Source organism: Salmo salar, chromosome 21 (assembly GCF_965601325.2).
Source record: "Salmo salar chromosome 21, fSalSal1, whole genome shotgun sequence".
In the NCBI taxonomy this organism is placed as follows: Eukaryota; Metazoa; Chordata; class Actinopteri; order Salmoniformes; family Salmonidae; genus Salmo; species Salmo salar.
In genome coordinates, this window is record NC_138311.1 from 19,514,186 (window position 1) to 19,658,364 (window position 144,179).

Here is a 144,179-nt window from a genome sequence, read left to right on the forward strand (position 1 = left end):
CAGACCCAAGGACAGATTTCCTAATGTCCATTGCTCGTGTTTCTTGTCCCAAGCAAGTCTCTTCGTATTATTGGGGTCCTTTAGTAGTTCTTTCTTTGTAGCAATTCGACCATGAAGGCCTGATTCATGCAGTCTCCACCGAACAGTTGATGTTGAGATGTGTCTGTTACTTGAACTCTGTGAAGCATTTATTTGGGCTGCAATCTGAGGTGCAGTTAACTTTAATGAACTTATCCTCTGCAGCAGAGGTAACTCTGGGTCTTCTTTTTCTGTGGCGGTCCTCATGAGAGCCAATTTCATCACAGCGCTTGATGGTTTTTGCGACTGCACTTGAAGAAACTTTCAAAGTTCTTGAAATGTTCCGTGTTGACTGACCTTCATGTCTTAAAGTAATGATGGTCTGTCGTTTCTCTTTGCCATAATATGGACTTGGTCTTTTACCACATAGGGCCATCTTCGCTATACCACCCGTACCTTGTCACAACACAACTAATTGACTCAAACGCATTAAGAAGGAAAGGAATTCCACAAATTCACTTTTAACAAGACACACCTGTTAATTGAAATGCATTCCAGGTGACAACCTTATGAAGCTGGTTGAGAGAATGCCAAGAGTGTGCAAAGCAGTCATCAAGGCAAAGGGTTTGAAGGCAAACTTTGAAGAATCTAAAATATAAAATATATATTTTTCTGTTTCACACTTTTTTGGTTACTACATGATTCCATATGTGTTATTTCGTAGTTTTGATGTCTTCACTATTATTCTACAATGTAGAAAAGAGTAAAAATTAAGAAAAACCCTTGAATGATTAGGTGTGTCTAAACTTCTGACTGATGCTGTATATATGTGTATATACGCACGCACGCACACGCACGCACACACACACACACACACACACACACACACACACACACACACACACACACACACACACACACACACACACACACACACACACACACACACACACACACACACACACACACACACACACACACACACACACACACACACACACACACACACACAGCACTCAGTGAAGTAAAAATCTCATTATGTCCATGAACCTGAAGGTATGGGAGCATTCTCTCATCTCAACCCATGGCCCAAAATATTAAAAGCTCTGCCTGCTTCTTCCCCTCCCTCTCTCTACCTCTCCCTTTGCATACATATGACTGCATCTCTTTATTTCCACATTCACTCGCCTTTGGGATCAAAAGCCCCTGTTGTACCCCAGGGGCCCGGGCTGAAAATGTATTCCGATTACAGTCCGTTTTTCCCCGTCATCTTTTTTTAATTATTTAAATGGAGTCTTTTTTGTATCTCCGCCAGCCTGCTCTTGTTTGTATGTGTGTGTTGGTGTGTGTGTGACGACTACGTTAAACACACAGGAATGTGTCCTGTGTCCTCAGACATAAAGAGGAAGGTCAAACTCTGACCTGGTCAGCTTGTGTGTGTGTGTGTGTGTGTGTGTGTGTGTGTGTGTGTGTGTGTGTGTGTGTGTGTGTGTGTGTGTGTGTGTGTGTGTGTGTGTGTGTGTGTGTGTGTGTGTGTGAAGACTACATTAGACACACTGGAATGTGTCCTGTGTCCTCAGACATAAAGAGGAAGGTCAAACTCTGACCTGGTCAGCATGGGGCCTGTGTGTGTGGGTTTTTACATTCATGCATACGAGTCTGTGTGTGTTTCTCATTTCTGTCCGTGTGCGTGTGTTCCTTGTACCTCTGTGTATGGTGCATGAGTCTGTAGGTGGACATGCCTACGCACATGTCTGCATGGAGAGTGTGTGATCTTATAATTCTAACTTTTATAATGTGTGCTTGGCTGACAGCTTGTTGGGGGCTAGTCTTCATTTCTTCTTGGATGTGTCTATGTGCTGAAATTACAATATGGGGTGGGTCAAGGCTGGGGCTGGTGGAGGAATTGATGGAGGAATGGAGGTATAGACGGATGGGGTGAAGCGATGGAGGGATATTGATCTTAAATGAAGAGTGGCGGGTCCTCAGATCACAGTCGGCCCCCCGGACCCCCACGGTGTAATCTGCAGCCCTGGCCCGTCCCCATGGTAACAGGAGTGACGGGGGACGTGGGGAGAAGAGAGGAGACGTGCCCTCACTCTCCTCTGTGAAGTTATTGTACCTCCTCTCCTTTATTCCTTGTCCCTTTCTTTTCCTCTTCTCTGCTTTCTGCCCTCAGAAGACCTGCACTTCATCTGTCCTGTTTAGCCAGCAGGTCAGGGGTTAAGTAGGACATCTATTGTGTGTGTGTGTGTGTGTGTGTGTGTGTGTGTGTGTGTGTGTGTGTGTGTGTGTGTGTGTGTGTGTGTGTGTGTGTGTGTGTGTGTGTGTGTGTGTGCATATGATAGAAAGAGAAAGAGAGATAAAGAGAGAGAGAAAGAGAGAGAAAGAAAGAGAATACTGCAGGGTGGTCCAGAATTATTGACACCCTTGATAAAGATTAGCAATAATTACAGTAAAAAAATAATAAGTTAAATACTGAGCTACAATTGAATGCTAAGAACATGTGGAAATAAAATAATTTTATACTAGTACAATTGCTCTGAGAAAGAGATTGTGTTTAACAAGTAAAAAGCATGGGACTCCACAAACTGGCTGAATGCATTTGCAGTTTGTTTTGGTTGTGTTTTGTGAATTTATTTGTGAATAGTGATGAGTGATAAAGTTACAGAGGGTCAAAGATCCTACCCCCAAGACATACTAACCTCTCACCATTACCAATAACAGGAAGGTTAGCATGTCTTAGGGGTATGATATTTGGTCCTCTGTAACTTTCTCACTCATCATTATTCAGGATTCATTCAGCATTATCCGTAATCATGGTAACATCCACATTAATGTAGAAGTGCTTAACAACATATTCTATTCTTATTTACAATAAAGTGACTCCAAAATAACCCAATACATTTTTTACTATTCATTCTATTGGGCACAAAATAATCTGAAACACAACCAAAACAAACTGAAAATGCATCCAACAAGTTTGTAGAGTCACAAGCTCGATATAGTCATTTAGTGCTGGGAATATGGGACCAAATTTAGGGGTGTCAATAATTTTGACTCCTACCTTTTTGACAGAAAAAAAGATTACTTCATAAACTAAATGTCTTCCTCTGAGTGATTGTATTAGTATAAAATAATATAATTTCCCAATTTTTTTGTAGCATACAATAGATTAGTATTCTAATTGTTTATCTGATACAGTCATTATTGCTCATCTTTGTCAAAGGTGTCATTTCGGACCCCACTGTACTTCTTACCAAAAGATGTTAATGTCCATTTATCTGCTCCCCATTTTCCTTTGTACATAACCGGGATGTCAGGAAAGAGAGAGTCCTGTTGTGACACACAGACACTCACAGACAGTTACATCCTTTTGAAACTGCTCAGAGTACAGACGCCTCTGGCCTGTGTCTTTCTTCTGACTGGTCCTGCGATACACCTCTGTCGGCACTAGACCTTATACACATACAGTATATAAACTTCCTAGACACACGCAACAACATGCTCACCACAATACACACACACACGTAACACACATACACTACATGGCCAAAAGTATGTGGACACCTGCAAGTTGAACATCTCATTCCAAAATCATGGGCATTCAATTGGAGTTGGTCCCCCCTTTGCTGCTATAACAGCCTCCACTCTTCTGGGAAGGCTTTCCACTAGATGATGGACCATTGCTGCGGGGACATTCTTCCATTCAGCCACAAGAGCATTAGTGAGGTCGGGGTGTTCTGATGTTGGCCGATTAGGCCTGGCTCTCAGTCGGCGTTCCAATTCATCCCAAACGTGTTCGATGGGGTTGAGGTCAGGGCTCTGTGCAGTCCAGTCAAGTTCATCCACATCAATCTCGACAAACCATTTCTATATCGACCTCATTTTGTGCACAGGGGCATTGTCATGCTGAAACACGAAAGGGCCTTCCCCAAACTGTTGCCACAAAGTTGATAGCAGAGAATCATCTAGATTGTCATCGTATGCTGTAGCGTTAAGGTTTCCCTTCACTGGAACTAAGGGGCCTAGCCCAAACCATGAAAAACAGCCCCAGACCATTATTCCTCCTCCACCAAACTCCAGAGTTCAATGGTGGCGAGCTTTACACCACTCCAGACGATGCTTGGCATTGTGCATGGTGATCATAGGCTTGTGTGCGGTTGCTCAGCCATGGAAACCCATTTCATGAAGCTCCCGATGAACAGTTATTGTGCTGACATTGCTTCCAGAGGCAGTTTGGAACTCGGTATTAAGTGTTGCAACCGAGGACAGATGAATTTTACGCGCTACGTTCTTCAGCACTTGGCGGTCCCGTTCTGTGAGCTTGTGTGGCCTACCACATCACGGTTGAGCCGTTGTTGCTCCTAGACGTTTTACAATAACAGCACTTAGAGTTGGCCAGGGCAGCTCTAGCAGGGCAGAAATTTTACAAACTGACTTGTTGGAAAGGTGGCATTCTATGACTGTGCCACAATGAAAGTCACTGAGCTCATCAGTAAGGCCATTCTACTGACATTGTTTGTCTATGGAGATTGCATGGCTGTGTGCTCGATTTTATACACCTGTCAGCAACGGGTGTAGCTGAAATAGCCAAATCCACTAATTTGAAGGGGGTGTCACATATTCTTGTGGATATACATTCATAACAAACATACGTAAACACAATGTTTAAATTCTGTATTGTAGACAAACACTGAACATCTTTCTATTTTACTCTTTCTGTCGACCTTTTTTTGCTCAATTATTGCTGTTTTTTTCTGCAGACTCAAAAAAAAACACCTCGCCCTAAAAAAGCCAGTGAGGTGAAGCAAGAAAAGGGGTGGGGGAGGGGGGATCAGTTGGAAAACAGAAAGGAGGTTTCTTAATGATATCCCACACTGGTTACATGTGAGTGCTCTGGAGAGTTGCGGTTTTTCTTTTTTCTCTGTGGATGCTTGTCTTTCATCTTGAGAACCTGTCTCTCTACCCTCCACCCCTCCTCCTTTCCACTTATCCCCCCCACCCCACCCCTTGTGTCTGTTGACCCTCCTGACCCTGGGCTGGATGGTTTAATACTCAACTAGCAACATAATAATCTCTCTGTCTCTGTCTCTCTCTCTCTACGTCTGTCCCTCTGTCTCTCTATATAACTACGTCTGTCCCTGTCTCTCTGTCTCTCTATATCTCTCTCTCTCACACACACCCTGTTTGCTGTATTTTGCTGAGAGGGTGCTTGATGGCAGAGTTCAAAGGGAGAGCGTGGGGGGGGCACAGCACTCAGGCAGTACACAGCCATCACGCTCCATTTAGCACACACACACATTCACACCGAAGCCTTTGAAACTGGCCTATGCTACCCTCACCCCTCATATGCCGTGTGTGTATGGTATGTGTGTATAGGAGAGTGTGTGTTTATGTGACATTGAGTTACTGCCTTTGTGGTTGTAAATACAGGTCTAACGGTACGAGACAATGGTTAATTCCAGTGAAAACTAGTGTTTCTGCTTTCAGCCTACTCACCAAGTTACAGTAATGGGTTCTACAGTCAGTGTGACAAAACCATGAAACCTACAAAAAGAACAGCTTGAAATCCTGATTCCGTTCCAAACACTTTGATTGAATCCTGTCAAGGTTTAGATAAAGATGAATACCCTGTAAAGCTAGGGATGTGGAAACTCAAAGCATTGCACTTTCCTAGGTAAGGCCCCTATAGCCATTATGAACCTCTCTTTCTCCTCTCCTCCTCTCCTCTTCTTCCCTCCTCCCCTCTTATCTTCCTTCTCCTCCTCCACTTCCTCCCCTTCCTCTGTTCTCCTGTCCTCCTCCTCTCGCCTCCTACTCTGCCCCCATCCCTCTCTTGCCCAGCCCTTGTGCACGGAAGTGGTTCCTGGTTCTAGTTAAAGCGTCTGGTCCCACTTTGTTTTACTGGGCTTGTGACAGGGCAGACTTTCACAGGGCAGACTGCGGTGCCGTATCATCTTGCAGTGACTGAGAGGGACCATAGCCTCACAATGGGCCTCTTTGTCTAAAGAGCCCTTATCTTCTCAGCTCTAACTTACCCCTGCTCCACCCCACTTTACACGTCACCCACATACTGTAGACCAGTGGTTCCCAAACTTTTTATAGTCCCGTACCCCTTCAAACATTCAACCTCTAATGTTGTTTTTTGCCATCATTCTAAGCCTGCCACACACACACTATACAATACATTTATTAAACATAAGAATGAGTGTGAGTTTTTGTCACAACCCGGCTCGTGGGAAGTAACATAGAGCTCTTATAGGACCAGGGCACAAGTAATTATATAATAATAATCAATAATTTTGCTCTTTATTTAGCCATCTTACATGTAAAACTTTATTTGTTCATCGCAAATTGTGAAAAACTCACCACAGGTTAATGAGAAGGGTGTGCTTGAAAGGATGCACATTACTCTGCAATGTTGGGTTGTATTGGAGAGAGTCTCAGTCTTAAATCATTTTCCACACACAGTCTATGCCTGTATTTAGTTTTCATGCTAGTGAGGGCCGAGAATCCACTCTCACATAGGTATGTGGTTGCAAAGGTCATCAGTGTCTTAATAGCGTGATTTGCCAAGGTAGGACACTCTGAGCGCAGCCCAATCCAGAAATCTGGCAGTGGCTTCTGATTAAATTCAATTTTCACAGAACCGCTTGTTGCAATTTCAATGAGGCTCTCTTGTTCAGATATCGGTAAGTGGACTGGAGGCAGGGCATGAAAGGTATAACGAATCCAGTTGTTTGTGTCATCCGTTTTGGGAAAGTACCTGCGTAATTGCGCACCCAACTAACTCAGGTGCTTTGCTATATCACATTTGACATTGTCCGTAAGCTTGAGTTTATTTGCACACAAAAAAATCTAACAATGATGGAAAGACCTGTGTGTTGTCCTTGTTAATGCAGACAGAGAAGAGCTCCAACTTCTTAATCAAAGCCTCAATTTTGTCCCGCACATTGAATATAGTTGTGGAGAGTCCCTGTAATCCTAGAGTCAGATCATTCAGGTGAGAAAAAACATCACCCAGATATCAAATCAAATGTTATTTGTCACATACACATGGTTAGCAGATGTTAATGCAAGTGTAGTGAAATGCATGTGTTTCTAGTTCCGACAGTGCAGTAATATCTAACAAGTAATTTAACAATTCCCCAACAACTACATAATACACACAAATCTAAAGGGGTGACTGAGAATATGTACATATAAGCATATGGATGAGCGATGGCCAAGTGGCATAGGCAAGGTGCAATAGATGGTATAAAATACAGTATATACATGTGATATGAGTAATGTAAGATATTTAAACATTATTAAAGTGGAATTATTTAGAGTGGCATTGTATAAAATGACTGTTGATCCATTTATTAAAGTGGCGAGTGTTGGGTTTCAATGTAGGCAGCAGCCACTCTGAGTTAGTGACTGCTGTTTAGCAGTCTGATGGCCTTGAGATAGAAGATGTTTTTCAGTCTCTTGGTCCCAGCTTTGATGCACCTTCTGGATGGTAGAGGTGTGAACAGGCAGTGGCTCGAGTGGTTGATGTCCTTGATGATCTTTTTGGCCTTCCTGTGACATTGGGTGCTGTAGGTGTCCTGGAGGGCAGGTAGTTTGCCCCCGGTGATGCGTTGTGCAGACCGCACCACCCTCTGGAAAGCCTTGCGATTGAGGGCGGTGCAGTTGCCGTACCAGGCTGTGATACAGCCCAACAGGATGCTTTCGATTGTGCATCTGTAAAAGTTTGTCAGGGTTTTGGGTGACAAGCCACATTTCTTCAGCCTCCTGAGGTTGAAGAGGTGCTGTTGCGCCTTCTTCCCCACACTTTCTGTGTGGGTGGACCATTTCAGTTTGTCCGTGATGTGTACACTGAGGAACTTAAAACTTTCCACCTTCTCCACTGCTGTACCTTCGATGTGGATAGGGGGGTGCTCCCTCTGCTTTTTCCTGAAGTCCACGATCATCTCCTTTGTTTTATTAATGTTGAGTGAGAGGTTATTTTCCTGACACCACACTCCGAGAACCCTCACCTCCTCTCTGTAGGCTGTCTCGTCATTGTTGGTAATCAAGCCCACTACTGTTGTGTTGTCTGCAAACTTGATGATTGAGTTGGAGGCGTGCATGGCCACGCAGTCGTGGGTGAACAGGAGTACAGGAGGGGGCTGAGCACCCACCCTTGTGGGGCCCCAGTGTTGAGGGTCAGCGAAGTGGAGATGTTGTTTCCTACCTTTCCTACCAACACTACCACCAGAAAGTCCAGGACTCAGTTGCACAGGCGGAGTTGAGACCCAGGGCCTCCAGCTTGATGATGAGCTTGGAGGGGACTATGGTGTTGAATGCTGAGCTGGAGCCAATGAACAGCAATCTTACATAAGTATTCCTTTTGTCCAGATGGGATAGGGCAGTGTGCTGTGTGATGGCAATTGCATCGTCTGTGGACCTGTTGGGGCATGTATGCAAACTGAAGTGGGTCTAGGGTGGCCGGTAAGGTGGAGATGATATGATCCTTGACTAGTCTCTCAAAGCACTTCATGATGTCAGAAGTGAGTGCTACAGGACGGTAGTCATTTAGTTCAGTTATCTTTGCCTTCTTGGGTACAGGAACATTGGTAGCCATCTTGAATCATGTGGGGACAACGGACTGGGATAGGGATCGATTGAATATGTCCGTAAACACACCAGCCAGCTGGTCTGCGCATGCTCTGGGGACGCGGCTAGGGATTCCGTCTGGGCCAGCAGCCTTGCAAGCATTAACACGTTTAAATGTTTTACTCACGTAAGCCACGGAGAAGGAGAGGGGGAGTTGGGGGGTGCAGTCCTTGTTAGCGGGCTGCGACGGTGGCACTGTATTACCCTCAAAGCGGGCAAAGAAGGTGTTTAGTTTGTCTGGAAGCGTGATGTCGGTGTCCATGACGTGGCTGGTTTTCTTTTTGTAGACCATGATTTCCTGTAGACCCTGCCACATGCATCTCGTGTCAGAGAGGTTGAATTTTGACCTTGTCCCTGTACTGACATTTCGCTTGTTTTATTGCTTTGCAGAGGGAATAACTAAACTGTTTATATTTAGTCATATTCCCAGACCACTTTACGTGGTTAAATGCGGTGGATCGCGCTTTCAGTTTTGCACGAATGCTGCCATGCATCCACGGTTTCTGGTTATAAACGCACTCACCAAGTCAGCGTATAGGTCGATGTTGTTCTCTGAGGCTGACCGGAACATATTCCAGTTCACATGATAAAAACAATCTTGAAGCGTTGAATGGTTCTTTTCACTGGTACATCCTGTTTGAGTTTCTGCCTATAAGACGGTAGGAGCAAGATAGCGGCGTGGTCTGATTTTCCGAAGGGAGGGAGGGGGAGGGGGAGGGCTTTGTATGCATTGCGGAAGTTAGTGTCACCTCCTGACCCTAGTAAGATGTCATTTTCTATAGTAGAGTAGGTCAGGGCGTGACAGGGGGTGTTTTGGGTTGTTCTATGTTTTCTATTTCTATGTTTAAGTTCTAGTTTTTCTATTTCTATGTTGGGGTTGTTTGGATTGATCTCTAATTGGAGGCAGCTGATCCTCGTTGCCTCTGATTAGAGATCATATTTAAGCAGGGGTTTTTCTTCCTGGGTTTTGTGGGTAGTTGTTTTCTGTTTAGTGTATGTCACCTGATGGAACTGTTGTCGGTCGTTTTGTTGTTTTTGTTTAAGTATATTCATTAAAAGTAAATATGAGCACTCTACACGCTGCGCCTTGGTCCCCTTTATACGACCCGCATTACAGTTAGAGTCAAGGGTAGTGCAATCAATATGCTAGTAGAATTTAGGTAGCCTTGTTCTCAATTTGCTTTGTTAAAATCCCCAGCACAATAAATGCAGCCTCAGAATATATGGTTTCTAGTTTGCACATAGTCCAGTAAAGTTCCTTGATGGCCATCTTGGTGTCTGCTTGAGGGGGAATGTACACAGCTGTGACTAGACTATAACTGACGAGAATTCTCTTGGTAGGGAAAATGGCCAGCATAATTGTAAGGAATTCTAGGTCGGGTGAGCAGAAGGACTTGAGTTCCTGTATGTTGTTATGATTACACCATGAGTCGTTAATCATGAAGCATATACCCCCTCCCTTCCTCTTCCCAGAGAGGTGATTATCTCTGTCGGCGCGATGCATGGAGAAGCCCGGTGGCTGAACCGATTCCGACAACATATCCCGAGAGAGCCATGTTTCCGTGAAACAGAGAATGTTACAATCTCTGATGTCTCTCTGGAAGGCAACCCTTGCTCGATTTTTGTCTACCTTGTTGTCAAGAGACTGGACATTGGCTAGTAGTATACTCGGGAGCATTGGGTGATGTGCACGTCTATGGAGCCGGACCAGGTGGCTGCTTCGCTTGCCCCTTCTGCGGCGCCGTTGTTTTGGGTCAACTACTGGAATTAGATCCGTTGTCCAGGGTGGTGGTCCGAACAGAGGATCCGCTTTGGGAAAGTGGTATACCTGGTCATAATGTTGACGTTGCTCTTACATCCAATAGTTCTTCCCGGCTGAGTGTAAAAGATTTAAGTTGTCCTGGGGTAAAAATGTAATAAATAATAACTCGAAGCGAGGCGACCATCTCTGTCGGCGCCATCTTCTGCGTCTAGGCCAGTCGTGTGAGAAACTCGTCATCATGCTAGCGGTAAGACAAGTGAAAATTATGGTCAGTAAAGAACACTTTAAGGAAGAGTGATTTGAATACTGATGTTAACCTTTCTGGTTATAACCTTTTTCGGCAAGAAAGATCTTCCAAAGGTGGTGGAGTGGCAATCTTTACCAAGGATCACCTTCAGTGCTCGGTTGTCTCCACCAAGTCTCTCCCCAAACAATTTGATTTGCTGGTTTTAAGTATTAAACTTTCAAATAGCTCTTTGTTGACTGTTGCTGGGTGCTATCGTCCTCCATCAGCACCGGCCTGTACCCTAACTGCCCTAAGCTCTCTCCTGGCCCCTTACACTAAGTCTGAATTTGCCCTGCTAGATGACCTAAACTTGGACATGCTTAAACCACCTGACCAAGTCCTAAAGCAATGGGACTCCCTACATCTTTCTCAGATTATTACGAATCCCACAAGGTATGACTCCAAAACACCCAGAAAAGGCTACTCTTCTTGATGTTGTCCTCACAAATAATCCTGATAATCCTGTTTTCTGTAATGACCTTAGTGATCACTGTTTTACAGCCTGTGTTCGTAATGGCTGCTTAGTGAAGTGGCCTCTGTAAAATGGTATAGAATCAGCTTGATCCCCTCTGTCGAAGACGCTTGGGCCTGCTTTTTTAAATATTTTCAGTGGTATTGTTAACAAACATGCCCCCATAAAGAAAATGATAATTAAAAATAGGTTCAGCCCCTGGTTCTACCGTGATCTTGCAGAGTTAATCCACCTCAAGAATTACATTTGGTCGAAAGGCTCGGCACACGCATACTCAGGCTGACTGGCTCTCGTTCAGGCAAATAAGAAATAAGTGCACTCAGGCTTTCCGGAAGGCCAAAGTTAATTAGTTACTTTAAGGAGCAGTTCTCTCTCTGTGGGTCTAACCCCAAAAGGTTCTGGGAAACAGTTAAGCTCATCTCTCAATTTAAAAAAAAAGGTCAATACTTTGCCCCTTGATAACCAGTGCACTTCTGTATGTTGTAAAAGTGTTACATAGTCGCTGCCCATATCATTGCATAGTGCAGAAAATACACAAGAGTTCAGGGGCCTTGCTTTAACAAAGTTAACCATTTTCACTGTAGTGTCCAAAATGTCTTTCAAGCTGTCAGGCATTCCTTTGGCAGCAAGAGCCTATCAGTGGATGCTGCAGTGTACCCAAGTGGCGTCGGGAGCAACTGCTTGCACGCGCGTTACCACTCCACTATATCTCCCAGTCATGGCTTTTGCACGATCAGTACAGATACCAACACATCTTGACCATCAAATTCCATTTGATGTCACAAAGATGTCCAGTTTTTAAAAAATACTCTCTCCTGTTGTCCTGGTTTCCAGTGGTTTGCCGAAGAGGATGTCTTCCTTAATTGACCACCCAAAAACGTAACTGTGACACGGGTCGTAAAAGGGGACCGAGGCGCGGCGTGTAGAGTGCTCATATTTACTTTAATGAAGACACTAAACAGAAAACAACAAAAACGACAGCCAACAGTTCCGTCAGGTAATACTTACAAAACGGAAAACATAGCTCTCCTAGGTCAGAGCGTGACAGTAACGGACATATACCAGGAGCTGTGCCAGGCCCGTCTGTTGACTCTTCCAGCTATAACGCATAGAATTCACTGGCTGGTATGCGAAGCAGTAATTGTTTCAAAACATCTCCTGCCATATCACTGATGCGTCGTGAAACAGTGTTGTTTGATGAAGTCCTTGTCTGTATAGTTTTTTTGGCCTTTCCCCCCAGCATTGTCCCAGCCATATCCGCAGGAATAATTAAGTCCTCCACAATAGTATGGGGCTTGCCTTTCCTAGCCACTTGGTAGCTAACCATATTAGGCGCTTCTAGCCCCTTCTTATTAATGGTATCTGTTGCTTTTATACATGTCTTACTACTCAAAAGTCATCTTAATTCTCACTCAAAATACTCCCGTCGCTTATTTTTCAAATTGGCATGTTTTGTTTCGAAATGTCTGCGCAAGAGGTGAAGGTTCGATCGAGTTGTGAGATAGAACTTTTGCACGTATAACACACTGTGGCTGAGGAAAGGCACTACTCCCAATATAAGTGAACCCCAAATCAATGCTAACAACAAATGTACAATTACTGATGCTAGCATTGGATGTGCTCATGGAAGCAGAACAACTTGTGTCATCGACAGATGCAGGTGTAGTACTACTGGTAGAAGCAGTACTACCAGTAGAGCTGGTATGTTTCTATGGATGCGGGCCTTACTTTTTTTTACCATTTATCAATTTTTGAGCAAACGGAATGAGCAGCAGCTACGCTTGGCTACATACGGACCATTAGTGGAATTCCAGCGAGAGAGTAACGGTTAATGTGATTGGATGTTAATTATTTGACTAGGCTACCTGTATTTGACATTGTGTTGTTATTTCGCTGAACACTAGATGGTTATTTCGCTGAACACTAATTTTATTTTTGGCAGTGAAACGAGGCTACTCAGGCGGGAAAAAAACTCACCCAAATGTATAGCCCCGTTGGAAAATATAAATGGACCATTTTAAAATGTGAAGAATTGTTTTTTTCACAAAATACTTACATTTTTTAGATGTGAATCACATTTTTAATTGGCCTATCCCTGACGGCATTGCGTGTACCCCCGAATCATCTATAACTTCATGTCATGCTCTATAAAGGATTTATAAGTATGGCATAAATGTGTGGCATAACCACCAATGTAAAATATGACATAAGTCACTATGTCAAATATGGCATGACTCACTACGTCAAATATGACATAAACCAGTGCTTTATAAAGGGTGACATAAGCACCGCTCTCTCGTTCACATACACACACACACACGCACGCACGCACGCACACACTATAAGACAGCCTAAGACACCAGTCTAATTACCTCTCAGTGAGGCAGAGATCAGGGTGTGTGGTTTCTATTAGCAGGCATTAACCTGAAGAGTGTGGAAAGTCGCCCAGCCTAACCCAGGGTCTCTGTGTGTGTGTGTGTGTGTGTGTGTGTGTGTGTGTGTGTGTGTGTGTGTGTGTGTGTGTGTGTGTGTGTGTGTGTGTGTGTGTGTGCGTGCGTGCGTGCGTGCGTGTGCATGAGCATAACTGCATGTGTGCATGTTTGTGTGTGTGTGAGAGAGAGAGAGAGCGAGAGAGAGAGAGAGAGAGAGAGAGAGAGAGAGAGAGAGAGAGACAGACAGACAGACAGACAGACAGACAGACAGACAGACAGACAGACAGACAGACAGACAGACAGACAGACAGACAGACAGACAGACAGACAGACAGACAGACAGACAGACAGACAGACAGACAGACAGACAGGTTTTTTAAGGAGCTCTCTTCAGCTTAAATGTAATTGCAGGGCTTATTCCTTCTCCTATTGTTCCTCTATGTCACATGGTCACAAGGAGTGAGGTTACACATTGGTAGCACATCTGGGCAACATTGTGTCAAAAGAGTTAATAATACTGAAACGTGTCCTGGCTTGTAAGGGTTATTTTGAGCTCTGTGTCGGTCATATTAATGTTAGATAGCACAAAGCCTCTCGGAAAACCAGGCCCTAAATGGGAAGCCTGGTGATGTCCATGGCACACAATCAGCTAGAAAAGGGTGGGAACCCGGTGTAAATCAGTGACGCCTCGTAACAAGTCAAACCAATGAAATGCCTTGCTTGGGCGGAGATGATCACTAGATTAGTGTCATAGGTGCAACAGTGCGTAAGTATGGCCATGAAATCGCCAATTTTAACCCCATCAAAATATGTTGATGTATGCCATGTTTGTTGTGAACCGTACCACTGTAACAGGAACAAACATAACCTTTTACAAGATAAATCATATTTATTGTGACCGGACTACACACTGGCTTTAGAAGAGATAATGGGACCTGTCATGCTGACTGATGGGTTTTCAAAAGCAATATGTGGCTTCTGTCGCAATCTTCTTCTCAAATATAAAAGAAGTGCCAATGACGTGGAAAGAATCAGCTGTTTTGTGAGGGAAAGAGAAAATTCTAGAGTTAGAACAAAAAGGTGTCTGGCTCGATCCACAGAAGTACCAAAAGAGTGTTTGTTCAGGAAAGCACTGAGAGTCCAGCAAGACGAGACCTATTTCAGGGACCCAGCCCCAGCGGCAGATGACCAGCCGCCAGATATAGGAAATGAACAGCTACAAGCACCGTTTTTGGTGCATCATCGGCTGTAGGTGACAACAACGAAAGTGATCACTGCGTAGTTAAAGTGCTCTACCTTCGAAACAAAATAGCTATCTACAGCTAACTTTTGTCAATGCAATCGGCCATGCAGCTACAGGTGAACCTTTGTTTGATTGTTTGTTATTTCAGTATTAATCATTACACTCTTTATAGAGGTTGAAAACCGTGTATCACAAGTCCTACAGGCTGTATGCTATACATTTAATAATATATTCAGTTGATCATAGTGACAATTGTAGCCTAGATCATTTATATTGTTTTTTTCCCCCTTGACAATGAAGTAACTGATTAAGCCCATTTTACATGGCACATACACAACGTTTATCATTGCAAATCTGTCGCATAATATACTGCTCAAAAAATAAAGGGAACTCTTAAACAACACATCCTAGATCTGAATGAAAGAAATAATCTTATTAAATACTTTTTTCTTTACATAGTTGAATGCGCTGACAACAAAATCACACAAAAATAATCAATGGAAATCCAATTTATCAACCCATGGAGGTCTGGATTTGGAGTCACACTCAAAATTAAAGCGGAAAACCACACTACAGGCTGATCCAACTTTGATGTAATGTCCTTAAAACAAGTCAAAATGAGGCTCAGTAGTGTGTGTGGCCTCCACGTGCCTGTATGACCTCCCTACAACGCCTGGGCATGCTCCTGATGAGGTGGCGGATGGTCTCCTGAGGGATCTCCTCCCAGACCTGGACTAAAGCATCCGCCAACTCCTGGACAGTCTGGTGTGGATGGAGCGAGACATGATGTCCCAGATGTGCTCAATTGGATTCAGGTCTGGGGAACGGGCAGGCCAGTCCATAGCATCAATGCCTTCCACTTGCAGGAACTGCTGACACACTCCAGCCACATGAGGTCTAGCATTGTCTTGCATTAGGAGGAACCCAGGGCCAACCGCACCAGGATATGGTCTCACAAGGGGTCTGAAGTTCTCATCTTGGTACCTAATGGCAGTCAGGCTACCTCTGGCGAGCACATGGAGGGCTGTGCGACCCCCCAAAGAAATGCCACCCCACACCATGACTGACCCACCGCCAAACCGGTCATGCTGGAGGATGTTGCAGTCAGCAGAACGTTCTCCACGGCGTCTCCAGACTCTGTCACGTCTGTCACGTGCTCAGTGTGAACCTGCTTTCATCTGTGAAGAGCACAGGGCGCCGGTGGCGAATGTGCCAATCTTGGTGTTCTCTGGCAAATGCCAAACGTCCTGCACGGTGTTGGGCTGTAAGCACAACCCCCACCTGTGGACGTCGGGCCCTCATACCACCCTCATGGAGTCTGTTTCTGACCGTTTGAGCAGACACATGCACATTTGTGGCCTGCTGGAGGTCATTTTGCAGGGCTCTGGCAGTGCTCCTCCTGCTCCTCCTTGCACAAAGGCGGAGGTAGCGGTCCAGCTGCTGGGTTGTTGCCCTCCTATGGCCTCCTCCACGTCTCCTGATGTTCTGGCCTGTCTCCTGGGAGCGCCTCCATGCTCTGGACACTACACTGACAGACACAGCAAACCTTCTTGCCACAGCTGGCATTGATGTGCCATCCTGGATGAGCTGCACTACCTGAGCCACTTGTGTGGGTTGTAGACTCCGTCTCATGCTACCACTAGAGTGAAAGCACCGCCAGCATTCAAAAGTGACCAAAACATCAGCCAGGAAGCATAGGAACTGAGTAGTGGTCTGTGGTCCCCACCTGCAGAACCACTCCTTTATTGGGGGTGTCTTGCTAATTGCCTATAATTTCCACCTGTTGTCTATTCCATTTGCACAACAGCATGTGAAATTTATTGTCAATCAGTGTTGCTTCCTAAGTGGACAGTTTGATTTCACAGAAGTGTGATTGACTTGGAGTTACATTGTGTTGTTTAAGTGTTCCCTTTATGTTTTTGAGCAGTGTACATGACGACAGTCTCAGATATGAAAATCGTATTTTCCTTTTATTTAAGGTCACTGTTACAACTACTTCTAGTCAAGGATACTTAGTGGTACTTTGGAAAGAATTGGTGTATGTCTTCAAGATAATCGGTCCAGAGCAATGCCCAAGTATTTGATGCAAGAACTGCGAACACCGTGTGCACTTCACAAAACGCCTCATCTAACATCAAGGAGCCCATGTCCCATTTGACATTGCATAGTGTGTCAGCAGGACTATTGGAAAGCAGATAGACCACATGGAGCAATTTGATAAAGACTGTGAGCTGAAGCCAGAGTCCGGAAAGCACTCAATCTCAGGTATATCTGAGGACATCAAACATATAGTAAGTGTGCTTCTTTATCAGGTGTTTGCTTTGACACCTGGCAGGTTCTACCCAGGCTTCTAGAACTTACAAATAAACCTATTGCAAAAATTGGACTATGTAGAATTAGTGTTGACGATCAGCAACCACAAGCTGAACTTACACCGTGAGAAGAACAAACTCTCTGCTCGTTTCGCCTGCAGACAGAGGCACAAACATTGACAGTGGATTTCAGCTGTAGTGCTGAGACCCTAGAATGGAAATTGTTATCTTAAATGCCACAGTTAGAGAAGTAGTGTAAGAAAGAGGAAAGAAGATATAGTACTGAAACCAATGACAAAAAAACATGTGCATTTATTTTTATAACGTTTCATTCTTTGGTGCATTTATTTCTGTAATTATTCAATGTACTTAAAAAAAAGTGTAATTACTTTTACTTACAATGTTAAGTACTGTTAACATTCTTCCTGTTGTTGCTGTCTGAAACTTCATATAGGAATATGTTTTATGGGCTGTGATGTGTACACTGTACAAGAGCAGCAACACAACTGCTATAATTTAGCGTTTTCCCAATTCTCTGGGCCAACACTGTGAGGAAAACCCATACCTTTTCTACTTTAAAAGTTGTGTAAAGTTTATAGTAGTACACTTTGTTACTAATTTCACCCCCAAAAATGCAACTACAAGTTAATTTACAATAAATTCATACTATTCACTGAGCATTGATTTTTGCAAATCTGGATTATTTATTGAAGTCAAGTGAAAGGGAAAAGTGAAAGATTCAAAAATGCACTTTATGAACAAGTAACTATGGGTGACAGGTCACATCTTGGCCCGCTCTATACTTTAGATTAGGGCTGTAATGGTGACCTTATTACCATCACACCAGCGGTCATGAGTAATGTTTAGTCTTGGTACTTAGGCTTCTACAAGCGCTGATGCTGCTGATGGTCATTAGTAGCCTACCAACTTGCTAACTGCCTGGTACTCAGCACTATATTGTCCTTCTAACCACTCTGACATCAATGCAAATGTAATCGAAAATCTAATCAAACACTTCATTAGAGCCTGTGAGCTCATGTTGTGCAACATTTCTATAGGCTATGCAATTGCGTGAGAAAACAGAGTTTGGATGGCCTCTATTAAAAAGAGGAGGATCCCATCAGTTTTCAATAGGCTAGGCCTACTATATTTATTTCTCAACTTTCCTAATGTTAAGCACATTGCTTCTCTTTAAAACAGGAGTATAACCTACCTGGCTTGCATGAAAATGAACCACAGGGAAAGTGTCTTCTATTCACTATTTAAGTACATAGACGACGTGTATTTTTCCCATGCCCCTGTTTCAAGACAGGTGAATGATAACGGTCCCTTCTAAAAAAAAATACAAATTCTAATTCCCACATATGATTTAGTATATGTAAAGACAACATTAAAACAAAAATAGTCTGATGGGTGACAATATAAGCCTATCACCTGTGAACGATGCCCAAAATGTGCAGTAAGGCAAGAAAAAGTGCATGCCTTTTTTGCGACTTTTTCAAATCATTGTCACACACCTCATGTAGTCTAGCCCATAGGACTATCTGTTTTGATTTAACAACTAAAGTGGACAAATATCCTGTTAAAATTAAGCCTATTAATCTTCTTTATAACTGGTGCAGAGCCTAACTGGCAAGTTTGGGGAAGATCATTTTCACCATAATGCACCTTTATAATAAAGCATTACATGCATAATCGCATTTGCGGTCACTTTTGAGAAAGTGTTTTTCTGCAAATTGATTGCATTTTGGAACATTCACGCTTATAGCCTACTGCCATGTGCACATTGCTGCGTTTATAATGTGAAGAAATAACCTAATAGTTTATCAACATTTTAAGATAAACGTTCTGATCTGTTGCATCAGCCTCATTGCTTTTAAACGGGTTTTTTTGACGCGAGGGGTTGTATTAATTTGGGATCTATTGCATCCCACAACTGTCCCAGCATATGTTTGGAATATATATTTATTGCACAGAAAGACAATTCTGCCAAAGCAGCAGCTACTCTTCCTGGGGTCCAGCAAAATTAAGGCAGTTAGTAGATTGACATAGACTAGTGCTTTTGCTGTTTGTTAGGCCTATTCATCTTGTTGCCTGAAGAAAAGTATGCTAGATGTAGACAGTTCTTCTAATATCTTCAATATGCGCCTTGGAATTTCGATAAGAGGGGTGCGCGCAGTTGCGTCCCCAATGTGCCTCTCTTCATTTGTAGCCTACTTCTTAGCTGTGAGAAGGAACTGCTTACGTGACTGGCATTGGCTAATAAGAATTTAGATATCTGAGAGAGCATTGTGAGTGAGAGGTGCTTTGGAGCCTGGCAGCCGGGAGAAGGGAATTATAATTATTGTATTCAGCCCAAAGGCACAACGGCCACTTTGGCAGCAAAAGGCATGGATTTTTTAGGGGACATTAAGGCCACACAAGGGGGATGCCGCCTGGAAATTCAAGGCCTGGTGAGAATATTATCAAGTACTTGTCTAATTGTGAATGAGAGACTGATGAAGTGTGTGCAGGCTGCACAAGAAACAAATCAGAGCTCATGCCTTTCGTGTGACTTTGAAAAAAATCATCATTAGAGTCGCATCATGCAGCATTAGAATGTGATAAAAATCTAAACTTATAGCCCAATGTTTTTAGAACAACTAAAGTTACATTAATAGCTCTAAATTAAGCATTTTGGAATACCTATTTCTTTGTTAACCGCTCAACACAGAATAGCCACATGTGCGCACTTCCTTGGAAATCGTTTGGGGAAAATATCCTTTCCATTTGATTCAGCTATGTTTAATTGTATTCTTTATACTATAAAATAAAATAAAAAAAATGGCCACAGAATTCTAAGCAAATCTTGTCTGCTAAATGAACTAGTGTTGCCCATAGCCATATGGCATAGCCAGATCAGGGCCTAACATAAGGACAACTCAGACAATGCTATTCTGTTCTTCTGAAATAGACTACATTTTCTTCATATGATGTTTCTTTAGAGCTGTCTAAAATAAATAACGGATTTATTGTGATGGTGTCGGCTATATTACATGGATTAATTAGACTTTTTCAAATGTAGATGTTCCAAAGGTCTGCATCAGTGGCTTGTGGGTTATGCATGGAAAGCAGGCGATGTTAAAGATCTTTATGTTAATTAAAGGTGAATTACCATGAGACCGGCAGTTATTTGCTTGACAATCACCAACTGCCAAAATTTCATGACCGCCACAGCCCTAGACGCAACCCACTCATTCGTTCTTTATGTTCTGTTGCCATGCTCGCTGGCAACGTTCTTATCCCTTGCTTGCTACTGTATCTAGCCAGCTAGCTACAGCTAATACAGTCACGACCTCTGTAGCCAGAATAACATTAAAAAAGCTGTTTTCTATTGACATTCATTTGGATACATCCATAACAATAAGCTGATAATGCCCGATTTTGCCTGGCATAGCTAGAAAACTTTGCCTTCTCGTCAGGACACTCAACATTGTTCATTACGAGGAGATCGCATTGCATATCAAACCCTAGGCTTAAAGCTAGATAAATAGTTGGTTGCTAGCAAAACTTGCCAATATGACAAGCAAATAAAAAAATATCAGTTGCTAAAACCAGCTGCTCAAACTAGAAACGTGGGAGGATTTGACAGCATAGCGCCACTTGCAACAGTAGGACCAGAGAAATTCATCTTCATCACTCTTCATCACTCACCAAGTCAAATCTTCATCACTCACCGGGTCATAAAATATGTCTCTGCAAAAACAAATCAATGCTAGCTAGCTAAGTGTTTTCCACATTGGACCTGCATTTACAATGTATCCAATTTTGGTTTGATATACCATGGCTGTCAGCTAATCAGTTTTTTATAGAATTTATACCACAGCATTGTTGAATACTTGTTTCTGATTGGTTAGAAGAGCATTCTAAAATGGACATTAAAACCAGATAACGGGAAAGCTGGAAAAGATATCGGGACACCTTGCAATCATGATGCAATAAACCCCTACACATACAGACTGTTGGTTTAGCTCTCTGTAACTTTGTAGCAAGTACAGAGGGACCAACACTTTACATTTTGCGTACTTTTAGACTTTTACTTAAGATTTTTCTGTCATTTTCTATTAAGGTATCTTTACTTTTACTCAAGTATGACAATTTGTCACAGGTGTCATAGGGTTTAGAGCAAACCGCAGCGGGAAAATGTATACTCATCTTCTTTTATTAACGGACAAAGAAGGAAAACCAAAATAAACACGTATACCAAAAACACGGCGACAAAGAACAGGCCGGTAAGGCACAAAGCTACACACAGCAACAATCTCCCACAAAATCCCATGAAAAACAAACTCCTAATTATAGGACCTTCAATCAGAGGCAACGATAACCAGCTGCCTCCAATTGAAGGTCCAACCCCAATTAACCAAACATAGAACTACAATAGACTAGACAGAACATAGAAATACACTAACATAGAACATAGACTAACAAACCCCGGACCACATAAACCAAACACCCCTCTACCTAAATACATAGCCCAAACCACATAAAACAAACACCCCCTGCCACGTCCTGACCAAACTACAATAACAAATAACCCCTATTACTGGTCAGGACGTGACACAATTGGGTACTTTTTCCACCACTGGAAGTAGCCATTGCAACTCTGAGATTAGATGACTCATCTGTCAAGGCTGCGATGATGTGCAATTTTATGTGTTCGGTGTCTCTGAGTGGTACATGTCGAAAGCCTGTTTTCCAGTGTGTCGTCTGCCCTTGCTGGATCCACTGATTTCTACCCAACAAAATGCTGAAAAACCTTGTTGTACAGCATAGATCATTCTTCAATTCTCTTAAAATATATGACAGTCCTTGGTGTCTCAATACCCTTTGACTCCAACTCTGTGAGCAACTATGACATCGTCTCTTCAGGGTCAGACAACACCTTCTTCACTGCCAATCTGATGTTGTCCCTGTCAGGACTTTTCACCACCTCAACACATTGCTTCATTCCCAGGTGCATGTTAATTATGCTCTTCCTTGTAGCCTTGGAAGCTGTAGGTTTGACAGCCAATACAGGAACTGGAACTGGTAGGAGTGACGGCAGCTTGCCAACTATTCCACAACACTTCCGAGAGCAACCTCCTCCCCCTGTGCCTTCCTCTGTGACTTTATAGGAAATAGGATTAAAAAAAATTAAAATTAAATGCATTAGTTGTCATAATAAAGGACTAAATAAAACTGTTTCAATGACAACATTGTCATGTTGAAGGTAAGTGCTTTGTGTTAATTGAAAGGAGTGACATTTTAAGAGAAGGTCCAACATCATTTTTTCTTCTGTGATATATACTAAAGCGCACAGAAATCTGATCAAAGAATTAGCAGGTTTCACACATCAGACACTCATTTTACAGGTCAAATAATACCAGGGCATATCAAATCATGTGTGGGCAATTGACATGTACACACATACACAATTAATACATACACATACACAATTAACATGTACACAAAAACACATAGCATGCCGCCCATCCCACATATCGTAGCTGTAACCAGTCGACGCAAGACTAGATAGCACAAAACTCAACAACGATATCTTGATTTGTTGTCTATGAGGGGAAGAGATGACAGAGCAGAAAAAGCAAGATGGAGTCATAATTATGACGCTCGGATTGAAAGACATTGAGAGCAGACTACTGAAATTAAGTGGCAATGGAGTATCTTGTACAGTAGAGTGTCTTTGACTGTGAAGAGTTCAGAATGGAGTGTTCATTCATGATGGAATGCTGTGTTTTTATTGCCTCAGGTCACCCTGTTGTACTTCTGTCGCTGTCTATTGTCTCTTGCAAACTGTCACTCGGCTCTTCTCTCTCACCATTTAGGAGAAAATCTGTCCCGCTTCTTTCTCTCTCCATCTCTCTCTCTCTCTCTCTCCATCTCTCTCTCTCTCTTTCTCTCTCTCTCTCTCTCTCTCTCTCTCTCTCTCTCACTGTGTGTTGGCTGTGCTTCTGAGAGGAGCAGGAGACAGACTGGGTCTTTGACTTGGGCGGTGATGTTATCTCTGCTTTCAGCCCAGTCTCCCAGCACAGGCCACATATTCTTCTCCTCTCCACCGCCACTGCTCTCCTTTTTCGCTGCGCTCACTCACTCTACCTCCTACTGTTCCTCTCATCCCGCAGACTCCCTGCCTCAATAGACACACATATCAACACAGAAAAAAACAGAGGGTGAGAGAGGAAGCAGAGAGAGGTGTAGAGAGAGAGTGAGTGGAGGGGGGAGGATAGTTTGGTTGGATGGTTTGGTTTCTCTTTTCTCTTTCATCAATTAAAGGGGAACACATCATCAAGGGGACCCACCACCAGTGTTGGAGTCGTTACTGCAAAAAAGTTATATATTACATGTTATTCGTTACTTCTTTCAACAATAACACATTATTTTACTTATTACTCCCTGGAAAAAGTAATTCATTACATTACTTGTGATATTACTTTGCGTTACACCTCAAAACTTTGAGCGTCCTCAGTCAGTGTTAACACTGTCAATGTTACGTAACGTAGGCGTGTACATCAACACAGGTAGCCTAATAATGACAGGTTCTGCCATGGATAAGGGCAGCATTTCTTCTACTACATGCCCAGGTATAAGCTTGTTCTTCAGTTTCTGGGTTACAGCCTGTCCTCCTGAACGATTAAAATCAAGCCTTGGTTGTTTGGATGAGGTAGGCCTACAGTCATTTTCAGCAGCAGTGGTCAGGTCTTGGGGGTCTTTCGCAACGAGTTTTTTGTTTACGTGTTGCCTTTGCAGATGCTTCAAGAGATTGGAAGTTGTGTTTATAGCAGTGGAGAGTTGTTTCTTGCCTGGGCACAGTTTACATTTGACAGTTGTATTCTTTCCATTTTGAATTTGGTGAGAGGACGAAAACAATTTACAGTTTGGGTGGGAGAATTTTTTATATTAAACCAATAGAGAGGGAATAATAATCCCAAATATTTATTTGATCAATATATGTCATAGGAAAGGAATGATAATAAAAGTAATAACCTATTTATTTGATCAGTAACTGTAATATTATTATTCACATTGGGAAAGTAACTATTTTATACAACTCTTTATTGCAAAAAAGTAATATTATTACTGTAACATGTTACTTTGTAATGTGTTACCCCCAGCACTGCCCACCACCACTCTCTCTGTCTGCTGTGTTCACCACCATCACTCATTCATCTCTCCTCTCCTACTATACAAGCACACCGCACTGCCAGCTGCATACATTACCATAAGATATAATAGGCTTTAGTTCATTAGCTGCTGTGGTTGTGAGTTATGATCACGGTAATGTGTCTTTCTCTCTCTCTCTTCCTACTCTCTGATGCACATTTATGTAGCCTATATGAGCGTATACAAATGGATCATATTGTATATCCCTGGGAAGAGATTTAAATCCATATTCAGAGCCAGATATATTGGGTAAGTGTCTGTGAAAATGTCACTATGAAAGATTATGTTACTTATTAGACCACACTCACAGTCATGATGTGAAGAACTGCTGCTGAGTGGAGTAAATCTAGGTATGGTTAGAGACATCTAAACATCAGCTGAAACCTAAGCTAAATGGTAGCATTTTCCATCTTATTGATTATTCAGATAGAAATGTACTGTGTAGATTAGAACAAATAGGATTCCTTGACATGGAGAGCAATTGTGCCAGTTCTGTATTTCACATTTCTATCTGCAATGTTCTGAACATGTCAGCCTTCTGATCACACCCCAGATTTAAACACAACAATATTCTAGACCAGGGGTGTCAACTCATTCCATGGAGGGCCTAGTGTCTGTAGGTTTTTGGTTTTTCCTTTGAATTAAGACTTTGACAACCAGGTGAGGGGAGTTCCTTACTAATTAGTGACCTTATTAATACATCAATCAAGTCCAAGGTAGGAGCAAAATCCCGCAGACACTCTGCCCTTGGTGGAATGAATTTGACACGTGATCTAGACTTTGCAGCGCTTGCTCTTTTGGAAGGGTGTGGTAGCTTGGTGAGACGACAACAATAGAGCCAGGTGGGCGGGCCAAAAGGAGATCTCCTTGAGCTGATTGACAGGTGGGAACCTCTAATGAGTGGCTGGTATGTCATTAAACCTAATCAGTCAGTCAGTCTGTCTGCCTGTTTGTCTGCCATCTTGCACACATGACATACTCATCATCCGCCCACACACACAACACACGCACGCATGCACAAACAACCACATACACACACAAACACGAACACACCAATCACTTCACTACATTATGTGGGCTTCCCGGCATATCGCCGCAGCAGGAGTGTGTGTTTGTTAGGCATGATGATATGAGTGAGTGGCAGGTCTGCTCTGGTGGTGGGTGGAATGGAGAGAGAGACAGAGAGAGCACAGGATCAGCGCAGTAACTCAACCAGGCAAGCCCATATACTGACACTGTTAAACACAGGGCTCAGACACAAGCCTCACGGAACCATATCAATGGGTCCCAGTAGCACTGTGTACACACACTGATCTCACAGCCTCCCTTAACGTGTCCCCATAATGTTGTCTTATCATCCCGCCACAGTCAACGAGAAAGGTTGAAATTGACATGGACAGTGAGGCGACCTAACATTGGGTTGAACTGGAAACGGGTCCGATGATTTATGTAAAGCTATAAGAACAAGGATGGATTGTACGATACATATTCACCCCCAAAAAATCTTTGGATCTAGTTAATCAAATTTTGGAAAGTAGTTCCACATAATGGAAACAGATTATTTTTACATTAAATTATTAATACAGATTTATTTTATTTAACTGTGTTATTGAAACACTATTGAATTGAGAAATAATAATTACAAATTATTATGTCGGACTGAAAAAATTAATTCAGGTATTCATGTTTTAACTCACTTAGAAAAAGTACCTCCCAAATTAATCAAATGTGTCAGTTCTAGCTCTTTGAGTTGAATTCATCCTAACTACTAAATGAGAAAAGCACTTCTTTACATTCAAAAGTTTGATTTCCAATTAACAATGGTATAGTGACAATTTCAGTAGGGAGCTTTGTGCACCCATCTGCTTCTTGCTCAGCCATGCACATCTCTGTTAGTTCTTAAACCAGCAGTTGTTGAAGTCCTACTTAACACAGACCAGTTAAACTACAACAACATTCTCAGTATCAGTTACATAAACATTTTATTTTTTACATGTGGTTATTTATCTATCTTAGTTGAATGCACTGACTGAAGTTGCTCTCGATAAATGCGTCAACTAAATGACCAAATTTGAAATGTAAATGTACAAATCTACGGTTGCAAAACATGCTGGGTATTATTCTAATGAGCTCTGCCCCCCTCCTAAAAAAGACAAACTCTTTGACCAAACGAAATTCAGACAGTTCTTTTCTACATTAATTAATCTGGTGTACATTAGGGTTGAATTGTGGCAGTCCGGTTACCGAGATTTAATGCCCAAAACCACTCCCCTTTTCCGGGATAAATAACTGTGAGAAACCAGTCAATTATAATAAATGATTTATATGAACAGCATGGCGTGAATTGGAAATGTTAAATTATATGCAATGTCTAAATCTGGCTTCTCCACGGCCTTCTCTCTGCTCTTTGCATGACCAATCATCAACGCTCAGGGTGTGAACATACAGCCCATCTCATTATGGAGCACAGTTCACAATGCATGTAGACCTATCATCTCATCATGGTAACTTTTTTTCTTGTGACAGATAGACCTGCATTTGCTGCAGCATAGCCTATGCTACATAGCCTATGCATGTTTAATTTACTCATCTCCATCTGGCTTTTGCGGGTCACCTTATTTTTTTTATTGTAAATTGTCATGGAATATTCTAATCAAGTGAGAGAGACTTTATCATTTCTTCAAACAATTGTCTTTATTTAACATTGATTAATTATTGCAATAATGAAACTGTCGACCCCACACTCTTGAGTGTTGGACTGAGAGCTTCCCTGACAATGGAAAAACAGAGATCTTCTATAGGAGACCTAAAAATGCTTAGTCGTTGCTGGTTCCACCCCTCCCATGCAGATCGGGGGTCATTATAAGCCATCTTGGGTTCATCTTATGATTATCTGCACCTCGTGTCGTTTTAAACCCACCCTGGCTTAGTCTCCCAGATGCCAGGATGATGAGGAGAAATTAGGGTTTGTTTTATTCCACCAGGCTCTCTCTATCTTGGGTCACACACCCCACATCTTATCTATGGAATGCCAGCTGTAGGTTTTTATCACCAAGTCATAAATCACTTGTCAGCTCAAGCTATCTCTAGTAAAACCAATGTCCTTTGCCATACGCCCAGACTAACTGCAGGAGGCTAGAGTGGAAACTATAAAAACACAGCATTAGTAGAACAGAAATGTCTTACTATTGTTCAGTACAGTATATCATTGTTAAATATCAAACAAATCAAGTAAATATGTACTTTTTCTCTCACAAAATACATATATATATATATATATACGTATATACAGTGCATTTGGAAAGTATTAAGACCCTTTGACTTTTTCCACATTTTGTTACATTACAGCATTATTCTAAAATTGATTACATTCCTATGTTTTTCTCATCAATCTACACACAATACCCCACAATGACGAAGCTAAAACAGGTTTTTAGACATTTTTGCTAAAGTATTAAAAATTTAAAATCTGAAAAGATAGACTAGAATAGCTTGCTGGAGGAACTGATGAGATGGCGCCGGAGGAGATGGCTGCCGTTTTACAGGCTCATAATCAATTGCGCTATTGGGTGTGTTTTTGTGTATTATTTGTAACTTATTTTGTACATAATGTTTCTGCCACCGTCTGGTATGACTGAAAAGAACATCTGTATATCAGGACAGCGATTACTCACCTCGTACTGGACGAAGATTTTTTCTTTAATGAGTTGGACGCAGAGGGTTTACTTCAGACATCTGACAAGGCCCAAATCCCTGTCATTCGCATGAAGAATAGACAGAGATATCGGGGACGTAGGCAGGGATCCGACGGAGAGTGAGTTATCCGCAATTACCATTAGTCCTATTAGCCAACGTGCAATCATTGGATATCAAAATGGATGAGTGCCGATCAAGACTATCCTACCAACGGGACATTAAAAACTGTAATATCTTATGTTTCACCAAGTCGTGGCTGAACGACGACATGAATAACATACAGTTGGATGGGTTTTCGGTCCATCGGCAAGATAGAACAGCTGTCTCCAGTAAGACAAGGGGTGGAGGTCTTTGTCCATTTGTAAACAACAGCTGGTACACAAAATCTAATATTAAGAAAGTCTCAAGGTTTTGCTCGCCTGAGGTAGAGTATCTCATGATAAGCTGTAGACCACACTATTTACCAAGAGAGTTTTCATCCATATTTCTCGTAGCTGTCTATTTACCACCACAAACCGATGCTGGCACGAAGACGGCACTCAACAAGCTGTATAAGGCAATAAGCAAGCAAGAAAATATTCATCCAGAGTTGGCGCTCCTAGTGGCTGGGGACTTTAATGCAGGGAAACTTACATCCGTTTTATCTATTTCAACCAGCATGTTACATGTGCAAAAAGAGGATAAAAACTCTAGACCACCTTTACTCCACAAACAGAGATGCGTACAAAGGGTTGTCAGCGAAATGGGACATATCTGGGCTCAGGTGTGTCTCACGGATAAATACACCTTTCCCCCATTCATTGAGGAGACACTCTCCACGTAGACACACTGTATTTTTGGTTGTGGCATTTTGTGGCTTGTTTGTTTTGGCACCTCTCAACAATCCTCATTATCACCATCTATGCACGCAACCATTCACTTACACAACTGATTACTGACAATGCACACCATTGTTAATTGTCTATAGTTTACTTTAGTTAATAAATATATTTTTGTTATTCCGATATCTCCACAATGTCTCCCTCTTTGTTATGGGCTATGAGCCATTTCGTGACACAAGCAAAAACTAAAGCAGGATGTACCAGTGGTCAGAATGTTTTGCTAGCACTGACTGGAATATGTTCTGGGATTCTTCCATTGGCATTGAGGAGTACACCACATCAGTCACTGGCTTCATCAATAAGTGCATCGATGATGTCATCCCCACAGTGACCGTATGTACATACCCCAACCAGAAGCCATGGATTACAGGCAACATCCTCACTGAGCTAAAGGGTAGAGCTGCCACTTTCAAGAAGCGGGACTCTAACCTGGACACTTATAAGAAATCCCACTATGCCCTCCGATGAACCATCAAAAAAGCAAAGGGTCAATACAGGACTAAGATGTAATCATACTACACGGCTCTGACGCTCGTCGGATGTGCCAGGGCTTGCAAACTATTATAGAATACAAAGGGAAGCACAGCCACGAGCTGCCCAGTGACACGAGCCTACCAGAAGAGCTAAATAACTTCTATGCTCGCTTCGAGGCAAGCAACACTGAAGCACGCATGAGAGCATCAGCTGTTCCGGGCGACTATGTGATCATACTCTACGTAGCCGATGTGAGTAAGACCATTAAACAGGTGAACATTCACAAGGCCGCGGGGCCAGACGGATTACCAGGGTGTATACTCCGAGCATGCGCTGACCAACTGGCAAGTGTCTTCACTGACATTTTCAACCTGTCCCTGACCGAGTCTGTAATACCAACATGTTTCAAGCAGACCACCATAGTCCCTGTGCCCAAGAACACCAAGGTAACCTGCCTAAAGGACTACCGACCCGTAGCACTCACATCTGTAGCCATGAAGTGCTTTGAAAGGCTGGTCATGGCTCACATCAACACCATCATCCCAGAAACCCTAGACCCACTCCAATTTGCATACCGCCCCAACAGATCCACAGATGATGCAATCTCTATTGCACTCAACACAGCCCTTTCTCATCTGGACAAAAGGAACAGCTACGTGAGAATGCTATTCATTGACTACAGCTCAGCGTTCAACACCATAGTGCCTTCAAAGCTCATCACTAAGCTAAGGACCCTGGGACTAAACACCTCCCTCTGCAACTGGATCCTGGAATTCCTGACGGGCAGCCCCTAGGTGGTAAGGGTAGGTAACAACACATCTGCCACGCTGATCCTCAACACGGGGGCCCCTCAGGGGAGCGTGCTCTGTCCCAGCCTGAACTCCCTGTTCAACCATGACCGCATGGCCAAGCACGACTCCAACACCATCATTAAGTTTGCCGACAACACAACAGTGGTATCACTGATCACCAACAATGATGAGACAGCCTATAGGGAGTAGGCCTTCGACTGCCAGGATTATAAACTCTCCCTCAACATGATCAAGACAAAGTAGATGATTGTGGACAACAGGAAAAGGAAGACCGAGCACGCCACCATTCTCATCGACGGGGCTGTAGTGGAGCAAGTTGAGAGCTTCAAGTTCCTTGGTGTCCACATCGCCAACAAACTATCCTGGTACAAACACACCAAGACAGTCGTGGAGATGGCACACCAACACCTATTCCCCCTCAGGAGACTGAAAAAATGTGTTATGTGTCCTCAGATCCTCAAAAAGTTATACAGCTGCACCATCAAGAGCATCTTGCCTGGTATGGCAACTGCTCGGCCTGCGATCGCAAGGCACTACAGAGAGTAATGCGTACAGCCCAGTACATCACTGCGGCCAAGCTTCCTGCCATCCAGGACCTCTATACCAGACGGTGTCAGAGGAAGGCCCTAAAAATTGCCAGAATCTAGCCACCCTAGTCATAGACTGTTCTCTCTGCTACAACACGGCAAGCGGTACCGGAGCACCAAGTCTAGGTCCAAAAAGCTTCTTAAGGGCTTGTAAGTAAGCATTTCACTGTAAGGTCTACTCCTGTTGTATTCGGCACATGTGACAAATACAATTTGATTTGATTTGATTTAGACTTTTTTTTAATACCAATAGACTTTTCAAAGAGGGATGCAAGCTCTTGTTTGCTGAATGTTAAATACAGCAGCCAATAGAATTCACAGGTAGTTTGAAAAAAGAGTGAACGCATGGCGCTAGACTATAGCAGTTATTTCTTCAGACCCATAACCATTCAATCTTTGTGAAGAGTAGTGAAAGTTGTCTGCATCTAATTATAGTCCTATATAAAGCAAGCATATCACTAGAATGATGAAGATAAGGACAACAAAACATATTTCATTTAACTGTTGAAAGAGAGGAAGGAATGAAGCAACAGTAGAGAGAGAAAAAGGAGGTAGGCTGTAACATTATGGGAAATATTTTTAAAAGTACTGTATATATGAGTCAGTCTACTAATTATAGAAATAGGCCTATTATATATCAATATTAAAATCAAATTCGCTAGCTTATACTTGTAACTTTGTAGGCCGCATGTGCTGCACCATAATTAGTCACACCCTGATCTGTTTCACCTGTCCTTGTGCTTGTCGCCACCCCCTCCAGGTGTCGCCAATCTTCCCCATTATCCCCTGGGGATTTATACCTGTGTTTTCTGTCTGTCTGTGCGAGTTAGTTTTGTTCGTTCAAACCTACCAGCGGTTTCCCTTGCTCCTGTCTTTGCTATTGTCCCTGTTTTCTAGTTTCCTGGTTTTGACCTTTCCTGCCTGCCCTGAGCCTGCCCGCCTGTCGTTCTGTACCTTTGCCTTTACTCTAGATTACCAACCTCAGCCTGACCTGACCCTGAGCCCGCCTGCTGTTCCGGTGCCTTACACCCTCTCTGGATTATTGATCCCTGCCTGCCTTGACCTGTCGTTTCCCTGCCCCTGTTCAAAGAATAAACATTTGTTTCTTCAACACTGTCCGCACCTATGTCATACCTTAAAACGTGATAGAATTGCATGTTCTCTTCCAACTATATCATGGTTTGAACAAGGTGCGTAATTCCAGTCCACATAATACAGTATAATACAATACAGCACAGTCCACACTCAAAAATATTAGCCTACTGGAGCTTGTTTAATTTATTTACCCAAGAGAGCATATAGCTGGCTACATCTATGTGCTTTTATGTTTTTATGACGTGTGTAATGTGCAGTAGCATATACTGTATATTGGATAATGGCACAATCGTTTGGGCTTGCTAGGGCTCATGAAATGTCTTTAATGTAAGGCTCACTAAACATATTTAATGTATGGCTCATCAGCCTCAGGTAGCATCAGGCTTGAATTTTTTATCAAAGCTCTAATCAAATCCAGACAGGCCTATTTATATGCTTTTGAATTACACTTCCGATTTTGGCGCGAAATACTGGGTTACACATGAGAAAAGTGTTTTTTCTCAGAGTGGAACATTTGTAAAATACCTGTAAAATATTCAAACCTAGTGTACATCAAGTTCCACGGAGTTAAGTAAATTCTACAAGAAACAATTACATTCCGCCATAAAACATGAATTGATTGTGTAATTTTAACAAACCACTGCATGTTCGAACAAAACCAATTTTTATTCTTTGTACAGTATTGGCCATCTAATATCATGGCTGTGCGTTTTCCAACACAAATCAGAGAAGATTTAGCCTGCGCCATCGCAGGACAAATATAATGTTATTCATGCACTACGAAAGAAAACGAGAATTTGACTGTACTAACCATCCCCCATCCCTCTTTGTCACCTCGCACTTGTCCTCTCTTCTCTCTCTCTCGTGCTCCATCATTCCAACATCTTAATTTCTTTCCCACACCCCTTTCTCTGTCATCATCTCCATCCTCATTATTCCCTCTCTCTCTTTTCTTAGCCTCTTTGCTTCATTTTTGCCCGGCCCCACTAGCCTCTTCTTCCTCAAACACATCGCTCTTCCTCCCGCTCTTTCTGTTTCTCTCTCTCTCACACACACAGGACGCGCATATACATTCCTCTCACACATCTCTCTCTCATTTACTCTCTCTCTCACTCACACACACTTATCATCATCACCAGCCCTTCACTCTGATCAACACAGAACACCAATCTGGAGGATTGTGGGTAAAAAGGCTAACTAAACTATTTTAGCAACCAGGAAATGGCAGAGCAATTTCTGCATATTGCACCTTTAACCAAAGGTCTAGAGGTGTAAAAGCACCTGCTTTAGTTTACTTCCCTCTCAAGCACTGAGAGGGTATGATATACACACACACACACACACACAAATACACATGCATAAAGGGGAAGCAGAGGTGTCATATATGTCTAATGAAAGGGGAATCTGTTCCGTAACTCTCTCCTCACTCAGAAGAGATGAGAACTCTGTTAGTGGTTAGTATTAGCAGCTAATGTTAGCGTTAGCGACACAGAGAGACTTCCACTGATTAAAGCCACCGTGTCGCTAGCAGAAGGCTTTGCCGCTCGCTAATGGGAGCCAGAACAGGGGACACTTCACGTTGACTGTACAATAATGTTAGTATCAGAAGGATATTCACTTGATCCTAGCCAATTACTGGAGACTCTCGGTGTGCAAGCCTGAAAAGGAATTCCATGATGTCAAACAGTTGTGAGACTGACTGAAGTCATATGATTAACAGCTGAGAGATACGAGAGGAGAAAATGTGACTTTAACATGAAACATGTTTCCATATAACAGAGAAAAGAGGAAGCAAAATAACCAAGTTTAAAAGTGACAGAAAGGAAAAAGAAAGAAGGGCAAATGAGAGAAAGAAATGAGTGGGAGGAATGTGGGATGAGAGTAGTGAGGAACAAGAACATCAGAAAAGTATTTTCTCCTATTCCTCCTTTCTGTAACATCCACTAAACACATCTACTAAACACATCCACTAAAAACTGATCCATCAGTACTTTGACACAATGAAGGGCTGGGCCGTACATGTGTACAATCAGCAGACAAACTGGCTGAGGCACATTTAGGTGAAAAGGAGGGAATGGCCAGCGGTGTTTGTAAACAAAGACACAGGGTTAGTTTCAGGGCTGCGAAGGTGTTGTCTACAGCAAAACAACTAGCTCATTGTCATGGTAACAGCACAGGTCACCACCACCCAGGGCTTAGCGAAAAAGTCCCCACAGTGAATCATACAGAGAACTGTACTCTGCAAAAAAACTGAAACGTGTGTGTACAGATCTGGGTATCGGTAGAAATATGACACACCATTTACACCAATCCAATTCAAGGAGAAGTTAAGGAGAGCACACTTCAGGGAGAGAATCAGAATTGGGCCGCATTGTTTCTATGTTTGTCCTGTGCTACAGTACAGAAGTAATGAACACTGACGCGTGAAGTGTCTGAGGTTTCTCCTGGGCTAGGAATACTGTATTAGGAAATGGATGCTACGCTACAGGACTGTTTTGCTAGCACAGCTGGAATATGTTCCGGGATTCATCCAACGGCATTGATATTTTCAAGCAGAGTCTGTAATACCTACATGTTTCAAGCAGACCACCATAGTCCCTGTGCCCAAGGAAGCAAAGGTAACCTGCCTAAATGACTGCCGACCCGTAGCACTCATGTCGGTAGCCATGAAGTGCTTTGAAAGGCTGGTCATGGCTCACATCAACACCATCGTCCCGGAACTCTTGACCCACTCCAATTCGCATACCGCCCCAACAGATCCACAGATGATGCAATCTCAATCACACTCCACACTCTATGCAGTCATTTCACCCCTACCTACATGTACAAATTACCTCGACTAACCTGTACCCCCACACATTGACTCGGTACCAGTACCCCTGTATCTATCCTCATTATTGTTATTTTATTGTGAAATTTTAGTTAATTAAAAAAATATATATATTTAGTAAATATTTTCTTAACTCTTTCTTGAACTGCATTGTTGGTTAAGGGTTTGGAAGTAAGCATTTCACGGTATGGTCTACACCTGTATTCGGCGTATGTGACAAATAAAATTAGATTTGATCTTCACATGGTAATAGGGTTAAATTACAGACACACACAGAGCTTCAGCCTCTTCCTCTATGATGAACCAGAAATCTTCCTTGAGTTAAAACCATATTGAAGCATCGCAATGCCTCGTCGCCCCTCCACAGCCCTCTGTGGTCCCCGGCTTGAAAGAGAAGAGATGTAAAGGAAACTTTAAATGAAAAACATATTAAAGTTTGGCAATCAGAGCGTGCCGCGCAGAGAAGATGATGACGGACCACCGTGACAGAGGGACGAGAGACGATTGGAGGCTTGATTTGTTTTCTCGCTTTGTTCGTTTTTTTCCCCCAAGTCATCCTCCTCTGATACAGTTTTTGGATCAACATTTAAGGGAAACCCCACACAAGCATACGAACATTTGAATGATATACTGTAAAGTAAGAGTTTGCCAGAGTGCATGGCTATTGCACAGTTATATAGACCTAGACTAGTGAATGGATTGTGATATGTTGCACACAGCACAGTAATCCAGGATGTGATGTTATTAACCTCGACCAGTTGCTGATTTATGGCGATTTTGACCTCGACACAGGAATCTATTTGGTGTTCGTGTCCTAGGCAGTAGCAATGGTGACATATGTAGCTAGATGGAGGACAGCGGCTGGGTTTAGAATAGTCCAGCCCCTAGTTTAGACTTGGCCCAGGCAGGGCAGTGGCTGGTCTGGTCTGCACTAGGCTGTTGAGCTGTTGGGCCTATTCCAGAGAGCCAGTGTCCCCCGCTGGGAGCCGAGAGGCCCCCTTAATCACAGCCCCGCTATGACATCATCACCCCTAGCTAACACACAATGGACCACCCTGCACAGGGAGCAGAGCAGAGGACCACACCTATACAACTGTGTGTGTGTGTGTGTGTGTGTGTGTGTGTGTGTGTGTGTGTGTGTGTGTGTGTGTGTGTGTGTGTGTGTGTGTGTGTGTGTGTGTGTGTGTGTGTGTGTGTGTGTGTGTGCACATGCGTGCGTGCGCGCCCATATGTCTACTGACATGTACAGGGATACTACTGCATTCTAACATTACAGAATATAGAAATATTGGCCTGGACATAAACATACTCAGACAATGAAAATACATTTGCACACACAGACACACAACATAGAGAAACACATTACTTTTTTCCTAGCAACTACACACAAATATGTAATTGTCTCAATGCTTATATTAGCTTTGACAGACCATATTGTAACCACAAGTCTTGCATAGTGTGATGTCCTGTAGAGATCCACATGTTCGTAAACTCCATCTATTTCAGACATAAATACAGACAGACGGCATGTCCATAGGAAAAACATTTTATTGAAAAACATTTTCAGTTCGTAACAGACTGGTGGAATGTGTGTCATTTTTCCTCACTTTCATTTCTTGAATGTTTAATCATTTCAACGGTCTGGCCATCTCAAACTGCAAGGGGAGTGGCTACGGATACTGCCACCTGGAAACCTATCAAAACAGACTAAAGAAACCAGGGAGACAAATGAACAACGCAATCATAATACTGTGTTACTTAAAAACTGGACAGAAATCAAATCAAAAACAGAAGAAAAAAAACGAATTCAATAAATATTTATGGTACACACTTATGGCACGAATATGCAGCAGTCGGTTTGGCAACTTTTTCTCATTTTTTTTTTAAAACCAAATTTCCATGGAAACAGTGCAAAAGGGGAGGGAGTGGGAGGACACGGGGCTTTCCAACGAGCACTAGCTAAAATACATAGCAAAAAATTGAAATTTTATACAAAACATCTTACTTTAAGAGTTTATAAAAAAAAAAAAAAATGTTTTATTGGGTTCTTGTCAATATTTACACAAGCTATTTACCAAAAAAAGTAGTATGCTCTGTTTAACTGTAGTGTATTCTGTTTTTTCATTTTTTTTTTCATTTACTTTCCTAAAAAGGTGAATAAGGCTATCGTAACAACCCAGGATCCATATACAATACAAACATTAATGTATTTACAGTTTCTTACCTACAGAAGAACGGTGCAAAATTACTGAGTCAGGTGACCAAGGGCTGACCAATACGAGCAAGGCATTTTACAGTAGCCTGAAGTACTTTTCCTAGCCAGGTTACTAACATTCTCTCAACATTGCCGCGATATTTCATCCATATAACAAGACAGAAAATCTACCCTAGTAATGTTAGGAGGATATCAGTTGTACGTTAGCTAGGATAAGGACATCAGATTCAAAGAAACTAATAAGATTGTCATATTCTGCCGCAGTCAGACAGCAACTAAACAGCAATTTGTATGTGATTCCTAGTGTTTTTCGCTATTTCTTAAATAACTGTCCAGGTGCATTTCATTTTGAAAATGTATCTTTTTTCACAGTTTACCTTGGAACTACGGCACACAGTAAAAAAAACAACAAAAAAAAACATTTAAAATAATACTACAAATGAAAACCTAACAGCAGGCTCGTGTGACGTACTTTGCTAATTTTGTTTTTGTTTCGTTTGTTGTTACATCTCTCAGTGGTTTAAGAACACTTTCCATAGGTGTAGGTTTCTCTCGATTCTTAAAAAAATAAAGAAAAATTGCATATTGCAGATTTTGTAGCCTCTTAGAGGCACAAACCTTGTATCATACAAGGCTTGGCTTTTTCGGTGAAATTTGATGTTCTTAATGAACTAATGAGAATGTTGGTAGTGAGCAGATACATGTTTGGGGCGTGGTCTAAGTCACAATCTAGTTCTCGTTTTCTTTTGTGAATAAACAGGAAAATAGCTGTCTCACTGGACTTGCTCAAGAGGAGGTACACACACACACTCACTCTCACACACAGAGAAAACACTACCACGTGGTAGTGAGGGGGAAGGGGGCACAGGGTAATCGTGGGAATCTTCCCATGGTCCTTTGGGAGATGCTACAGTGGAGTGTGGGATATACTGCTGGTCTGCCTCGTGCACCCGGTTATGCTATTTTGGGTCCAACAACCTCCTCTCCCCTTCGGGACATGCGTCCAGGCTGCCCTCCCTGTCCCCTTCCCAGGCCCTAGCCCTGTATATCTGGAAAAAAAGGCAGCCATTTGGGTGGGAGTTGATGAAAAGGTGGGACATTATGGGTGAAATAGATATCAAATCATGAAAACCCTAGCTTGCATAATGTGCACTTTTATACCATAATATATTAACGTTAACTTCTCATTACCGCCTTTCTGACAACACCTGTGCTCTGTGTCTATCATAAATATATTCTGCATTTTTCAGATGGTTTTTTGCCTTCCTTTTTTGTTTTCAAATGTCCTCCTTTAAAATGTACACCTATTTTGTTACAAAAAATTATAATAATCAAAAACTCACAATAAGGAAATGCTAAAGATGATGCTTGAAAAACAGTGACAATGCGCTTTGATGTCCCTGTGCTTTTTAAAAGTTGAGTATGAGAGCACCAGTCCACCTGTTCGGGCCATTTTGGGGCCTCCGGGGCCCTTGCTGCCCCTGGGAGCAGACAATACAGTACCTAGAGCTGTTTTAGCCAGCGGCTGGGTTAAACTCAACTAGACCTGGGACTCTCTTATCTTTACCTTTCTTCAATGTCTCGGAAACTGCAGCAGTAAGGCAGGTTGGGATATCTGATTGCCTGTACTTCCAGTTTAATTAACACCTCTTCATGTTGTAAAGTCCTATCTGTGGAAAATTCAAGCCAGCCCTCGCTACTGTTATCCATTACTGAAGGGATACAGTCTCTCTCTCTCACTCTCTCTCACACTACCACTGCCACTCTCTCCCTCTCTGTGACTGACTGCCTGGGTGGAGGGATATCAGGGGGGTTAAAAGTGCTGCTCTATTGTTCGCTTAGCTCCCACACCCTTCTCAGAAGCCACCTGGCTAGCCCTGACCCCACAGAGGGGGTATAATGAGCACCCTATACCCTGACGGGGTGGAGCCCACATAAAACCCCTCATCTTCTTCTCCCTCTTTAAGTCCTGCTCTCTGCTCTCCCAGTCCTGGGTTGCAGGGTGTGTGTGTGTGTGTGTGTGTGTGTGTGTGTGTGTGTGTGTGTGTGTGTGTGTGTGTGTGTGTGTGTGTGTGTGTGTGTGTGTGTGTGTGTGTGTGTGTGTTTATCACATACACCATCACGACATGAGCTGCGACAATACCACATCACAAAAAAAATATATATCTGCAAGTTCAACAATACCAGCAATGAAAACCAGAAATGAACCAACAATATGACACTACGAAAAGGAATCATGTTCTTTTACAAACCTTTTTTTCAAGTAACAACTTTAATGAATCATGATGCTAGAAAGTAAAAGGTGTCGTCGGACAATGAGGGAAAAGTGGGCTGTAACTAGTACGAGGACCTGAACAGTTCACAATGAGTGAGAGTGGGTGATGTGTGGGTGGGTGGTAGGGTGAGTGGTGTCCATGTGTCAGTCAGGAAAGTCCCAGAGTGGATATTTCCAAATCCCTCTTGTTTTTTCCCCTCGTCCATCATTTAATCCACAAAGTGTCTCTGGCCAATGAGGAGAGGGACTGACTGACATTACTAACATGAGTTCATGGTCGGGCCCTTCCTTTTCCTCTTCTAATCTCTCTGCCATCCCTCTCTTCCTCCCTCCTTTGTCTCTTCCCCAGCAATAGTCTCTCTCAGGGAGAATACCAGGGTAGGATATCGACCTTCTCCTCATCTGTCCATCCTATTTCAAAACAAACGCGTGGGTGCGTCTTTCTGTCTCTCCGTCCGTCTGTCCGTCAACACACAAACACATGCGCTCGGATCCCCCAGCGTCAGTCGTAGTGCGCAAAGAAACAGAGAGCTACTGTTAGAGGAGAGGAGCGGAGAGGAACGGAGAGGAGGGATCCCCAAAAAGCCCCAGAGAGCAGCAGCAGCTTTACTCTGTGAGATCTCCAACGAATCCCAACAATGAAGAATAATAACAGGAATAGTAAAGTTCAACAAGAAAAACAACAGAGATGTGGGGGAGGAAGGAGAGCTAGAGCGTTCTGGGGGGCGTTCACGGAGGAGCGGTGCCTGGGGGGAGGGGGGGTGGGTGGAGCTGAGCTCAGACCTTGTAGTAGATGTTGGCGGGGCTCTGGGGGGGCATCTCCTGAACAATGTACACCGGGTGACCGTAGTCCCCGCTGACTTTCTCGTAGTGTGGGCAGAAGACGCTGTCTGCAGTCCTGAGCGGGATGATGATGTCACTGGGCTCCGAGCCGTTGTTGTTGCCGCTGCCGCCCCGTTTGGGCGTGGCCAGTGTGCTGAGGGACAGCGTGGTGGCGTGCTGTGGCGAGTGCTTGCGGTGCCGCCGCCGGTACTTGAGCAGCAGCACGACCAGCATGATGATGATGATGATGAAGATAACGCTGCCCGAGGCGATGCCGGCAAACAGGGCCACTTCAGAGCCGATGACACTGGAGGATTTCCCGCCCGTCCCTTGGTCGCCCTCACCCTCCCTGTACGACGGACCTGACAGGAGAAGAAGGAGAAAAAAGAAACAGTGAGCGAAAATCTTTCTAAAACAGAGTGTCAGGTCATACAGATTGAGAGTGGCATGGAGGGAGGGAGAATGGAGAAAGAGAGGGTGGGGTCGTAGAAGGATTAGGGGTCTCCTTCCAGTTTTATCCTTCCATTCTCTCTCTCTCTCTCTCTCTCTCTCTCTCCATCTTCATTATGTCAGAGTGAAGGTGAAAGGCAGGCGGATGGAGCACAATGACCAGAGAGTAAAGGCTCCTTTCACACGGCTCTCCCCTTAAGGTCACATTCGATCTCTGGTCTATTCAAATACAGCTGGTGGTCACTACAGCCTTGGAGCTACGGCACAGCACAGTCCCACATAGCACAAAATGGCTGAAGTGGGTTTTCAATGCAGTAGCATGTCAATGAAAAACATGTCAAACTGAATGTAGAGACATTCCTTTTCTACTTACGACTAAGTCCACAAGGAAGTTGATAGTATTATACGATGAAGCAACATTCACTGTAAAACCCAAGCAAGCTGTGTCATCTCCATTAATAACAACGACTATTGTATACATCCAGGACTCAAGGGCAGGTCGATTCCCTTCTCCCCCTAGGATAGGGGCCTGGGAAGCAGGATTACTGTGTCTCCCTGTCTGGCTCCACTCCCCTGAGGGCTAGTGCTGGAGCTATGGTGGATGGCAGTGGGCCCAACGCAGGTACCCTTCCGTTGTTTTACAAGGGGATTATGCTGCCTCAGACACTTTGCTCGAACCACTGACGCCCATGTGCTCCTGCTCCGAGCCCAGGAGGAGGGATGAGGAGGGGAGAAGATGCTGAGGTCTGCAGATTGGGGTGCCAACGCGGATTTAGTGGCGCGCTGGCAGATTTGTGCGCCGGGTTGTCAGAGGGATTTGAGTGCGAACACAGAAAGGTGGGGCTAAAGGAGCCGCGCCCTCGGTAACAGGGCAGCGAGTGTCTCTACGCCTCCACCGCAGCAGCGTTTATATAGGTCAGCTTGTTTTCACTCCTCGACTGATTTTTTTCCCCCCTCAAAATTCTTTGGAGATTTTAACTGCTATTTAATAAGAGAGATAAGAGCGGTCAGTGTGTGTGTGTGTGTGTGTGTGTGTGTGTATGTGTGTGTGTGTGTGTGTGTGTGTGTGTGGTGTGTGTGTGTGTGTGTGTGTGTGTGTGTGTGTGTGTGTGTGTGTGTGTGTGTGTGTGTGTGTGTGTGTGTGTGTGTGTGTGTGTGTGTGTGTGTGTGTGTGTGTGTGAGGAGAACAAGTGCGAGTCTGTGCTCCGAAGCCGGTAATATGTTGGATGGCGATTGGATCATTTTCCTGAAAATGTCACTTTGCGGACAGGAAGTGGGGCGGGGATGGAGATACTGTAAGTTTGGGAGCCCAGCAGAGATGCCTATCAGTTTTATGGGCAACTTTCAATTACCAGGAGAAGAAATGCTGACCTTTATTTCCTAAGCTTACCCACACTCACACACACACACTCTCACACACACACTCTCACACACATGCTCACAGACACTCTCAACCTGCTTTTACCTAAACTGTCTTAGAAAGGTAGACCTGAATGCCTGATGATTTCGTAAGTCTCTCTTAGTACGCTTACCTTTCTTCTCCAGCACTTCGTTTGGTTTGTATGACTCCTTGTCGGGGTGCTTGGGAGGGTATCTAGTGGGGTAGTCTTTGGGTGAGATAGGGTCAGAGGGATCTGGAAGACATAGATAAGGAACACAACTATCAGACACAATGACATGGATGATTCACTTAAGGTTAGGGAAAATAGGATGTGTGTGTGTGTGTGGGGGTTAAGGTTAGGGAAAATAGGATGTGTGTGTGTGTGTGTGTGTGTGTGTGTGTGTGTGTGTGTGTGTGTGTGTGTGTGTGTGTGTGTGTGTGTGTGTGTGCTGTGCATATGTCTCGTGCAGTGTGTGTGTGTGTGTAGCATGCTTGCACGTGTGTGTGTGTGTGTGTTTGTGTGTGTGTGTGTGTTTGTGTTGTGTGTTGTGTGTTGTGTGTGTGTGTGTGTGTGTGTGTGTGTGTGTGTGTGTGTGTGTGTGTGTGTGTGTGTGTGTGTGTGTGGCGCTGCTCTTAATGAAACGCAGCACTCCTGATTAATTCCCTGACCTTCAGCAGTTTTCAGTGAGCTGCTGCTGTTGTGGATGGCAACCTCAGGAAATTACCCCATTGGGTGGCGAGGCAACTGATTTATGAATAATCATGGTCATTAATTACCGGCAGGTGCCGGGCGGCGGGTGTCACCACAGAGGACAGATGTGGTGTGTGTGTGTGTGTGTGTGTGTGTGTGTGTGTGTGTGTGTGTGTGTGTGTGTGTGTGTGTGTGTGTGTGTGTGTGTGTGTGTGTGTGTGTGTGTGTGTGTGTGTGTGTGTGTGTGTGTGTGTGTGTCAACTGGGGACATTTGGTCAACTGGGGACATTTTGCTCGTCCCCAAAAGGTCAAATGCTATTTCTAGGGTTAAGGCTAGGTTTTGGGGGTAAGGATAGGGTTAAGGTTAGGGAAAATAGGATGTGTGTGTGTGTGTGTGTGTGTGTGTGTGTGTGTGTGTGTGTGTGTGTGTGTGTGTGTGTGTGTGTGTGTGTGTGTGTGTGTGTGTGTGTGTGTGTGTGTGTATCCATCTCCTGATCCATCACAATTCAGCTCCATTAAATCTGGAGACCCACCACCACTCCCTCTCTCTCTCTTTCTCTTTGTCTGTCGTAAGTGTCATGGAGGCTATTGGGCTGAATAATGAAATACCTCACAATGCCTCAGATAACCTTACTGTGTGTTATGTAAATACAGTCTCATACAATTACGCTGTCCCTCAGTCTCATACTCATTTCAATTTTCTATCAGGTTATCTGTTTATAACTATACGCCGCCAGCACTCACATACACTTACAAATGCCATTTGAATGAAGGAGTAACACTCACTTTGTCCCACTTTCATGATTATCTTCATGGACTTCATCTTGCACACCCCTCCTTCCTGGTTCTCCAGGCCCTCCATTGTGCCATTTGATGTTGCTGAGAGAGAGAGGGGGGGGGGGTTAGCATTAGCCACTGTGCTAACATCATCGCAAACAGCAAAATAACAGTACAGTGATATGTACATTAAGTCTGCCTTGGGCTGAACAGCCACATTTGAAAGACGTCAGGGAAACGTTGAAAGCCCCTAACAAGCGAGTGATTTATTTTTAATAAAGTCACAATCCATCCCCTCGCCACCCCAGTCACTCCAAACTGCTGCCAGAATATTCCACGTAGCCCACGCCTCCAAAGTCAATTAGCTTGAGTAATTGTGTTTGTAATATCTCTAACTGAGCTGACTGGCCCAGTGGAACAGCCAGTTACGGAGACAGAGAGATTCGGAGACAATAGAACAGGAACAATAGGTGCTGAGACACAGGAAACTCTTCAGTGGCTTATAGGACATTAACATGTACGACACTCTGGAGAATGCTACAGTGGTATTAGAAGAACCAACTAGCGCAAATACAACTCTCAAACACTCTAACCTAAACCTGCTGAAGGGTATAGAAAAGGGGAAAAAAAACAAGAGGAAATAAATGATTAATAAAAGAGAGGGAAATAAACAATCGCAGGAAAGGTCAAATCTTGTTTTGGGTTTTTTTCCGTTGAAGGCGAGATGAAAAGGCAGTGAAAACAACTGAGGGAATGGATAGAGGTGCTAAATATTTCAGTAACCCTTAAATATAAAAGAGCTTAAAGGGTTTGAGAAGCTGTTTAAACAGCGGCAAGAGCAGCAGAAGTGGTGCACTAAACACTGTGTTTTGGGGAGCGCTGAGCAGCGGTGAGCAGATGTCGGAGAGCGGATATGAGGGAGGCGAAAGACGTCCCACATGTGATAGAGGAACAAAATGGGCCCCTAAACAGATGCTGGGAGGACTTTTAAAGACAGAAAAGCAGATTAGAAAATAACATTAAAATGCTGTATACAGATGTAGCCTGCACGCCCATGGCAGAATCAGTAGAGTGTGACTAGCTACATTATAAGCAGTGAGTGCTGCTCTGTGGATATAGCCATGGCATGGACCTCCATACTGATTTCACACTGGACCTCCCTGCCTGGGCCTATTCTCTCCCAAACCCTCCCTGCTTCAGCCTATTCTCTCCCAGTCCCTCACTTCCTGGGCCTTTTCTCTCCCAGTCCCTCTGCTGCCCCTAGAGGCAGCTGGTAGCACTGCATCTGGTATGGGGGGTTGGGAGAGGGGGCTTGTGGTCTATCAGGTCAGTAACACAGAGGCTAACGAGCAGCCAGGGCTTAGCGGGTTGGCCTCCCGCCAGCGTGCAGTGGCCCGCATTCAATGTTCCCCCCTCCTGCTCCTCTCTCTTTAAACTCCCTCCCTCTGTCCAATGCCCCCTCTCTCTCTCTCTCTCTCTACACCCCTCCCCTCCACAAGAAGACAGGCGCCTCACAGCCTGCTCCCTCCCTCCTACCACCCTCACTCACCACCCCCCCCTCGCCCGCCTTGCCCCTCACCCCCTGTCCCCATCTCTCCCACCCACACCTCCTCGCGCCAAATCCTTTTCATCAACCGGAAGGGAATTTAAAAGCAGGTGCTTCTGTGCTATCCCTGCGAAACCAGCGTTGAAAAAAAATGTGGCTCTGTACTGCCCACCGCTTTCTCTAGCTCTGTTTTTTTTTTTTTTTTTTTACATTCCTCAACTTCAATCACTTTTATACGAACATTTTGGACTGGGATGGAAATGGACCGACACAAAGAGCATGGTTACAAGGACTGTGTTTTTCCTTTCTACCTCTCCCTCGCTCTTTCTCCCTCTCTCCCTCTCCCAAGCCAACCTATGGATTTTTGTGGTGGGACGACAAGCACATTATGTGCAAAGCTTCTTAAAACCTTGTGCGTTCTTGTGTGTGTGTGTGTGTGTGTGTGTGTGTGTGTGTGTGTGTGTGTGTGTGTGTGTGTGTGTGTGTGTGTGTGTGTGTGTGTGTGTGTGTGTGTGTGTGTGTGTGTGTGTGTGTGTGTGTGGTGTAATATGCGTTATATAGCTCTGTTTGTGTTATCCTGTCTTTTCCTCATTATGAGATGATTATAATATCGCTGATAATGACAATGTGTGTGTTTGCGCGTATGTGTGTGTGGGGGTGAGTGAGTGTGCGTGCGTGCGTGCGTGCATGGGTGTGTGCATGTGCTTGTTTGTGGATAGCAGGACAGGGTGCAGGCTTGAGGTCTCAGGATGAACTGCAACAGCAGGCATATATCTGGGTCTTCTGTCCCTCCAATACCTCCAAGGTGCCCTCTCTCTCTCTCTCTCTCTCCTCAGCCACTCCTACAAAACCCCTTTGCACCACAAACACACACCCAAACAGTCAACCCCCTATAAAAACGTGACAACACAGGCTGCTAAAAGTAGTGGCCCATCGGCACAGCTCTAGGATCAGCTCATCCTCCCCAACTCCTTACCTTAACCATTAAAACAAACACACAAAACTGATCAGTCTCTGGGCGAATATTCATTCCTACTGAGCTAAAAGCACACAACCTACCCCCTAGCTGGCTTCCTCGGCAGTACGGCAGGGGCTGGAGGCTAGCAGCAATGAACTGGTTGAGAACAGAATGGGATTTTTGACTGGCCTGCCTGGCTACCTGACTGCCTCGTTACTCTGCACTGGGCTGTTTGGCAGGAAAAGCTAGCTGCTAGCTGTAATCCCTGTGCTAAAGGAACGTCAGGGAGGATAGACTTCACTCATACATGCCCCTCACAAATGGATTTTCTTCCACCACCAGCGCCTTACAGAGCGCAGATAAGACTTAGCTAGGCAGAGAGAGAGAGAGAGAGAGAGAGAGAGAGAGAGAGAGAGAGAGAGAGAGAGAGAGAGCGCGAGAGAGCAAGAGAGAGAAAGAGAGAGAGGAAAAGAAAGATTATTCCATCATGCCCAAAGATGAGAGAGTGGTTCGGCTGCTGCTCGACCTAGCCCAGAGGAAGAAAAAAGAGTGAGAGATGGAGAGGACGAGAGAGGGAGGGAGAGAGATGTGACGTGTCACTTTTCCTTCAGGCCACATTCACTCAAATGTCCTTGCGGATTTAAGAGTCCATTTTGTCATGCTAACTCTTTTAGCTCTCACTCAGGTTGCATGTTTGCTGGGGCTAGTTCCTTTCAGAGCACTTCCAAAGCATTCTGTGTTAAACCACAAATTCACCGCGTGCACACACACACACACACACAAACAAACCACCGAGGGAGATGGCTGATCAAGAGAAATCCCACACTGGAAATGGCAAATCACCTCAGCGGATAGAAGTGACAGCTCTCACACACCCACGACCAATTTAGACGACACACAAACACATACTCTCAAACAACAAAACACACACCAACACAAACTCACAACATACAGCAGTAAGTGTGGCCAAACGTTCATTGCTTTGAAGGCTTTTTTAGCGTGTGCGAAACAGCAAGCAACAGAAATAGCACTGCCATATAAATATCCCAAACTCTCCTAATTCTCATCTCTCAACCACTACAGCTAACTCCCTTTGTCTCAATAGCACCGATACTTCAAAGGCTATCGTTAATCATTCAGCCCCTTAACTCCATTTATTTGTTTTGATCAAATCAGGAGACTGAAAATAAGAATCTGCCTCTTTAATGAGCGCTATTCAATTGTGTGTTTCAATCAAGACCGAGGATGCAGACTTTCAGCACTTAACTCAATTTCCCCGCCCGGCTAATACAGCTCCTAGTAACAAACCCCCTCTGTGCGTGTGAGTGAGCATAATTAACACACCACTCTGAGCCAATGAGGAGCCATCAAAACACAGGAATAGAGCGCGAGAGAGAGATAGAGCGGTAAAGACAGAGAGGTAGAGTGAGAGAGAGAGAGATTCAGCTATGGTATAAATGACGCCCTCTCTACTTGCTGTGGGGCGTGAAGCCACGACCCCAGCGCCATCGTCATGGCGCTGGGGTCGTGGGCTAGTTAGCGCTAGTCAGTGTCGTGTACCTTAATCTCCTGCGACAGAGGGGGAAACCTCTCATTCAGGCCCACCGTGAACCCCCAGAACAGGCCGGGGAAAGGCAGGGTCAACCCAAATATATACCAACCCCCCTCCCTAACCCCCCCCCCCCCAATCACATCTCAGCCCTCCCTCGCTCCTCTGATGTCTTAATATGGTCATGTAATAATATAGTCATTAATCAGACATTCATCCAGAGAGACTTCAATAATATTCCCATTTCATCAATACGTGTGGCCCATGTGGCAACCAATCCCCACCCCAACCATCATCTGTCTGTGTACACACACTGTCCTACGGTTGAGAGGTTGGAGCGAAGTTGCGACAGTAGGAAATCCCCTCAGTGCATGAGTATAATAGAGACTGAGAATAGTTGTTTTTAAAAAAATCTATTTTCTATTTTGACTGACAAATAGGTGATTAAAATCTTAATGGAATTCCCCCATGCAGCTCCATAAATTCAGTCAAATATTCTGTCTCTCCCTTGCTCTCTGTCTCAACCCCCCCCCCCCACCCCTCCCTCCCTCCACCCCTCCCTATTTAGCTCATGTAATCATCTTGCTCACTAAGTTCCCGGCTGCAGGCAATGCTGCCTACCACAATCACATCAAACTCATCTGCCTCCAACTGGAGCAGCATTGTAGCCCAGCTCTTAGAGTATGCTGCTCTAAAAGGCACACACACACACACACACACACACACACACACACACACACACACACAGAGTAAAGCAAATACACACATAGTGTAACAATGTAGCTTTCAAAATACAGAAATCTGGCCCGTATGATGCATTTTGAAAACTTGATTGCTGACTTGAGTCCCAAAATGCAAAAACATTTTGGGACTATATCAACAATGGACTAATGAAACAAATACCCAAATATATTTTTGGGGAGGAGTTTTCCTTTAAGGTTTATGATAGGGTTAAAAAAAAATCTCCCAGTGGACGGTATTGAAATTGTATGCATGCAAAAGGCATCTCTGGGGACCTGGACAAACATGTAATACTGCAGTGGATCTGGTGTGACCAGGCTGAGAATGCACAACTACACTGACAACCAACTACGTGCACACTAATAATTCCCTATTAAACTGATTATGGCAATAGGCCGTGAATGACATTAGTCATGTAAACACCTTATTCTGCTTATCATAATCGAAGTAAAGTAAGCATACGTTGATTAAAACATCTGGTTTTCTGAGCAATCCTTTGAATTACTAGGACACGTAAACAGCTTAATTGCCGTTCAAGCGGTGTATTTGATTTTATCTGCGCGTGTGTCAGCACCGGTAGCCTCCCTCTTATGCGCGAGTGAAGGGAGTTTTGGAAAAACTGAAAATATGCATCTTAGAAAAGTGTTTTCACGTACAAACACACAAATGTCCGAACTCAGAATCAAATAGGCTTCACAAAAATACCACGGCCGCTCTGGTAGAACGTTTATTTCTGATTGGCCATTTTCTGTGTCTATTTAAGTGTAATCAGGCGGCCTGATTTCAGTTGTGTCCATGCAAACAGGACTATTAGGGACGTCGTTCCTCTTGCAAAGCATGTAAACGTTTTAAACAAACGATTATATAAATCTGACTATCCACAATAATCGTATTATGGTCCGCATGGATCCGTACTCAATAAGAGTGGGTCACGTTTAGTTTATGAGAGGCGGGTTGCGATGTGTTTAAATCCAAAACATTATTTGAGACACAAATTGAAGAGCTAATGTCACAGTTGTTTGAATAGAGCCTGAAGGGACGTTCCCCTTGAGTCTGTGTCTGAGCTAAACACAGCTAGGCAGAGCTAATCCATTCGGTTGATTCAGAGATTCCATTGATGTGGGCCAAACTGATTAAAAGCCGAAATCAGGATTAAACACTCTTTAATTAATTACTTATTGAGTGCCGCTCACCACCAAAAACCCAATGAAAATCCCAAGTGAACTTTTCCAAGGCGGAATTGGTCACAGTTCGATGCGTTTTTTACTGCACAACTATCTGCACGACACACACACAAAATACACAAACACACAGTCTCACAGACACCGTCAGATTTTTTTCCGAGGCGGAATTGGTCACAGCTCGATGCATTTTTACTGAAGAACATATGCACATACACGCACACACACACAAAATACAAACACACAGTCACACATAGTTATAAAAAAATGTTTTGTCTAAAATAGCCTTTGTCTATTTAAGATCTCACACCAAATAGACAAAGGCAAAATTCACAGCAGAAGTCACTCACATAACCACATTTAGCAAACACAAACCTACTCTCCTTCTTCCCTCCTACACACACTCACATTCATCCCTCCATTCCTCCTTGTTCTTCTCTGGCCCCGGTGCTAGGGCTTGTGAAGAGGAGGCTGTGTTATCTACCTAGTGTATGTATATACATGCTGCAGTGCAGCTCTGCCTTGCCTTCTTGCTTTTCCAGCTGCAAGCCTCTAGCTAGCTACCATGCTACTGAACAAGAGGCAATTAACAGCTATGTGAACCCATGCTCGGCTGGAGAAATGGCCCCTTTCTCTCTCCCGGCTATACATTACCATCTAGGTAAAAAAAAAAGAATAGGAGAGGTGGGAGGGATGGGGCATGGGGGGGGGGCACCATGAATCTGCAAGTGCAGCAAAATTGGATTTTCTTCCTTTTCTTAAAAGAAAGTTTGAATAGAACTTCTCTCTCATCTCTCTCTCTCTCACACACACACACACACACACACACACACACACACACACACACACACAAACACTATCTCTTTCCCTCCCTCTAATCTAATCAGCTTGCAAGCCTGATTGAGTGTGCTGGTGTTTGAGAGGAGAAATGGTGTGAGTGTGTCAATTTGAACTCTGAACTGAGAGAATTTCTGTGCGATAGAGAGGGATAGACTGACAGAGAAATGGATAGATAGAGAGGGCTTTGTTGACATAGCCGGGTACTGTGTGTGTGTGTGTGTGTGTGTGTGTGTGTGTGTGTGTGTGTGTGTGTGTGTGTGTGCGTGCGTGCGTGCGCGCTCTATGTAACCAAGTATCTGTTGGTGTTTACCTTTTTTCTACACAGCCCTAGCTGTGGAAGCCAAATAGAGAGATGTGCTGGGCTCATCCCAGAGTGTGATCATAAGCAGCATTGGAGACGCAGAATGAATAAACAGCAGCACAGCCTCATTAATAATGAACGTTGTGTTGAGGCAGGCGGCTCTACTGTACTGTGTAGTGGCTGCTGTAGAGGTGGGGGGGGGGTGTGGTCTCTCTCTGCATCACCCTCTCTCTGCCTTGCAGGTAGCTACTGAGGGAGTTTGATCAACCCTTTGTAGTCGCCCCATCAACCCTACCACCACACACAGACCTGTTTATACAGCTGTGTGTGTGTGTGTGTGTGTGTGTGTGTGTGTGTGTGTGTGTGTGTGTGTGTGTGTGTGTGTGTGTGTGTGTGTGTGTGTGTGTGTGTGTGTGTGTGTGTGTGTGTGTGTGTGTGTGTGTGTGCGTGTGTCAGCTCATCGGGTCCTTTTACAGTTCATCTTAACGTAACAGAGTGTCAAGAGGCAAGACGTTCAAAGCCTAGCCTGCTGTTAGAGAACACAACCCATGTGTCTGTGACCCTGGCATAACATATTGAACTGTGACTGTTTACCTAACACTTTGCACGTGCAGGTGTCTGAAGGGTAGTTCAACACAAACTGTATCTACTAGTCTCCACTACAGGCTACTGACATGGCTAGCTCGCATAAAAACGTGGTCCATCTGCAAACGTAGAGGACTCTATTTACTAAGCTGACTGGGAAACAGTTTCTATTCGTTCAACGTATAAATGCTAGCCCTCCTTTCCTTCTCTTCCATCCTCTCCTCCTCTCCAGTCAGTCAGAAAGAGGGCCCTCCCCTGGTTTGACAGCTCACAGATGGCAGTGGCAGAACCACCCAGATGGTGCTGTTCTCTCCACCCCCCCCCCCGTCAGCACACCACAGATGGTTCAGTCCAACACCCATCTTTTAAAACCAGGGGGTTGTCACAGCATCACAAAGTATGAAGACACCCTAGTAGTAAGGCACCCTTGCCATGATCACACAAGAACTGGAAACCAAAAATCAGTCATCTTTGCCTAGCGACAGCAATACCTAACTGTGATTGGCTATCAAACAGCAGTGAGTGCTCATGATAAAAACAGAAAAGGAAATGCACTTATATATGTGTTACTATGAGGCACTTACAGATGATGTAGTAGTCTTTCCCTCTGAAGAACTCCAGGCCCCACAGGTTGGGGCTGAACTCCTGAAACTTGAGTGTGAACTTGACATCCTGGTCAGGCTTGTCACAGTTGAGCAGCGGCGTGTCAGCCTTGGTGATGGTGCAGCTCTCCAGCTGCTCCCTGGGAACCATGTGGATCTTGTAATACTCCACCCCATCACGCACCCCTCCGTCCACCCGTGGGCACACTATGTCCAATTTATCTCCGATCTGAGGATATAACACCAGGCCCTGCCCTGGCACGAATCTGGAGAGAAAGAGATGGGAGAGGGACGGAAGACAGGGAGAGATGGGGGGGAAGAGAGGGAGAGATGGGGGGGAAGAGAGGGAGAGATGGGGGGAAGAGAGGGAGAGATGGGGGGAAGAGAGGGAGAGATGGGGGGAAGAGAGGGAGAGATGGGGGGAAGAGAGGGAGAGATGGGGAAAGAGAGGGAGAGATGGGGGAAGAGAGGGAGAGATGGGGAAAGAGAGGGAGAGATGGGGGAAGAGAGGGAGAGATGGGGAACGAGAGGGAGAGATGGGGGAAGAGAGTGAGAGATGGGGAAAGAGAGGGAGAGATGGGGAAAGAGAGGGAGAGATGGGGGGAAGAGAGGGAGAGATGGGGGGAAGAGAGGGGGAGGTGGGGGGAAGAGAGGGAGAGATGGGGGAAGAGAGGGAGAGATGGGGGAAGAGAGGGAGAGATGGGGGAAGAGAGGGAGAGATGGGGGAAGAGAGGGAGAGATGGGGGGAAGAGAGGGAGAGATGGGGGGAAGAGAGGGAGAGATGGGGGAAGAGAGGGAGAGATGGGGGAAGAGAGGGAGAGATGGGGAAAGAGAGGGAGAGATGTAAAAACCAGTTTGATACGGTCAACAATTGACCTCTCGTTCTAATTCATTAGGTATTCAGTATTTGTGCACATTAATGAATGTTCCTTTCCCAAAAGAAGGCAAAGTCAGTTGAATTATTGATGAGTTAATTACTAATTAGCTTCATCAATCCAAGCGACGATGAAAGATAATGACAGTGTATAGCAGTTGTTTCGGCAGAAGTGACCCCAATATTTCAGGACAAAGTCAAAGAAGTGTTTAACACTAATCTGGCCGCGATGGAGGGAACGAGTAATTACACAGATAAAGGACGAGAAGACAAAAAGATAAAGCTCCTACACACTATCAGGGAGATGTTGGCGATACTGAACGTCCCCGTGTACAAATTAGGAAGATCTTGCTTATAATAAAATAAGACAACTTTTCACACAGACATTCACACCACACACACTATGCCTAGAGGCCAGGCCTATTTTTACTGGTGGAGTTTCATCCCCCTACCCTCTGAGGTATATTCCCCCTAAATGCAAAACATGAAAGTTTAGGAGCTTAGTGGAGAGCCCCCTCCAGCATTCCCTGTCTGGCTTTCCTCTTCTCTCCTCTCCGTATACAGTCGGAGGCACTACCTCATATTCATGGTGTTAACTAATCTGCCCCGTGCTTGAATGAGAAAGGAAATGTTTTCCAATGTTATCCTTGAAGCACAACAGGTTCTATCCAAAATACTAGGGGGGGCATGAGAGTGGCAGAGCAAAGATAAAATACAGTTAAATACAGTTGAATTTTAATAGCTATAAGGACATGTACAGAATAGGCTTAAATGCTGACCCCCCCTTGATTTTTTTATCGGAGTACTACTGTATTTGAAATCTTATCCATTGGCTTGGGTCTATCTGACACAGTGTTGTGTTAACCTCTGGAGGGGGGTCACAATACTTTGACCCTACTGTTGGGTTTATATGGGGTCTATATGGGGAGCTAGAGGGACACACACACAGTCCTCGGGGGTCGCTTTTGCTTTCATTTCTCTCTCCCGCCCTCCCCATCTCTCTCCCTCCCTTTTCAGCTCCTTGGGTTGTGTGTTGGATAGTGCTGGCAGAGGGCTCATTATCTTCAGTCACCTCTGACCCCTCAGAGAGCGCATGAGGAGTTGAGACTAGGCCATCAAGGGTGATTATCAAGCCTAAAATACAGCACTTTTCTCCTAATGGAGGGAAACACACACATACACACACACACATTTTCCCTGACTACAAAAGCATGAGCAAACTTGAGGAACTTGAACGCAGGGGAATGGTGGCAGCCATTGTACTCTGACTATATTCCAATTAACAGACAGTTCTAAGTAATACTAACAGTGAAAACTGCAGAGCAATGCTACAGACAATCACTATTTACAGGCTACCTATACCCACTCTTTCTGAAACAAACACATGCAATCACATACTGATCTAGGATCTTAATTTGAGCCAGTTTGATACAGCAGGAAAATAATCCTGCAGCAACACGAAATGTTAATTATTATGTGGATTATAATTAATGAACATTTCTGTAGGAAAATCAAGTGAAAGTGGACATTTCAAACTATAGAATACTTTTTGAACCTCAAATACACAACAAGTTGTACATTTCCTGCATTGCAGGAAGTTCTCCTGCAACATGGTGATCAAATTAAGATCCTACATCTGTAATATCTATTTCTCTCTGTCTCTGTCTCTCACACACACAAACACCCCATGTGCACAGTTGCATGCACACACGGCCAGTGTGCTTATCTAGGGCGAGAGAGTGTTGTGTCCCCCCTGGGGCGCTACTCAGCAGCGGTACAGTACAGCATGTCCACTGAGAGCCCAGAGAGAGACAGAGCCGATGGGAGACTAAATGTATGGATGTAGTATCATCATACTACTTCAGAGGAGGGGAGGGGTCGAGACAGAGAGAAAGAGATAGGGAGAGAGCGAAGGAGAAAGGCCTACAGTGGCTTCAGCGATGAGGAATGGAAAATGGAGATATGATTGTAGAGCTAAGAGATATATAGAACAATTATTGCATGTGTGTGTGTGTGTGTGAGAGAGACAGAGAGAGACAGAGAGAGAGAGAGAGAGAGAGAGAGAGAGAGAGAGAGAGAGAGAGAGAGAGAGAGAGTTGACGGGCCAGGTAAGTAAGTGTTGAGGCGTTTATCTCCATGGCTGATCTAGCATTGCTAAAGCCTGTGGCTGGTGCGGAGGGCGTCATGAGCGTAATGAAAACACTACTGCACAAAGAGCTAGACATCAGATTACTATCTCTCTCTCTACTTCCTTATCTATCTCCTTGCTCAGTTTGTCCCTTGTTTGGATAGTCAGGATTGAGGAAACAGTCACTGCCCACCACTGCTTTTGTGCTTTTGTGCGTATGACTGTATGTTTGCGTACGAAGGTGAGACTTCTCCTCCCGCCCTCTGTCCACTCCCTCCACACACAAGGAAACTTGCACGCTGACACACATTCAATCACACACACACACACACACACAAACGCACACACAATGACGTAGTCTGTTTAAAGATTTCATTAGAACCTCGACTGACAATCCTATCGGAGTCAGCATCATGCAGCATTCTCATGGAACCACTTAACTTCCCTTTAATACTAGTGGTTTTGACTGCATGAAAGCTATCTCACAGGGAGTTGTACCTTCAGGAGATTAATATAAACACCTCCACACTCACTCACACAGAGAAAGACAAACACACACTCATCACAAATGTCTTCTGTCAAACACCTGACCAAACACACACGCACACACACACACACACACAGTAGGCTACTCGACCTCATCCTTTTCCTTCTCAGAATTTTCATTCAAAATGGAGATCTGCCTTCGCCAGGTGCAGAAAGACACAGAGAGAAAGAACTGTCTTACTCTGAGACAGTTACATTTCAAAACGGGGGGGGGGGGGGGGGGGGTGCGATATAGAGAAAATTAGAAAAGAAAAACAGAGAAATTGTCCGCTTATACACGCGTTCTTTTGTATCCCTCCATCACTCTCTCCCTGGGTTGTCCTGTGCGGAGATATCTGTTTGTAACACACACCCGTCCCCCTGTCCCTCCCACTGGCAGCCATTAGAACAAAACACCAGGTAGGCAAGGTCACCTAGACGGGTGAGGAGACAGAACCAGACATTACAGCTCCGCCTGCCCTGCACCTCAATACAGTCATGACAGCTACCGCTCAACAGCTGCATCTCTCACACCCCGGGTACAGACCAACGGGAGAGAGAGCGAGTGGACGGAGGGCGAATAGTGTGATGGAGAGAAGGGGGGAAAAAACGGAGGGAGGGGGTAAACAAGTAAAAGCCTGTCCTAGCTTCTCGTGTTAGTAAATGGCTTTAACCCTCGCTTTAAGGCACACTTGCCCCTTCACCCCTCCTCCTCTCCCTCCCCTCCTCCCTCCTCCCCTTCCCCCGTTTGTCCCTGTGAGTGACTGAGGTTCTGTGGGTCATAAATATATCCAGGGCTGTGCTTCATGGCTGTGCTTCAGGGCTGTTCTTCGTACAGCACTCAAGCAGAGTGCTGTACGAGGACCACTATACGGTGTTTATCACTTGGCTGTACTGCTGTTAACAAGCCCACCATGGGCCTCCACACATACATTATGACCTGCTATAATCACAGAGGCTGGGCCATGGAGAAAGGTATGGGGATGGAGAGGTGAGGGGGACAGGAGAGTGTGTGAGTGTGCATACGTGACGGTTTGTGCGCATGGAGATAAAGAACAAACTGAAGTCCAACCCTGTGGGCATGGAGTATGTGTTTGTGCATGCATACGTGTCAGTGTGCAGACGTGCATATGTGCGTGTACGTCTGCGGGCCTACCCGTGACATACAGGGTCCGGAGAATAGGCACAACAGCGCCCACCTCAGGAAAAACAGAAGAAAAGTGATCACAACCCCTCCTATACCCCTCTAATCTATTACGTTTCTTCTTGAATTACATACGACCCTGTCTAAATCCACTGGTGCTGCGCTCGCCGCAGCCCGGAGAAAAGTCACAATGTGGGTAAAAGCAAAAGTGTTGCCTCAGTTCGAGCAGGCGGCTCTCCTATAAACCTACTGTCACTCCATTTGGTGCCGAGGTGAGAATAGCCACAGGTGCCTGCTCTTACTACAGCTCGCTCTCTCTCTCTCTCTGTCTCTCTCTCTCTCTCTCTCTCTCTCTCACTCTCTCACACTCTCACACTCTCTCTCTCTCTCTCTCTCTCACTCACTCACTCCAAGGATACGTGACAAAAAAGAAACGAGCCGGAGCACAGGTGGGTGAGACACGAAAAGGGGCTTGACAGTAAATCAACGAGCTGACATCTGTTTTCCTCATACATCTTATCCCCCTTTCTCTCTCTTTCAACTTTGGTGTCTTTTTTAGGGGGTGCCGTGGGAGGATGGGGGTGAGGTTTCGGGCCGGGGAGGGGAGGGTGGTGTTTCTGCTTCCTGGGGTTATGACCGTCCCATCTGCTGCCAGTAAAAACCTGTAAGATCTATCCTTCATTTCTGTCTTTCTCACCCCTTCTATCTCGCTTTCTCGCTCTCTAAATCCTACATTTCTTCTCTCTCTCTCTCGATCTATCTTTCTAGGTATCTTTCTTAAATCCCGGACGAGCTATTTGTGTGGCCTGCCAAGAAAAAAAAAATACCGATATAATGAGAGCCAAGACATAATCCTGTCCCAATAGCCTCTGCTCCTCAATCCCAGAGTTGTAAGAAAGCCCTGAAAAGAGGGAGGATAACAAAGGAGAGGAATATAGAACGATGGAAGACAACACAGTGGGAAGGAGGAAGGGATACAGCAGTGTCTGACTTTTAATCATCGGCCCACTATGGATATGAATTAGTCTAGGGGGACAATGAGACAAGACAAGGGATAGCAGGAGTTAATCCACCCACGCTGTAACCTCTTCGCCCTTTGTCGGCCAAGGGGACAGGGGTCTTTATCCCTCCTCAGTAGACTGCCACCCTATCCCCCCCCTCTCCCTCTATGTCTCTCTGCCTTCGGCCCTAACTTTCATCCACTAATCCAGGCCTATGGGGCCCTCCTCAGCCCACCAATAATTACCCCACGGCCCCTACAATTGTATATGAAAACATACAACTATAAGGCAACCAGCTGCAATAGGACCTTGAGTTTGCTCAATCCAATTTTCACATAAACCTTTTGTTAAGCACCCTCCAATCCTATCGCAGCTGGGTGCCTTACGATTGTACGGTGAACCATGTCTTCTTTTTTTTTGACAGTGTAGGGGCCCACGCTTCTCTCCTTCTCGCTTTACCTCTCTTTCTCTCAATCTCTTTCCCTTTCCCTCCCTCCGACTTTCATGAATGCGACCTTAATCATCAACTTTTCTTCTGGGCGTTGTCATGGGAGACCTGTCTATTGAACCCTACCTCTCAGTACACTGTGTTAACACAGGATGATTTCACTCTTTCCCCCCACAATCCCTCTCTTTCTCGACTCCCCGTTTCCTTCTCGTTCCATTTTCTCTCTGCAATCCCAGCACGAACCCGACCCACCCTTCCCCGATAGACAGAGAGCTAAATTAAAACAAGGGGATTTTTTGGGGGTATTTTCTTTCCTTTGAGAGAGATAGAGGGGGGGATAGACAAAATCAGTGGGGACTCCCTGGGTAGATCGTGATGGGGTAAAATGGTAGAGGGCGAGATGGGGTGGGGAAGGAGGAGGACAACGTTCAGCCTGCCCTCGTCACTCATTCATGATGGATCTACATCTCTATGCCCCCTTCCCCTCCCTCCCCCATCCCCCCCCATTCACAAAAGGACTGTGCCTGCCTGCCTGCTACAAAGGCCCGGGGTTCTATGTAATCTCTTAATGAACTGCACTGGAGAAGAGGGACCGTTCCCTCACATAAACCGTGTAAAGCAGGCCTCCCTTTTGTTTCTCGCACCCAACTACAAAATGGATTACTAGAGGAAGGAGGCAGGGGGGTGGCCGTGGCATGGGGGAGTTGGGGCGCTAGTCTTTCTGGGGAGGCTCAGGCATCAGTGGTAAAGTAGTAAAGCATAAACGACAATGAGGTTTAAATCGACACACTGAGGGCCCTATGGTGTGAGGAGAGTGAGAGAGAGAGAGAGATTGTCAGAGAGAGAGAGAGAGATTGTCAGAGAGAGAGAGAGAAGGGGAGAGAGAGAGAGAGAGAGAGAGAGAGAGAGAGAGAGAGAGAGAGAGAGAGAGAGAGAGAGAGAGAGAGAATAGCATAGCTCCGGCCTTCTCCACTCGCTCAGCCTACACACAAAGCCATTGGACTGGCCTAAAGGCAAGGCAAAGCAAAGCATTTTAACATCCCCCCTCCCTGAATACTAAAAGAAGAAAACGACTCAAACTACTAGGGAGAGAAGCTCTGTTCAATTTATTGGACTTGAAAATCAAACATTCTTATGCTTTATTGAGAAATGCATATCATTGAATAAAATTAAATATAAATAAATATTTTAATGACAATAAAGTAAAATGTTTTACGGAACCGCTATCTTTCATGACAATCTTATAGCACATTTAAAAACTTCAATAGAGAGATAATGAGATTAGGGATTCAAAATACATTTAGAGGCTGTATTTCAAGGCCCACTCAACAGTTTGATCCCATATGACTAGGTAGGCCTATTCCAATGATGTAAAATGTAATTAACTTTGTAATTCTGCCAGCAGAATATAGCAAAGTTGAATTAGGCTACTCAGGGTCAAAGGGTTAGTATATGGCCAGAGAATAACGTCCCCTGACCTGATCATTAGCTTTGAACTCGTCACCCAGACAGAACGTAAAGAATGTGCAAACACGCTCATTCCAACGCTAGAACACACGCTAATTCAGTGGAATGCCCGCTGTCTTTGTGGGCCTAGTAAAGGCCTAAACTTGCTTTGAGGGTAGACACTTTTTCGGGCTATTTTCAAAAAGAAGAGTGACATGCCACATTAAATGACACATAGCAATTTGAAAGGCATGCTTTCGCTGCTATAAATGTGGCATGTGTTCCATTTAGAACGTTCCCTTTACAGAAAAGAAAAGATGGGCTATTTCTACAAGCACATAGGCCTATATATGCATGTATTGTGGAGGTCTAGGCCTGCTAAAAACATAAAATAGATTAGAATAGGCTTTGACATACGTATAGGCTAGGCATATGCCAACCAGGCTATTGTATTATGATTAATTGATGATTTTAACAATTAATGATGTATTTTATTGATGCTGTTTTTACCCTCAATAGACAACAATGTGCCACGGCGGAAGGTTAAAAGTCGGCCTAAATAAATTCACATTAGGCCTCGAGTGGTGTGTGACCAATTTTGACTTTGCGGCTGGCCTATCTAGCAAAAACCGCTTTTAGCTCTGCCTCCAGGACAAGATTCATCCCAATAAAAATGCACCTGCAAACGCTTAACGCAAAGCAGGTGTCATTGCGACTTGGTGTAGCCTATTCGCATCAATCGTCTCGCATCCGCGCTACAGACCCACTCAACTCCAAACGGTGATCTAAGAGCATAACCACTGCGAGTGCGTCTCATACCTCTGTGCAACCTTGCATCTCACACACTCGAGGCTGCTGGTGTAATGATTTCAAAACATGTACAGTAAATATTGTATAGCATCGAGAGAGAGAGAGAGAGAGAGAGAGAAAATATATATATATACGTATTTGGTAGTGATTTATAGGCGATTCAATGATAACGACTTCTGCCAATCCTTCTTCATGATCATCATCATTCCTGCCGAGTGCAAACGGTTGTTGCCGCCATCATTCCACGGCCAGAAAAGCCTACAGGCTAAAGCGACACCAATCTATGCATGCGGAGCAACTCTTCATTAGGATCCATGCTCAAGGTAAAAGCCGAAATCCTCTAATAAATTCCGACGATAAATAGTACAGCAATAAGGCCAACAACGCCATCAGAACTCACCGAGGTGAATCCACAAACTGATAAAGGATAGAGCGCGCATTCATAAAAAGGTGATTATCAATCATTAAGAAATAGTAACAATGGACACCTGTTAGACTTTCTATCGTAACGTTCCCGATACCACTTGTTTCATATTTACTTATCTATGCCTGTTTAGGAGGGATAGTTAGGCTATATTTGCAAGATCCTTGTTGAATTGAAGCCAAAAGTTAAATTATTAAGCGAGTTCGAGTTTCGCCGTGACGAAATGGGCACAAAGAGGAGAGCCCACCCATTGGGGGTTTGACCCCCTGAAATTTCTCGTCTGAGGTTGCAATGTTTAATGCATAATTCAACTCTGGGGGCTATTTTCTGTCCGGTGAAATTCCATTTTCATGGGGCTGACTAGAGTTAGTGATGGTTGCAAATGAGACCACAAGTTAAAAGGGGATATAGGCCTTCTGCCCTTAACGTATTCAGTTCAATAGTAGTGACTACACTATCATATTTCATCCCATATTATGCAATTTTTACTGTAAGTAGATACTTAAACCAAGTATTAATTTGGACTGGGCCCCTACTGTAAATTCTGAAGTTGGTTAGGCCTACCAAACAAAAAAATGTGGCCCATAGAACAGCTACATCGACTAAAACTAATGTCAACAAATACGATCCAACTTTCTGTGAATAATATACAATTACAAATAGGCCTTATGTGAACATTTATTTTGATATAGGCTAATAACATTCGGTTAAAAAGCCACGGATGTATTTAATAGGCTATCCAAAGTGAATGTATAATGTAATGTATTCCATTTAGTGCGGAAAATGAAAGCAATGAAGATAAAAAATGAAAAGGCTTTATCATATGCCTCCATTTGAATTCAAATTATTTAAATTGTACGATTTTCCATATTTTGGTGAAGTAGGCCTGACTATTATTGACCAAGAAGAAGTGGGGCGTAATATTAATTCCAAAGTCAGTTTGGCTCAACATGCTATTAGCACATCTTGTCGAAAAGCATCCGTTATCCCTGGTGTGCACAATTTACCACTATGCCGTCTACAGAAGACACACGACAACTAAGAATCTTCTAAATACCTAGCATTCATCATCTCACAATCAACATCGCCTATACGTGTACATTACCACCATCACCCCGTGCGCGGCCGTCAGCGCAAACCGGCATCTCAACGCAAAATCACCCCATTAAAATGGATATCAATGAGCTGTTCTATCACTTTATACGTTAAGAGTATTACACCTATCATGTCAGGTAGCCTATTTCTATAGAAACCTCTGTAATAAAATAACGTCACAAGTCTTATTTACAAAAGTCACGGACAGCGCTAAATAGTGTATTTTTTGACATATTTTCCCGTGTTCAATGAGTGTGGACGACGCGTGCTTCACTTACTTGGTATTTGTTGTGTTCCAATATATGGACTCCAGAATTATCGCCCGGGACAAGTTCACCTTGCACGCAATAAACAAAACTCCAAAATAATATCTCCACATCGAGTCCCCCATTATTGCTGTCTTCGGGGAGGGTCACAATCCGTTCCGAAATGATATGTCCAAAAAAAAGAGACGTGAAACGCACAAGAGAATGACCGAGGCAATTAGACTCTATATCCCGATCAAATAAGCTAAAAAGGGACGAAGAAGCAAATGCGTACGGCGATCAAATATAGAGCATTTCCAAGAAAGGACCTGGTGCCGAGTTAGTCCCTTTATAAGAGCTCCTCGGGAATACAAAACCAGAGGCGCACGGCAGTCTTTCATACAGAGGGAGTCGAGAAGAGAGCGCGTTGATATTCTCCCTCAGTGAGCAGACCTTAGCACCGGGTACATTCCTTACAACAGAAAGGCGACCCGTGTCGCCGCCGATGTCCACTTCCACAAGCGCAGACGCAAATAGCCTATTAAATCCCCAGTTTGTCGGGTTCTAGGTAAACCAGCCAAGGTACCAATCCAAAGTGCGCGAGCTTCTCTCGAATAGCAGCAGACAAGAGAGAGAACGGCTCGAGGTATAGTATTCCCCTTTGAGCTGGTGATGTGCAAACTGGCTGCAAATGAACTGTGGATGAGAGTAGAAAAATTAAGAAAAAACGATGATATCGAATGAACAAAAATAAAAATGAAAGAAACCAAATCAACTCAAATTAAAGTTATCATACTATGGGTCCCTTTCGGTTGCAAAATAATTGCTGTGGGTTGAATCCTGCAGATCCGAATGAAATGCTTGGCGAAAACGTAGGGATGCTTGAATGCAGCGCCGAGCCTGGATTGCAAGTAACTGCAAGTGATCGCGACTCGGAATATTTGGCAGAGCTTGTTTTACCGAGACTCCGCCCACGTTTATGTTCATTGGGCAGCTCTCCGAAAGTCAATAGGAATACTCCTGTCAATCAAACGAAGCAGCTCGGCAACTGGTTCAACTGCAAAACAGCAGTATTAGCTAATGGAATAGAATTGGAGAAAGCAGTCGAATCACGTTATATTGTATCAATAGGCCTAGCGCATTGACCAAGACGGATATTTTATCTAAAAAACGGTCTAAAATAAAGTGCAATAGGCTATGCATGACACTTAGTGCGCTGAAAACATCACTTTAGGCAACATGATGTATAGGCCTAGCCTTTATCATACTATAGGTCAAGTAGTATAATAACCAGGGGATATGAGCATTTGATCATTAACTGTAAAAGCCAACCTCTCACATTGGAACACTTATTGAAATTCCTACATTATTGTTAAAAAAAAGCCCCCCCCCCAAAAAAAAAAATAAAAAAATAAAGTCGCCACAGCATGCACGACTATTTTCTACATGTGGTTTTGTTAAATCAATATAGGTAAATATAAATATTCCACATTTGAAAATGTATCATAGTGTACATCAGATTGTATCTAAAATGTCCCATATTAGGATCCACATTGAGCGCCTCACACGACATGGCACTGAAGCCAAGTTTTTCCAAAAGGCAACAGCGCACACTAGCGGATGCGCGATTGAAGAAGGGTGAGTCTAAGTTTTGAACCATCGAATATTTATTTTATTATGTTTTTATGCAAATGTATGATTAACATTTACCAATAAGTTATTTGAAGAGTGATTCTAAATCTTTATTATCGATAATTATTTAATTTATCATCAACAAATCTGGCTATTATAAAACACAAATCTTTGTCTTATGTGTTTGATTTATTTCCGAATACAATTCTTTATTTTATTATAATTATTTTTATTCGTCTATTATAATAATTATTATTATTATGTTATTACAAGCTTATCACCACCAGTCTACAACAATGTGATTTCTAGATAATAGGCCTATAGAACATTTTTTTTTTTTTACGAGATTCACCAAATGTAACCTAAAATTAACTTTTGTAGACTAACCCGGTAAATTGAGACAGCTCAAGGTAGCCTGCAATTTAGTTTAATGGACGCTGATTTGATGAGTCATTGCAACCCACACACCTTTCCAAACTAAATTAGGCCTACGTGTATCAGTCCAAACGTGTGAAGTTGACACTTTTGAACAGCTTAATTTAATCAGTGGTGTATTTAAGGCAACAATTGCTTATTGCACTGTTTGTTTAGCTGATAATCAACGGGGTAAAGTCGCAGGAGATAGATAATTGGGGGGTCAGAGTGGAATGCGGCGGCCGGGATCCGATTCTCTTGACTGGAATCAACACACCGCGGACTGTGACTGTGACAACCTTACCAGTCAGGCTACACCGCTAGAACACCCGCCGTCGAGTTGATGTTTATTGGCGAAGATTAAGAGCATTAGACAGGCTACATTCAAATGAAAGATGAATGAACGGTTAAGGAGGAATAACAAAAGATCGAGATACACATGTTAATGTTATGAAGAAACGGATGCCTGCATAAAGTGCTAACGTGACACTAAAATAAGTCCCTTGTTTCTTCATTTTATGGGCCTAACGTTACTTGTAAAGTGATCAAATAAAAGGTGCAGCCTATATAGACGCTTAGCCATTTTACCTTCCCTGAATACACCGTAGGAAGAGTGTCCTGAAATAGTGTCATGAGTCCAGATAATATCCTGCCTTCGGGAGAAGAGAGGAAGCGGTGAGTTCCTCTGTCTTAAAAATACCCCCTTACCTTGCTAAAATAAGCCGTGAACGATCGGTAATGACTGCTCTGCTCTTTTCAGTCAGCAAGTCTAGAAAGGGATCGGGAAATACACACAACCTCTCTTCAACACATTGGCTAAGCCTCTGAATACTGCCTTACACTTTTATAGCACATTCAGCTTCAAGGAAAAACTAATCATTTGTAAGAGGAATTTGAGAGTTTTGTGAAGCATATAATCATTGAATATGTCCATTGTGAAATAGGCCTCAGGTGAAAGGCCTTAATATATAGGCCTAATAATAATTATACATTTATGCCTCCTTACAATATCAAAACGTTTTAAATTAAACACCAGACAGCCCAATAAAGTATTTCAATAATTATATTATGATTATTATCATGTACAGTTTAGCTAGAATAAGTCTCTAATCAGGAACGTATAGGCCTTTGAAAAAGTTCAAACTTTCCATCTGTAATTAGTCTTGAATTGCAGTACTAGGCTACGAAAAGTCTGTAAAAACAATAGGCCTAAAGCATTGCGTTGTTAAAAGAGCACTAAACATTAATAGAAATTAGTGTGTGAAATTGTAAACTCTCTTTCTCTTATATAAAAACTATATATAGTGGATTAAATTGAATTTCAGATGAGGCTATCACTGAGAGTGTCTAAATTGCTGGAAAACGTTTTGGGCAAAAATAGTTGGGCAGAAAATAGACAAGCAATTAAAAAGTGTTTGTGTTGCTTTTATCTTTACATAGCCTACGTATTAAACAAATGAAACAAACAAAAAACAAATAGACTTGATGTGGCTATACTTTCCATATTTTCTCATTTGAAAGGCCCTCTAACCACAGGGGCGGTTCTGGAGGGGGGCCAGGGGGGGCCAGTGCCCCTGTGACAACAATTTTGGACCCCTTTGTTGCCCCCTAAATGTGGAGTATGAAATCATTTTTACAATCGTTCTTTTTTTACATCCGTTATTAGACAGTGGCAACGCGGAACACTAATTATTATGAACATGGTCTTTTGCCTGCTAATGCCTGCAATGCAGTGAAGAAAACAATATGACAACAATAACGTCTAATGTAACTGGCCCCTCTAACAGTACACCTGGCCCCAGCTTGCCCCCCCCCCCCCCCCAGTTGAAATGGTCTAGAACCGCCACTGTCTAACCAGCGGGACTGAGTTCCCATGGGCCGTACCTTTGTTTATTCAGTTGCTCCTTAGTGTTACCAACTTAAAACTGAGAACATATCAGGTCCATGGGGGTCCTGAGCCTTTATCGTGATCAAACGGAGTCCTGCTGAACTCCCTATGCACCATGTCGCTGAAAGTACACTTGCCAGTGAAAAGTGACCTATAGCCTTACTCGATTTTCCACAGTTTTCCCGGACCTAATGCTTCGTTTCAGAGCTGATGGGCTCTTTCAATTGGGTTACAACGGTGTCATATTGGTCTTGGCACTTAGTTTCTGTGTGCGTGTGCGAGAGAGAACATCACTGTCACTTTTTACCATGGATGGCTATATAGTCGAGGTTCGAGTGAGGGTATAAAGGTGGTTACTCACGCATGGACGGTCGCTCTCACGTCCAAGGTTTGTCATGTCAAATATGTCAGTTGAATCTTGGGGCACGAGGTCCTATGATGCACCTGGAAGTTCAGTGACTCGGAGACTCGCGTCAGGTCCCGTCTTCCAAAGTCGCTGAGTAATTACAAGCACATTGTTGATTTGACATTGATAAATAGGGCCCACAGAGAACGTAGAGGTCCCTGACAGATAATTTATTTTGCTATTATATTGTGTAATAACTTGCTGACATCTTCAAGATGTTGCCAATCCTTTCATTACTCTATGCATTTTGACAGGACAGCCTTGCCATTAAAAGGGACTAGATAAAATTATCCAAGCCATGCGCAAATTACGCATGCATTCAAATGTGTGAGGAACAATTCTTACCTTGGGACCGCAGAAGAATTGAGACGTCGCTGAGACATTCAATTAAATCAGCCAATCATGAACCTCAATTTACATCACTACAGAGACCAACTAATTGTCCAAATACAAATGTATTAAAAAAACAGTACAAATTGCAAATCTCCTCCAAAATATCTAAGCCATTCATTCTAATTAACAATATGTTACTATTTGACAAGTAAATTTAACTCTAGAAGGGGTTACAAACTGTAATCCAGCTCAAAGGTAAACTCCCCTGGAATGTGCGTGGAGAGATCCAGTAAGGAAATCCTAATCCATGAGCAAAAAGTGATACTGTATCTTCTGCACCTACATCTTTTGACCAATCAGATATTTTGCCAATAATTGGGGATGCCTATGTAAATGCAGCAAAAACCACAATCTGAGACAGTTGTACGCATTCAATGGTTTTATTGGTGTATTGTTCAGTTCCCATTAACACATCAGGAAATTACCACAAGACAAGTTTCACTTACTCAAGAAGCCCCTTAAACCTACCAGAGATCAGCCAGTCAGACATACTGACACACACACACACACACACACACGCACACACACACGTCCAAACATGCATACACCTGGTCAGATCTCAACATGTAGCTAGTCAATCTTACCTGGACTTGGACATCCTTTACGAACCAATAGTTATTTTAAGGGGACCCTTTAAGGGCGAGGTTAATATACTACACCAAAACTAAGGAACAGAGGTGCACTGCTTCCACCGTCTACTTGACTTGAGAGCACAATTCACTCGGCGATTGAACAGTAAGAGTTCAGTAAAATGATGCAAGATTATAAATCCCTGTCGCTTTTGTCTTTCGTTGTTGTGTGGATTCATTTATATCTTACAGGACACCAAATCACAGCGATTCTAATATTACATAATTCAGAAAATGTCTGCCCCCCCCTCCACTCCCCTTCCACCTCCTGACCATGGATGAGACGCATCGTTTCCTGTTCCAATCCTGCAACGCGCCCCGGAGCCGCTCTATGGGCAGTTTGGGAATTGGCTTGGGTTCACCTGTGCAGCAGAGCGTCTTTGTTCACATGCTTGGTTTTTCTATTTGCCGCTAAACTATCGAGGAGCAAAACATTGTAGAAACTTGGTAAAAATGTGAGGATCAATCATCAGAGCAGATGTGAGGTGTAGGGAGGTGGAAGACAATCCTGTCAGCTAAAGTGGAGGTGACTGTGTGCTTTACTGCATATGTTACCCCTGCCTTGTCAGCTTTCTACGTTAGACACACACGGCACAGGAAAACCCAGGCCAACTTCCAAACCACCCACAAAGTTTTAATGAGCCTTAACTGGACACACACAAGTTATGAGTTTCTGTCCTAGCTTGCTTACTGTTCAAAGTAAGACCTAAGTAAGGGCAGAACCAAGTAGTGACAGCTTTCTACACGACAGTTCAGATCCTTAAAATTGGAAATAAACCCCCCCCAAAAGAACAATAGTCACTGGGGGGGTGGGGGGTGAGAGGCCGAGGAGAGGGAGGGGGGGTCAGACAGGTGTTTGACGGTGTGCGGGCATCCCTCCCTCCAAGGCTTGGTTGGGAAAGGTCTGTAAAGCAGGTAGGTGCGTGACAGGAGAGGAGCCATGCCTCTTCCAGCGCTGTGGGCTGCCCTTCGTTCAGCTTTCCACACTTAAAAACACACAGCGAGCGTTCCAGAGAGGAGGAGAAGGAGAGCACTGGGGGGGGTGGTGATGGAGGAGTGCAAGAGAGGAGGGATGAGAGGCTCATTCGGTGGCCTTGAGGGAGAAGGAGAGCTTGGGCCGGGACTTTCCCTTGCCCAGGATCATTTTCTGCTCCTCCTTCTGCTGCCGCTGGCGATCCTGATCCAGCTTCATCCTCTCCTCATGAATCTTTCTCTGCTCCTCTACGATACGCAACTGCTCCTCAGCCTGGTGGGGGGAGACACACACAGAACGGGTCAGTTCAGGATAGAGAGATCCTGCAGTGCCAAAATGCCACAAACTGTTTGCTGTTACTTTTGATAAACTGTTTGATATTAGCTTTGAGATATTAATATAATGTTTGTTTTGCTTTCTGTCTTGTTTACTACAATCTTGGCGTGTCCATGTCGTGTCCAAATCAAATAAATAAATCTTACAAACGAGTTAAGTGCCAGACAGAATATAAACAGGCAAGGGAAAAACAATTATTGTTAACGGCTACTGATAACCATCAATATAAAACCTATGCCAGCATGCAATACTATGTTGTACTTGAGTTGTGTTTCTCATAGTTTCCCTGGAAATCTGTCAATAACCACAATTTCATAACAAAAATGCCAATACCACTTTCGCATGAAATCTACGATGACCACGTATTTCAATATCAACACGACCACATTTCATTATGGAATTGCCCCGTTTGCATTTTGGGGTTTGGGAAAGTAGCTAAATATCTTTTTCTCTTTGTACAGAACAGAGAGGAGAAGCGAGTAGAAGAGGGCGTACCAGCTTGGCCTGAGCGTCGGCAATCTTGCGGTTATTCTCCTCCAAGATTTTCTCCAGTTCCTCCCGTTTGGATGTTTCTTCCTCCTAAAGGGGTGACACGATGCCATGTTAGCGCGCACACAGGCTACAGCCGCACAACATCCCTGCACAGACACACACTCCCACATCATTGACCGCTCAACATACACACACATTGGCACACTCACTTGTCTTCATCCTACCACAAAAGGAGTCTGCTCAGGCTCTCCCTCGCACATCATAACCACTCTTTCCCATTCTTTCTCGCAATCAACCGGAATGCTTTTAGAACACAGGAGAACAAAATTTGTCAAAAGGGAAAAATAACCCCCCTTTTTTCTCTCTCCCGCTATTCGTGACAATACCCTCCCACATAGGAATCACTCAATCACACCTTTAGCCTTCACTTGATCATTAAGACATTAAAAGGGAAACCCACTCGGCACACTCATAATAGACAGAAACAGGTATAAAAAGACAAAACATTCTAAAAAATCTATTTGCCTCTTTCTTATCATCATCATCATCAATAATAAAGAGAAAAAGGATACAAAAAAGGAGTGAATAGTTTTGGCTCACCAATGTACGTATACCTACGCATTTTCCTTGCCTGTGTATCTACACAACTGGTGAAAGCATTCGTCATTAAACGGTTGAATATTTACTGTCTCGTCCAGACTGTGTCCCCTGCAGAGAGACAGAAGCGCTCCTGGGGAGGGGGGGGGGGGCTGCCATACGCGCCCGGCCCGCCTGTGGCCTTCCTCTTTAAAACTGATCTCTGTACTGCTAGCCTGCCGCCTGCAGCCCAGCTCGCAGTGACTCTTTAAAGCCGCTCTCAGCTCACATCGAGACAACATAATGCAGCAGCAGAGTACAGTGGTGTACAGTACAGTGGAGCAGTACTGTGCAGAGGAGTAGGGCTGAACACAGTACAGTACGTGAGTGAGCTGGGAGCTGTCTGCAGGCCAGTTCAGGTCAAAAGGTGTTAAAGAAGGTGGTGTTAACACAAGTTGTGTCCAAAATCATGAACAAAAATAAAAAAAAACACCCCTAAGGAGAAGCAAGTCATGAGGACGTCACAAAGAGTACATTTGTTGTTTTTCTTTAAAAACAAGTTAGTTTCAACACAAAAAAGGAATATTAAATAAAGAAAGAGGGTTAACAGACAGGGATAGACCAGAGATTGTTGACCTTGCAAACAGGAAACTGGAAATGGAGGTCCGTCATTGTTATGTATTCCAGAGCGGATGCCTTCTAATGGGAGCTTTTCAAAACAAGGATTATTAAGAGCGGGGAGGATAATATCAACTTTATAGGACACAATAAACTAAACTGTGTATGTAATTGTAGCCTATTAAAACAAAATTCACTCAAAACAGAAAGCGGCCTTCCTAGTGTCAAAGTAACTATTACCCTCCCTCCCCAAAAAGTACGTCTAGGATGTGTGTGTGTGTGTGTGTGGGGGGGGGGATCTGAATAGGAGAGATGGGGGAGGGAGAGCTCAGCGAGGCGCACTGGGGCCACATTTCTCACCCGATTAGTACCGAGCCACTGGCCGATTCCTGTTTGAGTCAGGGTCGCTGGGCATTGGCTGCTCCTCTCATTCACATAACATTATGACTGTACAAACCATGGCCCTCATTAATGAAGCCTGGAGAGAGAAGAAGGCCCCGCGTCTAGTCTACTCAGCAAAGTGAAGGGCCTCAAGACGACTACCGTCCACACTAGCTGCTAGAACAAGAAATAGAAAAAAGCTAAATTGGGCTAAAGGGGACTGATTTGTCACTAATAAGCCAAAGCTTCTCATCCCTATTTGTTTGTGGTTGGGCAAACCTGTGCTTGCTGCATACCTGGGGCAATAAAAATGTGCACTGAATATTGGACACAAACAGAGAAAGTGACTGATAATGGAATGTCAATTTGAAGAGAGCTCTTTATTAGAGATGTAAAAAGGAGACATTTACAATAATGAAAATAAAAGTTATGAATAATTCTGAATAGGAATGTATGAATGGGGAAGGAGGGAGATTTATGAGATTGAATAAAGGGATGAAGTCTGTAAATTCTCATGTCTGCCATGGCAAAAGTTTCACCTGAATCCCCCAGTGTCTTACTTTGACTGTCAACTGCCAAATATCGTCAATTTCTCTTTCAATCTACTACCTAAGTAGAAACCTGAGCTCTTGCCCTTTTAATCGCTCAATCTACAACTTCTGAAGCTCACAGAACTCTATCCCACCTATCCTGTACTGAGCATCAGCCATGACAGCAATGCGCTACCCTCTCACCTCCCATGTAGAAGTGAAACTTGTGCCATGGCCATGTCGGGGGAAGGGGGGAACCCACTTTCCAGAGTAGTGGGGAGGGGGGGAGACGACTGCGTTCCCAACGACCGAGCGTTACCTCTCTGGCCTTCTGGGCCTGCAGCTCAGCATGCCTCTGTCTCTCCAGCTCCTCCAACAGCTGGCGCTCCATGATGCGCTTGGCCTCCTCCACACGCCGCAGCACCTCCCGCTCTATCTCGTCCCTACGTTTCTCCAGCTCCTCCTCCACCCGCTTGGCCACCAGCTCCTCCACGCGACGCGCCGTCTCCTCCTCGATCAGCTTCTCCTCTATCTCCACCTGACGGCTGCACGGCATGGGTGGGGAGAGAAAGAGGGGAGGGTTGCTGACATGGTAGCAAAAGTGACATGACACGATCAATGCATATTCAGTTACCGTTGAATCAATGTACCCTAAAAGCCAGATTTCTACAGAAACAACCTCTGGGAATTGTGCATTTGTAAGCTTATCAGGGTTATAAAACTACTTATGTAAAAAAAAATATATATATATATATATAAAAGGTTTAACTTAGTGTTTCATTGATTTGCAGCACATGGCACGATGGAATATGTACTAAACGTGTGTGGACAACAGGTGATACGGGGGAGTCCTGATGCGACTAGACACGATGACCCCCCCACACCATCCTCCTTTCATGGAAGGAACTGAGCCTGTCCAGAGCAGCGGAAGACTGGGGGGTAAAGCTAGGTGTGGGTCAGTCCAAAAGGCATGCTCAAGGGAAGTTGGTTTGTGCACATGAACACAAGGCACGCATTTAAACCATTTCAGCTGCCCTATCAAAAGGACGTGAGTGTTGTCACATTGCTTCAGGCACGACTGAAAACACTGTCCCTCTCGCCGATTTAATTTGGTTTAGTCAAACATAACCAGGAAACCTAAAACCCGGGTCCTTGCTTATCAGGTAGCCCTGTGGTTAGCCAGTAAAAGGCCACACAGCAGACTAGATGACTATTGTGTTGTAAGTATCAGGTGTCAATCAGCCACTGGCCAAAAGGTGCACAACAGCTGCTTCCCCCAGTCTTTATTTCTCTGTCAGACCAATATCAACTGCCTACAAACAGACAAGATGTGGGCATTATGTGAGGTGCTCGCTATAGCAGAAAATATGTACACACACTGACAGTCAATCTTAGTGTTGCAGGGGCCAGATGAAAGTCCTGTGGTTGGACTTCAGTGGTTCAGAGCCAGAGGGGCATACCTGACATTATTCATTTGACAGGTGAGCAACTTACTGTAGTTGACGCCCCTCCCTCCCCTGTTTCATTTAACCAGTGATTAGGCCTAAATTATAATTATGACATTAAAATGTATTAACTCAATTTGGAAATAAATGTCACATAAGACACAGCTTGGAGGCAGGATTAATATTGTTGACAACCTTTTTGAGGACACGTAAGCTAGCCAGAGAAATCTCTGTGTCACATCATCCATAGATCGTTGATATCGTCACTAAATCGTTGAATTGTGATGCATGAAACATGACATACAAGGTGGCCACTCAGATTGCCACTTACGCACAAATATACAAATGTATAGTTACTAGATGCATGATAAAAGGATTTGAAATGTATACATCCCATTATTAGACTAAAGAAACAAGTGAATTGCAGCCAAGTGCCTTAATTAGTTAGCTGGTTGGCTAATGGTGCAGGTACTAGTAGGCTTACATAGCTGATTTGGGCCTCCTCTCCCAAGACACGTAGCTAACGTTAGCTAGCCAGTTTACTAGCTTGCTAACTAACGCCTATGCCTGAGTGAATGGACGGATCTATTAGCATTGTAGCTAACTAGCGAATGTAGCAAGCTAGTTAGCATGTCATTCATATTGGATAGAATATTCAGTTACGACTCACATCTTCCTCTGTCTTTCCATCTCAACCTTCTTCTCCTCCTCCTCCTTTCTCTGTTTTTCGTCCAAGGCGCTTCTCTTGCTCAACGTCCTGCCGAATATGTCGATTCTCTCCGGCGGTGTGACCGCTCTCTCCCTTTCCCTGCGGGTCGAGACTGTGGCTGACCGGGAACGAGAACGCGACTCTCTGCGCCTGTTCCTCTTCGCTTCACGGGACTTGGATCGCTTCTTGGACCTCTCCTTGTCCCTTGAACGCGACCGGCTCCGTTTTTTGCTGTGCTTGCTGCTTTTGGAGTGTTTGGAACGGGACGAACTGCGACTCCTCGAGCGACCCATGGCTAACGTTACCTCCTCAAGTCGAACGTTCCCAGTTAGCTAGTTCTGTCGTTGGAAATAACAGTAAATAGCACGGTGATACTCTTACACCTCACTACCTGCAATATTTGCTCAAACTGTATTGCTAAAACATTCGTATGTTTCATTCGAACGTGGTTATTATTCTGCCCTGATAACCTGCGGCGCTAAAGCAAGATGGCGACTAGCTCCTTTTTCCCACAATGCAATGCATTCGGCCTTTTCCGACTATCTTCGGAATCTGCCCCTCCTGTGCTGAGTTGAACTCGGCTGTGCTATATGCAGCATGATGGAAATTAAATGTAGTTAAAAAATAATCAACCAAATCAAACTCGTTTGATAACATCAAGGATGTGAATTGACAGGAGTGTGGTCAGACCAATCATGTATATAAACCCTGGATTGATGATCCTATGTATTGGCCATTGAAAAGCTTTTCTTTTTTACAGTCTATGCTTTGAAGACACCAGTCGGCCATATTGGCACTCCCCAGTAGGCTCATTCTTCCATAAGAATGAACGACATTCTATAGCTTTTCAATAGAAGGGTTGGTTGTTTAGCAACAAAACCGATGCAAATCTATGGGGCAAAATAAACTGGGTTGGCTTAGATTTTTGACAACATATTTTGTCTCCAATGTTTATTGAAAACATAAATGTGCACAATGAGCACTTGTTGTCTCAAATATCATTACATTTGTTGGTTAGCTAGCTAGCGAATTTGAGCCATATTAGCATAGACATGACATCAGTCAAAACACCTCAAACCAAGACATATCAAAAATAAGATAAATATAGCTGAAACGAGCCGAGTGGCACAGCGGTCTAAAGCACTGCATCTCAGTGCTCGAGGCGTCACTACAGTACCTGGTTCGATTCCAGGCTGTATCGCAACCGGCAGTGATTAGGAGTCCCATAGGGCGGCGCACAATTGGCCCAGGGTAGGCCGTCATTGTAAATAAGAATTTGTTCTTAACTGACTTGCCTAGTTAAATAAAAGGTTAAATACACATTTTATAAAAAATAAATAAAACAACTATGATTCCCCACATGGCAGCTTCTTGTCATTGCCGCTTGCTATCTGACCATCCCGAATCACAACAACACATGAACTCCTGCCCCACTGAAGCGTGCGCATCGTTTTCGTGATCTTGTCAGTTAACCAGTCTATTACGGGTTTTTTTTGTAGTGGGGACAGTAACATTAGTAATATACATTTTTTAAATAATTGTTTTCATTTGTATGTTTAGCTCACATAATATAATTTAAATGTATGTATTTAGGTGTCTGTAATATAATACATGTGGCAAAAACGAATGTAGACATTAATAAATGGTTTTCTATAGCTTCCAAAATATTTGTTACGCTGGTGGGGGAATGCCAAGATGGAGGCACAGTGGCTTAAACACGGTGTATTAGCCAATCTAGTGTATATACAAATCTTTGGGTCAGACCTAACCAAGTCATCATCACACTGAATTTGCCAGTGGACGCCTGACCGAGGTCACCTAATCTGACATTCCCCTAAATCAAATTAGAAATGTTCCACTTGATCTGTAACAAGGGCTGCGTTCAATACAAAAAAAAACCATAATGTAACATTAAATTAAACTGAAGCGGTGCTGTTCTGAACGACCAGTTGAAAAACGGGGAGAGGTTGGGTTTTGGGTTCAAAATGCAGCGGGGCGCATTAAATACGTCACTCATTGCTTCATGCCGCACCTGTCACATCCACCAAACGGAGCAAACGTACCTAAAAGGGCGCGTTCCTCTGCCCAGGCGTTGCTGACACATGCCAAATCTTACAATGCCTAGATAGGTATTTTAAGTATCAGTTAAACACATCATATGTTATAGCAATCTGTCAGTGGATGACGTGGCACGCAACCATTGATTGATGCATGCAACATCTGAGCAGTGGAACACGACCAAAGTCTGTTCGAAAAGGTTGAAGAACGCTTTGAGGAAACATGTCGTCGTTCAGTACAAGCCATTACAAAACGTAGCAAACGTTTAACCGAACTGAATGCACAGACAACATGGCAGATTCAAACAGGAAGGATGACGGTAAGACATTTCATAGGCTCCCTTTTTCAGGTTCATATACAGTCAATTAACTCTGTAGACCAGACCCAGCTGCTATCACATTGGTGCCTTATGGGAGAGCCACCCCTTAAAGCTGCACTTGATAAAATTCTAATACTTCGCCTAATTTCAGTTTACGTGACAAAATAACTAAGCAAGTATGATGTAGAAAATCATTGTACCATCTAAACCGCTGTGAAATAGATTTTCCATAATCAAAAATATTGTATTTTCAGCTGTTTGAAGCTGGTGTACAAAACCGAAATTAAAAGACCAAAAAACGAAACGTAAGAACAGAAAGCATAGTGATAGCGCACATAGAACAGATCTACCGCTTCTTCGACTTGCTTTCAATGAGAGTGACAGATCTATAACACACATTTCTATGTGAATGTGGTCGGGTCGCCCAAAAAGTTACATATTTCAGCTGTTAAAAAAAAATCTATGCTACACAGCCTTTATGGGATGTCTTCATTTTTTCACCATCTTTGATGTTGGTGCAAGCAGAATGTTTTGGGGGCAAGGTGGTGGAATCGCGTTATCTGAGGGCAGCCCTGGTTGTGGCTATAGATATGTTCAAGTGGCGATGGGGCCAATTTTAGCATTTTAACTAACATCAACCCAGTAAGAAAAATTATGTTGAAAAGATGTGCATTTCAGGTGCTGAAAGGTTAGAAGACGTATTTTCCGGACTTCGAAAATAAGTAATTTACAGATGTTGAAAATATGTGTTTTTCAGTCATTGATTCTATGGACAAATTCCAACTGCGCATACATTCTCAATGAAGTAAACATATCACAATAATAGAGGAAAGAGGAGCCAACTGAAGACTGCAACAGAATATTTTTTATTGCTCCCATCTGTCACATTCAATTATGTTAGCTTTTTCAAAAGCTTTAAAACTTCCACGTAGTCCAACATCACACTACAGTACGGCTGTTTATGACAGTAGAGCACAGTTGAGTACAGTACAGTATGGTATAGTAGAGTTTAATTCAGTAGAGTACAGTAGAATGCATTAGAGTAAGGTAGGGTACAATACAGTACACTAGACTGTTCTTTTCTTTACTGTACTCTTCTGTGCCACTCCTGCGTTGTCTTGGCTGTGTGATTAGGTTCGTTGTCCTGTTGGAAGGTGAATCTTCACCCCAGTCTGAGGATCTGAGCGCTCTGGAGAAGGTTTTCATTTAGGATCTCTCTGTACTTTACTCCGTTCATCTTTCCCTCGATCCTGACTAGTCTCCCAGTCCCTTCCGCTGAAAAACATCCCCACAGTATGATGCTGCCCCCACCATGCTTCACCGTAGGGATGGTGCCAGGTTTCCTCCAGAAGTGACGATTGGCATTCAGGCCAAAGAGTTCAATCTTGGTTTCATCAGACCAAAGAATCTTGTTTCTCATGGTCTGAGAGTCCTTTAGGTGCCTTTTGGCAAACTCCAAGTAGGCTGTCATGTGCCTTTTACTGAGGAGTGGCTTCTGTCTGGCCACTCTACCATAAAGGCCTGATTGGTGGAGTGCTGCAGAGATGGTTGTCCTTCTGGAAGGTTCTCCAATCTCAACAGAGTAACTCTGGAGCTCTGTCAGAGCGAGCATCGGGTTCTAGGTCACCTCCCTGACCAAGGCCCTTCTCACCCGATTGCTCAGTTTGGCCAGGTGGCCAACTCAAGGAAGAGTCTTGGGGGTTCCAAACTTCTTCCATTTAAGAATGATGGAGGCCACTGTGTTCTTGGGGATCTTCAATGCTGCAGAAATATTTTGGTACCCTTCTCCCAGATCTGTTCCTCAACACAATCCTGTCTCGGAGCTCTACGGATAATTCCTTCAACCTCATGGCTTGGTTTTTGCTCTGACATGCACTGTCAACTGTTGGACCTTATATAGACAGGTGTGTGCCTTTCCAAATCACGTCCAATCAATTGAATTTACCACAGGTGGACTCCAATCAAGTTGTAGAAACATCACAAGGATGATCAGTGGAAACAGGATGCACCTGAGCTCAATTTCGAGTCTCATAGCAAAGGGTCTGAATACTTATGTAAATAAGGTATTTCTGTTTTTATTTGTTTATAAATTTGCAAACATTTCTAAAAGCATGTTTCGCTTTGTCATTATGGGTATTGTGTGTAGATGTATTTAACCCATTTTAGAATAAGGCTGTAACATAACAAAATGTGGAAAAAAATAAAGGGGTCTGAATACTTTCTGAATGCACTGTAGATTTCTATGATTGGTCTGGACCAAATCTGAACCAAACAGACATCTATGTTTGCTTCAGATTTGGTCCGGACAGGACCAAGAATCAACATCCTTGGACGTTAAAATCAAGGTTGGTCCGGACTGCACACAAAAAAAGACCAAGAAAAGACGGACGTTCCAGACAGGACCAAAATAAATCCTAATTCTCCTGACCTGCTACGTTAATTATTCTAACCGGCTGCATAAGTTCTCCTAACCTGCTACCTAAAGTCACTTCTATCCAGCTGTATTCCATCTAGTCATAACCGTGAGTAGATGTAGCCTATTTTGAAATCCTTGAAATAACATGAATATAAAATCAGGTGTTACAGAATAGCAAGCCTACCATCGGTGATGGGAGGTAGCAGGCCTAAGATACGTACTTCATCAGAATTTCTGCATTATGCATCTAGTTCCAAGGATTTTGGTATGCTTTGCCGATTCCTCTCTGATAGGCATTCCCACACATACTGTACAACTAAACCAGGCAAATTCCATATCTGCACCATAAAGCCACTGCTGATATTTATTATTCCATTCAAATCGAGGACTGATTTAGACCTGGGACACCAGCCTTCCTCCCCTCAACCTCCTCTGGACACCAGGTGGGTGCAATTAATTGTAGAACAGAAAACCAGCAGTGACAGAACCTCCAGGCTTGGATTTGAATACCTGTCCCCAGCCATAAACGACATACAATGAGAATATGTGTTTAGTGAATTGTTGCACATCATATGGGTAGTTATTTCGAACAGGTGGACAGAGCAAAAAGTAACTATGCCACAGCACTTCTACATTTACTAGTTTAATTACGTTACAAAAATATGTTGTGTCTTAGTTTTCAAAATAGCTAACTGATCTAAATTTACCTATAGCAGTTTATAGTTTTACCATTTTTAGAGCACTCTTTGTCTACATGTGTCTCTGTATTTATCTGTGTTAATCTCTGAATGATTTTTTCAGCTGAGATACGTCCCAGTAAACATGTCCACATGCTGGATAAAATGTTGGCCCCATGTAGTCTGCCCACATTCGCTCCACATTGGTCCAGTGTGACCTAGCGTGGGCAGCCCATATCTGTTGAGGGCAGCCCTCACTTTGCCTGAAATAAGCCCATCTTTTCACAGCAAACATTCCCACATGGGCACCATGTGGGCCTAATGTGAGTAAAAACATTGGACCCATGTAGGCTGCCCACATTTGCCGATGCACCTTTGCTCATCGGCTCTACATTGGCCCGAAGGCAGGGGACCCCAACGGCAGCCCTCACTTTGCCTGAAATAAGCCCATCCTTTTTAGTGACAGTTCGTTCACGAACGAACAGATCTTTTCGAGCTCTTTTTGGTGAACGTTGGGAACTGAATCGCATCGATGGCTCCCTGATTTGCATACTGCTACGACGGCTTTTTTTTTCTTCAAACAACGATTATCTGCATATAGATGGGTTGATTGTTTAGCAACAAAACCGACGCGTGTGCAACTATGGGGCAAAACAGACGGGGTTGGCTTAAATTGTTGACAACATGTAAATTATATTTAATCTCCAATGTTTATTGAAACATAAATACATTTGCACAATGAGCACTTGTCTCTCAGATCCATTGTTACAGTTGTTGGTTAGCTAGATAGTGGATTTTTGCCATATTACCATTGACATGAAGTCAGTGAAAACCAACTCAAACATTGTTGGTAGCTATCTGGCTATCCAGAACTCACAGACTTCTGCCCCATTGAAGCGTCCACATTGTTTTCCTGACATTGTCAGCTAACTCATCCATAAGTTAGAAAACCATTCTCCGAAGATGGTGAATCATCACTGCAGAAACAATAAATAGTGGGGGGAACACGTCACTCTGGTGCACGCTCATTTTTGCAGTGCGTAAATTTGGATGGGTAAAAATTTATTTTGAACGTGCATATGAAGATCTGACGTAATGGTAGCCTACTGTTTTGGCTTTACAGTACTAGAGATTTGCAATTTTCATGGTTCTAGGTCGATTTTCAAGCATTTTGAATGAAGAGCCGTTTGGGAGCCGAATGATCCGGCTCAACGAAAAGACACAGAATGCTGATAACTGACTGTTTTGAATGGGCTGGATATTACATTGTATCAGAAAGACAACAGTGGTCCACCACCCAAAGGACATCCAGTCCACTACACACAACTGTGGGAAGCATTGGAGTCAACATGGGCCAGCATCCCTGTGGAAAGCTTTCAAAACCTTGTAGAGCCCATGCAGCAGGATTCGAGGTTGTTCTGAGGGGGGGTGCAACTCAATTTTCGGAAGGTGTTCTTAATATTTTGTACAGTCAGTGTGTGTGTGTGTGTGTGTGTGTGTGTGTGTGTGTGTGTGTGTGTGTGTGTGTATGTATATATATATATGACAGCAACAAGCAACTTTGATACATACGGGAAACTGTTGAGCGTGAAAAACCCAGCAGCGTTGCAGTTCTTGACACAAACCGGTGCGCCTGGCACCTACCCCGTTCAAAGGCACTTAAATATTTTGTCTTGCCCATTTTCCCTCTGAGTGGCACACATACACAATCCATGTCTCGATTCTCTCAAGGCTTGACAATCTTTCTGTAACCTGTCTCATCCCCTTCATTTACACTGACTGAAGTAAATTTAAGGATTCGCCCCTTTTTTTCCAATTTTCGCCTAAAATTACATACCCAATTCTAACTGCCTGTAGCTCAGGACCTGAAGTAAGGATATGCATATTCCTGGTACCATTTGAAAGGAAACACTTTGAAGTTTGTGGAAATGTGAAAGGGCTAGGGGGCAGTATTGACACGGCTGGATAAAAAACGTACCCGATTTAATCTGGTTACTACTCCTGCCCAGTAACTAGAATATGCATATAATTATTGGCTTTGGATAGAAAACACTCCAAAGTTTCTAAAACTGTTTGAATGGTGTCTGTGAGTATAACAGAACTCAAATGGCAGGTCAAAACCTGAGAAGATTCTGTACAGGAAGTACCCTGTCTGACCATTTCTTGGCCTTCTTTGTCATCTCTATCCAAAACAAAGGATCTCTGCTGTTACGTGACACTTCCTACGGCTCCAATGGGCTCTCAGAAGGCGGCAAAAAGCTGAATCGTGGCTTTGCAGGCTCTGGTTGAAACAAAGTAGCGCGTTTGGGTAGTGGCTGGTTACAGTACTGTGAGACTCAGGCGCGTGCCCGCGTCGACCGAATGCTTTGTTTTCTTTCCTCTGTTTACCTAAACGCAGATTCCCGGTCGGAATATTATCGCTTTTTTACGAGAAAAATGACATAAAAATGGATTTTAAACAGCGGTTGACATGCTTCGAAGTACGGTAATGGAATATTTCGAATTTTTTTGTCACGAATTGCGCCATGCTCGTGACCCTTATTTACACTTCGGATAGTGTCTTGGAACGCACGAACAAAACGCCGCTATTTGGATATAACGATGGATTATTTTGGACCAAACCAACATTTGTTATTGAAGTAGCAGTCCTGGGAGTGCATTCTGACGAAGACAACAAAGGTAATCAAACTTTTGTAATAGTAAATCGGAGTTTGGTCAGGGCTAAACTTGGTCGGTGTCTAAATGGCTAGCCGTGATGGCTGGGCTATCTACTGAGAATATTGCAAAATGTGCTTTCACTGAAAAGCTGTTTTAAAATCGGACACCTCGATTGCACAAAGGAGTTCTGTATCTATAATTCTTAAAATAATTGTTATGTTTTTTTGTGAACGTTTATCGTGAGTAATTTAGTAAATTCACCGGAGGTTTTGCTAGTTCTGAACGTCACATGCTAATGTAAAAAGCTGTTTTTTGATATAAATATGAACTTGATTGAACAAAACATGCATGTATTGTATAACATAATGTCCTAGGGTTGTCATCTGATGAAGATCATCAAAGGTTAGTGCTGCATTTAGCTGTCTTCTGGGTTTATGTGACATTATATGCTAGCTTGAAAAATGGGTGTCTGATTATTTCTGGCTGGGTACTCTGCTGACATAATCTAATGTTTTGCTTTCGTTGTAAAGCCTTTTTGAAATCGGACAGTGTGGTTAGATTAACGAGAGTCTTGTCTTTAAAATGCTGTAAAATTGTCATATGTTTGAGAAATTGAAGTAATAGCATTTCTAAGGTATTTGAAAATCACGCCACTGGATTACACTGGCTGTTGCGTAGGTGGGACGAATCCGTCCCGCCTAGCCCAGAGAGGTTAATGTAGGAGAATATAACACATTAGATCTGGTAAAAGATAATACAAAGAAAAAAACAACTGTTTTTGTATTTTCTTTGTACCATAATCTTTGAAATGCAAGAGAAAGGCCATAATCTATTATTCCAGCCCATGCACAATTTAGATTTTGGCCATTAGATGGAAGCAGTGTATGTGCAAAGTTTTAGACTGATCCAATGAACCATTGCATTTCTGTTCAAAATGTTGTATCAAGACTGCCCAAATGTGCTTAATTGGTTTATTAATAACTTTTCAAGTTCATAACTGTGCACTCTCCTCAAAAAATAGCATGCTATTCTTTCACTGTAATAGCTACTGTAAATTGGACAGTGCAGTTAGATTAACAAGAATTTACGCTTACTGCGAATATCAGATATGTCTATGTCCCGGGAAATTTTCTTGTAACTTACAACCTCATGCTAATCGTATTAGCGCACATTACTTCGACCATCCCGCGGGTGGGACACCAATCTGTAGAGATCCTTAAGATTAACATCAACAAGGGATCATAGACTAACCAGGTGAATCCAGGTGAAAGCTATGTCATAGAAAGAGCAGGTATTCATAATGTTCTGTATAATCAGTATATACAGTACAGTACCAGTCAAAAGTTTGGTCACACCTACTCATTCAAGGGTTTTTCGTTATTTTTACCTTTTTCTACATTGTAAAATAATATTGAAGACATCAAAATTATGGAACAACACATATGGAATCATGTAGTAACAAATATAAGACTGAAACAAATCAAAATTTGTTTTATATTTTGAGATTCTTCAAAGTAGCCACCCTTTGCCTTGATGACAGCTTTGCACACTCTTGGCATTCTCTCAACCAGCTTCATGAGGTAGTCACCTGGAATGCATTTCAATTAACAGGTGTGCCTTGTTAAAAGTTCATTTGTGGAATTTCTTTCCCTCTTAATGCGTTTGAGACAATCAGTTGTGCTGTGATAAGGTAGGGTGGAATACAGAATATAGCCCTGTTTGGTAAAAGACCAGGTCCATATTATGGCATGAACAGCTCAAATAAGCAAAGAGAAATGACAGTCCATCATTCATTTAAGACATGAAGGTCAGTCAATACGGAACATTTCAAGAACTTTGAAAGTTTCTTCAAGTGCAGTCGCAAAAACCATCAAGCGCTATGATGAACCTGGCTCTCATGAGGACCGCCACAGGAAAGGAAGACCCAGAGGGACCTCTGTTGCAGAGGATAAGTTCATTAGAGTTACCAGCCTCAGATTGAAGCCCAAAATAAATGCTTCACAGAGTTCAAGTAACAGACACATCTCAACATCAACTGTTCAGAGGAGACTGCATTAATTCATGGTCGAATTGATACAAAGAAACCACTACTAAAGGACACCAATATGGCCAAGAAACACGAGCAATGGACATTAGACCAGCGGAAATCTGTCCTTTGGTCTGATGAGTCCAAATTTGAAATTATTGGTTACAACCACCGTGTCTTTGTGAGACGCCGAGTAGGTGAACAGATGATCTCTGCATGTATGGTTCCATGGAGGAGTGATGGTGCTTTGCTGGTGACACTGTGATAGCCACACTTAACCAGCATGGCTACCACAGCATTCTGCAGCAATACACCATCCCATCTGGTTTGCTCTTAGTGGGACTATCATTTCTTTTTCAACAGGACAATGACCCAAATAACACCTCCAGGCTGTGTAAGGGCTATTTGACCAAGGAGAGTGATGGAGTGCTGTATCAGATGACTTGGCCTCACAATTTCTATTTATTTTACCTTTATTTAACTAGGCAGGTCAGTTTTCAATGACAGCCTAGGAACAGTGGGTTAACTGCCTTGTTCAGGGGCAGAACAACAGTTTTGTACCTTGTCAGCTCAGGGATTTGAACTTGCAACCTTTCAATTGCTAGTCTAATGCGCTAGGCTACCCTGCCACCACAGTCACCCAACATCAACCCAATTGAGATGGTTTGGGATGAGTTGGACCGCAGAGTGAAGGAAAAGCAGCCAACAAGAGCTCATCATATGTGGGAACTCCTTCAAGACTGTTGGAAAATTATGCCTCATGAAGCTTGTTGAGAGTGCCAAGAGTGTGCAAAGCTGTCATCAAGGTAAAGGGTGGCTCCTTTGAAGAATCTCAAATATGACATATATTTTGATTTGTTTAAGACACTTTTTTGGTTACCATATGTGTTATTCCACATTTTCATGTCTCCACTATTATTCAACAATGTAAAAACAGTAAAAATAAAGAAAAACCCTTGAATGAGCAAGTGCGTACAAACTTTTGACTGGTACATATATCTTAACACCAGAGAAAATTAAAGTTTACAACATATATCCTGTGCACTTATATAAGTCTTCTTACAGACTTCATCATTGGCAGTGTATAAGTAATTTTACTTTAATGTCATACACCACAACAGATAAACTGGAACGACACTCTCACTCATGGTTGCACAAAAATAACTTGTGACCTTCTGTCTGAAATAAAGATTATTCCGAGATAATTGGCTTTAAAGTACCGAAACCTCATTGGTTTGAATGGTATCAGCGATTTTGATCTAGCATTCTTTTTTAACTTAACAACATGAATTGGGCAATTTAAATCCATGGCCCCAAATATTCAAATGAGCCCCGCCTCTACATTATGAAGCAGCTGGGATTGGTATGGGCTGGCATGTTGGGCTGGTGTCCAATAGTCTGTGTTGGTCTGGTGTAGGCTAGCCCATGTTGGGCTGATGTGGGCTTGTTGTGGGCTAGCCCGTATCTGGCTTGTGTAGGCTTGGTGTGGGCTTGCTTGGAGTGGGCTTGCCCATGTCGGGCTGCTGTGGGCTTGCTTGGTGTGGGCTTCCTTGGCGTGGACTTGCTTGGCGTGGACTAGACCTTTCCAACCTTGCCCACCAAATACCCACATTGGGCGAATGGGGTCATGTTTGCTGGGGTTATCAGGTAGAGTTTTTCTTATCTTAGGTCATTCTACAGGGACAGATAGGGACATAGGCCGGTCTATAGCAGAATGAATGGGGCAAAATGACTTGACAATGATACAATCACAACTGTGAGATTACCATCCTACTCAGGCAAAATGAGGCCATTGTGATAACTCCTGAATCTTTGGAGTGCTGCTCTAAAAATAAACTGCCATTACTATATTTAACACTCATAACTCAGTGGTCCAGTGAGTCAATGGAAAGGTCAGTACCTGTGCTAAGAATGAAAGTGCTCTAAAGAGAGAGATTTTACTTGTCAGTTTGTCTGCTATTTTGAATCCAAACATTGAGTCATGTCTTTCGAAACATAATTTTGATGATGACATCCATAATTCTGTTTAGTAGCCTAAATGCATTGATGCAGTTTCCCTTCATGTTTCCTATGATATGACAGTCACATTTGTACTTCCTGTACCAGGTAAAAAGAGACCTATCCTCATCCTTAGCGTGTTACTGCATTCTGCGGGGAGGTTGTAGATGTACTATTGCTCTCTCTCTCTCTCTCTCTCTCTCTCTCTCTCTCTCTCTCTCTCTCTCTCTCTCTCTCTCTCTCTCTCTCTCTCACTATCTCTCTCTCTCTCTCTCTCTCTCTCTCACACACACACACACACACACACCCTCCTGCTCCCTCCTTAGCTAGCGAATCAATTTCCTCCGACTTTGGTGTTTTTTTTAATGATTCATGATTTCAGCTCCTTGAGATGAGTTGAATCAGCTTTAGAGAGCCAGGACATCTTATTTTCGCTTGTTACAGTTTGACATCATGGAGAGATGCTTAAAACTCTTTTGATGAATAATAGAAAGTGTTACATAAAAGTCCCAAAAAACATTACTTATATGATCTCATGGGGGGAAAGAAATCGGAGAAATGGTAGCGCTGAAATTAGAGTTTGGAGAGTTTATGGTTTCATAGAGGCTGGGTGAGAAGTGGTGGAAGAAGTGAGGTGGGCAATAACATGAGACGTGAATAGCAATTATCACATTGTCTCATACCTTCCAATGATAACTTCACTGTTTTAATATCTCTCAGAGATAGATAGAAAGACAGACAGGCTACCACGCGCATCACTCAAGTTAATCAAAAGTGTAGTCCTTTTTCATGTGTGTGATCAAAGTTGGCCCCTCTCTTTTCACCGGTCACTTTTCAGATCCCCTGCCCCTGCCTTAGGTGCTCTTCAGGGGCAGAAACGCTTAACAAACACAGGATCCCTTTTAAAAGGGCCAGCACATTGTCATATTGTCATGTTGATGTCTCAAGGCTCCTGGCATAAAGCCCCATTGAAGGGGAGAAAGACCTGAAAGCAAGCTTTTCCCTGTGAATGAGGGTGTTTCTTTCCCCTGGGATGAATGTATGAGGGTAAGGAGGGGAGGGTAAGGGAATAGAGATAGGGGTTGGGGGTGAGGGGTGAGGGGTGAGGGAAGGGGGGTGGCAGAAGTTTAGGGGGTCAGTGGAGTGGTCAGTCCCAGTCAGTGAGTCCCTGAGGTGTCCCTGGGGTTGGGCTCTGTGAGGGCCCATTTCCTCATCTCAGTGATGGGGAGCTGAGGGCCACACATCAGATACCAGGATGAAATATGGGAGCACACACACCCCTCCCCCTCCCCAAACTTCATTAGCGGTTGTCATCGATAGGTAATGCTGAGGAGTAGGTGCTGAGAGACATGCTATCTCTTCCAGCATTCAATAATTCAATACCCTGGCCCTCTATAACATGTCTATTAACCACGGGCTCCATGTATCTCATAATTAACTCAAAGGTCTGTATCTGCGAGGGTCACTAAAGGGTTTGGCCTTGTGTCTGTCCACATCTGACAACTGTGTCCCCTCTCTTCCCAAAGGAGACGTGATTATGTGTCACATAATGAGGAGCCTCAGAGGAACTCTGTGACAAAGAATCATGGGCGGTGAAGGTTGTCACCACTATATATGAGATATGGTCACAGCAGTAGGATCAGCTTTCCCAGGACTGGGTGGACAGAGAGAGAGACAGGTGAATCTGACAGACAGGCTGAGGATAGGAGTGAGAGGTCAGGGGTCAGGTTTGAAGTATTGGACATGAAAGCTGATCTGGTTAAGCTCTTGTTTCCATCTTAATTTGAAAAGGACGGTGATGTCCCTCTGCTCTAACTAGGAGCATCCTGGAGGTCCCCATAGAAAACAACAGAACAAAAGTTAGAGAAAACGAGAAGGTTATCAGTTGAAATTAAAATCTGTCAGGTAGTGAAGAGTATTCCTTCCTGTGTTTGTTTAACTGAAGTCAGCACAATGTGGAGAGGATTGATGGGTGCATGTATTGTGTTGTATGTCAGTACGCCACATCGACTCTCATTGCCTTACTTTTATGTGAAAAAAGAAAAAAAACATAGCCTGTGACTTTAAAGACTCTCCTGTCCTCCTCTGTGTCTTTGGCAGTTCCTTTGGTCTAAGGAGAATGAGATCTACCCCTTCTCCTCTTTCATCTCTCCTTCCTTTCTTCTCCCTCTCTCTCTCTCCCACAGTATGCCTTTAGAAAGCGTGTCTGTTTACCGCTATCCCGTTTTTGAGTGTGTCTCTGTGTGTCTGTGTGTGTCTCTGTGTGTCGTGTGTGTGTGTGTGTGTGTGTGTGTGTGTGTGTGTGTGTGTGTGTGTGTGTGTGTGTGTGTGTGTGTGTGTGTGTGATCCACAGCATGGGAAAAGGAGCGCTCCTACACAAACAGGAAGAAAGACATCTATCATGAGTACAAATCCCCCCCGCCGCCACACACACACACACACACACACACACACACACACACACACACACACACACACACACACACACACACACACACACACACACACACACACACACACACACACACACACACACACACACACCACACACACACACACCCTTTATCTTAGAACCTGCAAGCGTTCTCCACTGTAACAATGGGTATATCCTGAAGGCTTAGGTCACAGTGACGGAGTGAGTAATGGTGTGAGTGTGTGAAAACTCTGGAACTGGCGAAAGGGAAGAGGCCAAGGACAGGCCTTACTCAATACCCAACATCACTCAAAAGGCTTTTACTGCAACAAGGAAGGCTCATACTTCATTCCTTATTAGTCATACCAAAACTTCTCACTCAACACTTCACATCACAGCATTAATCAAACGTTTTAGAGCAGGAAGCACAGCTCAACGGCTCTCTGCTTATGAATACAGGCATGAAGCAGCAGTTTGGAGGTTTTTAGAGGAGCAGAAGCCGGAACGTTGCTGGTTCACATCCCAGATATGGACTTGGCTGATGTGTAGAGGTGAGATGAATGCCAAGTTATCATGATTGACCTCAGGGTAATTTACAGAAAACACAGTTGATAAGATGGTAACCCTGGAGGTTGGCAAGGAGGCACTTAACCCCCGCTTTACCCACCCCTTCCTCTCCCAAAAATAAAACCGTTCTTTTCAGGAGAAGAGTCAATTGTTGTCACACGAGAGCAGGCTGATGGATGCATGTGTCATGTCTTAGCTCATACCCAGTGTGTATCGGAGTGACAGGGGTCTGCAGCTGGGGGGGCGACTGCACCCCTTCTGCACCCCATCGGCTTCAGTGTCCTGGCTGGGCACAGCTGTGTTTCTCCCAGGGTGACAATATGGAGTGTGTAGAGATGTGGGGGAGAGGTGGGGTGCTGGGAAAGATCCAGGGTGTGACAGGGAGCCTGGGTCTGTTTGTAGGAGCTGATCGTGTTAGCTTTCATTAGAGCTCCACCACTAGGCTAATTTCACAGTGTGTTTGTCAGGGTTGGGCCGCTCAAAGAGCTGGGTGCCGGGGGGACAAAGGAGAAGGGACCAGGGTCTCGCTAGGGCTCTTGCCAGGGGGTAGAAGCTCACACATGGCCCCACCAGGAGTCAATGCCCCCCCCCCCCTCTCCACCTGCTGTTCTGCACCAAAGCTAACGTGATGCTGTGCTGGAAAACTTTGAATGAATAGATTTTTCTTTTCATTTCTTTTCAAAGTAATAATTTAGGGATTGTGTTTATCATCAGCAGCTGTAGGCTCCATAGTTTATATGTGTTGTGAACTTCTAAACTAAATTATGTGTCTGTGAATAGACTTCGAAGTAAATGCATCATTTTTTCTCACACTCTTGCTTTCTCCCGCTCCCTCTCGATTTGATGAGCACCAAAACACTGCAATTAGAGCTGTAAGCTCTTGAGACAGGAGTTTGAGCTGTAGTGGTTCTCTAGCCTGCATTGAGACTCCTGGAAGTGACTTATTAAGTCTGAGAAAGTCTGAGGATCAATAGAGCACAGTCTGTTGATTTCTCACAGCGCTGAGTGTAGTAAGACGAGTCTGTGCCTGTTGCTTACGTGGAAGTGGAGAGAGACCAGCCCTTCTCCTCATTTCCTCCCCCTCACCACTGCCCGTCCGGGGGTTAGACATGATCACAAAGAGCCCCTGAGTCATGCCCCCTCCTCTAGGACACACACACACACACACACACACACACACACACACACACACACACACACACACACACACACACACACACACACACACACACCTAGTCTTTGACTGATGTCCTGAGTAAACCGAAGTGTGTGATTGATACATCATATCCATCACCTCATCTGTCTAGGGCACAGTATGGTGTCATCCCCCTCGCCCCTCATTGTGAGTGTGTGCAACAGTGTGTGTGTGTGTGCACGCTCGCGTGTGTGTGTGACAAATCTAATTGGACTTTAAAGAGGCAGGGGTAATCTAATGTATTTGACGTGAGTCCATGGTGTTTTGTGAGTCCATATGTGCACATGAGAGTGAAAGTAAGTGAAGTGGTTGCGCACAGGGCACGGGGGAATGCGCACGTGTCAGACACAATCTAGATGTCACGTGCCTTAAACGAGACTCTTTCTCTGTGTTCCTCTCCTCATCCATCTCCCTGACATAGGCAGAAACAGTAGCCTCAGTCCCTTAGCAGAGCAGAGCTGCAGGGGGTGCTGCTAACCGTAGGTGGGCCTAGATGGTATGTATGGAAGCCTTGTCTGGCCTGTTCCTGAGGACACCCCACAGTAGCTGAGCTGACCCCTGAATGCACCGCCAGGGCCCAAACTCGTTTGTCTTCCACAGATATCACTGTGATAACGTGAGGAGGAGAAGGGAGGGAAGGGGTAGTATCAACCCCATCTGGAGATAACTAGGAACAGAGGTGAGGGGTACAGAGAAAGGACAGAGAGTTTATTGGCAGACAATTTGGTACTCCCCCATCTCTTTTAGGAAAGGCGTTGGAGATGGACTGATGAGATAGCTTTTGTATCTAATGGTAGAGGAGTGAATGAGAGTGTTTGGTGAAGCAGATAAAATCCTAGTATAACTATACTGGAGTCTCAATTTGGCTATGGTTGACATGGATGTCTTCCCAACTTATCCCTCTCTCCAGCACTGGTCTGATCAGCACCCTGGTATTATGAGACCCAGAGGGCAGCTTAACACAGGACATGAAAGAGGACACATTATTTTATCCAAACAATAGGTTTATATGGGCCTTCCTTAATCCCAATTCAATATGGAGGTTAGGAGATAGCCGCACTAGATGTGGCTTTTCTCCTCTCTGATGAAACAGTAAAATAGTCCCCGCCTCTCAGGGGTACTACTAAACTTAGCTGACCTCTGACCTGGAACTTAAACCCCGAAACCTCCAGTCATAAACCGCCCCTGCTCTGGGGTTGTAAACATTGTTAATTGGTAGGCAGAAGGAAAAGTGGTGTGGTATAAAACCAGTATTCTGCGAAGCTCAAGACCCAAACGGGGTGACGTTGAAGGGTTTTCAAATCAACTGGCTGTTTTGATTTCCGGGTTGGAACTGATCATGTATTTGAAGCAGAAAATCTACCTTTGCATAAAGTTTAATAATCAAGGGATAAAGTAATCCCCCCACACACACATACACCCTTCAGTGTTATGCTCTGTAAAGGCGGGTTGACAGGCCCTTTGATGGCAGTGATGGGCGTGACACTGTGTCTCTAAAACGGAGTGGACTGATTTAAAACACCACTGACACCTCATACCAGCCCTTTCGACACCCTTAAGAATCCCCTACGGCACCCCCTGTGTGACACGTAGCACCTTAGCACTGTCACCCCTGACCCCTCACCCCTCACCTCCCACCCTCTATGGTCAAGATTACCCATCCACCCCTCATAGACACAGACACAAAAATGCTTATATGGTGTAACTAAGTCCTCATGAAAGAAGGGGGGAGGTATTAACTTTGGGTAATCAATCAATAAATTAATGTTTGATTGAATATCCAGGTCCAGCATTGACAGTGGTTCAAACATTGACAATAGTGTTAAGACACACCACGTGAAATGATTTGGTCAAATAAAATAAAATAAAATGTTGTTGGTCACATACACGTGTTTAGCAGATTTCAGTGCGGGTGTAGCGAAATGCTGTGTTTCTAGCTCTAACAGTGCAGTAATACCTAACAATTTCACAACAATACACACAATATTCGGGTGGTTGTTGTCCTTGATGATCTTTTTGGTCTTCCTGTGACATTGGGTGCTGCATGTGTCCTGGAGGGCAGGTAGTTTGCCCCTGGTGATGCGTTGGGCAGACCCTACCACCCTCTGGAGAGTCCTGCGGTTGTGGGCGGTGCAGTTGCCATACCAGGTGATGATACAGCCCAATAGGATGCTCTCAATTTTGCATCTGTAAAAGTTTGTGAGGGTTTTAGGTGCCAAGCCAAATTTCTTCAACCTCCTGAGGTTGAAGCGGTGCAGTTGCGCCTTCTTCACCACACTGTGTGGGTAGACCATTTCAGTTTGTCAGTGATGTGTACACCGAGGAACTTGAAGCTCTCATCCTTCTCCACTGCAGTCCCGTTGATGTGGATAGGGGGGTGCTACCTCTGCTGTTTCCTGAAGTCCACAATCAGCTCCTTTGTTTTACAGGAGGGGACTGAGATGGACACATTTACGGAATATGAACGTAAACACTTTAGTCAGCTGATCTGTGCATTCTCTGAGGACGCGGCTTGAGATGCCATCTCGGCCGGCAGGGTTAATACGCTTAACCTGTTGGGGCTAGGGGGCAGTATTTTCACGGCTGGATAAAAAAACGTACCCGATTTAATCTGGTTACTAATCCTACCCAGTAACTAGAATATGCATATACTTATTATATATGGATAGAAAACACCCTAAAGTTTCTAAAACTGTTTGAATGGTGTCTGTGAGTATAACAGAACTCATTTGGCAGGCAAAACCCTGAGACATTTTCTGACAGGAAGTGGATACCTGATGTGTTGAATTACCTTTAAGCCTATGCCATTGAAACACACAGGGGTTGATTAATGTTTTGGCACTTCCTATTGCTTCCACTAGATGTCACCAGCCTTTACAAAGTGTTTGGAGTCTTTTACTGTGAGATCTGACCGAACAAGAGCCATGGAACGGTGATGGCCGATTAGACACTGGCGCGCGAGTTCATGTTGGGTACCCTCGTTCCAATACGTTATAAAAGAGAATGCATTCGTCCACCTTGAATATTATTCATGTTCTGGTTAAAAAAGGCCCTAATGATTTATGCTATACAACGTTTGACATGTTTGAACGAACGTAAATATATTTTTTCCCCTCGTTCATGAAGTGAAGTCCGGCGGACTTAGATCATGTGCTAACAAGACGGAGATTTTTGGACATAAATGATGAGCTTTTTTGAACAAAACTACATTCGTTATGGACCTGTGATACCTGGAAGTGACATCTGATGAAGAGAATCAAAGGTAATGGATTATTTACATAGTATTTTCGATTTTAGATCTCCCCAACATGGCGGCTAGTCTGTATCGCAACGCGTATTTTTCTGGGCGCAGTGCTCAGATTATTGCAAAGTGTGATTTCCCAGTAAGGTTATTTTTAAATCTGGCAAGTTGATTGCGTTCAAGAGATGTAAATCTATAATTCTTTAAATGACAATATAATATTTTACCAATGTTTTCTAATTTTAATTATTTAATTTGTGGTGCTGACTTGACTGCCGGTTATTGGAGGGAAACGATTTCCTCAACATCAATGCCATAGTAAAACGCTGTTTTTGGATATAAATATGAACTTGATAGAACTAAAAATGCATGCATTGTCTAACATAATGTCCTAGGAGTGTCATCTGATGGAGATTGTAAAAGGTTAGTGCATCATTTTAGCTGGTTTTATGGTTTTGGTGACCCTGTCTTTGAATTGACAAAACATTACACACAGCTATTGTCAATGTACTCTCCTAACATAATCTAACTTTATGCTTTCGCCGTAAAACCTTTTTGAAATCGGACAACGTGGTTAGATTAAGGAGATGTTTATCTTTCAAAGGGTGTAAGATAGTTGTATGTTTGAAAAATTTGAATTTTGACATTTATTTGGTTTCAAATTTGCCGCTCTTGAAATGCACCTGCTGTTGATGGAGTGCACCACGGGGGGGACGCTAGCGTCCCACCTAGCCCATAGAGGTTAAATGTCTTACTCACGTCGGCCACGGAGAAGGAGAGCCCACAGTCCTTGGTAGAGGGCCACATCGGTGACACTGTGTTATCCTCAAAGCGGGCGAAGGAGGTGTTTAGCTTGTCCGGAAGCAAGATGTCGGTGTCCACGACGTGGCTGGTTTTCCCTTTGTAGTTCGTGATTGTCTGTAGTTCTTGCCACATTCGTCTCGTGTCTGAGCCATTGAGTTGCGACTCTTTGTCTCTATACTGATGTTTTCCCTGTTTGTGTCATGTGTGCTCCCTCTCCAGCCTCTAGGTCACCAGGCTGCTTGTTATGGCGCACACCTGTCACCATTGCTACGCGCACCTGCTCGTCTTCAGACTCCATCACCTCCCTGATTACCTTCCCTATATATGTCACTCCCTTTGGTTCTTTCCCGGGGCGTTATTGTTTCTGTTTCAGTTTCCTGTCTGGGCGTTGTTTGTGTTTCTTGTTTTGTTTATTAAATTAGGCACTCCTTGAACTTGCTTCCTGACAAACGTTAGTTTGATTGCCTTACCGAGGGAATAACTACAGTGTTTGTATTCGGCCATATTCCCAGTCACCTTGCCATGGTTAAATGCGGTGGTTCGAGCTTTCAGTTTTGAGCAAATGCTGCTATCTATCCACAGTTTCTGGTTATGGTAGGTTTTAATACTCACAGTGGGTACAACATCTCCTATACACTTCCTGATAAACGCAGTCATTGTATCAGTGTATTCGTCAATTTTATTCATAGAGGCTACCCGGAACATATCCCAGTCTGCATGATCAAAACAATCTTGAAGTGTGGATTCCGATTGGTCAGACCAGCGTTGAATAGTCCTTAGCACGGGTACTTCCTGTTTGAGTTTCTACCTATAGGAAGGGAGGAGCAAAATGGAGTCGTGATCAGATTTTCCATGTTCTGGAGTGTGTGTGCCGTCCTCTTTCCTTTGTGCCCTTAGACACCTTTTCCGTAGGTGGCAAAGGCATGAGGAGCAGAGGACACCTGCTGTGTGTCCATCAAACATACACATTTTCTCTTTTTTCTCTCTCTCTGTCTTTTACACCTTTCAAACAAAGATGTTTTCCGGCCAACTTGTTAGCATCCCTTCAACTTTTTGCCAACTTTTCTTTATCTGAAAGGTATTGCTGCCGACAAAGCCTGTACTTTTATTTCCGCCAACTGACCTAGTAATGATTGAGCTAATGTATTTAAAAGTCCAGCCAAACCCTCAGTCTAAATGTCACCTTTAATCTTACTGGCTATGGCACTCACTTAATCATGAACATGCTATTGTTGTCGGACGTCAATCTTGTCCTTGTCATTCTGAATAAATATAAACTCAAAAACGGCAGTCTTATCTGCATGACATTGTTGCAGCCGGGTACATTTTTTGCACCAAAAAAACCCTCAGTTTAAAAATGTATTTATGATATGTCAATCTAGCATGCCAGGCAACTCAAAGCAACTTTCTAGAGACAATGTTTTGGTTTGTTGCTAACATTAGCTTGTTAGCTAGCTATCTAGATGGCTAGCCAGCTCTTATAATTACCAGAACATATCTGACAACGTTTTGAGTTGAACTGTAGCCAAGTTTTTATTCACTATAACAGGAAAATTAATACATTAGAAGGTAATTATTTACAGAAATGATTTACAAGTATGGTGAGCTGCTAACTTACTGTTGTGAATGTGAAGGAATTAAAGCGGTGTTAGGTTACTATGACAACGACCACAACAACCGGGTCAAAGTCAAATGTCTCTAGCTCAGTTGCAGCAAGCAATCGCGATATAAATGGCGAATGCCAACAAGAATGTGGTAAAAATGTGGTTGTTTGAAAGGGGACCATATAAACATTGCCCAATTCTTTTTTCAGGCAACATACTGCAATTCCTATGTGAATTAGGTATGTCTCTCTCTCTCTCCTTCACCTACATTCACAGATTGTCACATAACATGCATAGCCTCACACACACTCCTTCACCTCAAACATAGCAGCATTTACTGTTTACATCCCCCCCCCCCATACAAACACCACAGAGCTGCACCCTTGTTTTGATTTGCTTTGATTTGATTTATTAGGATCCCCATTAGCCAACGCCAATGTCTTTCTGGGGTACGACAAATAACGAAAAATATATTACAGACAAAATATACTGCTCAAAAAAATAAAGGGAATACTTAAACAACACATCCTAGATCTGAATGAAAGAAATAATCTTATTAAATACTTTTTTCTTTACATAGTTGAATGTGCTGACAACAAAATCACACAAAAATAATCAATGGAAATCCAATTTATCAACCCATGGAGGTCTAGATTTGGAGTCACACTCAAAATTAAAGTGGAAAACCACACTTCAGGCTGATCCAACTTTGATGTAATGTCCTTAAAACAAGTCAAAATGAGGCTCAGTAGTGTGTGTGGCCTCCACGTGCCTGTATGACCTCCCTACAATGCCTGGGCATGCTCCTGATGAGGTGGCGGATGGTCTCCTGAGGGATCTCCTCCCAGACCTGGACTAAAGCATCCGCCAACTCCTGGACAATCTGTGGTGCAACGTGGCGTTGGTGGATGGAGCGAGACATGATGTCCCAGATGTGCTCAATTGGATTCAGGTCTGGGGAACGGGCGGGCGAGTCCATAGCATCAATGCCTTCCTCTTGCAGGAACTGCTGACACACTCCAGCCACACGAGGTCTAGCATTGTCTTGCATTAGGAGGAACCCAGGGCCAACCGCACCAGCATATGGTCTCACAAGGGGTCTGAGGATCTCATCTCGGTACCTAATGGCAGTCAGGCTACCTCTGGCGAGCACATGGAGGGCTGTGCGGCCCCCCAAAGAAATGCCACCCCACACCATGACTGACCCACCGCCAAACCGGTCATGCTGGAGGATGTTGCAAGCAGCAGAACATTCTCCACGGCGTCTCCAGACTCTGTCACGTCTGTCACGTGCTCAGTGTGAACCTGCTTTCATCTGTGAAGAGCACAGGGCGCCAGTGGCGAATTTGCCAATCTTGGTGTTCTCTGGCAAATGCCAAACGTCCTGCACGGTGTTGAGCTGTAAGCACAACCCCCACCTGTGGACGTCGGGCCCTCATACCACCCTCATGGAGTCTGTTTCTGACCGTTTGAGCAGACACATGCACATTTGTGTCCTGCTGGAGGTCATTTTGCAGGGCTCTGGCAGTGCTCCTCCTTGCACAAAGGCAGAGGTAGCGGTCCTGCTGCTGGGTTGTTGTCCTCCTCCACGTCTCCTGATGTACTGGCCTGTCTCCTGGTAGCGCCTCCATGCTCTGGACACTACGCTGACAGACACAGCAAACCTTCATGTCACAACTCGCATTGATGTGCCATCCTGGATGAGCTGCACTACCTGAGCCACTTGTGTGGGTTGTAGACTCCGTCTCATGCTACCACTAGAGTAAAAGCACCGCCAGCATTCAAAAGTGACGAAAACATCAGCCAGGAAGCATAGGAACTGAGAAGTGGTCTGTGTCCCCACCTGCAGAACCACTCCTTTATTGGGGGTGTCTTGCTAATTGCCTATAATTTCCACCTGTTGTCTATTCCATTTGCACAACAGCATGTGAAATGTATTGTCAATCAGAGTTGCTTCCTAAGTGGACAGTTTGATTTCACAGAAGTGTGATTGACTTGGAGTTACATTGTGTTGTTTAAGTGTTCCCTTTAATTTTTTGAGCAGTGTACTTTACAATTTACAGTACATACATTTAAAAACATTAACATTTAGTGTGTGTGTGTGCATCTATCAGTTACATATACATGTCATTACATACACACAACAAGTAGGTCACATGAGGTGTTGCTTTATTTGTTTTTTGAAACCAGGTTTGCTGTTCACTTGCGCTATATAAGATGGAAGGGAGTCCCATGCACTCATGGCTCTGTATAATACTGTACGTTTCCTTGAATTTGTTCTGGACCTGGGAACTGTGAAAAGACCCCTGTTGACATGTTTGGTGAGGTAAGTGTGTGTCTCAGTGCTGTGTGTAAGTTGACTATGCAAACAATTTGGAATTTCCAACACGTTATTGTTTCTTATACAAACAAGAAGTGTTGTCCCTTCTATGAAGAGGTAATCATATATTCAGCACAGTGGTTGACCTGGAGTTGACCTTCTCCTCACTGTCCCTTCCCCTTTCTCTGAGGTCGGCTGACTGTCTGACCTCTTCCTCTGGGGAAGCATACACTGTCATATATTCCCACGACCTTTCCTAGAAACGACTATCTGCCGCCCTGCATAACCTGTTCAGTACATACACCAGGAGCTAAACAAAGAGGCTACCACACAAGAGATTCCCAGATCAGAGAGAGAGAGAGAGAGAGAGGTGGAGATGGAGAGAGAGATTCTCGATTACACAACTATCATTACTGTTGCTACTGTATTGTCACACTGACCAGACCAGTGCGTCCATCACCTCACTGCTCTCTGTTGTTCACATTAGCATTGCATTGTGTTATTAGCATACTGTAGTTATCATTAGTAATCTACACATGTATTGGCCCCAGGGTCCTGGGCATGCTGTGGAGCCTTGCAGGTGGGCAGCACCATGACCATCTGGCCAAGGTGACACGGAGTCGACCACTACACCTGACAGCCTTATTCACAGTGGCCACCTGCTCTGTATATTTCTGCCCCCAGTAGATTCAGTTTCTACACCTTATAGATTCAGATATTTATTGAATATTATTAAGAGCAGTGGTGGGGTCAATTCCAATTCTCTTCAATGCTTTTCAAAGAGAAACATTTAGAATTGGAAATGGAATTTGGTTTACTTTCTTAATTGACTGAATATTTTATTTCTTTACCCCAACCCTGGTTAAGAGATAGTGACAGTGGGTTTCTGTGGTCAGTGGATGGAGTTTTGTGTTATGACTGTGTCTGGTGTCCAGTGGTAAGTCACAAGTGTCATTAGGGGGCATTTCTCCACACACACACATGCGCACGCAAACTACCTGCCCTTCAGGACACCTACAGCAGACTGATGTCACAGGAAGGCCAAAAAGATCATCAAGGACAACAACCACCCGAGCCACTGCCTGTCCACCCCACTACCATCCAGAAGGCGAGGTCAGTACAGGTGCATCAAAGCGGCGACCGAGAGACTGAAAAACAGCTTCTATCTCAAGGCCATCAGACTGTTAAACAGCCATCACTAGCACAGAGAGGCTGCTGCCTACATACAGACTTAATATCATTGGCCACTTTAATAAATGGATCACTAGTCACTTTAATAATGCCGACTTAATGTTTACATATCTTGCATTACTCATCTCATATGTACAGTCTATACTGTATTCTATACCATCTGTTGCATCTTGCCTATGCCGCTCTGTCATTGCTCATCCATATATTTATATGTATATATTCTTATTCCATTCCTTTACTTAGATTTGTGTCTATTAGGTAGTTGTTGTGGAATTGTTAGATTACATGTTAGATATTGCTGCATTTCGCTACACTCGCGGTAACATCTGCTAACCATGTGTATGTCCAATACAATTTGATTTGATTTGATTTGACACACAGACAGAGAGGTGGTACACATTAGTACTAACCCTGAAAACCTATATGAGTAAGTTATTAAAGTTGAAGTGTTTGTTTGTGTCCTTATTTGTAAACAAGCCTTTGATTGACTGGAGCATATGCCAGAGAGAGTAGAGTAGAGCCGAGTAGCCCCTCCACTTCCTGACCTGCAATAATTGAGCCTCAAATGATTTCTAAACTCCTTGGGGGAGGAGCTGAACATACAGTATCATGTGAACATATGAACGTACTAATCAACGATGGCACTTAATCACTAGCTAACAACATGATCATAACCCAGCTGTCGATTGTGTTTGTGTTTAGCTTTACTGCAAGCTCATCAACTCTTTGACTTTTGTATGCACAATGCAAAGACCTCCAGATGTAGGGATAGAGAGAGGATAGAGAGAGAATAGAGCGAGGATAGAGCGAGGATAGAGCGAGGATAGAGCGAGGATAGAGAGAGGATAGAGCGAGGATAGAGAGAGGATAGAGCGAGGATAGGGAGAGGATAGAGAGAGGATAGAGCGAGGATAGAGCGAGGATAGAACGAGGATAGAGCGAGGATAGAGCGAGAAGCAATCTTAAAGGATGGTGGTGTTGGTTTGAGGGGGGGAATCAATCTCCTGTCCAGAGAGGAAGACTGATCAGAAGACTGGGATCATCCATTATGTGACCTCACACACACACCCGCATTCACACACACAAACACGCACTCACGTGCGCACACATACACACTCTCTCTCTCTCTTTTGCTCTCTCTCTCTCTCTCTCTCTCTCTCGCTCTCTCTCTCTGTCTGTCTCACACACACACACAGACCCTTGATGTCTCTCTGATCAAAGGTCTTTACAGGGTGATAGGTCAGTGTGTTACCCTGCGGCAGCAGTAAGACATTAACAAGACTCAAGACCCTCTGGTTAAGTCGTTAAACAGACCAAGGTGAGTGGAGACAGTAACGAGAGAGAGGAGCGGTGGTGCAAGAGAAAGAGATTGAGGAAGAGAGTGATAGAGATTGAGAAAGGGAGGAAGAGATTGTGTGACAGATAATACGTTTCCGATTCCCATTTGTCAAGTAACTTCCACAACATTTATCACAGTTTACAATCAAACCAAGTTGTGTTTTTGACCCAAAATAAGCAATTTCCAGTCAAGTAGAATCAAAACAAGTAGAGCCACCACAACAGTTACTTTCCCGACTGACACAGGCACCCCTGAGTGGTGATGTCCATCCCCCTCCACCCCTAGCAATGATTTGGCCCATGCCTGTGGAGCTGATGGAGTTGACTAGTCCACGGTCACAACTTAGGAGGGTCCTGTATTGTAAAGCCCAGAGTTGTATGAGGTCTGCTAGGAGCACACATAGCTGTCCTTATTACCCCTGGCATGGTGGGTGGCCATGTTTTTGGTCTGCCACACCACTGCTGTCCCTGTCAAGACCTCTTGGCACACGATGGAGAAGACTACTAACACAAACAAACACTGGAGCCAACACACACACACAAACACCTGTGGAGTCCCGCAGTCACCCCGGGACAGCCAACCAACCATGAGGCACCACATCCCAAACAACTGGTGAGTGATAAAAAAAAAAATTGTGATGTGATTGAATGTGACATTGAGGACAATGCAGAGGCTCTGCTTCGCTAGCTCTCAGCCCACCCGGCTACAGACTCAGCCCAGCAAGCTAACACTAAATCCAGCAAGCTAGCTCTAAATCCAGCAAGCTAGTTCTAAATCCAGCAAGCTAGCTCTTACATTTACATTACATTACATTTAAGTCATTTAGCAGACGCTCTTATCCAGAGCGACTTACAAATTGATGCATTCACCTTATGATATCCAGTGGAACAACCACTTTACAATAGTGCATCTAAATCTTTTAGGGGGGGGGGGGGGGGGGGGTTAGAAGGATTACTTTATCCTATCCTAGGTATTCCTTAAAGAGGTGGGGTTTCAGGTGTCTCCGGAAGGTGGTGATTGACTCCGCTGTCCTGGCGTCGTGAGGGAGCTTGTTCCACCATTGGGGTGCCAGAGCAGCGAACAGTTTTGACTGGGCTGAGCGGGAACTGTGCTTCCTCAGAGGTAGGGGGGCCAGCAGGCCAGAGGTGGATGAACGCAGTGCCCTTGTTTGGGTGTAGGGCCTGATCAGAGCCTGAAGGTATGGAGGTGCCGTTCCCTTCACAGCTCCGTAGGCAATCACCATGGTCTTGTAGCGGATGCGAGCTTCAACTGGAAGCCAGTGGAGAGAGCGGAGGAGCGGGGTGACGTGAGAGAACTTGGGAAGGTTGAACACCAGACGGGCTGCGGCGTTCTGGATGAGTTGTAGGGGTTTAATGGCACAGGCAGGGAGCCCAGCCAACAGCGAGTTGCAGTAATCCAGACGGGAGATGACAAGTGCCTGGATTAGGACCTGCGCCGCTTCCTGTGTGAGGCAGGGTCGTACTCTGCGAATGTTGTAGAGCATGAACCTACAGGATCGGGTCACCGCCTTGATGTTAGTGGAGAACGACAGGGTGTTGTCCAGGATCACGCCAAGGTTCTTAGCACTCTGGGAGGAGGACACAAGGGAGTTGTCAACCGTGATGGCGAGATCATGGAACGGGCAGTCCTTCCCCGGGAGGAAGAGCAGCTCCGTCTTGCCGAGGTTCAGCTTAAGGTGGTGATCCGTCATCCACACTGATATGTCTGCCAGACATGCAGAGATGCGATTCGCCGCCTGGTTATCAGAAGGGGGAAAGGAGAAGATTCATTGTGTGTCGTCTGCATAGCAATGATAGGAGAGACCATGTGAGGATATGACAGAGCCAAGTGACTTGGTGTATAGCGAGAATAGGAGAGGGCCTAGAACAGAGCCCTGGGGGACACCAGTGGTGAGAGCGCATGGTGCGGAGACAGATTCTCGCCACGCCACCTGGTAGGAGCGACCTGTCAGGTAGGACGCAATCCAAGCGTGGGCCGCGCCGGAGATGCCCAACTCGGAGAGGGTGGAGAGGAGGATCTGATGGTATGTTCACAGTACTCTTCTCAGTCCACTAGGGCCTAGGCTAGCTACTCTGTCCACTAGGTTGCTGTTTAATGCACAGTGACACCATCCACCTTTTCTGTTGCAGCAGTACAACACTGGGCTAATTTTAGCTAGCCTGTCAGTTTGGGGCTTTCTCAAGGGTCAGTGTCCTGCTTCAAACACAATACTCTCATGGCTCTAGTGATGTCGTTTAAAGTATGAGAGTGTGGTATTTGGAGCAGTAGTTACATTCTTGATAAAGTATATGCATTGTTATATATGTATGGAAATACAGTGTATTCGTATAAGTAACTAATGGGGGGGGGGGGGGGGTCAGGTACCCTACTGGTTAGTGTGTTGGGACAGTAACCGAAAGGTTGCTAGATTGAATCTCTGAGCTGACAAAGTAAAAATCTGTAGTTCTGCCCCTGAACAAGGCAGTTAACCCACTGTTCCTCGGCCATCATTGAAAATAAGAATTTGTTCTTAACAGACTTGCCTAGTTAAATAAAAGTCAAATAAAATATATATAGTATACTGTATCTCATCTTTATGATGATAATATAACATAGGTTATATAACAGGGTTAGGGTTTGCTTAGGGTTAGTGTGTAGACCAGTGAGAGAGAAGTGAGTAAAGGGCCAGATCAGATGAGGCAGACAGCAGTATGGTCAGTGAAGTGTAGAGTACACAGTTGAGTTAGAGCCGGTCTGGTCTGTTGGGGATTAGCTATGGGGCTAACACTGATGATGATGATGATGATGATGATGAAACTTCATCACCTCAACCTCCCCTTCCTACACCCTAGGGCTAGGGTCAATGCGTTCTCTCCCTCCCTCTGAGTGTATCTCTCACTCCCTCTTGCCTGCCTCCCTCTCTCGCTCGCGCTCGCTTTCTCGCTCTCCCTGTCCCTGTCCCTCTCCCTCTCCTACCATACTGAATCATTATGTGTGAGGTCAGAGGTCAGGGTCTCCTGCCTCTCTCCTCTCTCATACATCTCTCATTGTCCATCTGTTTATCTACCCCTCTACCTCTCTGCCCCCACCCATCCGCCCATAATCAATGTTTATTATTTTTAAATGGAATAAATCATCTTGACAGTAACCCTCCAAAAAGTCGTGCATAAACCTTTTTAATTCCATATGTACTAGGAAGTCTCTTTTTTCTTGACCTTCGAGAATGTGACTGATCAAAGTGCCTCAAACCTTAAAAAATAAATAATTTAACTGATTGAAGGTAAGGGGATATCGGTGAACAAATGCCGTGGTCAAGGCTACTACCCCGACAGTGCAATGGGTGGAGCTTACTCAGGGGTTCAACAGTGCATATCAGACCGAGAGCTTGATGCTTCTTAGGTACACTCTTAAAAAAAGGGTTCCAAAAGGGTTCTTTGCGGAGGGATAGTGTTCTATCAAGAACTGTTTTTATCAGAAGAACCATGTTTTGGAAGACAATGGTTCTTTTCAAGGTAAAGTGTTTTACGTAGAACCTTTAACATCCTATGAACCATTTTGGAACAAAGTGTTCTTTGATCCTTCTTTGGATGGCAAGAATGATTCCTTGGAAGGCAAGAAGGGTTCTACATAGAACCATATATAATATTTCCCAGCATGCTCTATTGCAGGAAGATTTTCAGAATTGTTTGTTTTACTGTAATATCTGTGTTTTTGCGTGTACATTGATTGGTTGATAAATGTTATGCTAGACAAAGATAAATAGCATACAGTTTTCTAAACTAATCCAATCTGTTAGTAATTAGATTTATTGTACCCGTTACTAAGATTGTTGATCCAGATGATTGAGGTAGTCTCGGTTTTCAAGTTTCCCTATCCTGGCAGTCATTCTGAATGCAGGTTGCGGGTGCTTAACAATTCCACTTGTTGGATATTCTAACTCTGGTTGGATTCTGATAGGAATTACACATCACTTTGCAAGCCAGCGTAATGTGACTTGCTGGCCTGATGTGGCCTGTAAACCAGGTTGTAATGATTTTCTTAGAGAAGTGGAGGAGTCAGGCGCAGGACACAGGGATAAAGGTAAACAAACGTGTTTACTAAAATATTCAATCAATCTTCTCATCAAAATACATAGTTTGGAGAAACACCTCCAACTACAAAAAACAGACAAACAATCACCGACAAGACAAACAGGAAATGCAGAGGTTTAAATAATGAACATAATTAGGGAAAATCAAAACAGGTGTACACAATAAAGACTGGCAACTAGTAAGCCAGTGACGTCGACCGCCGAACGCCGCCCGAACAAGGAGAGGGGTCGACTTCGGCGGGAGTCGTGACACAGGTGTTTCCTAACACCAGTGTGTTAAGGTATAACTACAGTAGGCCATCAAAGAAAGGCTTTATGATATAGCTACTGTGCAGCCAGTAATTTAATGTAAAAATTACAGGATTTTTTTTGCAGTGTAGGCTGAACAGTACAGTTGTATGTCAACAAAATATATATAATTGGTTTCTGATTAGTATGCTATTGTATCAAAAAATGTATTTTGCAATCTGCAATGTTTGAATTTCAACTTTAATTACAGAACAAGTAATTACATTACTGCGACCAGCAAGGAGTCTAAATGGCAGCATTGCGACACTGTATACAGTGCATTCAGAAAGTATTCAGACCCCTTCCCTTTTTCAAAATTTTGTTACGTTACAGCTTAAATCTAAAATGGATTTTTTTTTAAATCCTCATCAATCTACACACAATGCTCCATAATGACAAAGCGAAAACAGGTTTTAAGAAATGTTTGCAAATTTATTAAAATAAAAAAACAGAAATGCGTTATTTACATAAGTATTCAGACCCTTTGCTATGAGACTCAAAATTGAGCTCAGGTGCTTCCTCTTTCCATTGATCATCCATGAGATGTTTCTACATCTAGATTGGAGTCCACATGTGGTAAATTCAATTGATTGGACGTGATTTAAAAAGACACACCGGTCTATATAAGGTCCCACAGTTGACCATGCATGTCAGAGCAAAAACCAAGCCATGAGGTCGAAAGAAGGCACAGATCTGAGGCACAGATCTGGGGAAGGGTAGGACCCCAAGAACACAGTGGCCTCCATCATTCTTAAATGGAAGAAGTTTGGAACCACCAAGACTCTTCCGAGAGCTGGCCACCCATCCAAACTGAGCAATCAGGTAAGAAGGGCCTTGGTCAGGGAGGTGACCAAGATCCCGATGCTCACTCTGATAGAGCTCCAGAGTTCCTCTGTGGGGATGGGAGAACCTTCCAGAAGGACAACCATCTCTGCAGCACTCCACCAATCAGGCCTTTGTGGTAGAGTGGCCAGATGGAAGCCCCTCCTCAGTAAAAAGCACATGACAGCCCGCTTGGAGTTTGCCATAAGGCACCGAAAGGACTCTCAGACCATGAGAAACAAAATTCTCTGGTCTGATGAACCCAAGATTGTACTCTTTGGCCTGAATGCCGTGGGGATGTTTTTCCGCGGTAGGGACTGGGAGACTAATCAGGATTGAGGGAAAGATGAACGGAGCAAAGTACAGAGAGATCCTTGATGAAAACCTGCTCCAGAGCGCTCAGGACCTCAGTGTGGGGCGAAGCTTCACCTTCCAACAAGACAACGACCCTAAGCACACAGCCAAGACAATGCAGGAGTGGCTTCGGGAGAAGTCTCTGAATGTCCTTGAGTAGCCCAGCCAGAGCCCTGATCTAACATCTCTGGAGAGACCTGAAAATAGCTGTGCAGCGACACTTCCCATCCAACCTGACAGAGCCTGAGAGGATCTGCAGAGAATAATGGGTGAAACTCCCCAAATACAGGTGTGCCAAGCTTGTAGCATCATACCCAAGAAGACTTGAGGCTGTAATCGCTGCAAAAAGTGCTTCAACAAAGTACTGAGTAAAGGGTCTGAATACTTATGAAAACCTATTTTTGCTTTGTCATTATGGGGTATTGTGTGTAGATTGATGAGGGAAAAAAACGTGTAAATCTTAGAATAAGGCTGTAACGTAACAAAGTGGAAAAAGTCAAGGGGTCTGAATACTTTCTGAATGTACTGTAGTTTCGTGAAATGTTATGCTTAACATGAAGGGGGATCCAGAGAAACTGGGGGGGGGGGGGTCCATGGCTCTCTTGCTTCCTATATGAGTAGTATACTACCCAACACTCTCTTATCCTCCGTCTCTTTCTCTTCATTCTCTGACTCCACAGCTTCTCTCCCCCGTTTTCATTGTTTATTTGTCTTCCATTGTCTTTTCCTCCTCTTAATATCACTGTCTCTTTCTTTATTTTCCTAACACACTTTTCCTCTCCCGTTGTATCAGCATCCTTCACTCTCTTTTCCTATTCTCCCTTCCCCCTACCTCCATGTCTTTGTCCCTCCCTCTCTCTGTGTTTCTCACAACGAGTGCTGGTTAAGGGCCCAGATGGACTGTGATGGAAGCTCTAGGTTGTCTGATGACCAAGTTAAAGCCTCTCTCCTCCACCCTATAAGGCTTCACCTGGTGGGCTTGAGAGAGAGAAAGAGAGAGAGAGAGCAGGGTGAAACTGAGAGAGAAGGGAGAGAGCAGAGAGAGGAGAGAGAGCGAGACTAGGGTGAGAGAGAGAGAGAGAGCAGGGTGAGACTGAGAGAGAAGGGAGAGAGCAGAGAGAGGAGAGAGAGCGAGACTAGGGTGAGAGAGAGAGAGCAGGGTGAGACTGAGAGAGAAGGGAGTGAGTAGAAAGAGGAGAGATAGAGAGAGGGGAAAAAGAGTGAGAGGGACCCCAACTGTACAACCACAGCGTCCAATCCTGTCTGCACCAAGTCCAGCCAGCCATAATATACCAGAGAGCTGTGGCCCACGCTAAACATTTATGGTCACTCCACACACGCATGCCGACAGGTGAAGCTGAGCGCAAAGCACACACTAATACTATACTGTATCTCATAGAGTATGTCCAAGTGTAGACTTTGTAGGCGAGGATCGTACTTGTATTGATGCTACATCTGCTCACACATATGGGCACCTAGAGGTGAAGATCTAGGACTACGATATACACACACCTATATCACATACGCTACATATATACACTGGAAACACTTGCACATGGGCTGAGATATATATCCACTTGCATAGACAAACAAACAGGGGCACATACACAGAAGCAGAGACACACCAACACACACTCACATACACCCACACACACACAGTTTTGCGTTGCTATCCTTGTGGGGACCAAATAATCGATTCCCATCCAAAATGCAACTTTTCTAAACCCTAACCCTAAATCTAACCCTAACCGTAAAAATTTACCTAACCATAACCCTAACCCTAAACCTAACCTTATCCCCAAACCCCTAACCCTAATCCTAAAACGATGCCTAACCCTAAATCCTAACCCTAACCAAACCCCTAACCCTAACTTTAATTGAAACTCTAACCCTAAACTTAAACCCTAAGCCTAAAATAGCATTTTTCCTTGTGAGGACCGGCAAACTGTCCCCCACTTGTCCGAATTTTCCTTGTTTTACTATCCTTAAAAAGAAACACACACAAACACACACACAGAAACAGACACACACTCTTAGACACACACACACTAGTAGACACACACACCTTCCCAGTCATTGTTTTGCCTGGCTGTTTTTGTTTACAACTTTATTCTGTGACCCATGGTGGGAATCTGGACACACCAGGAGAAAAAAAGAGAAAGAAAAGAAAATACGCTGCTGTCATCTCTGAAGTCATCCTCTGGTCAAGATGTTATTTTCATTACTGGACAGAGTCCAGCCAGAGAGAGACAGGGTGACGCATACACAGACACAGACTCACACACTCTCTCATACACACACAGACAGGCAAGGGAGCTCCCAGCTCGGAACAATAGCCACAAATATAGCACCCTCTGGGAAAAATAATACAAACACCACTGTCCATCCCTGAGCTGAGGGGTTACGCCCAATCCTGCACTTCCTGTGCCCCCAATGCAGAGAAGAGCATTGTGGGAGGTTAACCCCCTCCCTGAGAGAGAGGGTAGGTGTCACGTCTTCAACTTGGCAGGGGAGAAGAGAGACAAAGGGAAAGATGCATTAGATTAGTGTATGTCAGAATTAAGCCATGCATGTTGCAGATCAACAGTTCCAAATAGCTAGGGGACACTGCAGCAAATGTTTTCTCTTTCACCTTTTATTGGCATGGAGGAGAGAGAGATTTTCTCTTTGTGTTCATTTTTGTTTTCCGCTGCTTTGATGCACGTCCAGATCTCGAGATCTTGAGATCAGAGCAATCTCCCCCCTCCCCTCTCCTGCGTGCGTGTATGTGTGTGGGCACACCAACTTGTGTGTGTCTATGCCTGTAGGTATGCGTGTATGCATGCATTCTTGTGGGTGTGTGTGCATGCCTGTTTGGGTCTTGGGTGTGTGTGTGTGTGTGTGTGTGTGTGTGTGTGTGTGTGTGTGTGGTGTGTGTGTGTGTGTGTGTGTGTGTGTGTGTGTGTGTGTGTGTGTGTGTGTGTGTGTGTGTGTGTGTGTGTGTGTATGCCGTTTGCATGAGTGTGTGTCTCTAAGGCAAGAGCCCTGTCCTCCCACAGAATCTGAGTTGTACCACACACTGCGTGTGCCGTCACAGGAAATAAGAGGAATGGGAACCAGGCCATGATAAAAGCTTGGGTTCCTGTCTCAATCAAAGGAGGAGAGGGAGCTGGAGGAGGGCTAGTCCGGCCCGGGCGGATCTGAGGGGGTGGCAATAGACCCTCTGGGCTCCAACCCCTGACACCAAGGGTCACCAGTTCAAAGCCCAGGTGGGGCCGACACACTGCAGCCATGGCCCGAGGCACGCGTACGTTGCACTACACCCACACACACACACACACACACACACACACACTTTCACACATTCAAACACAAACACACACACACGCACAGATACACACACCCGTGCATGAACAACTACGAACTGACGTACACGCACAGATTTAAAGGCCTTTCTGTACACTCGCTTTCGCCAAGGTACACACACACACGCCAACGCAAGCACACATATTCCATCTGTTCAACTTCTGTTGTTAAAACTCCCACAATGTACAGACCACCAAAGCACTGCAGATCAGGTTGATACCTCAGAGAATGCTGCACTTCTGGGCATATTCACAAAGGTGGATTTCAGCTTCCAAAAAGTACCATTACGGAAATCAAATTGTAGAAATATCAAAACTGAGGGTTGACTCTGTTATCTAGTCATTTGAATGTATTGCATGTTTGTCTCCTCTTTAGCTAGTACAGATGGATTTTTTTTTAATTCAAAACATTCAAAACCGATAAATCCACGATAATTGTGAATTTCAATAAGCATTTTTCTACGGCTGGCCATGCTTTCCACCTGGCTACCCTTACCTCGGTCAACAGCCCTGCACCCCCAACAGCAACTTGCCCAAGCATCCCCCATTTCTCCTTTACCCAAATTCAGATAGTTGATGTTCTGAAAGAGCTGCAAAATCTGGACCCCTACAAATCAGCCGGGCTAGACAATCTGGACCCTCTCTTTCTAAAATTATCCGCCAAAATTGTTGCAACACCTATTACTAGCCTATTCAACCTCTCTTTCGTATCGTCTGAGATACCCAAAGATTGTAAAGCTGCCGCGGTCATCCCCCTCTTCAAAGGGGGAGACACTCTAGACCCAAACTGCTACAGACACTGTCAATCACCACATTCTTATTGGCAGACTCAACAGCCTTGGTTTCTCAAATGACTGCCTCACCTGGTTCACCAACTACTTCTCAGACAGAGTTCAGAGTATCAAATCGGAGGGCCTGTTGTCCGGACCTCTAGCCGTCTCTATGGGGGTGCCACAGGGTTCAAGCCTTGCACCGACTATTTTCTCTGTATACATCAATGATGTCGCTCTTGCTGCTGGTGACTCTCTGATCCACCTCTACGCAGACGACACCATTCTGTATACTTCTGGTCCTTCTTTGGACACTGTGTTAACAAACCTCCAGACGAGCTTCAATGCCATACAACTCTCCTTTCGTGGCCTCCAACTGCTCTTAAATGCAAGTAAAACTAAATGCATGCTCTTCAACCGATCACTGCCCACACCTGCCCGCCCGCCCAGTATCACTACTCAGGACGGTTCTGACTTAGAATATGTGGACAACTACAAATACCTAGGTGTCTGGCTAGACTGTAAACTCTCCTTCCAGACTCACATTAAGCATCTTCAATCCAAAATTAAATCTAGAATCAGCTTCCTATTTTGCAACACAGCATCCTTCACTCATGCTGCCAAACATACCCTCGTAAAACTGACTATCCTACCGATCCTTGAATTCGTCGATGTCATTTACAAAATAGCCTCCAACACTCTACTCAGCAAATTGGATGCAGTCTATCGCAGTGCCATCCGCTTTGTCACCAAAGCCTCATATACTACCCACCATTACGACCTGTATGCTCTCGTTGGCTGGCCCTCGCTTCATATTGGTCGCCAAACCCACTGGCTCCAGGTCATCTATAGGTCTTTGCTAGGTAAAGACCCACCTTATCTCAGCTCACTGGTCACCATAGCATCATCCACCCATAGCACGCGCTCCAGCAGGTATATCTCACTGGCCACCCCCAAAGCCAATTCCTCCTTTGGCCGCCTTTCATTCCAGTTCTCTGCTGCCAATGACTGGAACGAACTGCAAAAATCACTGAAGCTGGAGACTCATATCTCTCTCACTAGCTTTAAGCACCAGCTGTCAGAGCAGCTCACAGATCACTGCTTCTGTACATAGCCCACCTGTAATTAGCCCATCCAACTGCCTCATCCCCATACTGTATTTATTTATTTATCTTGCTCCTTTGCACCCCAGTATCTCTACTTGTACACTCATCTTCTGCACATCTATCACTCCAGTGTTTAATTGCTATATTGTAAGTATTTCGCCACTATGGCCTATTTATTGCCTTACCTCCGTTATCCTACCTCATTTGCACACACTGTATATAGACTTTTTCTATTGTACTATTGACTGTATGCTTGTTTATTCCATGTGTAACTCTGTGTTGTTTGTGTCACACTGCTTTGCTTTATCTTGGCCAGGTCGCAGTTGTAAATGAGAACTTGTTCTCAACTAGCCTTACCTGGTTAAATAAAGGTGAAATAAATCAAATTAAAAAAATTCTGATTGCAGCTCCATCAAAGCAGCCATCTCTGATATCAAACAATACCTTTCAAAGCTACAGCTGACCGTGCTATTCGACTAGACTAAAGGACAAATCTATTTTTGATGTTGTTTACGAGCTTGGTGTCTGATGTGTTTGTATGTGGGACAGTAGCCTAGGACAGACAGTTATTGATGCGAAGGGTACTGAAGCAGGTCCAGCCAGTCCTATCCAGGCCAAGCCAGGGGAACACGTCACTCTCTCTCTCTATCTCAGAGGAAGATCATTGTTGACTAAAATAGCCGGGGCCTTTGTTGCCAGGCCAGGAAGTCATATTGTAGGAGAAGGGCTGAGAACAGAGTGAAGTTATGAGGAGGGGTGACCTTGGAGGCCGACACACACACAGGTTCCCACTGCCTCCCAGACAGCAGGGCAGCACTAGGGCTTGGAGAACACCATGGAGCACACACAAACACACACACACACACACACACACACACACACACACACACACACACACACACACACACACACACACACACACACACACACACACAAAGGCGTACACACATCGCACCGCAAGATAAAATCCCATATACATGCAGAGTGTAGTCCCCCCGCGCACCCACCCACACAAACACACACACAAACAAACAAACAAAGACATGTACACGTTTCATTGTACACACACTCGCATGAGTTATCGTCATCTCACCGTACCCTACTCCCACACAGACACGTTCAGTAGCAGCTAAACCCATTCTTACACACATACAAACAAATGCACCATGCGCCTCTATACACTCATAAACAAACATCTGTTCAATGTATATCCTAAGTGTCACGTTGAAGAACTACAATGATGAAAAAAACACACATATTTCATGCTTTTTTGCTGTTTAATAATATACACTGAGTAGACATAGACTGACCAGGGGAATCCAGGTGAACGCTATGATCCCTTAGTGATGTTACTTGTTAAATCCACTTCAATCAGTGTAGATGAAGGGGAGGAGACGAGTTAAAGAATCATTTTTAAGCCTTTGAGACAATTGAGACATGGATTGCGTATGTGTGCCATTCAGAGGGTGAATGGGCAAGACAAAAGATTTAAGTACCTTTGAACAAGGTATGGCAGTAGGTGCCAGGCGCAACGGTTTGTGTCAAGGACTGCAACACAGCTGGGTTTTTCAAGCTCAACAGTTTCCCGTGTGTATCAAGAATGGTCCACCACCCAAAGGACATCCAGCCAACTTGACACAACTGTGGGAAGCATTGGAGTCAACATGGGCCAGCATCCCTGTGGAATGCTTTCGACACCTTATAGAGTCCATGCCCCGATGAATTGAGGCTGTTCTGAGGGCAAAAGGGGGGGGGGGGTGAAACTCAATATTAGGCAGGTGTTCTTAATGTCTTGTACACTCAGTGTATATATTAGCCATTTAGCCTACCCTACATCAACCAAACTTTCTTTCTTTCTGTCTTTTCCTCTCCCCCTCTTCTCCCTCAGAGGTGTTGTAGGAAGGTGGTATGATAGTGAGGAAGTGAGAGTGAGAGCTGAGAAGGCTTTCATCAGGGCTAGGTTAGTTGTCTCTCATAGTGACATCATCATTGACACCCCCCCGGTGCTACCGCTACCCCTACTGTGTTCCTGGCTTTGTCATGCACCCCCCTGCCAGGATGTCACCATCTGTGATGCCTCTACCTGTCTGTCACCCACCACACACACACACGCTCATGCACACAGGCACACACACACACACTCACGAAGACATAAACAAGGCGCACACAATATGCTCGCAGGCACAATCACAAACTCTCCCTTACAGACAAACACATATCAGAACACTTTCTTTCACACTCATAACTAACCAGGCAGTCAAACACAAGACACACGTGGATGAAACACGCATATACACACACAAATGCAATCAACTAGACACGATAGTGGAACTTATCATACGAATACATCAAAGTTGAAAATACAGTAGAAATACACAAACACAACACCAACACACAGGTTCTAATGAGCAACGTGGAGGTGCTGGGGGTGGGAGGTTGGCATTTATTGAGATGACTCATGTACTGGAGGCAGCTCTGCAGAATGGTCACAAGCTGGCACAGCCACAAAGTCATAAAATCTGGTTTTAAACCTAGCCCTAACCATACTGCTAACCCTAATGCCTAGCCCTAAACTTAAGTTAAGACCAAAAAGCTACTTTTTGTTTTCATTAAATTTTACAATATAGACAATTTCCACTTTTCTGCTGGCCCATCTAGCGGAAACTTCTCAATTCTGCCTCCAGCGCAAGACTCATGACAATAAACATCAACCTGCGTCTGATGAGGGGGTTGGGAGTCACAGGGAGCTGGTCTGACAGCTTCATCTGTGGCACCGCAGTGAAGACAGATGGCTCACTGTCTCTGCCCCCTCTCTCTGTAACAGCTTAACACACCTCCACACACACACACCTCAACACACACACACACTCGCAAACACACTCCTGCCCCTCCTCCACACCCATCAGAACAAGGCTCTAACGAGGTTGGGCTACAGTCTCGCTCTCACTTTCACTCTCACTTTTTTTCTCTCTCTCTCTCTCTCTCTCAATTTCTCTGACATTTAAAGTGTCATACTATGTGCAAATAGGGAAAATAAATAAACATAAATGTGGGTTGTATTGACAATTGTGTTTGTTCTTCACTGGATTCCCTTTTCTTGTGGCAACAGGTCACACCTCTTGCTGCTGTGATGGCACACTGGTATTTCACCCAATAGATTTTGGAGTTTATCAAAATTGGGTTTGTTTTTCGAATTCTTTGTGGATCTGTGTAATCTGAGGGAAATATGTGTCTCTAATATGGTTATACATTTGGCAGCTCAGTTTCCATCTCATTTTGTGGGCAGTGTCTTCTTTTGAAAGCCAGGTCTGCCTACGGCGGTCTTTCTCAATAGCAAGGCTATGTTCACTGAGTGTGTACATAGTCAAAGCTTTCCTTAAGTTGGGTCAGTCACAGTGGTCAGGTATTCTGCCACTGTGTACTCTCTGTTTAGGGTCAAATAGCATTCTAGTTTGCTCAGTGTTTTTGTTAATTATTTTTGTTTTCTCATGATTTGGTTGATTGTGTTGCTGTCCTGGGGATTTGTGGGTCTGTTTATGTTTGTGAACAGTGCCCCAGGACCAGCTTGCTTAGGGGACTCTTCTCCAGGTTAATCACACTGTAGGTAATGGCTTTGTTAAGGAAGGTTTGCGAATTGCTTCCTTTTCGGTGGTCGTAGAATTTAACGGCTCTTTTCTGGATTTTGATCATTAGCGGGTATTGGCCTAATTCTGCTCTGCATTAATTATTTGGTGTTATAAGTTGTACACTGAGGATATTTTGCAGAATTCTGCATGCAGAGTCTCAATTTGGTGCTTGTCCCATTTTGTGATTTTTTGGTTGGTGAGCGGACCCCAGACCTCACAACCATAAAGGGCAATGGGTTCAAGATGGAATTTGTATTTGTGTTCCTGGCAACTAGTTTTTTGCAAAACTATTATTTTTGTCTTACTGAGATTTACTGTCAGGGCCCAGGTCTGACAGAATCTGTGCAGAAGATCTAAGTGCTGCTGTAGGCCCTCCTTGGTTGGTAACAGAAGCACCAGATCATCAGCAAACAGTAGACATTTGACTTAAGATTCTAGTAGGGTGAGGCCAGGTGCTGCAGACTGTTTTAGTGCCCTTGCAAATTCATTGATATATATGTTGAAGAGGGTAAGGCTTAAGCTTCATTCCTGTCTCACCCTCTCTTACTCTCTCTCTTACTCCCTCTCTCCGTCTTTTCTTTTCTGATACTCTCTCACTCTCTTTGCTTGCCTCTCTCCCTCAGTTGTTACTATTCTAGTTATAAAGCTTATTACGTACATGTTTGTTAAGCAGAATACTTGTGATAATAGATCATTTTGATCCTACCAACGGGACATTAAAAACTGTAATATCTCATGTCTTACCGAGTCGTGGCTGAACGACGAAACGGATAATATAGAGCTGGCGGGATTTTCCATACACCCGCAGAACAGAGAAGCTACGTCTGGTAAGACGAGGGGTGTCTATTTGTCAATAACAGCTTGTGCATGATGTATAAGAAGTCTCGAGGTAATGCTCGCCTGATGTAAAGTACCTTATGATAAGCTGTAGACCACAATATCTACCAAGAGAGTTCTCATCAATATTATTCGTAGCCGTCTATTTACCACCACAGACCGATGCTGGAACTAAGACCGCACTCAACCATCTCTATAAGGCCATAAGCAAACAAGAAAATGCTCATCCAGAAGTGGCGCTCCTAGTGGCCGGGGACTTTAATGCAGGCAAACTTAAATCCGTTTTACCTAATTTCTTACCAGCATGTTACATGTGCAACCAGAGGAAAAAAAACTCTAGACAACCTTTACTCCACACACAGAGATGCATACAAAGCTCTCCCCTCCCCTGCCCTCCATTTGGCAAATCTGACCATAATTCTATCCTCCTGATTCCCGCTTCACAAGCAATAACTAAAGCAGAAAGTACCAGTGACTCGCTCAATATGGAAGTGGTCAGATGACACAGATGCTACGATAAAGGACTGTTTTGCTAGCAGAGACTGGAATATGTTCCGGGATTCATCAAATGGCATTGAGGAGTATACCACCTCAGTCATCGGCTTCATCAATAAGTGCATTCAATAAGTGTATTGACGACGTCGTCCCCACAGCGACCGTACGTACATATCCCAACCAGAAGCCATGGATAACAGGCAACATCAGCATCGAGCTAAAGGCTAGAGATGCCGCTTTCAAGAAGCGGGACACGAATCTGGACGCTTATAAGAAATCCCACTATGCCCTCAGACGAACCATCAAACAAGCAAAACGTCAATACAGGATTAAGATTGAATCCTACTACACCGGCTCTGACGTGCGTCGGCCTTCCCTGTGGCTCAGTTGGTAGAGCATGGTGTTTGCAACGCCAGCATGGTGTGTGCAACGCCAGGGTTGTGGGTTCGATTCCCACGGGGGGCCCATACAAAAAAAAATGCATGAAATGAAATGTATGCATTCACTACTGTAAGTCACTCTGGATAAGAGCGTCTGCTAAATGACTAAAATGTAAATGTAAAATATGTGGCAGGGCTTTATAACTATTACAGACTACAAAGGGAAACCCAGACGGTGGCTGCACAGTGACGAGAGCCTACCAGATGAGCTGTATGCCTTTTATGTTCGCTTCGAGGCCAGCAACACTGAAGCATGCACAAGAGCACCAGCTGTTCTGGATGATTGTGTGATAACGCTCCCGGTAGCCAATGTGAGCTAAGCGGCAGGGCCAGGCGGATTACCAGGACATGTACTGAAAGCATAAGCGGATCAACTGGCAAGTGTACTCACTGACATTTTCAACCTCTTCCTGACCGAGTCTGTAATACATACATGTTTCAAGCAGACCACCATAGTCCCTGTGCCAAAGAAAGCGAAGGTAACCTGCCTAAATGATTACCGCCCCGTAGCACTCACGTCGGTAGCCATGAAGTGATTTGAAAGGCTAGTCATGACTCACATCAACACCATCCTCCAGGATACCCTAGACCCACTCCCAACAGCTCCACAGATGATGCAATCTCAATCGCATTCCACACTGCCCTTTCCTACCTGGACAAAAGGAACACCTACGTGAGAATGCTATTCATTGACTAAAGCTCAGCGTACAACACCATTGTGCCCACGAAGCTCATCACTAAGCTAAGGACCCTGGGACTAAATACCTTCCTCTGCAACTGGATCCTGGACTTCCTGACGGGCCGCACCCAGGTGGTAAGGGTAGGCAACAACACCATCATTAAGTTTGCTGACGACACAACAGTGGTAGGCCTGATCACCGGCAACAGTGAGCCTATAGGGAGGAGGTCAGAGACCTGGCAGTGTGTCATAGACTGTTTTCTCTGCCACGGCAAGCGGTACCAGAGCGCCAAGTCCAGGACCAAAAGGCTCCTGAACAGCTTCTACTGCCAAGCCTTAAGACTGCTGAACAATGGATCAAAGGGCCACTAGACTATTTACATTGACACCCCCCCTCCATTTGTTTTGTACATGCGCTGTTAATTATATTACTTTAGTTTATTTGGTAAATATTTTCTTAACAGTTCTTGAGCTGCACTGTTGGTTAAGGACTTGTAAGTAAGCATTTCACGGTAAGGTCTACACGCATGTGACAAATAAAGTTTGATTTGATTCGTTATTAATTGTACTATACTGTAAAGCTTGAATGTTTCAGGTTATGTTTTTCTTTAATGTACTCTACTGCAAAGCTCGAATGTTTTCGTCTGTTGCCCTGTTGTATGCCATGATATAACTAAAATAACAAATGAGACTGAAACACACACACACACACGCACGCACGCACACACACACACACACACACGCACACACACACGCACACACACACACACACACACACACACACACATACACACACATAAACACACACGTTAGATGTTATCCATATTCTAATCAATCACAGATGGTCTGGCAGCCTCCTGGCCATTTGTGAAATGTTGACACAATTATCAATTAACAGTTCAAAGACCAGGTGACGGATAAAAGGATAGCAGAGTCCCTCTCTGGAAGTTTATATCGGTGTATATTGGGTGTGTAGTTGAAAGACCAGGTGACGGATAAAGGGATAGCAAAGTCCCTCTCTGGAAGTTTATATTGGGTGCATATTGAGTGTGTGATTTGACACTGCTTGAGATATCAAATGTTCTTCCTGAATGGATTCCAATCCACAAACTTCTTGGTATTCTAGGTTGTAAATGTTTCCTTAAAACAACATAGATTTGTAGACTGAAAGACAAGGATATGAGTGATGGGACTATAAGCAGTACCAGTGGTCTTTTTGTGTGTGTAAATTGACCACTGTTGAGGTTTATAAATGTCTAAGGTAATCAAATCAAATCAAACTTCATGTTTGGGTAAACTTTTTTTATTTAAGATTTTTTTATTGAGAAAACTCATAATTATGTCAAATACGTGGCATTGTTGCATATAAAGCAGTCTTATGTTTCTGCTTTTTTCATTGTAGCAGATTAGGAAAATAACTGTTGATTGGGCCAGTTCCTTTCTACACAACAGCGCCACCCAAAGTATTCTCAATGTAACTGCAGGCATATCCCCTCAATTGGCCTATGGGATGTTAGATCATACTCAAAGGTAGCTAACATTTTGTCTTGATATATAACACCTACAATGGAATGACAAATAAGATTTCTTAGAAGTTTCCATTGTTTCATTGTAATCCTGTCTCCCCAGTACCTTTTCACTGGTAATTTCCCTTTCCTGTCTTTCCTCCTCCAGAGAAATGATGGTGACTTAATTGTTTTGTTAACAGTCAGAACTGCCCGGCAACACCAGAACACCAGCCCCTGGGAACAACCCGGAGCATGGAGGCACGGATTCCAGAGAGTCAGCATGTGTGTGTGTGTTGTGTGTGTGTGCGTCTGCGTGCGTAAGTGCGTGCGTGCGTGCTTGTGTGTGTGTGAGCATGCGTGCCTCAATGAGCTAAATGAGTGGCAGGCCTAACCTAAGCCCACTTTATAGCAATGTGTGGGAAGCGAGCCGCAAGCTCTTCCTCTGTCTTTTTTCAACGCAAGTGATTACCACTGCGGAAATGCTAATGGCTGTTTGGATAGCCATGGACCAGGGGTGAAGCATTTGTTTTACTTGGTGATCCTCGTCTGGCTAACAGGGCCGCCAGTCTGTTGTTTTTAAATTACGGGGGGATATCGCTGCTTCAGCAAAGGTACCCTAGTCCACCAAAAACACCCCCTTCTCCAAAAGTGCTGAGTTTTACAAATGATGGAACTTCTTTGTTTATGAGTGTTTGTCTGTGTGTGTGTGTGTGTGTGTGTGTGTGTGTGTGTGTGTGTGTGTGTGTGTGTGTGTGTGTGTGTGTGTGTGTGTGTGTGTGTGTGTGTGTGTGTGTGTGTGTGTGTGTGTGCATGCGCTTATGTACGTGCGCGCGTGTGCGTTTGCGCAGCTCGTGTTGTCAAACCGAGCCCACCTGATTTATGATTAAAACAATATTGCTACAAATCACTTTGGAAAGACTTATGTTTGCTGCTCTGTTTTCTCCTCCACTGATAAACGAGCCAGATTAGTTCAAGCCCGTGTAAAGCCGTGGTGTGTGTTGTAAAGGGTGGGGTTGTACGGTTGATGGACTACATGTCTAAGCAGACATCAGGTTGAAGCAGTCCAGTGAGGCCCAGTCTGACAGACACAGGTACATACAGATAGATACGTTTCTGTACAGAGGATTGGGCCACGCAGTTCACTCAGCTTTCTTTCTCATGGGATGTGTCTGAAATGGCATTACTTTTGACCAGACCTCCTATGGGCTCTAGGGTGCAATTACAGACACGGCTATGGATTACACTGAAATCAAGGTTAATGACTTCTGAAAGGCAGCTTTCCTGCTCCGAGCGTTTAATGGAGGGAGAATGTATGGTTACTCTTTGGAAGAGTGAACTGGTAAAGAAGCTTGTTTTGGGCGGTCTGAAATAATGAAATATTACAATGACTAACATAGCTCATTATTTCCCTCGATAAGTTTGAATAAGACATTTTTTAGAACTAACATAAAATATTCATAAGAGGAGAGTGGGGTAAGTTGAGCCATTTTTTACAGTCAGCATCACTCCGTCAAGGGAAATATACACTGAACAAAAATATACACGCAACACGTAAAGTGTTGGTCCCATGTTTCATGAGCTGATATAAAAATACCAGAACTTTTGCTTGCGCACAAAAAGCTTATTTCTCTAAAATGTTGTGCGCAAATTCCTTTTCATCCCTGTTAGTGAGCATTTCTCCTTTGCCAATCTGATCCATCCACCTGACAGGTGTGGCATCTCAAGAAGCTGATTAAACAGCATGATCATTACACAGGTGCACCTTGTGATGGGGACAATAAAAGGCCACTCTAAAATGTGCAGTTTTGTCACACAACACTATGCCACAGACGTCTCAAGTTTTGAGGGAGCGTGCAATTGGCATGCTGACTGCAGGAATGTCCACCAGAGCTGTTGCCAGAGAATGTAATGTTAATTTCTCTACAATAAGCTGCCTCTAACATCGTTTTATAGAATTTGGCAGTGCATCCAACCGGCCTCACAACCGCAGACCACGTGTAACGTCAGCCCAGGACCTCCACATCCGGCTTCTTCACCTGCGGGATCATCTGAGGGGAGGTGGGAGAAGGGTGGGGAGGGGGGTGCTGAGGAGTATTTCTGTCTGTAATAAAGCCCTTTTGTGGGGAAAACTCATTCTGATTGGCTGGGCCTGGCTTCCCAGCTTCCCAGTGGGTGGGCCTGTGGCTGCAGTCATGTGAAATCCATAGATTAGGGCCTAATGAATTTATTTAAATTGACTGATTTCCTTATATAAACTGTGACTCAGTAAAATCTTTGAAATTGTTGCATGTGTGTTTATATTTTCATTCAGTATAGTGTTCTTTCTAACAAAGATCTCAACGTATATTTCAGGATGTTGTGTATCCCAGGAAATATTCAGAATTCATCTAAAGATTACAGTTTTGAAAATATAGCTTGGCACAATTTACCCCGTGTATTATGGTTTAAGTTGAGCTGCAGGACAGAGTCAAATAAAATACAATTTTATTAGTCACATGCGCCAAATACAACAGGTATAGACCTTACAGTGAAATGCTTACTTACGACCCTATCCAACAATGCAGTTTAAAAAAAATACGTATAAAAATAACAGATAAAAGTAACAAGTCATTAAAAAGCAGCAGTAAAATAACAACAGCGAGACTATATGCAGGGGGGTACCGATATAGAGTCAATGTGCGGGGGCACCAGTTAGTTGAGGTAATATGTATATGTAGGTAGAGTTATTAAAGTGACTATGCATAGATGACAACAGAGAGTAGCAGTGGTGTAAAGAGGGGGAGGGGTGGGGGTGCAATGCAAATAGTCCGGGTAGCCATTTGATTAGCTGTTCAGGAGTCTTATGGCTTGTGGGTAGAAACTGTTTGGAAGCCTCTTGGACCTAGACTTGGCGCTCCAGTACCGATTGCCGTGCAGTAGCAGAGAGAACAGTCTATGACTGGGGTGGCTGGAGTCTGACAATTTTTAGGGCCTTCCTCTGACATCGCCTGGTATAGAGGTCCTGGATGGCAGGAAGCTTGGCCCCAGTGATGTACTGGGCCATTCGCACTACCCTCTGTATTGCCTCCATGTTATTTCTTCCTTCACAGACTCCATGAAATGATGACCTCTTCCTAAATATTTGGTGAAATTATTAATTTTGTGTGTGGTTTTCTAGAAACCCTTTGGCTCAACTTATCCCACTTTCCCCTGGTGAGTGTGTGTTTATGCTGTGGTATACTGTGTGTGTGTTTATATACTGTGTGTGCATGTGCACACATTGTGTGTGTGTGTGTGTGTGTGTGTGTGTGTGTGTGTGTGTGTGTGTGTGTGTGTGTGTGTGTGTGTGTGTGTGTGTGTGTGTGTGTGTGTGTGCGTGCCAGTGCAAGTACGTGCGTGTCGACTTAAAGAGGCATTTCCCTGCCTGCCAGCGTGTGCTGTCCATAATAAAAAGTGGATTACTGTGCTCTAGACTTCACAAGAATCTGAAGGGCCTGACATGTCTTTAGGCTCCCAGGCCTTAAACACAGGCAGCCATTTTGTTAGCACTTAGCTTGCCCTCGCCTCCCAGGCCAGATGTTAATGATTAAGAGAAATGACTTGGTTCCACTGTCATTTAGAAAACTAGGTCAAAGAGTCTCCTCCATTGAATAATTCCTAAACCCTTCATTAGAATCATCTAGATACGTGGATTCGTCCAAGGGGAAAGATACAAAGATAGTAATTGTTGCGTTTCTTTGACCAAAAGGGAACATATTAAAGTAAACAACATCACTTTTTATTTTGTTTGATCTTCAGTCTATGTGGACATTAGGCTATTTGTTTTGCCCAAACCGAAATCGCCATGGGGAATTGTATAAATGCTCATTCTAGTATTGTGGTGAGTATGTTGTTTTGTTGACTTAAACCTCATCGCTATTATAAAGATTGCTGTTCTCGTGTGTCCTGCTTATTCAGCTATTACCCCTCAGATAATATGCTAACTAATGCTATTCCAGACTAGAACACACTTTCCCTGTATGGAGCCTTTTGCCGCCAATATTCTTGAAGTATTTGAAAGTATTGTAATGTAAGTCAAGGCTTCAGCGATTACATGGCTAAGGCTAATGTAACGTAGTCTGGGTCTGATGTGTGCTATAGCTGAGTAATGGCCATGCTATGTGTGTGTGTCTGTTGAAGGGGTCGTGGTGCTGATAGTCCAGTGTTGAGTGAGAATATAGAGTTAATGGTCCATTCAGAACCCTAGACCTAGAATAAGATAAACACGCGTGTGTGTGTGTGTGTGTGTGTGTGTGTGTGTGTGTGTGTGTGTGTGTGTGTGTGTGTGTGTGTGTGTGTGTGTGTGTGTGTGTGTGTGTGTACGTGCGCGTGTGTCTCTCTCTTTCTTTGTATGTGCACATACGAGGCATATTAGGCAGTTTTCCTAACACAGAAATGAAAATAAAATAAACACATTTGGGTTTTGCTTTTATGAATGGAGCTAGTCGATCCCTGTAATAATTACAGTATAAACCAAGTCCACTTATACTAGATCAAAGGTTTGGCTGTGTGTTACTGAACATGGAGTGGTATGCTTCACTGAGCAGGTGTTTGGTGACCGAAGGAGCCCTCTAAATCACGTAGTGATGGATTGGCGAGTGGAGGCCTGTTAGACGCTCTTTCTCTCTCTCGTTCCATTTTGGAGCTGCAGCAATTTGAAAATGGCCCTCCATTACCATTTTAAAAGCCCTTTACATTCCCTCACACGTCCCTGCCAACAACGGGAGGAGAGGAGGCTAGGGGAAGAGGAGGAGGAGGAGGAGAGAAGGTGTCCCAGCTGAAAGCCTGACCACCAGCTGAGTGGGCCCCACAACCCTCCACCTCGGCCTAACTGTCTTGCCCATTCAAGTGCAAATGGGGCTCAGGCACGCAGCAAATGCACAGCCTGGCTTTATCGCCCTGTGTCCTGGCCTCTCTGCCTCTCCCTGGCTGTATCTCTCTTGGTGGCTGGGCAAAACATCTGGACTGAACAATGGCCCTGGGCCCACGGTCTGTTGTCCCTTTCACTGACACATGCTGCGATGCCGGAGGAATCTAATCTAACAGACGAGCACAGAAACACACTCTCACACACTCAATTCAATTTCAATTCAATTTAAGGGCTTTATTGGCATGGGAAACATATGTTTACATTGTCAAATCAAGTGAAATAACTCTCTCTCTCTCTCACACGCACACACACACACACACACACACACACACACACACACACACACACACACACACACACACACACACACACACACACACACACACACACACACACACACCACACACACACACACACACACACACACACACACACACACACACACACACACACACAAACTATGTTGATACAGACAAAAGCTGATACAGAACAAGTCACACACTCAGAGGTGAGTGCATAAGTTGTACACACACACACACACACACACACACAGAGAGAGAGAAGCACAACCATAACTGCCACTGTCCACTCACACAGGGGAATATGAGGACACACACACTCACCAGGCCTCTATCTGCCTCTAATTCAATCCGGGCTTGGGGAGACGTTTAACTCAATTACACACACACACCCCCAACACACACACACACTTAATTGAGCTCTTCCTCTCTCACATACTCAGACAACATCAATCAACATGGAGTAGTGGTTGGCTTTCCGAGGGGCGCAATTCAATTTGTCTACAGACTCTCTGAAGAGGGGTACTTGAAAGAAGCACAAACCCCTCTCCAACCCATCTCCTTTTTACTCCTGCGGAGGTTTTAATGAAGTTGTAATTCTTACATTAAAATGCCCAGACAATATTACCCTTCACGTAAAGCCCTAATAGTTAGGTTTGGGGGATGATATATTTGGGGAATAAGGGTCTTTATTTCAGATTGGAGCCTTGGAGGGCTGCAGGGAGGGAGATTTGTCTTCCTAAACGCCAGGCGCTTCACTGGAGCGGTAATGAGAGTTAATGTATTGCTGGGAAGGTGGCAGCCCCATAGAAATATAATCCATAGAATGGGCCTTCCCATTCAAGTTTGCCAGGGTTAGAAGTTCCAAGCACTTTTCTATGGATTCTATTTCTGTGCGCAACTCAGGCTACTGCCTGATGGAAAGACACTGTAAAGCTGTAGACCTGAGTACTGGGAACCTATCTGTGGGAGAGACTGGAGGACATCATGGGAGAGTGACACAAGGGGGGTGGTGTGTGTGTGTGTGTGTGTGTGTGTGTGTGTGTGTGTGTGTGTGTGTGTGTGTGTGTGTGTGTGTGTGTGTGTGTGTGTGTGTGTGTGTGTGTGTGTGTGTGTGTGTGTGTGTGTATGCTTGTGTAGGTGTATGTATGTATGCATAAGTTAAGACTGGAAGATATGGCAAAAATATATCACAGTACTTTTCTCATTTTTGACAGTATGACATATTTCACAGTATTTGATGTTTCTGACTAATACAAGTTCTAAATATGCTTTATGGGTAGTACATGACCCTACACTCTAAGACATGCTTGGTTAAAAACAACCTGATATGGGTAAATATTGGACAAAACACACGCTGGGTTATTTTGACTCAGCCAGTTGGGACACAAACAACCCATTTTGTCTTTAAATTGGGTTGTTGATGCTGGGCTATTGAGCTATGATCCACCACCTGGTCAGATCAAAAGACTGGAGGCGTAATCCGAACCATCAATTTATACATTTGGTCGTCACTAGTTAGCATAGCTACAAAGTAATAATTATGGCTAAACCCCCTCATATTTCTACAATCTATCTTCTTTAAATCATATTTTAAACCTAACCCTAACCTTAACCCTAACCTTAACTACACTGCTAACCTTATGCCTAACCCTAACCTTAATGTTTTTTTATTACATTTTTACAATTATAACAAATTTGGACTTTGTGTATGTGGGAACTAGTGACTACCCAAAGTTGTTGACTTGTTGTGCTTGCAAGTTAGCTAGCAGTTCTCAGCTGTGATTTCACAGCTGAGGCCTTGCAAGGAATCCTGTCAACGACTGTTTCACCCTCACAGGCCCCTGAGCCTGTGTGGGGAAGTGTTTTGGATTGTGACTGAAGGACTGGGACGGGTTTAGTTTGTTTATGTGTCTATTTTTGTATTTTGTATGATGTCTTTTTTCCCCCCTTTCCCCTCAATACATGTTTTATTTTCCCCTTCACTACCCCGTACATTAAGTGGCGCCAATACACCTTACAGGTTGTAGTCTGCCAATAAACATAAAATACGTTTTTAACTGTTAGCAGTTTCTCAGAGATGGTAGAGAAATAATTCTTACTGAGTTTCTTAACTTAAGGATCAGCCCCTTTTTTTCCAATTTTCGCCTAAAATGACATACCCAAATCTAACTGCCTGTAGCTCAGGCCCTGAAGCAAGGATATGCATATTCTTGGTCCCATTTGAAATGAAACTTTGAAGTTTGTGGAAATGTGAAAGGAATGTAGGAGAATATAACACATTAGATCTGGTAAAAGATAATACAAAGAAAAAAACTACTGTTTTTTAAATTATTTTTGTACCATCATCTTTGAAATGCAAGAGAAAGGCCATAATGTATTTTTTCCAGCCTAGCTGCAATTTAGATTTTGGCCACTAGATGGCAGCAGTGTATGTGCAAAGTTTCAGACTGATCCAATGAACCAATACATTTCTGTTCAAAATGTTGTATCAAGACTGCCCAAATGTGCCTAATTTGTTTATTAATAACTTTTCATGTTAAAAATTGTGCACTCTCCTCAAACAATAGCATGGTATTCTTTCACTGTAATAGCTACTGTAAATTGGACAGTGCAGTTAGATTAACAAGAATTTAAGCTTTCTGCCAATTTCAGATATGTCTATGTCCTGGGAAATGTTCTTGTTACTTATAACCTTATGCTAATCGCATTAGCCTATGCTAGCGCAACCATCCCGCAGGGGACCCACCAATCCTGAAGAAGATTTATTAATGGTGATAAAAACTGATGATTGCTATCATTTTCTGGAGTCATTACTGAGTAATTAAATGTAACAAATCAAACATCAAAATACTGTTGTAGTATTTTAGTAAAGTAAAAATCCAAGCCAGTCTGTTAATGAATACCGTTATATATCGTTTTTACGGTTTACCACCCAGCCCTAGCATGTGTGTGTTTGTGTGTGAACGTGAGTTGGAACTTTTGAATTTACACAGCTGTGAAAGAGGTTAAGCTACGACCACTACCGGTGTACTCTGTGTTAGTGTGTGGATTTGCCTGGGTTTTGTATTCCTATGTATGAACACACACTCCACACTCCATCCCCCGGTGTATTTATTACAGTGGTAGTCCCAGCAATAGGGTCCTATGGAGGCTGAGAGGGTTGGCCTTGAACAATGGTCCTCATTGGAGGATGAAGTATGCCAGCGTTGTAAAGTCGTGGCGGTGTGGGCTTTGGCTACGCCACATGGTGCCCAGAGGCCACGGCCGGGGAGCGGAGAGGAAGATTTATATGCTAATATGTATTGATTTATTTATATTCCCCCTCTCTCTTGTCCTCCGCTCCTCTCCAATCCTCTCCGCTCTGCCTTAACGTGCTTACCGGGCTGCTAAGAAAGACGGATGGAGACAATTAGCAGCACCCCGAGAAGGAAGTCCTTTGCTGCTACGTTACTACACTTCCACCGCTGCACCGCTACACTCTTAGAAAAAATTGTTCCGAAGGGGTTCCTCAGCTTTCCCCATAGGATAACCCTTTTTGGTTCCAGGTAGAACCCTTTTGGGTTCCATGTAGAACCCTCTGTGGAAAGTGTTCTACATTGAACCCAAAAAGTTTCTACTTGGAACCAAAAGGGTTCTACCTGGAACCAAAAAGGGTTCTTCAAAGGATTCTTCTATGGGGACAGCAGAAGAACCCTTTAAGGTTCTAGATAGCACCTTTTTTTTCTAAGAGTGTAGGAGTTACCATTACAGTACTAGAGTACCACCACATTGCCACCAAACAGGCTAACTCACAGTGCTTTCTCTCAATGTCATCTGTCTGTCTGTCTCTCTTTCTTTTTCTCTGTTGCTCTCTCTCTCTTCCTCCCCATTTTTTTCATCTCTCCCTCCATCTCTCCACTTCTTCCCCTCTCCATGGTTGGCTCTGTGAGATCAGTCTGCCCCTAATTGCGGTTTATGCTGCCATTCTGTACTGAAGAGGAGCAAGGAGGTGGTTAGGGACAGGGGTATGAGGATGGAGGCATGAGGGAGGGAGGGAGGGAATGAGGGAAGAGGGGGAGGAGAAGGGCTTGATTTATTCACTGGCTTTGCAGACTGGATCCAGCTGAATCCAGTGGCAAAATGTGTGTTCTACCCTCAAGGGAGAGGGTATGATTACCTTGGAATGGGGGAGAAAGGAAGGGAAGGAGGGAGAGAGAAGGGGAGAGAGAGAGAGAGATGTACACTCTGAATGTTCCTTTCTCTAATTCCATCCCTTTCCCCTCTCTCTGTCCCTTCCTCCCTTTTTTATCTCTCTTTCACACACTTTGTCTTTACTGTGTGGTTCTGCCATTTCCTGAGCTGACCCAACAGCCGGTGTGTAAGAGCTTTGGACCACAAGCTGAGGCCTACAGTACAGTACATCTCCAAAGGCCCTAAGCCCCTGCCGCATCCAAAACCACCCCATTTACCATCAGAGCAGCCAGCTAAGAAAGCATTTTCATAACTCCACCATCACAATTACAGACATGAGCATTCAGGCAAAACGACGGGAAGGATCCAGCAACCCATACCCTTTCCTTACTCTCATTAAAAACTTTCAAATTAGATTAAAGAAGAGAAAAAAGGGTCTGATTCAAGCTTCAGCGTTTCAACTTCGATTCGGGGCAGAAAATCCTATTTCATGGTCATGTGGAATTCTGTTCCAAAAAAAACGTTATCGCTTCTCTCATCTGACTCGCCGAGGGAATTTTTCTAATTTATCTCCTTCTCTCAAAGCTCTCTCCTAGCATTGCGGCGGAGTGCGCAGACAATAATGTATTCTCTGTGCATGCATTTGTTTTTGATTTGGAGTCATGCGCGGCTTGTCATGCCTGTACTAGCTGATTGTATTACCAGGAGATACAGTGTAATTGGAGAGATTAAAAAGCCTCATTTGATAGTCCGTCTGCAGAACCCCTGGAACGTAGCATACAGTACTGCCTGATCGTTGATTAGACAGACAAATGTGATGTCAAGATATGTGATGACTTGTGAAGTGGAGTTTTCTTGTGGAACGCTGTGTAAATGGATCACAATGCTCCCCACTGCTTATTATAAAGATGTGATTAGGATTGGCTCATCATTATATGATTATGTATAATGAACCGATTTCAAACTTCTGGATGGGCATCATGGGAAATGTAGTTAGGGCTTTGATAAAGAAAGAAATCCAGAAAGCATTGTGAAATAATAATGATGTTGTACTTTTTAAACACACATGCATTATCATGCGCATACACACACACACACATCTTTTTATTATTATAATTTTTATTTAATTTTTTTGTACCTTTATTTAACTAGGCAAGTCAGTTAAGAACAAATTCTTATTTACAATGACCGGGGGTCAGTATTTAAAATGTAATAAAAATGTATGCACTCTACTGTAAGTTGCTCTGGATAAGAGCGTCTGCTAAATGACGTAAATGTAAATGTAAATGACGGACAACTGACTAGGTATCCCCCTATCCTTAGACCGCTGCCCCACTCAGGATCCCAAGCACACACACACACACACACACACACACACACACACACACACACACACACACACACACACACACACACATTTCTGGTCTCCAGTATTTCAGTAAAACACAGCGGGTGCAGATCATACACACATTGTCATCTGTCCTCTACCTGTCCTGTGGCTTTGACCCTTAAACCTTGCCCTCTGACCCTGACTGAAGGAGTCTGCTCTCTAATCCTCTCAGACAGACTCTGAGCTCGCTCTCTCATGCCTGATCATGCACACCACAATCAGCCACGTCGGCAAAGCTGCCAACAACTACCTCTCCTCCGCCTCTGTCAGCCCTCAGTTCTTTCCTTCTCTTCCATCTCTCTCTCTCCCTGTCCTTTCTATTTTCATATCTTCTTACCACCAAAGAATAAATTGTGATTTACCATTATTTCTTTCTATTTTGATCTTTTGGTATCCCAGAGACAGATTCCATCCCTCTTCTTCCCTCTCTCCATATCGCCCCTTTCCCCTCCTTCTCCTCTCCCTCCTTCACTCTTATCCTTTCCCTACGTTCCTCTCCCTCTTCTCCCCCCATCTCATTCCTCTCTCCCTCGATCCTTTCCCCCCTCTCCTCCTTCCCCTTTCCGTCTCATCCTCCTTCCCTCTCATCCTAACATCCTCCCCTCCTCTTCTTCCTTCCTTCCCTCCATCCCTCTACATCCTTACCTCTCATCCTCTCCTCTCTCAAGGTTAACCATCATGACTAATTATGACGCTAACAGCCCTGTCAGCAGATTCCTCTGATATGTTCCACACATTGGGGAGAGAGAAGAAGAGAGGAGAGATGAGAAGAGAAGAGGGGAGGAGAGGAAGGGAGGGAGGGAAGGGAAGGAGTGGAGGCAAGGATTCTCCAGATGATAGTTCTATTGATTAGTCTTGTATTCTCAGTTAGCCAGATGCCCGTGCTGCGATCGATGGCCTGGATCTTTCCCTAATACCATATGTAAACAGTCTGATCCAGCTGAAAGGAAGAATATGAGCTCCATGGACCCCAGGCAGAAGGTCACATCGTCCCCGCACCAGAGCCCTCCGTTCTGGGTACTGGGACAGAGTGGACAGGGGAGGGAACTGATAGTTATTGATATTACATCAGATGGAGTGGAGGGATATAAGGGATGGCTTATGTACCTGTGACTCCATCAATTGTGTGGATTAGTTTAGCAGTGGAGTCGGTATACCTTTCAATGACCGCTAGGCTAGGCCAAATCTTTAGTCGGTATGTGTGATTCACCTCAGAGGACGTTTGAAGATGCGGTATATACACCCCACTTGTGTTTCATGCAGTATTTTTTGTACCACGCTTGCAACAGTGATGAAGAGTTCGTCTCTCTAGAGACAGATGGGTTTCCTCCCACAATATAGGAATGTTCCGGTATCTGTATGGATACAAAGTCATTTTGGAAGGGAGGTACTGCCTTATCCGCTTGTGACCCACTACTTCTGGACACAAAATAGTTGCTAGCAAGATGGAGATCCCAGATGTTATTTTTAATCAGTGCATTTTTCCCAAGCGGCTAGTTTACATAATCTACGTTCACTAATGCCGCAGCAAAGGTTTTACCTGCAAACTTTGGTTTCGAATTTTGAGGTATTCTGGCAGGCCTGGCTTGTGATTTGTTAGGAGAGTTCTGTCAGATTTGAGTTTTTTTTTTTTTTAAATTATCAAAATACTCCGACATTAATCCCAGACACTAGTCGTTGCCGTTGCTAAGAATGGTAGATTTAGCTTCCTTAGCCGTTAGCCTGTCTTGCATTAGAGGTGAAGTCATAGAAGCTGAGAGAAGCGTGTTGTATGTTGTGGGTAGTGCTACACTACAGGAATCAACTCTACTGTATTTTAGACAGGGCTCAAACTGAACATAAGGAGGGTTATTAATGAATCATTTGATATCAGATCTTTTCCTTTAATCACACTGTTGTCTTCAATCCAACCACAGACCCTCTGGTTCCAATCCGTCTCTCATTAGTCCACTTTCCCCATTCCCTGCATATACAAATGTGTTCATTAGAAACAATGTTCACCTAAATAATGATGAAGTAAAAACATAGTTGCCATCTAGTGTAAATTCAGCTGACAAAGTACAAACATGTAGCCTACGGTAGGAAGGAGGATTGATTGTCATGGGACGTGGGAATGAATGTTATGAAGTCTGTGTTATGAGTCTGTGTAATGGGGTTGGGGCCACTGTGTTTGTAAAATGTATTCGGGTCATGTGTAGGAGTATTTGCATGTTTGTCTCAATGTGTAACCGTGTGTGCAACCCGGAGGTGCCGACTGAGGCTTTACCTAGCTGTGTGTGAGTGTGTGCCTGAGGTGTGTGTTCGCAAACCCTCTCTCTCTCTATATTTACTCAGGGCTGTAGGATCAAACAGTGAGCCTGTTGGTTGCGAAAGGGTGGATTAAGCTCTGTCACACCTTCGCTATACACGACAACCCAGGTACTGACGGCAAGACACACACTCTGGAGTACACACTGACCTCCAACACAAACACTGTCTGCCGTAGAGATGTCACATCCCCATCTCTCTAATGAAGTCAACCTTTAGCCAGTCTATTAGAGGAAGGAGATTAGCCTATACTGACCCACCCAGGGCCACAGGGATGTGGGGATGTGGGTTAGGGAACCAATCTGTCAGAGGGTAGAGACAGAAAAGGAAGCTGTTCAAGTTCACTTCCTGTCTTGTCATTTGGGATTGGTGAGGGTGTGTTATGTGGTGTAACATTCTGAAAGGTTATTGGACAATTCTAATCAGATGGATCTCCTATATGAAATCCAGTTTTCATCTAGCAATAATTGCTTGATTCTTATCCCAAAGAAGAATAAAGAGGCACTCTTTCACTCTGTTTTTATTCCTTTTTCGCCCTCTGTCACTTTCTCCCTATGCTTTTCTGTCCTTCTTTCTTTGTCCCCCTCTCCTTATCTCATTTGCTCTCTCACCATTGTTATCTCTCTCCCTTCCCCCTCCCATCAGCCTCCCAGCGTGCCTCCTCATCATCATCTCCCTCCTGGAGTCCCTACCCCCCCGAGGGACAGCCTAGCCATTATCGCCCAGGTGACACACACACACACATATGTTTGCCGATAGGGGTCCCCTGGCCAGCTTTCACGGGTTAATGACCCAGAGATAAGACTGATAGGCCTGATAGACGCTGATAGCAACCCACAATCCCCAGCAACAGCACTCACCACCCTCTGACCCTCAGACTAGGGCTTTGTCCCAAATTGCACCCTGTTCCCTTCATGGTGCACCACGTTTGACCAGAGCCATAGCAGGCGCTGGTCAAAAGTAGTGCACTATTTAGCCATTTGGGATGCAAGCCTAGAAGCCCTGGCCATCAGGTTTCCATTGATTATATTGATCCCTGTGGTGATCCTTATCAGGCTCTTAACAGGTTGACCAATATAAACCAGGCTGCCTGTTAGCTCTTAGCCCAGCCAGGCCTGAATCTTGTTCCCCTCAGCTGCTCTATCCATAGCCTCTAAATTTGCAAATGCTCCTTCCTAATGTCCCTCTCTATGTGGTCCCTAGTGGTTTTTCGGGCCCTAAAGAGGATGGAAGCTGTAGCTGGCCCCAGCAGGTTAAAAGGGGATGTAACCCTGGAGCACATCAGTAGACTTGGGCCCTATCAGACATTAGGGGATTGTGGTTAAGATCAACCCTTTGTATTGTTAGTACACTGACCTCTGCTACGCTAACCTCACACTATAATACTGCACTTGTGTGTGTGTGTGTGTGTGTGTGTGTGTGTGTGTGTGTGTGTGTGTGTGTGTGTGTGTGTGTGTGTGTGTGTGTGTGTGTGTGTGTGTGTGTGTGTGTGTGTGTGTGTGTGTGTGTGTGTGTGTGCGTGCGTGTGCGTGTGTGTGTCTTATCTCTGCTGAGGTGGAGGTTTCAAGCAACCAAAACACTTTGTGGGAGGGTGATAAAAATATTGTTTGTTCACACAGGAAACTGTTCCACATTTATATTCACACAACATAAATGCAGCCGGGCCATTTTATGATGTTCCATTTCGAGGGGACAAATATTTATTCTTTTGAAAGACTTTCCATTTCTCATTCTCCCCTTTTTTCACACACACTTTTTGTGTCGACATTGTGTTTTTGATAAACAGGACTGAGAAAGTGTGTTGTGATGGGTTGGCTTCTGGTTAAAGATTATGAACCTTTCTATGAACCCAGGCATAGACACACACACACACACACACACACACACACACACACACACACACACACACACACACACACGTGCGCGCACACATGCTGCTCACATACACACATAGTACACACAACTAACGAGCTCTCCATTCCTGACAGCTGAGAGTTCTAATAGATGTTTATTACTGTTTTCTCTGACAGCTCTTTTCTCCCTCTCCTCTTTCTTCTCTCTCCCTCCATCTCCAAACCCAGCCACCCAGAGCTGAGCAAACAGCTTGAGAAAAAAGGGAAGGAACAGAACGGAACGGAACGGAGGAATGGAAGAAAAAAACACTGCCAGGCATCCTCCTCATGGCTTAACCTGCAATTAAAATTCTCTGCAGCGAGAACGAGAGAGGGGAGAAGAGGGGAAGGGGGGGGAGGAAAGAAAGAAAATAGTATTGATTGACACTTAGAGAGTTAATCCCCCATCAATGGTTCCTGGAGAGGGAAGGAGAGAGGGAAGGAGGTTCACAAAGAGCAGGGATCAGTGACAGGGGAGAGGAGAGAGGACAGAGACAGGGGAAAGGGTGAGATGAGGAGCACAGAACCCTTTGAAAGGGCAGCTGGCCTACTTTGACAAAACACACACACTGACTCGCAAGAACGCACACACACACACACACACACACACACACACACACACACACACACACACACACACACACACACACACACACACACACACACACACACACACACACACACACACACACACATACACAAACACACACTCTGCCGCACACAACTCCCACCCGTGTTTCTAAAGATCGTTCTTTTCTTCATATGTCTCCCTCGACCTCCCTCCAAGCTCCAGGTCGGTCTGTATCCAACACCATTAAGAGTTCCATACTGCTCTTTGTGAGTGGTCCTGAGGGCAGATGCCACTGTTGCGTTAGCCTGACAAGGGGACCTCGGGCCGGGCAGGGGGGCCAGGGGCAGACCCCTGGTTTATGGCCCTGCCTGGTGAACAGACAGAAGGTCTTTATGACCAGGAGATAGAGAGAGACTAGCTACCTTGTTTAACAAGGCAGAGCAAGTGAATATTTTTAACACACTGGGTATTGTTGAGGCATATGTCAGCGTGTGTCTGCCAGTGTCATTCTGTTAGTGAAGAGGATAAGACAGGGGGAAGAGGGAGAGAGGGATAGAAAGGTATCTACATCTATTTAACCTCCTGGAACAGACGGATACAGATACTATATCTTAGTTTGACCCTGCTTCTCACAGCAGGAAAAGAATCCTGCATCAACAGGAAATGTCAATGATTATGTGGATTATAATTAATGGACATTTTTGCAGAGGTTGATACATTTTATGTCAGGGCAAATCAAGTCTGTTGTTAAATGTTAAAGTGGAATTTACAAACTTTAGAAGCCTTTTTAAACGTCGAATACACTACCATTTGCATTTCTGCGACAATAGTGATCAAATTAAGATGGCAGATCTGTAACACTGTATTGTGAGTTGGTTGTGTTAGTTTTTAGTCAGTCATCCAAATGTCTCTCTTTGTTCTCCATCCCATATGTCCTTCCCATATGAAGACTTTCCCAACTTGGGAGAAGGTGGTTTCCTGCTCATGGCCCAGTATGCAAACATGTCAAAGGTTTCACAAACAGTTTTTAAACATTTCTCCTCACACATGTGGTTTTTGTCAGTGAGTGGAGGGATTGATCATGGGGACAGTGGGGAATGGTTTCGTGGAGAGATGGAGAGAGGGACAGAGAGAGAGAGGGACAGAGAGAGAGAGGGACAGAGAGAGAGAGAGAGGGACAGAGAGAGAGAGAGAGGGACAGAGAGAGAGAGGGACAGAGAGAGAGAGGGACAGAGAGAGAGAGGGACAAACAGAGAGAGGGACAGAGAGAGAGGGACAGACAGACAGACAGACAGACAGACAGACAGACAGACAGACAGACAGACAGACAGACAGACAGACAGACAGACAGACAGACAGACAGACAGACAGACAGACAGACAGACAGACAGACAGACAGACAGACAGACAGACAGACAGACAGAGAGAGGGGGACAGAGAGAGGGGGACAGAGAGAGAGAGAGAGAGAGAGAGAGAGAGAGAGAGAGAGGGGGGGACAGAGAGAGAGAGAGAGAGCAAGAGAGAGAGGGAGAGAGAGAGACAGAGACAGAGACAGAGAGAGAGAGAGAGAGAGAGAGAGAGAGAGAGAGAGAGAGAGAACCCCCCTACATCTGGAACAGGATCAGACAGGATGCGTCCCATCTGGGGCCAAACAGCTGGGGGCCAGAGTTCCAGAGCGGCCCTTTTACCCATTAGCCCTCACATTGGAACGTTGGGGAGAGGGGTAGGGGTCTCCTCTGGTCTGGAACGCTGGTCACAGGGGGCTTGGACGTATGGAACGCTGAGTACAGAGGATATACTGCAGGGGGAGACTCAATTAAGATGTCTATCTGTAACTAGTACTTGCACATTTTGTGCTTCTTAAAATGTTTCAGTTTTTTTTTCTGCATAGCATATCTGTGAAGGTGTGGTTGACTTTAAATTGACTAAAGAGACATGTTGATATAATGAGAGATGAATCAAGAATTTCTAAGGCGCTGTTATCATGAAATGGTCGGAATACCACAAGCCACTGTAAGGGTTTTACTTTGTCAAGTTGATGTGACATATTTATTGTTGCTTTAGACATGGCGTAGAGGAACCTCATTCACTGCAAATATGAAAACAAAAACCTCCCACGCAGGAAACTATATATTAATCACTGTCCTGCGCGTTCACACGTATGAAACCGATACCCTTCGTTTTTGTCTCTGTGTGAGTTGGAGAGTGACAACTGCCTTTGTCCCCACGTCATAACATTGCTGGGAGCCAGCTGTGTGAGGTTCCTGTGGGGACAGCATCTCGCTCAGGTTAAAATCTCCTTTCAGGTGGAGGTTAACCCTTGGCGCTAAGTTACCCGGGGTCCTCCTGAGGTCAAATGAGAAGTTAACCTCTGACGCGTCTCAAGTTGTAACTTCTCACGCTTGCACCTCTCTCTCACAGTGGTGGGGCCAGGTTTGGGGAACAAATAGGTACAGAAGAGAGGAGAAGAAAGGAGGAGAGGAGGTCTTGAAGCTAATTTTCTCCCTTCTTCTTCTTCTTCAAAGTGAGCGGCTGTGGCGGTGGCTTATGTTGTGACCGTTGCTGAAACCCGATCGGGTGGTTGGTCGACAGGCCCCGTTGGTGTTTGAGGTCCCAAACGCATTCTGCAGGTGGCACACACACACACACACACACACACACACACACACACACACACACACACACACACACACACACACACACACACACACACACACACACACACACACACACACACACACACACACACACACACACCCTGGCGGCTCGTTGTCCTAGCTCTATGGCAGGAAAGGGCCGCTAAGCTTTCCCAGGGGAAACACACATACAAGGCCTCAATGGACATTGTTATTAGCCTGTTATTGTTTCGCTGCCCCCCCTCCTCTTATTCTCTTTCTCCATCTCTCTTTCATTTTTTGGGCTGATGGCTTTCCCAGGTGATTAATGTATAGCTGCCACTATATCAGTGCCACACTAATGACTTAAAAAGCATTTAGCTGATGTTTTGGAAACCAAGCAATGTGATGATATGGATAGACGGTCCCATTGTTTTACATTGAAGTGATATGTTGAATGTGAACCTATGTAAGGGTAAATAATAGCTATGATTTGACTTCACCACCCTCTCTCTCTCGCTCTCTCTCTCTCTCTCTTTCTCTCTCTCTCTCTCTCTCTCTCTCTCTCTCTAATGAGTGTGTTTCTCAGCCCCTGCTACGTGGATTAGCCATGAGAGGAGGTCGAATGGATCTGATTGAGGGGAGGGACAGACGGGGGAACCAAGATGGTGAAAGAGAGGGAGAGAGGGAGGGGAGAGAAGAGATAGAATAGCATTGACCGTAGGGGGTGGGCCCTCTCACAAACCCTCTTCCCAGGACTCCTCTCTTTTTTATTCATCCCTTTCTCTCCACACCTCCAGTTCCACTATCGCATGGCTTTTGGGATTAAAATGGTATCTCATTAGTTATTATTGGATTGAAACTTTCATGAGATGCAAAAGATGTTTCCACATCTAAAAAGAACATTTTCTTCACAGAGAGCCTCCTCTTTCCCATCCGTCTCTCGCTCCCCAATTTCCGCTTTTCCTCCTCTATCACTCAACCTTCTTTCTTCTCCAGATTGTACCCTATGTTCTCTCTCTACCTCCCCTCTCACTCTCAATCATTCATTTCCAGCTCCTTCTCGACAGGGTGTCTTTATCCCTCTCTTCTGTCCTATTAACTCCCAGCTCTAGTCAATGGCCTCAGTCCCACGGGACATGGGATTAGCCTTGACAAACAGGCAACAACTCCTGCTCCAGCTTCATCACCACCACAACCTCTGTTACCCACCGCTACGCTAGCTAACCCTGGCCTCTGGAGCCCTCTGTTACCCACCGCTATTCTAGCTAACCCTGGCCTCTGGAGCTCGGGCAAGATGACCTTACCTGTATTAGCTATTAGTGTTAGCATTATTCATCTGTTATCTGGGAGGGGGTGTCTATTTTATTCACATGATAGCGGAGCAGATGCTAAGCTACAGGACTGTTTTGCTAGCACAGACTGGAATATGTTCCGGGATTCTTCCGATGGCATTGAGGAGTACACCACATCTGTCACTGGCTTCATCAATAAGTGCATCGATGACGTCGTCCCCACAGTGACTGTACGTACATACCCCAACCAGAAGCCATGGATTACAGGCAATATCCGCACTGAGCTAAAGGCTAGAGCTGCCGCTTTCAAGGAGCGGGATTCCAACCCGGAAGCTTATAAGAAATCCCGCTATGCCCTCCGAGGAACCATTAAACAGGAAAAGTGTCAATACAGGACTGAGATTGAATCATACTACACCGGCTCCGACGCTCGTTGGATGTGGCAGGGCTTGCAAATTATTACAGACTACAAAAGGGAAGCACAGCCGCGAGCTGCCCGGTGACACAAGCCTACCAGACGAGCTAAATTACTTCTATGCTCGCTTCGAAGCAAGTAACACTGCATGAGAGCATCAGTTGTTCCGGACAACTGTGTGATCAGGCTCTCCGTAGCCGATGTGAGTAAGACCTTTATAAAACAGGTCAACATTCACAAGGCCTGTGGGCCAGACAGGTTACCAGGACGTGTTCTCCGAGTACATGCTGACCAACTGGCAAGTGTCTTCACTGACATTTAACTGGACTTTGACTTAGTCTGTAATACCAACATGTTTCAAGCACACCACCATAGTGCCTGTGCCCAAGGTAACCTGACAAAATGACTACCGACCCGTAGCTCTCACATCTGTAGCCATGAAGTGCTTTGAAAGGCTGGTCATGGATCACATCACATCATACCTTATCCAACCTCTCAGTTCCTCCACCCACACATGCTATGACATCTTCTGGTTTCAACAATGTTTCTAGAGACAATATCTCTCTCATCATCACTAAATGCCTAGGTTTACCTCCACTGTATTCACATCCTACCATACCTTTGTCTGTACATTATACCTTGAAGCTATTTTATCGCCCCCAGAAACCTGCTTCTTTTTCTCTCTATTCCGGACGTCACAGATGACCAATTCTTATAGCTTTTAGCCGTACCCTTATCCTCATCCTTCTCTGTTCATCTGGTGATGTTGAGGTGAATCCAGGCCCTGCAGTGCCTAGCTCCACTCCTACTTCCCAGGTGCTCTCTTTTGATGACTTCTGTAACCGTAATAGCCTTGGTTTCATGCATGTTAACATTAGAAGCCTTCTCCCTAAGTTTGTTTTATTCAATGCTTTAGCACACTCTGCCAGTCCTAGCCGTGTCTGAATCCTGGCTTAGGAAGTCCACCAAAAACTCTGAAATCTTCATCCCTAACTACAACGTTTTCAGACAAGATAGAACGGCCAAAGGGGGCGGTGTTGCAATCTATTGTAGAGATAGCCTGCAGAGTTCTGTCCTACTATCCAGGTCTGTTCCCAAACAATTTGAACTTCTACTTTTATCTCTCTAAAAACAAGTCTCCGTTGCCGCCTGCTATAGACCACCCTCGGCCCCCAGCTGTGCTCTGGACACCATATGTGAACTGATTGCCCCCCATCTATCTTCAGAGCTCGTGCTACTAGGTGACCTAAACTGGGACATGCTTAACACCCCAGCCATCCTACAATCCAAGCTTGATGCCCTCAATCTCACACAAATTATTAATGAACCCACAAGGTACCACCCCAAAGCTGTAAACACTGGCACCCTCATAGATATCATCCTAACCAACTTGCCCTCTAAATACACCTCTGCTATTTTCAACCAAGATCTCAGCGATCACTGCGTCATTGCCTGCATCCGTAATGGGTCAGCGGTCAAACGACCTCCACTCATCACTGTCAAATGCTCCCTGAAACATTTCAGCGAGCAAGCCTTTCTAATCGATCTGGCCCTGGTATCCTGGAAGGATATTGACCTCATCCCCTCAGTAGAGGATGCCTGGTTATTCTTTAAAAATGCCTTCCTCACCATCTTAAATAAGCATGCCCCATTCAAAAAATGTTGAACCAGGAACAGATATAGCCCTTGGTTCTCCCCAGACCTGACTGCCCTTAACCAACACAAAAACATCCTGTGGCGTTTTGCATTAGCATCGAACAGCCCCCGTGATATGCAACTTTTCATTGAAGTTATCAACCAATATACACAGGCAGTTAGAAAAGCCAAGGCTAGCTTTTTCAAGCAGAAATTTGCTTCCTGCAACACAAATTCAAAAAAGTTCTTGGACATTGTAAAGTCCATTGAGAATAAAAACACCTCCTCCCAACTGCCCACTGCACTGAGCATAGGAAACTCTGTCACCACCCATAAACCCACTAGAATTGAGAATTTCAATAAGCATTTTTCTACGGCTGGCCATGCTTTCCGCCTGGCTACCCCTACTGCAGTCAACAGCACTGCACCCCCCACAGCTACTCGCCCAAGCCTTCCCCATTTCTCCTTCTCCCAAATCCATTCAGCTGATGTTCTGAAAGAGCTGCAAAATCTGGACCCCTACAAATCAGCCTTTCTTTCTTAAATTATCTGCCGAAATTATTGCAACCCCTATTACTAGCCTGTTCAACCTCTCTTTCGTGTCATCTGAGATTCCCATAGATTGGAAAGCAGCTGCTGTCATCCCCCTCTTCAAAGGAGGGGACACTCTTGACCCAAATTGCTACAGACCTATATCCATCCTACCCTGCCTTTCTAAGGTCTTCGAAAGCCAAGTCAACAAACAGATTACCGACCATTTCGAATCCCACCGCATCTTCTCCGCTATGCAATCTGGTTTCAGAGCTGGTCATGGGTGCACCTCAGCCACGCTCAAGGTCCTAAACGATATCGTAACCGCCATCGATAAGAAACAATACTGTGCTGCCGTATTCATTGACCTGGCCAAAGCTTTCGACTCTGTCAATCACCACATCCTCATCGGCAGACTCAATAGCCTTGGTTTCTCAAACGATTGCATCGCCTGGTTCACCAACTACTTCTCTGATAGAGTTCAGTGTGTCAAATCCGAGGGCCTGTTGTCCGGACCTCTGGCAGTCTCTATGGGGGTGCCACAGGGTTCAATTCTCAGGCCGACTCTTTTCTCTGTATACATCAATGATGTTGCTCTCGCTGCTGGTGATTCTCTGATCCACCTCTACGCAGACAACACCCTTCTGTATACTTCTGGCCCTTCTTTGGACACTGTGTTAACAACCCTCCAGACGAGCTTCAATGCCATACAACTCTCCTTCCGTGGCCTCCAACTGCTCCTAAATACAAGTAAAACTAAATGCATGCTCTTCAACCGATCGCTGCCTGCACCTGCCCGCCTGTCCAGCATCACTACTCTGGACGGTTCTGACTTAGAATATGTGGACAACCAAAAATACCTAGGTCACAGTGCCATCCGTTTTGTCACCAAAGCCCCATATACTTCCCACCACTGCGACCTGTACGCTCTCGTTGGCTGGCCTTCGCTTCATAATCGTCGCCAAACCCACTGGCTCCAGGTCATCTACAAGACCCTGCTAGGTAAAGTCCCCCCTTATCTCTGCTCACTTGTCACCATAGCAGCACCCACCTGTAGCACGCGCTCCAGCAGGTATATCTCTCTGGTCACCCCCAAAGCCAATTCCTCCTTTGGCCGTCTCTCCTTCCAGTTCTCTGCTGCCAATGATTGGAACGAACTACAAAAATCTCTGAAACTGGAAACACTCACCAGCTTTAAGCACCAGCTATCAGAGCAGCTCACAGATCACTGCACCTGTACATAGCCCATCTATAATTTAGCCCAAACAACTACCTCTTCCCCTACTGTATTTATTTATTTTATTTATTTTGCTTCTTTGCACCCCATTATTTCTATTTCTACTTTGCACTTTCTTGTACTACAAATCTACCATTCCAGTGTTTTACTTGCTATATTGTATTTACTTTGCCACCATGGCCTTTTTTTGCCTTTACCTCCCTTATCTCACCTCATTTGCTCACATTGTATATAGACATATTTTTTTCTACTGTATTATTGACTGTATGTTTGTTTTACTCCATGTGTAACTCTGTGTTGTTGTATGTTGTCAAACTGCTTTGCTTTATCTTGGCCAGGTCGCAATTGTAAATGAGAACTTGTTCTCAACTTGCCTACCTGGTTAAATAAAGGTGAAATAAAATAAAAATAAACATCATCACCATTATCCCAGAAACCATAGACCCACTCCAATTTGCATGACCCCCCAACCGATCCACAGATGATGCAATCTCTATTGCACTCAACACTGCCCTTTCACACCTGGACAAAAGGAACACCTATGTGAGAATGCTATTCATTGACTACAGCTCAGCATTTAACACCATAGTGCCCTCTAAGCTAATCACTAAGCTAAGGACACTGGGACTAAACACCTCCCTCTGCATCTGGATCCTGGACTTCCTGACGGGCCACCCCAGGTGGTAAGGGTAGGTAACAACACATCTGCCACACTGATCCTCAACACGAGGGCCCCTCAGGGGTGCGTGCTCAGTCCTCTCCTGTATTCCCTGTTGACTCATGACTGCATGGCCAGGCAGTTTGCCTATGACACAGCAGTGGTAGGCCTGATCACCGACAACGATGAGACAGCCTATAGGGAGGAGGTCAGAGACCTGGCCGTGTGGTGCCAGGACAACAGCCTCTCCCTCAATGTGATCAAGACAAAGAAGATGATTGTGGTCTACAGGAAAAGGAGGACTTAGCACGCCCCCATTCGCATCAACGGGGCTGTAGTGGAAGATGTTGTGAGCTTAAAGTTCCTTGGTGTCCACATCATCAACAAACTAACATGGTCTATACAAACTAAGACAGCCGTGAAGAGGTCACAACAAAACCTATTCCCCCTTAGGAGACTGAAAAGATTCGGCATGGGTCTTCAGATCCTCAAAAGGTTCAGCATCCTGACTGGTTGTAAACTCAGCCAAAAAAGAAATGTCTTTTAACTGTCAGCTGCGTTTATTTTCAGCAAACTTAACATGTGTAAATATTTGTATGAACATAACAAGATTCAACAACTGAGACATAAACTGAACAAGTTCCACAGACATGTGACTAACAGAAATTGAATAATGTGTCCCTGAATAAAGGGGGGGGGGGGGGTCAAAATCAAAAGTAACAGTCAGTATCTGGTGTGGCCACCAGCTGCATTAAGTGCTGCAGTGAATCTCCTCCTCATGGACTGCACCGGATTTGCCAGTTCTTGCTGTGAGATGTTACCCCACTCTTCCACCAAGGCACCTGCAAGTTCCCGGACATTTCTGGGGGGAATGGCCCTAGACCTCACCCTCAGAGCCAACAGTTCCCAGACGTGCTCAATGGGATTGAGATCTGCGCTCGTCACTGCAGGAAGGGTACCACATGAGGGAGGAGGATGTCTTCCCTGTAATGCACAGCATTGAGATTGCCTGCAATGACAACAAGCTCAGTCCGATGATGCTGTGACACACCGCCCCAGACCATGACGAACCCTCCACCTCCAAATCGATCCCGCTCCAGTGTACAGGCCTCGGTGTAACGCTCATTCCTTCGACCATAAACGCAAATCCGCCATCACCCCTGGTGAGACAAAAACACGACTCGTCAGTGAAGAGCACTTTTTGCCAGTCCTGTCTGGTCCAGCGACGGTGAGTTTGTGCCCATAGGCGACATTGTTGCCGGTGATGTTTGGTGAGGACCTGCCTTACAACAGTCCTACAAGCCCTCAGTCCAGCCTCCCTCAGCCTATTGCGGACAGTCTGAGCACGTTCCTGGTGTAACTCGGGCAGTTGTTGTTGGCCCGCAGGTGTGGTGTTCGGATCTACCGATCCTGTCCAGGTATTGTTACACGTGGTCTGTCACTGCGAGGACAATCAGCTGTCCGTCCTGTCGTCCTGTCTCTGTAGCACTGTCTTAGGCATCTCGCAATTCGGACATTGCAAATCATCGCCCTGGCCACATCTGCAGTCCTCATGCCTCCTTGCAGCATGCCTAAGGCACGTTCACGCAGATGAGCAGGGACCCTGGGCACATTTCTTTTGGTGTTTTTCAGAGTCAGTAAAAACTGTGACCTTAATTGCCTACCGTCTGTAAGCTGTTAGTGTCTTAACGACTGTTCCACAGGTGCATTTTCATTAATTGTTTATGGTTCATTGAACAAGCATGGGAAAAAGTGTTTAAACCCTTTACAATGAAGATCTGTGAAGTTTTTTGGATTTCTACGAATTATCTTTGAAAGACAGGGTCCTGAAAAAGGGACGTTTCTTTTTTTGCTGAGTTTATTACTGCC

At 44.3% G+C, this 144,179-nt stretch overlaps 2 protein-coding genes across 3 annotated transcripts; both read right to left on the minus strand.

The window, feature by feature from the left end:
* Positions 1-36,273: 36,273 nt before the first annotated feature.
* efnb2a (ephrin-B2a) lies at positions 36,274-62,717 on the minus strand. The gene is made up of 5 exons (XM_014163980.3): positions 61,831-62,717; positions 51,640-51,923; positions 43,364-43,456; positions 42,038-42,139; positions 36,274-40,417 (listed from the first exon to the last, which is right to left on the minus strand). Exons 1-5 carry the CDS (start codon positions 61,941-61,943, stop codon positions 40,011-40,013), a joined length of 999 nt encoding a protein of 332 aa, XP_014019455.1. The 5' UTR covers positions 61,944-62,717; the 3' UTR covers positions 36,274-40,010.
* A 4,174-nt stretch (positions 62,718-66,891) lies between these two features.
* arglu1a (arginine and glutamate rich 1a) lies at positions 66,892-73,744 on the minus strand. Of its 2 annotated transcripts, none has more exons than XM_014163981.3 (4): positions 73,181-73,744; positions 71,385-71,649; positions 68,964-69,047; positions 66,892-68,405 (listed from the first exon to the last, which is right to left on the minus strand). In XM_014163981.3, exons 1-4 carry the CDS (start codon positions 73,510-73,512, stop codon positions 68,241-68,243), a joined length of 846 nt encoding a protein of 281 aa, XP_014019456.1. In that variant the 5' UTR covers positions 73,513-73,744; the 3' UTR covers positions 66,892-68,240. The 2 variants fall into 2 exon arrangements, with proteins under 2 accessions (XP_014019456.1, XP_014019457.1); XM_014163982.3 differs by having other exon boundaries at positions 71,385-71,610; positions 73,181-73,743.
* Positions 73,745-144,179: the final 70,435 nt, after the last annotated feature.

Coding starts and splice junctions, on each gene's coding strand:
- efnb2a (XM_014163980.3), bottom strand. CDS start 61,943: ATGGGGGACTCGATGTGGAGATATTATTTTGGAGTTTTGTTTATTGCG. Junction 42,140..43,363: donor AATCATGAAAGTGGGACAAA/GTGAGTGTTACT, acceptor TATGTCTTCCAG/ATCCCTCTGACCCTATCTCA. Junction 40,418..42,037: donor CGAAGTGCTGGAGAAGAAAG/GTAAGCGTACTA, acceptor TTCTCCTGTCAG/GTCCGTCGTACAGGGAGGGT.
- arglu1a (XM_014163981.3), bottom strand. CDS start 73,512: ATGGGTCGCTCGAGGAGTCGCAGTTCGTCCCGTTCCAAACACTCCAAA. Junction 71,650..73,180: donor ATGGAAAGACAGAGGAAGAT/GTGAGTCGTAAC, acceptor CTACCATGTCAG/CAACCCTCCCCTCTTTCTCT. Junction 68,406..68,963: donor CCGACGCTCAGGCCAAGCTG/GTACGCCCTCTT, acceptor TCCCCCCACCAG/GCTGAGGAGCAGTTGCGTAT.